The sequence below is a fragment of the Amphiura filiformis genome, chromosome 14 (genome assembly GCF_039555335.1).
Source record: "Amphiura filiformis chromosome 14, Afil_fr2py, whole genome shotgun sequence".
Lineage (NCBI taxonomy): Eukaryota > Metazoa > Echinodermata > Ophiuroidea > Amphilepidida > Amphiuridae > Amphiura > Amphiura filiformis.
Window position 1 is genome coordinate 16,532,956 of NC_092641.1, and position 121,534 is coordinate 16,654,489.

A 121,534-nucleotide genomic window follows, 5' to 3' on the forward strand; every position below is an offset into this window, starting at 1 on the left:
ACCAATCACGTCGCACATTTGCCCTGACGTCAGACGCAAACTAGTCTTTTTAATTTGGTCTTCAATAATAGTTATGCATCCACTTTTCTGAAGTTCCAAGTAAAGTGACTCCTATGATGTGACTCTCAATTCAATTCAATAAATTGACTGATCAATCTTTTCTCTCTCTCGCGTGACAGCCAAGTACACATAACACGCACAACCCTAACAAAATAATGAAAAACATGTACTGTAAATGGATTAAAAAAACATTTATTTCAGATTATATGTTAAATTGCCACCATATAATAATAATAATAATATGCCCAGTTCTACATGCAAATTAACATGGAAAAAGAAATGATACACAAGACTGCAAACAAACCCACTTTGAATGTTTTGATAAATGCATGACAAATAGGTTTTTACAGAAACGCTGCATGACCTGGTAATTTGCATCACATGTTGTGTAGTATATTATAGCGGTTTCCTAAATGGGCCATTCCTGTTGAAATCCATACACTGCCTATGGAAGAAATGAGCTTTCACACAGGGAGCATGTGCTTCAAGCTAAGTAACCTCAATGGTAGCTCCATTTGAAATCTACACCCTCTGTGTGGGAGTTTAAGGTCATGACTTCCATAGGGGGTGCATGGATTTCAACTGGAATAGCCCTATCAATGTTGGGAGTAGTGTCTATGGACTTGGGACTTGCTGTATTAGACCTAATTAGCACACAAGTTGCTTAAATCGGTCATTGTCTGGGGCATTTATTAAAATAAAATATTATGTAAGTTATAAATGTTTAATTTCCACTTATAAACATTCAAAATTCAGTGGTATTTTCACAACATTTTCAGCATTTTGTCTGAAATTTCAAATTGCAAGAACAATGCATAATATGACTATTTTTTATGTTGGTCAAAAAGTATAAAGTGTTCTTCCACTCAATTGGGTGATTTATTTGCTGAACTCAACAAAATTGTGTGTTTTTCAGTTATAAATTGGGCTACTTAACAGGCATTTATCCCAGTCTAGTGTGTTGATTTGCCGCACTTTGATGCTGAGAGTTTGGCAATACTGTTTGTGATATCAATTACCAGGTCATGCACTGCTTCTACACAACCTGCATGTATTAATGACATAGGCCGGTATTCACAAAGGCCGTGGACCTAAACAAGGCATAGCCAAGAGGGTACAGGTTCTTAGGTCATATTCTATTTCAACAGACTTCAATAACACAATCATTGGACTTTTGTTGTTATGAAATCAGGAAATATAAATCATTTCAATCAGTTACACAATTAGCGATTGGCTGAATCAAAAAGACCTGTAAAATTCATTAAATTTTGTTTATTTGGAATTGAAGATGTAAAAGCATTGAAATACAGGCAAAATCTCACTTTAACATACTTTCATCTTCATGCATAAAATGGGCAGGTGTTTCATGTGGAAGTCCCAAGTATGCCGATAAGGCTAATGCTATTTATTCCATTTTATAGAACTCATGAGATTCTTTTCATTTGATTGAACAATTTTCCATTACACTCAAATACAGCTACCATAGCAATGCTGACCAACCTGAGCATCTGGGTGTTGCTTTTAAATATATTTGAGATATTTTAAAATTTATTTTGATTTCCTGATGATCTATAAAATTAATTGAAAGAAAAACAATTATAAAATGAGTTATATCAAACAAATATTGAATGTTTTTATTCGTTCAATGGTAAGAATGTTTTTCATTCAGTGAAATGTGAACTGTTCCATTCCACTCGGTAAAGCCTTGATGAATGGAACAGTCCATATTTTACGAATTGAATAGTCAATCTTTTACGTCATGAAAATGTTCTTACCACTGCACTCATAAACATTCAATATTTGTATAACTGGCTGCTGCTCTATGTGATAAGCAGTGGAGTATGTTTTTTCTTCTCCAATAATCTCATTAGCATAGTTGGGACTTCTAAACGAAACCATGCACTACCCGCTATGAGGCTATCCAATTCGGAAACCATAAGAATGTGAGCAATTGGCACCACATTTTAGGGATATTTGCAATTTTTATGCAATATTCATGACCTATTATAGTTTGATCAGCTCATAATAGGCGGGAAATGTTAAGCTTTTACCACTACGCCGAAAAGTAGACATATGTATAGGACTTGAATTAATAATTTGTGATGCTTCTGGCGAGATGTCACAAGAAAATTCTCAAAATAAAATATTTTGATATTAACCCGCGATGTTATACTAGGCCCGCCGATTACGAGCTGATCAACGTATGTGGTCAAATTGACTCATTTATGTTGTTATGCTTCACTAGGATCTCAAACATACTCATAGTCAAGACACAGTTCTTTAACCCCAATAGGTTTGTACATTCACACAATGACCTTTGGGTACAATACCTCATACTCCACAACTGGAGGTCAAATTTTGTGCAATGATTGTCAAAAGGGGGTTATTGGATTATGTTAATGGGTGTGAAGCCATTTGGGCTCATAGTGGTTATAGTGAAGCAGTTAATACACAAATGTCTGATTGTCGCTATTGTGAATACCGACCATAAGGCGACAAAAAGAAACAACAACCCTGTTCTACAAGCCTGACCGACCCAGATTTTGCGTATTGGGGATTTTTTTTAGCTGTATGAAAATAAAACCAGCTGAAGTAGATTTTGACAGAAATTTTTCAAAAAAATTCAAACATTTTTCATATATGTTAGCAAAAATTTGTGATGTTTTTCAGATTTTTAAAGCTTTCTGTGATATCACAAGGTCATTTAGCTTCTTCCAGAGAAAAAATCCCAACAGACTCATCGGCTCGTAGAACAGGCTTTTTTTGTTGCCTAACAGGAAATTATATGGAGTGTGATCGAGTCAAAGCAAGAATGATAAGACAAATCAATGTACAATAAATGCAAGTCGCATACATACACGATGGAAAAAATAATAAAATAAACAATATTTTTGCATTTGATTATTAGATTTTTAAAGTCAGTACTTAGTTTACACATTTTTCTCTTTTTCACTGTTTTGTTAAAGCAGCAATAATTTTATTGTATTTTTGTTTATATTACAAAAATCAACATAACCCAGCCCTGTTACATTGAATGGTAGTATTCTCATCCATAAATCCCACATCTTTTGTATGTGTACAATTGAAAACATGTTATAGACTTTGCACTCTGGTACCTTTGCAGTATACTTCTACATAACTTTTCACATTTTCTTCATATTTGGTATTTTTGACTAGAAATCAATGCAAATTCTTCTCTTTGCATTTGTGTAGGGTTGATATGGTAATGTTCTTCAGACTGAAATTAATGTATGTGAAAGAAATTCTAACTACCAAATTTCCCTCACTTCCTCTACACATTTAGTATGTATAAAAATTGCAATAAAGAACTCGTAACAATTCCTACGTTATATGCATGTATACATGTGTATGACCCTCTATATGTACTGCATGCATGGCTGTGTAGCCATCATGAGGAACTATACTGTATACCTGTGACATGACCAAGGTCACTCAGCAGATGCAAATACATTTTGTACTTACGATAGCTACCGAGATATCACAGATTTAAATGGATTTAAGCATCTGCTACCTCCATGGTCAGTGTAACTATATCTCTGGGTGGTCATGGTCATATAGCCTTATGGTTTATACAATGGCAGAGCAGCCCCTCAGTACAGGGAGAGGGTGATACAACCCGCTTAAGACGTAACTTAGGATACTGTTACGAGAATTTGGCCCCTGGCCGGTTATTTACATGCTGAATCCGGATTTGAACCCCTGACCTTGGGATAGCAAGCAAAGCATGTGATTTATACAGCCCTCTGATCCACCTATATAGTGTACACATGCTTAATGCTCTGCATACTAGCCATATATAAGCTTCAACATATGAAGTCCAAATTTTGAGATATTTTCTCAAAATATTAAGAGCCTCTGAGCAAACACTAGGCTTGTTTGTACTTATTTTAATGCATTTTACATGATTCCAAATTTGGTCATGAAAATGTACAATTCTGAAATTTTTCAATTTTTAAAGAAAATTTAGAACTTGTCATCTGTAGATGATATACGTGGAGAGGATTAATAGACTACATAATTTCATGAAGTCCTCTATCAGGAAATACCATCTTCTTTCATTTGTGTTATGAGAAGAAATTAAGTGCAGAAATTAAACACTAGAAATACTGTAAATCTATGAAAGACATAAGAAATTAATCTTTGATCATCTATACTAAACAGGTGCTTAAGGCTTATAAAAACTAGTTTCAAAAATGATGAGTCCTGATTTTGCCAAATATGCCATGCAACTAAACCTAAACCTATAGTCAAAATTCATACAAAATATATTGCTCCTCAATATCTTGCTTTATGATGTTTAATCATCCACATATAAAAATAAAACAAATTTGATTCATAATTTCAAGAAAAACTAACAAACTGTGCTAAAACCAAACATATTTTGCAGTAAAGTGAAGCTGAAGATAAAGAAAGGCGAAAAAAGAGAGAATTTTTAAAGCTTGGTCCGTTTAACGTATAATACTGTAAAAATATATAACAAAACTAGACTCCCCTGAAAGAGAGTTAGACAAAGTATACAAAAGACCCACAATCATCACTATGTAAAAGCACATTAACATTTTGTAACCAGAAATAAGCGAAGCGCCACTAAAGTTGCAGCATGAGCCTTGTTGCTTCATTAACTTTGAGCCCAGAGATAGTTTCACTGATTTTGAAGAGACCAATATACAGACCACTACTAGCAGAAATAGAGCAGCTGCACCTCATCAAATTTGTTGGGGAGCATTGTAACATGATAATTTACGGAAAGATATCAAAGAGTGCCACCTTATTAACAAAGAAGCATTGTTATATGATAACACGTGAGGCCCAAAATCAAACAACGCTGTCAAATTTGCAAGGAAGCATTGTTACATGATTTAAATTTAGAGCATAAACTAAAAAGCGCCATCGAATGCAATGGAGAACATTGCGACATGATTAATTTGTGAGACCAAAAATTTAACTATGTAACTTTGAAAGCATTCATTGATACAGTTTGTTGTGTGTGGAGGTGTGTCCATGTACATTTATTTTGCTATACACTCCTAATATCTAAAAATCTTGTATCATATACCAAGTACTTATTCATATTTTTCTTGACCCTGGTGAATGTTTCCAACCATACACATATGGTTGTCTTGAAATATTCAGCCTAGTAAATGACTTCTTCAGTCATTCATTGTCATATAACAAATTGCACAATAAAAACATAATAGAAATAATATTTCGCTGCTAAGATAAATTTCTGAATTCTTCAAAAGTTAGGTGTCATGTCGAGCGTAAGAAATGATAAACAACCATGTTGATTGGATAACTAACTATCATAACAACACGACGGCTGACCCATTGGTCTTTGAGTGCATAGAAGGGACAAAGACTTCACTTCTTCTATGCACTTCAGAATTGCAGTCATGTACCCGGAATTCTGAACAATTCAGAAATTTACTTTACCTGCAAATAGAGGTAAGAAAACTAGGAGAGATTGGACACCACCATGTTTGCAATTCTTAAACACTTGAGAATGTTACTGCAATCTTATTGGTTCTTACCCGTGTGATATGACATGATATAACATGGTTCAGCTCGTGTGCATCGACACGATACAAACACTCACTATTTGAACTAATCAGAGGCACATAGCAACAACGGGACTGGTAGATTTAAGCCCCAGTTAATTCCTTGTAAAACACAAGATTTAGTTTGATTAAAATTTTGTTTTCTTGTGATAGTTTTTATTTGAAATGAAGTGTTTAAGAATGAGAATAAAGGTATTATTTTTAGTCGTTGCCATGCATTTATCGTCTCATATAACACGGGCGACATCATTATTTTAGGCGTAAAACAACTCGGCTTCACCTCATTGTTTTACTTAAAATAATGATGTTGCCCATGTTATATGAGACAATAGATGCACTGGCGAGGCTAAAAACAATACCTATATTCTCTAAATCATTGATAGATGGGAAGATAGCGTGCCTCCAGAATATTCCGGCAGGTGTCTAGCAAACTTTATGTTAACGCTTGTATGCAATCTGTGCATAATATAATGAGCAAATTATGTGCGCTAATTGTAATATCAAACATAAAGATGATAATCATCATTCACTTTTGGGTGTATCCTTGAGTGTAAGCTTTTCATGACAGACTCCACCAAGGAATTAAGCAACTGATGGAATAAAGCTGTACAATACTTTAATAGAATATTTCTATGCTCGGCTAATTCTATGCAGTTTTACACCAAGGATAAATCCACTTTTGGGCCTTTCCCGTAAAATGCTGGAGGTACACTGCTTTGGTCCCTTTGCCTGCCAATCCAATATGGCATGTTTCCTATAGTCCACACTCTCCTAGACTAACCTCTCCGGCTATATAACATTTTTCTACATCATGATTAATGACACTATGTTATGAGTCTACTTTCCTATAACATGATTAACTCATTAGCCACAACTTTTATCATCTACATTTTCCCCATTGTTGTTAGCTTTTTTTATAAAACAAAAAATTGTCTGCACAGCAAATTTTCCCAATGACTCCCTATATATGTACACACATTATTCACAAGTGTAATAAACTTATGACCCCTGGAAACTTAACTTGCCTACTAACACTGCAGTCACCAGAGTGCAAAGTACTATAATGCTAGGCTGGTAATTCAGCAAATTAAACCATGCCGCAAGAGATGAGCGAACAAAATAAACACAATAGCCTCATCTCAAGCATGGGCGAGTTGATACAATTCATATTTTTTCAGTGGAAAGAGAACATAATAGTTAATCCTACTACCTTAACCTTTGACCCTGGTTGACCCACCAGGTCAAAGTTCACATTATCACTTTAGTATGCTATTTGAGTACTATATCAGAGTTGTTAACTCATGTTAGGACATAATTTTGTACAAGAAAAAAAAAAGATAATTATACAACAATGTTATGGATTCATCCATATGTTTCCATTACTTTAAACCCAGCCCACTACTATATTTTCAGCAATAAATGGGCTGTGTAAATATACAAGTAGTCTATATACAAGCCATGTGGTATTTCCATAACAATAAACACCTATTATACAATCTAGAAACACCATTACTTAGCCCATACGTTTATAGCCAAGTTCTACACCAGCCATATATCGTATTAAAAAAAGACCTTGCATTTTACTGTCACAACAGAATAATTTTTTTGACGTTACAATTTTTCAACAGTTTTAAAACTAGGCTCAAAACTATCTCTACTTCTCGGTCTCAGCTACTCCAATAATGTAAAGGGCATAAAATTTGCATAATTATTGTCAGGATCAAGCCAACTTAGTCACTTTTATCAGTATGTCATTGTATGATAGTACGGTTTCATGATTTGATTGGCTTGTTTGATACTGGCATTTTGGTGACCTGTTCAAAAGAATAATTCTTGCAAGCTTTTCGGAGATGCACACTAAGAGAGGCACACATAGATCAATCACTACCAAACTTCATTTTCTTACAACGATTATCAATTATAGTAACTTGCCCATTCAATAAATGGATTGGCAACTTACATTGGCTTTCAAAAAGAACAGCACTCTCTTGGTCTGATCGATATGAATGCCCTCTTCATGAACGACATACGTGGGGCATTGTGTTCCCTTCGTGACAGCCGAGCAACGTCTTCATGTGTTATCGGCCAATCAGATTACAGGTCTGTTGCTACAATTGTGAGGCAACTGATTAAGCCATTCGGAACCCCACTTCTGTGTTTACCTATGCACGCTCTCACAATTTAAACAAGTGCTGTTCTTCTCCGTCTACAAGTATATGTTTGTGTACCAAGATAAACCTTTTAATTAAAAGAACATATTAGGATATTTATTTGTGTAAGAGTATGGCAGTCAAATTTGGAAACCATTCTCAGCCTACACACATTTGGCTATTCAGATGAAATCTATCCACCCCCTATTAATGACATGACCTTAGCCTCCCACACAATGGGTGTAAATTTCAAATGGAGTTACCAATTCAGGTAACCCCATTTGGAATTCACACTCCCTGTGTGGAAGATTTAAGTCATGTCTTCCATAGGGGGAGTATGGATTTCAACTGGAATAACCCTTTTCCTGACAGAGCATAGGTCAAAAGACTTTTACAGAAGGAATGACTTGAGATGGGTTTTTTTTATTTATGGTTGTTGATCAATTCTTGGAGCATATTTGAACAAAAATATGTCCTTGCCACTAAATTGTATCACTAAATCCTATTATGGTGTGCTCAATTCTAAATTCTGACCATACAGTGAGGATCCAATAAATACAGGGTGAGTCAAAAAAAGTGCAATAGAGCAAAGAATTAATATTTATGTAAGAACCAAGTTGAACTTTCCCATTATTGAAAGTATCTATAAATGCCACACTCAATAGTCACCTTCTGTGAAAAAATGAAGTGACTCGCTTCTACCGTTTAATTTTTATGAGTCCTTTTGCTGCGATACCCAATTGCATTATTTGTCCACGAAGTACCGTGTATTTTGAATGGGAGCACACAATGCGCGATAAATGCACCAGCTCTGAAACTGACTTTAACTTAAATAAGGTTGAGTTTTGTGTTATTATTTTTTTTTTCTGTTCAAACAAACTTTCTAACATTACTTTAAGTCCTTCATACCTCACTCGACTCCAATTCCAGTTTTTTTAATCCCGATATGTCCAACTTACTGGATATTTTGAAATTCACTCCACTTCAATTTGCGCGCATTTCATTTCGACATTTGAAAAACCCGCCTACAAATTAATATGGTTTTGATAGAGAATAAACATCTTTAAAATAAAGGGAAAATGAAAATAACAACAAATAATGTTTCTTCTCCTTAAACAAGACCAAGGGCAATAACACTTTGGGTGCTCCATGTTATTTCAATGCCAATGAGGTTAAGAAAATGGCAGTAGTTCCAAATCTACCTTACACAGAGTGGGCTGACATTCAAATTTTAGATGCCTCTTGGACATACATTAAAATTGGGTATCGCTATAAAATGTGTCATAAAAACAAAACGGTAAATGCTAATTCCTTGATTTTTTCACACAAGATCACTAATGGATATGTTAATTATAAAATGTTTTAAAACCTAAAAGGTTCAACTCGGTTCTTAAATAAAAATGGGATTATTTTCTCTATTGCACTTTTTTTGACTCACCCTGTAGCTGCTAGCTTGTAAGTGAAAATTACAGATAAGTTGGCATCTTTTAAGTTCTATGACTTGCTCCTGATAAAAGTCAAGAAAGTGTTTGGTCATCTTTCACCGACTGACCCAAATTGACAAAATTGACACGGTCATTATCTTAATACTCTCTATACTTTTTAACAAATTTTGAGTAGTACATCTACATGGTAATCCCATCATATATTCTTTTGGCTAAATTCTTTCATATTCTCCATAACTGTATGGACAAAAACCAACAATTATATTTTTTCTTAGATTACCCATTTTTCCACTCCCCAATAATACTTACTGTAAACTCAACCTACCAGCAAATAGAGGCCAGCTCTATCTGCTTTGAAGCCATATTTCTTGATGAGTTTCATTAATACTTCTTCCATCATGTTACAAACCAACTTGGTTACATAATACCAGTATCAAATATATTCCCAACATCTCTCTAATTTGATTTTCTAAATCCATAACACACCGAATAGTTTGGTTGGAAAAACAATTGACCTTTTCGGTAAATCCCATAACCCTTTGCGAGTACACCTAAGAACTCGTCATTTTGCGTAAAATGATGAGTTCTCAGGTGTACTCGCAAAGGGTTATGGGATTTACCGAAAAGGTCAATTGGAGAAATAAACTAATTCTGTTGTTATGATTACAATTGTAACACATTCTACCTTTTTTGGGCGATAAATGTTGTCGCATGGACACAAAATTTCAATTTGCTTTTTGTTCAATTGATATTGTTCCAGATGAAAAATAAACAGTGAAGTGACTGTCCCATAGTAGCAGGCCTGGCCAAGTGATCACAATATACAAGATCAAATTGTGAAAACCCACAACATTTATTATTCCTCCCTTGCAATTTGGCTATATAAGAGCCAAGATCTGATGCTAAAACCATCAGGTTCATCACATAGTGACGGATATGTACAATTAGGTAAAAATCGTAAAATCCATGATGGATTTTGAAATTTCACACAAAAAATTGTTTTCATATTGAGACGGATAACTTTGTCAATTAATGTCATATGTGAGACATACAATTTTACATTTTGGAAATAACTTTCAATGCTCTATTTTTATAAGACACATGAATTGCTATTATAATGGCAAGATTATATAATCTATGCCCAAACAATTCACCTCCACAACATTTTTCACAATGTTCCTTTCTTAATAAATTTATGATCGTCATCTGTCACTTGTGTGATACACCCGATGATCAAATCCGTCACTGTGACACACGTAAACCAAACTATTTGTTATTGCAATTGTTCTTGTTCACCAAACAAACCATACGGTGTGTCTAGATCTTAAACTTAACTTGTTTTACTTCACTCCAGTGCAGCTCATTCTAAAATCCATCAAATATGCAAACATTATGGTTCACCCACAGACTACTTCAGACGAATTACAAACAGTCAAAGTTTCAGCATCATCCAATAATGAGGACTGGTTCAATGAAGTGCGACAGATGAAACTGCCATACACATAGCGTATATTTTTACGGTAGTTTCCGTAAATGCGAAGACAAGCAGCACTCTATTGTGAAGGCACACATCGCTGACATGATTGTTAGACATGTACGATCCAACGACCGGCCAAATAAATATGCGAGAATTCGCAGCATACAAAGCACAGGTACATTTGACTGTTTATAGTTCATCTGTAGTAGTCTGTGAGTTCACCCCTTTCAATGGTACAATACCCAACTGCAATGAGTCTTTTATGTCAATCCATCAGTACACTACATGTTACATACTACCGTCTACAATCTACACCCAAAACCTCTTGTTGAGCCAGCATAAGATGGTTCTGAGTTTTGTGTTATTACAGCTTTGGTAAGATAAATTGTTATAAGTTACTCTTCTCTTGGATGTAAAATCTATGAAAATATCAAGTTTTGATTACTGGAATTTAAACCCTGGACTTCATGTGATTCATTCAGGTGATCTACTCATGCGCAACCAACTCATGGTCTTGATTGCATACATTGTGAATTCAGACGTATATTTTCAGTTGAAATTCCACTAACCTTAAATTCAAGGTTGCCAAGGAATATGTATTATGTTATGATAGCCCTGTTCGTAAGTGACCCTACATAGGTCATCTTTATATTACTGCCAAAGATATTAAACAGTTAACCCCCTGGACACTACTGGTAATCTAACAGCATTTCTGATTGGTCGATAACTTGAAATGCTCATTTCAATTGCCAATAATGACTAGCTATTTATGGTCAATCTTGCATTTGCAGAAGATCTTATTAATACTCTCATTGATTGGTTCAAAATTGGACACAATATTCATTTTGACCAATCGGTAGGTAGTTCTCATGGGGTTAATATCATCTTACTCCAACCCAAGAGTAAATCATAACAATCTATCTCCCAACTATGAGTATGGACATTACATTATTAAGGTCAGTCTTAATAGTAGTTTAATATCTTGCACATTTCTTTAAATTACATGGAAACAATTATGCCCTCTTAGCTCTACTCTGCCACGTTTATCTTTCAGAGTTCTCATTATTTTTTTCTTTGTACAGCTACTAATTTGGTTATTTGAAATGGTTGCTTAGCAACCAACAGGCCAATTATTATATATCCACAACATAATCATAGTACCTCAATCTAATATTATGCCTACAGCATAGGAACTAAGAAACAAAATGGAGTTAAACCTGGCAGAGTAGAGCTATAGAGGGCGCTGTATACAATAGTACAAATAGGGATTAATCTATCCCCCTCATTGCAGCGGATTAGCAAATCCGTGGAGAATCTTGCGTGCCATGTCCACATTATTCTGCGATATATCTAATGCCCTGATGGCTTCTTCCGGTCGGAAACCTTCGTTTACCAAGATGCCGACGAGTGACGATTTGCCACTGCTGCCGCTACTGCTGTTGTTAGACACTGTGCCATTGGTTGGTCGATTCGGGAGTGGTCTTGCATTGGCTGACCTGTTACCCCCTGACTGGTCAACGCCTGGCCGGGGTTGTGTGGGTAGAGGTGGTGGCGTTTTATTTCTTGATGTCTACAAAAAGACAAGATAATAAGAGAAGCATTTGTACATCAACAATGGTGCATCATACATGGAATAAAGCGCAGCTTCTTGGTGCTCTATCATTGTACAACCATTATCTAGTAAGTATCTATTATACAATATCGACTGTGTGTAATAGCTGCCACGTGTAGCTACCATGTGTAAATGTAGATGTGTACAATATACTATGTGTAAATTGCCAAATGTTTACAGGGCAGCTACTGCACCACTTCTGGCACTGAGCAATCAATATTCACTATATAGCTCCAGTTTTTCTGTGTGCGTTTTTTTCTCTGATGGTAACAAATGTCGCATTTTCCTATTTACTGAGATGACTTCTGTTCATTAATTATCTTTGTTCATGTTACTGATATCTTTGTAGCACATTTTTACCACAGCAGTAAAATACTTCAGAAAAATTATCGCTACATGTTTTGCCACATCAAATGATCAACAGACCCTTATTGGTAATTGAACATTTAGCTTTAATGCTAACATTGACTTAAATTGTTACCTGCAAAAAAGATGGGAACTTTGGAGGAAGTTGGTCTAAAACTACATGAGCTAATGCTCTATATGTATCTTGAATTATACAATCAACAGCTACTGATGAATAGCATGTATTGTATATCAGCTACAGCAGCAGATGATGGATGACCTTGTGCTCATGTTGTACTGGTCTGTATTAGTTACAGCAGCTGATGATGAATAGAAATGTGAACTCGCATGTTCTTCTGGTCTATATTATCTACAGCAGCTGCTGCTGACTATCATTGTGTACTCACCTGTTGTACTGGTCTATTAGCAGCTACAGCAGCTGATGATGAATGGCTTTGTTGATAGCCTTGTGCTTTGGCTTTATGCTGTGGTTGATGTCTTGGGTTATGGGACATTGGAGGCATATCGTAGTCTTCTGGTACGCTGTGCTGCCTCGATGCTGAAATAAACAAAAACATGATATTGACACCAGTTCTTCTTCTTCCTTATAAGTGCCTCCCTCATATGTATGAGTATTATCGCACTGCGTACAGACAAGCTGTACTTATTTTTTACTCTGGAACCTAGAGTAGATGAGTGTATTTTGAAGTACAGTCAACATGACCGGGATGATCCCCTGCTCTTTTCGAATAGCCTGTGTCGTTCTTTAGCGTGCACACTACATTAATGTGAGAAAATATGCATGTACACGGGACCGACAGCTTAAAGTGCCCTCGAAGCACTAAGCAAGTAGAGTGAAGTGTCTTGCTCAAGGACACAAAGAGCCGGACCTGGGATTCGAACCCTTGGGTTCACAGTCCTATGCCTTAACCGCTAGGCCACGCTCTCCTTGCTATTCATATAAAGTATGCAAGTTTTGTGATTTTTCAAGGCAACCATCAAACTTAAAAAGAGTGGGTCACCATCCCTCTTGAAGGATTCCCATTGCACACATGGTTCCACAATACAGTAAAACCTCATTATAACGAAATCTGATACAAGAAAAACCCTGTTATAAAGAAGTATTTTTCCAGAACCAAGATACAAAATTCTTTTGTTATTTATTGTTTTTACAACCCTGATATAACGAAATTTGGATATAAAGAACTCATTTTTCTGTCCCTGACAACTTCGTTATAATGAGTTTCCACTGTACTTTTCAAAGTAGTACAGTAATTAAACATACCTTAGATATTTGACCGACCTCTGTGGCAACAAAACAAATTTTAAACTCTTAACAGATTTTTGCAAGTTGACATGTAATTTTCCTTTTTAAATTGATGAAGCATTATGTCATAGGCTGTTTCTAATATTTGGCCCACAAGTTGCATGTTGAGAATGCCCGAGGCCATAGATAATGTTTTACTAACCTGGTTGTTTTGTTTGTGGCGCTTGCCTTGGAGGGGGTGGTATGTCATAATCTTCTGCTACGCTACCTGCCGTTGACCCTGGGGAATGCAACAAAAACATACTACCATTCAGCAAATGAATTTTACAAGATAGTTTTGTCAAAATTCCTGTAATAAGTAATTAGCAATTCACTTCCAGGTTTACACAGCTAGACAACTCCTTTGCAGGAAATCTCAGTTGCAGCTTGTGCCTTTTCTTGACCTGTGTCACTCCTCATGGGCTATTGTTCACTCTAGCATTTTATAAAAAAATGTCTGGATTCCAGAATAATACAGCACAGCAATGGGCTAATCCATTTGAAATCCACACCCACACTGAGGAAGATTGTGGAATTACGTCCAAATTTAACGGTTTGAATGATTCCAGATCCAACCATCTTCATCCACAAAAAAAAAATGGGAAAAGGTATGTAAGATTCTAAACAAAACTTTCTTATTAGAGGCCAAAATGTGTAAAATCTGATTTGAAAAATTTCAACAGTGTTCAACTGGAATTTAACAGAAACTGGCAAACATTTCCAGCTGGATTGAACATAAAATGGAACCGCAAATAAGATGGCAGGGTAATCTTCCACAGGGTGTGTGAATTTTATATGGAAAAGCCAAATACAAACATAAATAGAGGTGACAGAAGGACAACACACAGAACAGACCAAAAAACTGTAACAATTTGCAAATACATCAAGGAATATTCAAAGTCATTTTTAACACAAAGAAAACAATCAAAATGTCTGAAACCTTCCAATCCACATCTTGCAGGTGAATATTCTGAAAAAAGCAAATTCTGTTTGTGAATTTTACTACTTATTCCATCCAATAATGCTTTCCATGGTAAGAAAATGACAATAATATCAGCTGTGTGCATTTCCACTCATGGCTGATTGCAATTGCAAATTTGTACCCAAATCCAGTCGTGCCATCCCTATATATATGTTTGTCACCCACTTGATAAGCAATGTACTACATTTACACAAACAAGCTCTCCATGGCAACCTGGAAATAATGTTCCACTAGCTGTATAATAATCAGTATCCTTACTTACAAGCTGCAGGGAAAAGGGTGCTTTGTTAATACAATGGTAGTTAAAGGAATCTCTTTGCCCCAGCACCAATCCCCACTAGAATTAAAGCAGTCATCAGGTGCACCTGGGCGATGTGTTTATCATCAAGATCAAAGAATCTACACCAAACCAATGTTATCATTATTCTTTACATTCATGCAAGCAACCATGTTGCAAAATACTACTATACTATTTCTGCACTTCATCAATGTCTTTAAATCTTCTAAAACTGAAATCAACTGGTCTTAAATGTACATTGTACAAGCAATTTGTTAATAACACTTTTCCACACCAATTAACATTCTTCACTTTTGGTCCTTTTAAGTTTTAGCCTCAGTGTTTGTGATGACTCTTGTGCCCTTGCAAATAAAGCAGTGGTATCATTAGTCTGAAATCAACTTCCTTCAAGCAACCAACCTGTGAACTACATATGCCTATATATGTGTGCTTAATAGTGCTTATAAAATATTTGTTGTCAAATTTTCCTAAGCTGTAATAAAATAATCAATGGTGCAAGCAATTTGATAACACAAGTTTCAACATACAAGCTGTAACAAAATGATTGGTATCCGTCAGTTTTGATGGTTATTGAAAAGCCTGCTTCTTCCAAATGCATCATTGGACCCTCTTGAAATGACCATCACTTATTGTTATATGTCCATTTATGACATTAATCAACAATTATGCAGATCTTGTATTAGTTTTTGACGTGGCAGTCATGACCATAATCACTAGAAATGGGTACCAATCATTTTGATACAGCTTGTTACAATCGAACTTCCCTTATCTAGACCACTTTAAATAAGGATCTCTCTGTTCCAGTCATGTGATTTTAATGAAAACATGTTTTGAATGCTTTGACAGCTTCACTTTATACTCTGAAGCATTAAGAAAGGCATATCTTATTATCTTTCAGTATTATTTTAAAAACTCATCAGTACTTGTTTGGTGTCTAGATGTGCAAAGCAGAATTACAAATAATTCACTTATTCTGCCAAATATTAGTCCCATCATGGCTGGATAAACGAGGTTGGACTGTATGACTATATTTTATTTTATTTTAGGTATAGTGGTTCTGCTAAACCTTGTGCTAGTGATGATGGTAAAAGATTATCATCATTCTTCACTTTCATTCCTGCTTAGTGCTTTCCTACATGGCTACCAAGACCAATTTTTTACTTTTGTGGCAAGTTGGCTTGTTTACATGTGGCTGATCGACATATAAAGCTTCCTATCCTTAACATATGAAGAGCTTTGTTTAAAACCCTTACATCCACTTGCCCATTTTGAGAACACATCAAAAATCATCCAAAAAATCACTGATATATGGGGGTTTGCAACAAAAGCAGTTTTTGGTGGGATGCTTGGGAATTAAGGATGAGCATCCCACCAAAAACTGCTTTTGTTGAAAAACACCTTATATCAGTGATTATTTTGATGATTTTCTGATGTGTTCTCAAAATTGGGCAAGTGGATGTAAGGGGTTTTGAAACTAAGCTCTTCATATATATGGCCCCAATATTTTACATTTGTGGCAAGTTAGCTAATCACATGTGGCTCATCGAAATATAAAGCTTCCCTATTCTTACATTTAACATTTGTGGGATGTTGGCTCATTTACATATAAAGCTCCTCTGGCCCCAATATTTTACATTTGTGGCAAGTTGGCGTCTTCACATGTGGCTATTAAATCAGAATATCAAGTTCCCTAACCCTTAATATATGGCCCCAATATATTACATTATGGCAAGTTAGTGCTATCAAATGTGGTTCATCAACATTATCAAGATTCCCTACCCTCACAGCACAGATATTTCACTTGTGTGCAAGCTGCTCTGTTTCATAACTGGTGTGCCAGCATTTCAACTTGCCAAGAGATGTTGAAGTATGCCAAGTATAACCAATAACCAATGAATGTCTTACATTTTTTAATCGTGCACACATTCACAGCTAGGCATCCATGTATACAGCAGCCGTTACAAATTGCCTGACACAATTACATCTGTCAAATGCCAATAGGCATGTGTTAAATTTATTACTTGATACCATATATGTTATGCAGTAACAACTTCATAATATAAGTTAATTGCCCCAGCTAAATACCACCAAGCAACAAATTAAAAATATACTAGTCACCTATCGATAGAGGGTGCTTTACACGACTACTGTGTAAATAGTCACTATCATCCAGACTAATACGCCGACCTGTAGACAATGATAATTGAGCAATAATGTAACTATAGGCTGAAAGCTGAGACATTTTCTGGTATAACTCCTTTTAAAATCAATGATAAAATCACAAAATCTTACTTTTATCTCCTTTATTCAACATCATAGTGATATGTCATACCTTAGTTATATTACTGGTTAATGCTTGGTTTGCACACCTATTAGCAACCCACTGACTTTGCATTGTGATCACTTTGATTGTGGTTCAGATCACAACTAGATAACTTGACAACTATTGATTTTGATGTCACACTACGACACACTGCGTAGGACATTCTTATTTTATGTCATTCTTCTAATTTCATTTACAAAGCCATATAACATGTTTCTCTTCCTTACAATTTGAAAACTGATCATCCTCTCCTTATAAAATTTTTTTTTAAAGTACTTCAACCTTTGTTGCCACATAGAGCATGACAAACAGTGGTGGCAGCAGAAGCCCCCCCCCCCTCCGTATCGCCGCCACTGATGACAAATAACATTGCATTCATTGTTGTCAACTGTTTATCATTTTTAACCATACTAGGCTGTTAACTAAAAACAGACAATCTGTTCCAACTGACAAGCAGGGAAGGAACCAACGGATAGATCTAAAATGATATAAGCAAGTCACACTAGGAAAGGATAAAAGTAAAAATAAGGTAATTTGTGGCACTGCATCTAAAGTTGAAATAACACCAACTAGAAATAGAATGAGCACACACTGTCATCTTTCTTTATGGAGTTACATTATATTAATTGGAAACTACAAGGGTTACTTATTTGGATACATTAAAGTCACCTTCTGCTGGTTTAGGCATAACTTGAGGTCTCCGAATATGAATGTCATCTTTGCTACCGCGACGACCTGGAACTGTGAAATTAATTGTTATCAAAATTGTTAATCATAATGTCATCCTTATCAATACATTGATCAATAACATTGTTTGCTGGTGGGAAAAAATACACCAACAATAACACAAAGTTGTTATCAAGATAATTTATGATATATGCATCCCTTTAGTGCCATATTAAAATAATCACATCAGGATTAACATGAAAACAAACACAAACATGAAATGTTGAATGAAAAAAATAGAGAGTTCAGATGCCATATTTGACATGATCAAGGGGAATGAGTCGGATGTCGCTAATATTGTTTTTGAGATATTGGCAAAAACAGTGTTCAAATTCTTTTGTTTTATACTGTTTTCAGCCATTGATAAATTGCTCATAACTCAGTCACCAGATGTCCGAATTTGATGGGGTTTGTATCAAAATGTAGCATTTATAAATTGCCAGAAATTATGTAAAAAACCTCTAATTGAAATTTGCGGACTCATTCCCCTTGATCCTGTCACATTTGGGTGTTGTTCAAGAGTGCAAAATAGTGTACCTTCAAATTATAACCCTGCTTAGCAAACAAGTGTGCACACATTCTGGGTGTAATTCATTATGGTGATAGTGAATGATAAATGCTACATGCACATGTCCGGGTCTTATTTCACAGGGGTATTACCAGGGTTATAGCTAGCCCAAGTTGAGTGCCGGCTAATTTTACTATCCAATTAGAGGGCTGGCTCGGGGCAAAATCTTTTTAGCGAACACAAGGGATCGGGGAATAGGCTAGGGGGTATACACCCCCCCCCCCCAAAAAAAAATGTTTTTGGTTTTTTACTCTTTTTATGATGAATAAAACATTTGTGGGGAAAAAAATTTACCGGCGTGGCTATAACCCTGGGTATTACGTGATATGATATGATCCACTCAAGCAAATCTTGGCAATTTTGAAAATTTAGTCATAATTGCAATATCACTGCCACTTACATAGGCAGACCTGCCAACCTATCTACTCAAGTCAGAAAGAGGGACATTGAGACCAAAACCTTGTGCATGTACACAAACCAGGTACCGACAAATTCAATGACTTTGAGGTGTGCAATACTTTCAGAAATCAGAAGGTTTTGCAGGTCTAATTTTATCACAATAGACTTAAGAGAATGCTATAGCAAAATTTGTAAGTGAAATTTGCATCATTTTCTGCTGTTCTTACATTTAAATTTGCCATCACTACATTTTCAGAAAGCAGGACTGTCCCTCTTTTTCACTTTGGTAAACCCCAAATGAGGGACAGTCCCTCAAAATGAGGAACAGTTGGCAGGTCTGCATAGGCTCTATTATCTATAACTATCTGGCATAATTGTTGCTTAAGTTGTATTTCAAAATGCAAGTTTCCTTACATTTTGTTGTTTTGCTCTTTGTTTTCATATACTGAAAAGATGTGCCTATGGCATATATGGGATTCCTTGACATAACTTAATTTTAGGCATAAACTAAGAGTGCCCTCCTGTAAAACTCCCACCAGCAAATAAGGGCACAGACCTTAATTCTTGTTGGGATTATCAGAGGGAGCTCTCTATTTGTTCATGAAATTTGCCCTAAGGTAAAGGACGTATCGACCCCACATGCATGTACACCATCGTTGCAGTATATTTCAAATTCCAAGCTTTGCCATGTCACTCATGAAACCTCTTCAATTGTAATGGGCTTACGTTAAACTGACTGAATAGGCTGCAGATTTTGTAGCAAATGGCTGCAATTGAATACCATATTAATTTCCTGATAATGCCCCTGCTATGATAAGTTAAAGGGGCATTTTATGATTCCAGCATCCTCTTTTTGGGTAACATACAATTACATGCATAACAGTGTCCCACAGCCATGTTATAATATGTCTACCAACAGACGAAAAATACAAATGGGACAATGTCTTTGTCAAACAATTGAATCTGCAAGAAAGTTTATGCACACGAACATTATATAGTCCTAGGTTTCCGCTGTATAATAATCTTGACTTTTTTGGAGTAAAGGGAGGATGAGGCTGTAGATCATGAAGTACCCCTTTAATGAGCTAGATATGAGATATGAATGAAATTATAAAACATAAAATAAAATAATAAATGTAAATTGTCTACATTCCCAGACCAGGCAGCATGTTAGTTTTACTTTAATCATTACAATGAGCTGCAAATTCAGAGCAAAATGCTAAAAATAGAAGCGACATCACATAATGTTTTCTATATGTCCTTATAATGAAGCAAGTGAGAAAAAAAGTTCAGGGTTTGAAGGGTCAGAAATTGACGAATACAATTATACACATTATTTCTGTAATTTGCATTATGACCACCATTATAATATTTCATAAGTTATAAGGTAAATTATTCACTAACACTTTATATACTGTAAAGAACATTTGAAAATCTGGTTTATGTTAATGTTATGTTTTTCAGTTTGGCTTTACAAGAGAATACAACTTATGTTGGCTTTCCTTGGTTTCAATAATCAGGATGAAGGTTTTTCGTAAGTGGCCAAATTGGAAAATACATTGATGTAAACATATATCAGTACACCCCTCATATTAATTCCACTTTTATAAACCCATGGACGAAAAAGACAGCAGACCATGTACAACCAGTCTAAGTCTCAGCATCACCCGATGAGGGCCGATTATTCCATGAAATGCGACAGGCAAAACTGCTAGCACTTATCACATAGGCACGCGAGGCTCTATCATGCATATGTGTAGGCACGCAATGCTGGAATAATTGTTAGACACAGCACGATCGATCGGCCCTCATGAATATGTGAGAATTCAAAGCATACAATGCATGGGGACTTTGAATGTTGACACATGATCTGTAGTAGTAAGTGTATGAGCTCCATTGTTAAAGTAAAATGGCTGAAATTGGAAATTCTGAATGATATGTTAATTTTCCACATGCCCTTGTAAGTTAAATATTGTGACTTTTTAAACAGGACGTGCTGCAATCAAAGTAAAATGGTTGAAACTGAAGAAAAAAAATCAAAATGAAGAAGTAGAACAGGTGTGATTAATCGAGTTATCGTCAACACACAGTGCTGTTGGAGCTCTATATCTATGTTGTTGGCTTGGGTAGGAGGTATTGATAGGGTTAGTGCTCCATGAGGACTATTGCTGATAACTCAATTTTGCGAACAGGTGCATTTGAAGGAATTGTAATTTTGAATGATCATGGCTGGAAATGCAAATACAAATGTAAAATTACCCGCATGCCCTTATGATGTGGGTAGCTTATAAGTGATGAATCCAAGTCATGATTGATGTGTGAATTTAAATAATAAATGTGGAAATCACCTGCTGAGTTTCCCAAGAGAGCCTTGTGTCTTTCTGCACTGCTGTTCACATATGGTGAAAACGTGTCTGGTTCAGCACTAGCTTTACGGGCTAAAGAACCAGAAATGATTGCTTGTCACTAATTAATGCTTACAAAATAAATGGGTTATTCCAATTGAAATACATACACCACCTATGGAATGCATGACCTTAATCTCCCACACAGGGGGTGTGGATTTCAAATGGAGCCAACCATTCAGGTAACCTCATTTGAAATTCACACTCCCTGTGTGGAAGATTAGGGTAATGTCTTCCAAATGGGGTGTATGGATATCAACTGGAGTAGCCTAATATCTAGCAACTCCTACACAGGGGGTGTAGATTTCAAATGGAGTCACCCATTTAGGTAACTCCATCTGATATTCACACTCCCTGTGTGGAAGATTAAAGTCACATCTTCCACAGGGTGTATGGAATTTAACTGGAATAACAACTTTTATCATTATTCCTGGTTTGAAATAATACAATCATGCTAATCTATATACCAAAATCTGTTTTAATCCAGACAGTTATCATATACCCAAATCTTAACCCTTTTGCTCATTCCAGTGGCGCAGCAAAGGAGAAAGCTGCCCCTCCCCATGGGACATCTTGCTCAATCTGTGGTGGCCAGAAGTCCTAGCTAAGTCCTGGCTATATGCTATTGGTTCAATGCAATTGCAGAAATAACCATTTCAAGAACTGAAACTAATGAATACACGTATATCCAGTTACCGTTTCCTCAAAATTAATAAAAGCCTAACTTTCAGTGCCATTGATATTTTAAAAATCTTTTAAGCTGAAAACTATCTTTATATTATAAAACAAGGAAATTAAATAAGAAAAGACAGACTCTGCAAATGGAAGTGGTATTTTTTATACTCAGACCTAATACTCTAATTACATTCTTCTGTTGAATTCCTCATGTAATGTAACTTACTGAAACTTAAAGAGGTATTGCACGAGCAAACATTTAGAATAAATTTAACATTCCAAAGTATCATGTTCAAATTTAGAGTATATTTCCTAATTATTCAGAGTTTCTGGTACGCACTGGTGATCATTGTGTGGAAATGCGACGCACTCTCCTTCACTTCTATGTGTTAGATGACCAATGGGTTAAACATCGTGTTGTCATTATTGCTGTTCAGCCAATCAGTATGATTGTTTATCACTTCAGCTTTCACGCTTTTATATGTGATGTGATCAGGCAAAATCAATCGGAACTCCGAAATATTGATTTTGAGATGTAGCCAAACAAAGGCAATATTTTCTTTTGTTTCCTATAGTTTTGGAAACTCTTTAATTGTTCATATTTTTGGAACTGGTTGCTCAATTTTAATGGGGTTTTCTGCAAAATGCAGCTATGCTAATGCTTTTTACTATCCTACAAGAAACTGAGAATGTAATATTTCTGAGTTCCGACTGATTTTGCTTGATCGCATCACATATGCTCGACACACAGTTCATATAACTCTGATCAATTAGGAAATTTACTATCATAATGCTACCTCTTTCTCTACAAAGTCATTTATTGTTAATTTTTGGCTTTGTAGAATGTATCCTGTCAATTATATCCCAAAATGTTCAGTTCTAGGTATTAGAATCAAGATATTCTATTTGCAAAACAAGATATTTTTGAATCCAAACAAATTAGTGCTGTCCTTTTCTGGAATCGGGAGCACTCAGTGTCTGCCTTCTCTTACTTGTCTTCTTTGTACATTAAGTGTTGGAATTTTAATCAGAAAAAATGATTTATTTGTTCACACCTGCTTCGGTCACTGCACTGCTATTCTCATAGGGCGGATCACCAGATTTACGAGCTATATAACAACAACAAAAATGTGAGCAAAAATGTCATATCTCTTATCTGGTAAATCTTCAATAACAAGGTCACATTATGTTGATAAACAATACAATTTAAAGCCTAATATCAGCAATGATAACAACTTCAAAGAATAGTGTATAGAATGAAGGTTTTGGAGTTGACAGATAGACACAGCAGCTTTTTTCCGCAGCGTCTAATACAGCGGCTAAAATTTGCCCTACAAGAAACGAACAAATCCTGCAATAAAGCTTATCATTTGAGAAAAAAATCGCAGCTGACAACAGAAGCTGCCAGCCGAGAAATGAAAAACACTGTGGAGAACTAAAATGCAACCCCTGTTGAAGCCAGGTGCCGGATTTACCATTGGGCCAGATGGGCCCCGGGCCCACAAAATTGCCATGTGGCTCTTCCTTTTTAGCCCCCAAACACCATGACTTGGGCCAAAAATAGGGTAAAATTGCCAAATTTGTGCACGCTTTGCGCGCACTGGCCAGTTATATAGCTAAATTCACCTTCATTTTGGGCTAAAATAGTCTGAATTTGGAATTTGTTCACGCACTTTGCGCGCAAATGTCCTAGCTGATTCTTTCTCTTTAAATTATAATGCTCCCGCCGACACTGTCGATCTATACCTAAACCAAAACTTGGCCACTTTTAGTGCACATGCCTTTCTCACAGTTAGTTGGGCCTCCAAATTTTAGCCTGGCCCAGGGCCACCAGAAAGGTAAATCGGCCCTGGTTGAAGCAGAGAAACGCCAGGAAAAATGTTAGATACTTATGTTGATAAAATGGTACATAGTTTTCACTTGAGGGATAGAAATTAAGATCTGATTGACAGGGCTAATTACAGATCACACACTGTTTTGCCCAATTCTTACTACCAATTATGCGTAATGCTGTTGTCATGTTACTACACACTATAACGCGTAAGCCTCATACTTCATTGACTCGATCGCAACAGTAGATTGTGCAAGCAGCAAGACAAGAGCATTTAATACAGTGGCTACGTAACATAGGAAGTAAAGAACGCTCTCGTAAAAGTACTTTGATAATTTACTTTGTATTTTCTGGTATCAATGCCCACATAATGAGGACCATCTTTAGATCAGGTAATGGTAATTTGATATCACATTCATGTTTCCTTACATTTTAGTTACAATTAATGTTAGTTCTTTTGTTTTCCCATTACCAGCTATTTTTCCTTTCATCATCTAAAGCTATATTATGCAGAGATGCAAATACTTTCAGGGTTGCCAAAAATTTCAGCCCTAATCGCCAGTCAAATAATCAAAAAGTCGCCCAATTTTCCTCTAAACCATTTGGTTTATATGGGACAAAAAACTACAAGTCGCGGGAGCCAATGTTGAAAAGTCACCCACTTTTTTCCTTAACCATTGGTTTCTATGGGACAGGAAATTGTCAAAAGTCGCTGGACACTTTTCAAGTCATCCAATTGGGATACCAAATCATGGGGTTTGGCAACCCTGAATACTTTCAATTAATTAAGTGCTGATTGAAAAATTAAACAATAATCTCATTTTCAGAGCTCAATGTTCATCACCTGCATTGGCTTTGTTGCGTTGTGGATTACTCTTGGCATACGGTGGAAACTCTGCAGGGGGTACACTTGCTGTATCATCTATGGACACAAGAAATGTCATTGTTAATTTATAATATGTTATGTTTGTACAAAATTGTTACTTTTTTCCTTATACCTGCTCAAAACAATATCATTCTATGGAGCACTTCACATGGCAAATATATATTCCTTTCCCTACATGTACAACAAGTTTGTTTATAACAAGACAATCATATAAGTGAACAAATTTTTAATGCTTTTGTAATTACTGCTTTGTGGCTTCCTTAAGGGGGTACTACACCCCTCGATAAATTTGTGTCTATTTTTGCATTTTTCTCAAAAACTAAATAACACAGTGGTAACAAAAGTTATGTATATTATAGGGAAAATGAATCCAATTACTACACTTGAATTTCTGTGACCCAAGACAAGCGGTATATGATCAGAAATAAGGTACCGCTAGGATGTACCTCGTTTCCTATCATATATACTGAACCGCTTGTCTTGAGTCACTGAAATTTTAGTGTAGTAAGTGGATTCCTTGCCCCAATAATATACATAACTTTAGTTACTAGTGTGTAATTATTTTTTGAGAAAAATGCAAAAATAGTCACAAATTTACCACATGGGTGTAGTACCCCCTTAATCACAGCATACAGCCAAACTTCATAGGCACCACTTGTCAATTATCTGCCTGAAAGAACTAATTTGATTGGTTACAAAGAGGGCTATATCATTATAATGAGCCAATCAGAGATATGGTAAGAATAGTCAACAGGCTGAAGGGATTCAGCTTAAAATTTCTAAGAGATCTTAGAGCTTTATTTTGATTGGTTACTCAGATGATTATATCATGTAATGAACCAATCAGGGGCACTGTAAGAAAGGCAGTATAGTGCCCATGTGGTTAATGACACATTTTTCGCTAATACTATGATAAGAGTAGCTTGCTAAATGAAGAGCTATGATTACTGGATAAAGAGAAATCACAAAGGTCAAAGGTTAATAGTAAAATGTCAAAGTTCAATCACCTGCTGCATGTAGATTGGCTTTGTTGCGTTGTGGTTGGCTCTTTGCGTAAGGTGGAAACTCGGTAGATGTATTATCTACAAATGCAATGTTATAATTTGCAATTAAGGCTTTGTTACGACAATTTTGACAGTCAGATTAATTAAAAGCATGCTATATAAACACACAAGAACTTACTACTAAAACTATGACAATACTACTACTTACTACAAAACAAAAATAAACATTACAAATACCGCTCAAATCAAAATAGTTTACAACATTTGTATAATTACAAGGTGGCTCTCTCGGCTCACATTTGCAATTACAATAGAATAAAGATTCCACTATCAATTATCATATGAGCTCAGATTCCTGTATGAAAGAGAAGTCACAAGGGGTCAATTTTGAGGTCAAAGGTTTGAGGTTAAAGTTCAATCACCTGCTGCTTGTAGACTGCGTTTGTTTCGCTGTGGATTGCTCTTTGCATAGGGTGGAAACTCACCAAAGACTGGATTTGATGGCTCATCTATGAAAACAAATTGTTACAATTTAGAGATTAAAATCATTTTTTTGTTAACAGAAATGTTGCCACAAAGTCAAAATACATGTACTTACAAACAATATACAATGTACATGTAATCAAATGCTATAAATATACGCTAGAAAAAATACAACTATTACTGTACAACTAATTACTATACAACATACAAATACCATCACTAAAAATACCACTTACATTAAATTTAAACATTTTTACAACATTTGTAAATAAATCTCAGCTCAGTTTGTTACAATTTATAGTATGTCTGGACCATAGATTTTCCATGGACCCAAACATGCATCCCTTACTTTTTTACAGACCAACATCGGTAAACAAACAAACAGACAGACAGACAGACAAATAAGAGGGCTTCAAATATCAATGAGTTCAGATTCCTAGATAAAATAAATCCCGATTTATAAATAAATATCACAAGGGTCACTTTTGAGGTCAAAGGTTAGAAGTTCAATCACCCGCTACTTTTAGACTGGCTTTGTTTAGTTGCAGAAAGCCAACAGGAGTCAGACTTGGTGAATCCTCTACATGTAGACACATACTATATTAGTATTATAGTATTACCGCCATGCAACAGTTAACAAGATACTACAATACTAAAAATATAGGCTTGAAATAATTTCCCTGCAAATTATTTCAAGGTATGAACTATGATGATCAAAATGGTGTGTCATGAAATATGAACACCGCTACTTAAAAACTTCACACATGTATTACCTGTCTTGGCTATTGTAAAGAGTACAACTATATATCATATATACCATATATATAACTATATACCATATATCAATTTATTGTTCAATAATCTATGTTTCTATGTTCTACAGTTCACTATGTCTAAAATGTGAACCAGTTAGTCCACTCAGGCTCTAGTGTCGGCAAATATGGAACTGAGATATAGCCAGAAATAGGTCGGGGTTATAGTTAGTCATAGTTAGACTATGAACATGTAAAAATGTTGTAACTTTGTAAACGTGGGGTTTGGACTGATAGAAAGGGAATTTGTTACTTCATATTAACCTGAAAATAAATCAGTTTTGAAACAATATGACTTGAGTGGACTGGATCAGGTCACAAATAATTGTACTTTTTCTGGCTTGACCTGTGAAGTAACAACAGACCATTCATGAATAAAAACCAGCCGAACAGATACATAAATATGGCTGCAATTTACATTTACAATGTATTGGTATCATCTGGGCATAATTGTACTTCACAGTTACAGCCTCCCAAGTACAACACTACACTGCTACCTAACATTTACACAATATAACTCACACTTATGAAAAGCTTTCTTTTCAATACTAAATAAACACACAATTATACTACGGCACTATTCAATAAGACACCACCACCACTACATCTAAACTAATGATATCCATATTCTTGGATAAAGTCAGACAAACCTCAACCAAATATTAATGAAACCATTCCTACAGATATTTATATATAGATATATTCCCAGTTTAGGTATATTTTTTTCCTTGACTTGGTGCAATGTTAATTCACCAGGTTCCAGAAAACTTGAGTCGTATTTCGACAAGCCTTTCTAATGGGTGTCATTTACATTGGGAATTCTGTGCACTTCTTATACTATATGGGTGCAAAATGTGTGCAACTTCTATAAACCCAATTACCTAAACTTCCAAAATATTGTTTTTAATGGTTAATATTGTTCTTTTTCTTAGAAATGTTAGTACTAAATGTGGCTCATACATATCAAGGGACAGGTATGCGTGTTATTAGAATTCAGATGCATTTTTTCAGGTGGAAGCCGAGACCTGAAAAACAAGCAAGTTCAAGCAGACAGCCCTAATTGCTAGAAACAAGTTGAAAATAAATGTAGGGGGTACCAAGTACTCAAATGTCTATGTCAAGGAAATTTGAAACTTCAGTGACCAAAAGAACCTATATGGCACTTTGGGCCCAATGCCTTTGTCTGATTGCCTCTGATGTGCAATTTTTGACACATTCTTTAGCATGTAATTGCCTTGGTACTCTAGCAAAATGGCCTTGGAAATAGGTGCCTTGCATGCTTGTCAAAATGAACTTGGCACACTGAAACTTGGTAAAGTAAAACTGGATATTTAAAGAGATATTTGAACAGTGGAATGGGAAAGATAGAAAGGGAGAGACATATCACTCAAATAGTTTGCCTAAGTAACTTTTAAGGTGAGGACATATATAGAATAATTGAATATCAAGTTTTGTCTTCTGTTCACTGGAATGCCATCAACAAGTTGATTTAGATTTGTCTTTTGTATATTGAATATCAGTACCTATGCCTTTTGACTTGCTGGATGCCCTCCTGGCAGGGGGAGGGACATCGTAGTCCTCATCGGGGATACTGTCTCCTGCAAATAATAACAATATCATATACACAACATGATGATCAACATGGTATCACGGGAGGGAGACTGAAAGATGGAAGAGCAGTTCAGTATAAGTTGGGTTTATGGTTTGTTTGCCAAAAAGAAAAAAAAAAGAAAGGCAAAAAAAAAAAAAAAAAAGCATACCGTTGTAAATGGTTAGTTTCCACACCTTCTATATACCCTTCAGAAGATTCCTATACCATTTTTTGCCCTCATGTGGCATTGACGTCAGAGCGTTGAGGCAGCTGTTTCGCTTACGCATCGATGCAGCGCCTTTCAGCGCATGCGATTTGAAGATGCCCCAATGAAATATGCACCAACGTCACTGCCACATCAGTGTGAGAAATGGTAGAGTTTGTTATTCAGTGATATCTTGTAATGTTTTGGATGGGGATGATCATACGACTTAGCTCATTCTTATTCAGTTTTAATGTAATTTTTGCAAGAAAAACTGCCTTTTTTCAGAAAAAAATAAAGTTACTTTTGTGAGGACATCCCCATTGTTTTAAATGAATGAAACCATCACGAACATCTAAGCCGCCGAATTGCGTTCTTAGTTCTCGCACGTGTATTACGCGAACGCATTATCGCGCGATCATGAGGAGCAACAAGCGTGCCACCGTTTGCGTGGCGGTGCGGCGCCTGACTAATATCACTATCAACTATTGTGAGATATTATACACCGAAAACCAATCAAATTATGTGAATTCTTTACAAGACGCACCCATTGAATAAGAATGCCTCTTATAGACTTGCCGTTTAGTTGTGGGTAAATTAGTGGAAATCTGATGTCGGGGTAAACTAATACATGTGTAGCCTATAAAATGTGACACGTTCAAGGGGAATGAGTCGGATGTCGCTAATATTGATTTTGAGATATTGGCAAAGAAAGTGTTAAAAATTTGTTTGTTTTACATTGTTTTCAGCGATTGATAAATTGCAAAGAAAAGTCGTATCAACATGGGGTATTCAGTTTCAGAAATCTCTAAATGTCCTCTTTAGAAACATGTAAAACTCATTTTCGACGAGGGTCGACATGTGACTCATTCCCTTGATCATGTCACAAATATTCTTGAAAAGTCATAGAATTCATGTATGAGTGATGTAAAAGAATTATAACTCTTCTAAATTTGTATAATGGTAGAAATACAAGTTGTTCAATTTCGCTAAACGTTAATGTACCGTCATGTGAAATGTAACAACCCATCTTTCACCTAGTGATTATATTTCAACCAATACACTCATAAGGCAATTATTGAATTACTATTTGTATACTGTACTCTTCTCCATCAGTACTACAAATTCTAATTTAGCAAGACACAATAATTTGATCACAGTCTTTAACATAATATAAGGATGAATAGCGATTTGTCTTTTTGAAAAATACGATACAACATGATAGTTTGATCATTGCATAATAGGCAGACATTCTTTTCATTAGTTCAAAGAAATCTCACATAGGGCATATATTCATCAACATACTTTGTATGCACAGCTTTTGTTGCATTTACATTGTGTATAACTGCACAAAAGATTCCTTATCATTAATGCTACAAGGCCTGCCTATAAATACCGATCAAACTTTATCAAGTAGGATAAAAAACAAGAAAACACCGAGCTGCATACGTTCACAGTGCAAAGGCAACTGACAGCAGCAGACACAGCACCTGTTTGCATGAATTTGCTGAAACAGACAAAAAGCAACTTTTGAAACATGGGTTCCCACACCTTGAAGCCTTTAAAATTCAAGGACTTTCAAGGTCCAAAAGAATGATTTTCAAGGAATTACCACAACACAAAACGCTGCATATTTAACAAAAGTGACAGCTCCTCTCCACTCCCCAAATTTTGTCAAAATTATACTTTAGGTAAAATACCAATTTTCAAGGATTTCCAAGGACCTTGTGCAAATTTCCAGGACTTTCAAAGCTTTGAAAAGGTGTTTTCAAATTCAAGGACTTTCAAGGTCTGTGGGAACCCTGGAAACAGCTTAGCAGATACCAGGTTTTACATAACATATAGCTTAAATACAGAACCACTTTGACAAAGATCTGCCTCTTACCATCATTCAGAAATACAAGAATGCTACAGTAATTTTTTAAGTGGCAATTTATGCCCTTTGCTTTCATATATGGGAAGTCTATAACATTTTTACTCTTGGCAAGTCGATGATGTCATTTCATTGAGGTAACTGTTTTACACATATCTATGTGATGTCTTTAAACGTGTGCGTATGTAAGCCAGCTAACAATGGGCTCAATAAAATGCACACAGTATGACTAACTTGTTGAGAGTAAAAATATTATAATATGATCTAATTTGAAGACACATTTCTGCTACAAAAAAGTTGAACATACAATACAGCTAAGCAGTGGAATCACATATCTGGAAAAGGAGCTATTTACAAGCAAATAAGTCATGATTGACTGGTACTTATAAATCATGTATGTATGAGATAACTAATCTTTATCTATGCCCAAGTTGTGAGAAGACTCTCCAGAAGTCAAATGTCGCCCACTTGGGCAAGTAACTTGCGGGATCAGCAACCCTGGTGTAACCTACCAAGGGGATGCCTCTATTTAATATACCATAGTTGTGGCACTGACCTAAAACATATGCATGATTTATAAATACCAATCTATATAAACTGACAGCACATCACCCTGCTACCAAGCTGCAAGAAAAGCTTTCCTAAACAAAAGTGACGACAAAGGATCAATAATAAAACTTAAAAGTAACTTTGAGAGTCAAGGTTAACCATTACTGTAACCACCTTTATATATAATGAGCGAATTTAAATGTGTGGCATATATATTGTCCTTTTTGTAATGTCGAACATGCATGCCTAATGTTTTCACAGTTTTATACAACATGTCCTACTATGCAGACAAGCCTTTTCAGGAAAGAATCTGTCTTTTCACTGTTAACCTGAATTTACACGCTATAGCTTACAATGTGTCCATTTTGAAGACTAAAGGTCCGTTCATACTACCACCGCATTTGCGATGCGTTGCTTTGCGATGCCGATATATCGATTACTTTTGCCGCAACTCAACGCAACTCGTCGCATTTCCAAGTTAAAATGTATTTAACTTTATTGCGATATCGCAATGCAGTAGTTTGCAGTACGGTACAGTGCGACAACGCACCGCATCGCAAAGCAATGCATCGCAAATGCGGTGGTAGTATGAACGGACCTTTAGGCTATAGCTTGTCACTTTTACATCACTAACAATCTGTATATCAAACTCAATCCTGTTACACTTGCAGATATGACAGTTACAAAATTTTGTAAAAATTGTTTCAAATCATTAAAATTTTTGTCTGACTCTGGAAAACAACACCGCTTTTGTAAAGTAAAATGGTTATAGATTGAAGCACTTTCTGAATAAGATATTCACATCCGATCTACATGCCTACCGTAATGTGAAATGACATATCGTCACACTTTCCAACAGCAATAATGTACAAGACACAAATATTGCACCAGAAAGTTGCATACATAGTGCAAATATTTGGCAACATATAGACAAAGCAACAATCACAAGACCATGGACTTACGCCATTTAGCAAAAGGAGTGACATTACTACACATATGGACAGCTAGGAGCATTAACTTTGCATAAGATATGAACAAAACTGATTGCTAATATTTTTCTATACCTGCAGATGAGAATGATTGAGGGCAGGATCATTTCCATAGTTGCCAATAACCATGAACTAAAAATAGTAAAACCCTAGCCAATAGGAGCCAGAACTCAAGGAAAGCCTTTCATAGTGTTAACCACTTCTATGAACTTGAATACTCGCATAGGTCTACTGATGAGTATTCCTTTCCCATCGAAACCACCGTTAGGTTTCAATATCATTGAGGTACAGGACTTTTTTAATTTTCAGAGAAGAGCAAACAAGACATCTATTTGATTATATTTCTACATGTGCATAATGTACACTGTGAAAATTTCAGAAAATGTCCATTGGTCATTTTAAAGAAATTGGCCTTTATAGTACATGCCTATACTATAAATTGGAGGTTATAGCACCCTTGATGGACACACTCTGCACAGAACTACATGCAGATGTTAACAAAAGTTATACAAAAATAGGTTTAAAATAATAATGACCAATTCTTTTTGTGCAAATTTTGCATATGATGTATTTCAACATCTGGAATGGAATGTAAGTGATGTAATCGCTGATCTTCTGAATTTATTTATAAAATGTCCACCCCAGCCCAAGGTGGACGGGGTTCCCTTTATAATGCTAACAAATCTCCTTTTAGAGATGGAAAATATGATGCATTGCAACTTCTGATGGATTTTAAAAATTACACATGCCCTAATCTTGAAATTGGGTAGAATTATCAGTAGATATCATATCACAACAGCAATTTTTCCATACAATCAAGCAAAACAGAATATAAATAGATATAGAAAGTGAGAAACAAGAATTGACAGCAGCACACTTTATAACAAGCAACTCTGCTAATATATGCTGGCACTGAATTGTTTTGCATAATGAGCAAAACCAAAAATTTACTTTCATTTAGTCTCTCAACTTAGTCAGAATTTCTGTTGAACAATGCAATTCACAAACAACAGTAGCATGCTATGCTACACAGATAAGCCACAACATACTGACTAACACAGTGAACGCAAGTCAGTATTCTACACAGATAAGCCACAACATACTGACTAACAGTGAACACAAGTCAGGGATATGTTCAGACGTAATTGCGGATCGAATATTTGAAAAGTTGCTAAATTTTTCTCTTTTAACCATGATTGGTTTCTGTTGGATGGGAAACTACCAAAAGTAGCAGGATTCGAGAATCAATATTGAAAAGTCACCCAAGGTTTGTACAAACCAATAGGTTTGTTTACATGTAGGACAGGAAATGGTAACTGGAAAACTCTTCAATAGATGCCCAAATGGATTTGGTTGATGGCTACCCTGACACAAGTACACTAAAAGATGAATGATCTTTTTGTGAAGCTTATTTCTCATCTTGCCCCTATAATTCATCCACTACTATTACAACTTGATACCCAAGCAACAAGTAAAGCGCATATAGAATAGACGGATTGACAACACTATACCTGATATGGAACACAGCGAGCAAGGAAGCTTTACAATAACTTTCTAATGACATTGGGATTACTTTGCTGAATCCCTTTAAATGATCTTCGCATTGAATCTTTCTACAAATAAGGAACTAATATGACACCATGAACCTACCCAGCTAACAGTAGTAAACAACAGGCAAAAGTTTGTTCTTGTATATATTTGTGAAGAAAATACATGAAGTGTTCTGTCAAAATCACTATAATTAGGATATTTCATGGTTTCAAAATGAAAACCATTGATATAGCTTATGACTGTCTATTGCACCTTATTCAACATAATTTAGCACCCAAACAAAATCGATATCCAATTCACACTGTGTTTAGACAGAACACCTCATTTAATAAAGGCACAATTTCAGGGATTCAATCTCATCAAGCTTGGCAATAATCAAATTTGATTCTCTATTACCAAGAACAGTTATTCACAAGAATCATGATTGACTCCCACAAATATGTTTTGCCAGAATCACTTTTAGAATTTATTCCCATATTCTCACTGTACACTGAATGAGAATTTCTTAAAAACACCATTTAGGCAATTCCTGAAAATGTTTGCAATTTTATTTTCTCAAGTATATATTGCTGTTGATGCACACTGCATTACTGCGATGTGTACTTCAACAAAGACTTGCTTCGCAAAGGGCTCTGGGAATTACCGGAAAGTCAATTCTCATAGATTGCATAGAATGTTCATGGCTTTAAAAGAATCAAATTTATGACAATTACTACAACGGGCTGTTCAAGTTGAAATTTGTACACCACCTATGGAAGACATGATTTTAATCTTCCACACAGGGAGTATGAATTTCAAATGGAGTTACCTAAATGGGTGACTCCATTTGAAATCTACACTCACTGTGTGGAAGATTAAGATCATATCTTCCACAGGGGTATATGGATTTCAGCAGGAATAGTCCAGTGAATCACTCATTCTTGTTGAATTTGAAACCCTGCACTTGCATATATGAAGAGCTATAATCCATGTTAAGTCCACAACCACAAGTTTCTCGTTTACTTGTGTGATACAATCACAATTTATACCTTGACAAGGTTGACATTAGCAACAATAAGTTGTACCATCAACAAGCCATTATTACACACAACAATGCTGGTAAACAATATGCAGACTATTGTTCTCATTTGGGAATCAAAGGCCTCACACAGTATTGTTACTGTCCGTCCATCTACAGTTTGCTTTGTAATGGTGCATCCAACTGAAATTATAATACCTATATACTGGCACAACCCATTGCAATATCGCACAGGGAAATCAGATACATGGGTTTGTGGACTTAACACGGTTTGGAAATAAGCTCTTCATATACAGAAATGTTGAAAAGAAAACATGGATGCAAGAAGATAGCGATAGTGATAGCGACACAAATCCTTACGCTGAGACTTCCATGATGAGGGAGGCACATCATAATCTTGACTTGGTCCATCCCCTATCATCACCATGACGACGATGGCAATAATAAATAAAATGCTCATTAATATGTGCTCAATTTATTTAGACACACGGTTTTAATTGTTTTATTGAAAACTGTATTATACTATTATTATTTAAAAATATCATGAAGGAAACTTTACTAGGACCGGACTTGTTTTCTACATCCACAACAAATTTCTAAATGTTATTTCTATTAAATTTCAACTAATATTGGACAACGATTGAATGTAGCACCGCATGACATTGTCAAGCTTACATTGTCAATATATAATTTTATAAAAATTTGAAATAGAAAGCCTGTTTGGTCAAGCATTTCAATGACCATTATTTTCAAATAAAAAATTGAAACTTTGCATCTAAGTTAACTGAACACATACTAACAATTTCATATATATCATGTTAGTGTCTTCAGAAAGAAGATTTTGATAAGCTGTATCACCAAAGAACAAAATCGACATGAGTGGAGAAACTTCATCAGAAAGGTCACAGATACTCAGCTATGAGTAGATCGACGACGACGAGTGAACGTATTGTATGTCAAACCTGAATGCTTGAAAAGCATCATTTGAAAACTTTGCAAACATTATATTGGCCCATAATGTGATGTGATCTGGGAAAACCTTCTTTGCTCATAATTTTTGATGATGAAGTCACAGGTGCAAAATGAAAACAGTTCTAAGAGTTCTAAAATTCCATGTTTTTTGAAGGGTTTCACATATGACATCACATATTGATCAGTACCAAATGAATGTTTTAACTTTCAATTTTTCACCCAACTTAATTCAGGTTCAAAATTCTATAGTTCACTAGTCAAGTTAATCCTTTCGAAATTACTGTCCATTATAACAATACAACTTACAAGTGAAAGAACAATATTGAACTACATATATAAACTTTTGGGAGATTTGTGCCCATACTTGTGGTTTACGTTACTGGAGGGGTAAAGAAATGGAGAGGAAAGATTTAGGAGTCTCCATCCTCCAGTATTGCTGTTAAAGTACATGGTGATTTTGTTACATTTGCTAAATGATGAATCCTTTCACTTGTTAAACGTAGTCCGACGAGTAGGACCTGTTTTTTTCTTAGTTTACCAACTATACTCTAACTCTGATCGCTCAAGAAAGATTAACCACAAAAGTCCACTAATTGCTCCTCCCGACCGACGAGTAGGACCTGTTTTTTTCTTAGTTTACCAACTATACTCTAACTCTGATCGCTCAAGAAAGATTAACCACAAAAGTCCACTAATTGCTCCTCCCGAAAAAAAAGGTCCTACAATAAACGTTGCTTGCCCCCCACGTTGGTTGAAAACTGGTCACTGCTTGCAATATGAAACCATGATGTAATCACCCCAAATATGGAATAACCCTTCCCAAAGTCACGCCCACTGGATATGGCAGCGACCACCTGTTGTGTATATCACTCATCTCAGTCAGTGATGGTCTTCCAGGGTCTATGCTGATACCAACCTTGGAGCGCAGCACGTGTGATCTAGGTTTTATATAGATCAAGTTTACAATTTTGGATTCAGCCTGCATGCGTGTTTTAAACATTTGATTTAATTATGTTGTATTTAACCATTTATAATATTGCGATTTAAAAAAATCCATTTAAACAATATCATGGCCTTTGAATATGTCATGAACTCCGGATGAAAGATATAGGCCTATAGAAAAAAAATATAGGCCTATTCACTTTTTGTCAGAATATAAAAACAAGTTGAAATGAATATTTAAAATTTTGTTTCTACTCCCGGTTTCTACTGCGAGTTGTTTGCTTCATTATTTTCTTACTTTGTTTGAGAAATGAACATCAACATGTACGAGATAAGATCTTTAGGCCCATGAAAGTCAATTCCGAGTTTATCGTCACTTTTTTTCCAGGTTGGTGAGGTGACTTTTCATTTTTTATTTTCATTAATTCATCAGATTTCATATAAATTAATATTGACCTAAAATGCGTGTTGAGCCAAACTCATCATACATGTGATTTATAAACATGTTTTTATATGGGCAAAGGACTAGAAAAGTTTAGAAAAGAGCCTGGTTTTGCTTCCAAGTTATGAATATATGTTTTACAATCAAAAATATAGGCCTATGTTTCACTAGTGAAAACACCGATAGGGCCTACTTTGAAAATAATGAATTATTTTGGCATTTTTGAAAATTTGACGCGGGTATTTTTGGTTTCCAAAAAGCTGAGACCATAATACCTAAATTTGTCAGATATAAAAACAAGTTGAAATGAATATTTAAAATGTTGTTTCTACTGCGAGTTGTTTGCTTCATTATTTTCTTACCTTGTTTGAGAAATGAACATCACCATGTACGAGATAAGATCTTTATATAGGCCTATTCACTTTTTTGTCAGAATATAAAAATAAGTTGAAATGAGTATTTAAATTTTGTTTCTACTGCGAGTTGTTCGCTTCATTTTCTTATCTTGTTTGAGAAATGAACATCATATTAAAAGATCTTTCTTCCATGGTTTGACTACGTCGCTTTTTTTTTCTAAATTCTGTTTTGCCTTGACCATGACTTCATGAAAGATGGGAAAAAGTGATGAATTTGCGAAGCTCCTTCCAGAGAAATATTTATGCCTCGTGGGAAATCCGGGTGCGGCAGTGAAGAAAAAAATGGATCGATCACTATGATCATGGAAGAAAAGAAAACACAAATCATCCCGGAAATCATCACTGCATTGCACAGAATAGCAAATATTTTATTGGAAGTCTTTTTCCAATAAAATCATTTTGAAGAATATTTCCAACCCCTGAGAATTTCTTAGAAAACACAAAATAAATCTTGAAGTTATTTATTGTGTGAAAAGGAATTACAAAATAATGTACCTCATCTGAAAGTCATCTTCCGCACGCACCTGAGCAATACCGTAATTAAAAATTGGGAAACCCCATTGATTCTACCACTGTAGCTGCTTTCCCAGGGGTGTTTTGCAGATTTAAGTATGTTTACATTCATTTTCCATCACAATTCTAATTTGATGAGAACTAGTAATTAGTCATAATAATTTTAAAACCATTATGGAATTACTTTAATTAAATGCATATTTTCCCCATTTTTATAGAATTATCGGTAATAATAAAATATATCACCCCCGTCAGGTAAATGTAACATTCCAAAACAATTTCCCATTCATATGGTAATTAGAAGTAAAAACTAAACAAGAGGTCCCTGGACAGAAATAAACAAGCAAAACTAGTGAAAAAAAATTAAAACTAAAATATTTAAAATCCCTACAGGCATAGTTTGGAGGTAGAAATTGTTACAACTGTATTTTGGATATTTTCATAGATTTATTGCCAGTAGTTTGAGGGGAAAATGGCGACCCAGAATGGCGACCTGGGCTTCACCGCGCCGGCGGCCGAACTTTGAAAGTATTAAATTTGCCAAATCAGGGATCATGCAGCTACTTTTGCCTTATTTTAATACCATGAATACATTTACAGGATCCCTGTCGACATGCAAAGTCAACATTTTCAGAGGATTTAAGACCCAAATATCAGTGAATGTCAGGTGAATGTGTGTTAAGCTTATTGAATTAAAAAAATTCTGTAGTTTCAGAAAGTGGTATTGATTGCAAGGAAAGGTGTTTGTTTTAAAATTGTGTGTACAACTTCAGGGTCAGTCCATTGCCATGGACATGCTAGTTTTTGGTTGGGGTGTGCATCGTGACTGACCTCGGAGGGAGACCGGGGACAGCTATAGGTGTCTGGCTGATAATTCCAGTTACGCAATTGGAAGCCCCTTGGCATAATTTGTCTCAGATTTTAACCGTCGCCTGTCAAACAAAAAGTTGGGGATTTTCTATTGGTCGTCAAATTGTGATGTCACCACTGGTGTCAAGTTAACTTGTACCGAAATTCCGGTACACCAACAACGAATATTGTAGGACCTTTTATTTTGGGGGGCGCGGTCACTGGACTTTCGCGATTCGTCTTTCTTGCGCCATGTGAGATAGTGATCATAGTGTGAAATGTGTATAGTCTGGTACACTCTGGTAACTTAGAAATAAAAGGTCCTACTCGTCGGACTAGTTAAACGTGGTTAATTTCGTAATATTAAGCTGCCTTCTAGACCTATATACAGAAGGACTTTATTGGCATATTACTTCCCCCCGAAGCTGTTGGTGCATTAAAAGTGCAAACAAAATTGTAATTTGTACAATTTTCCATTACAGACTGACAATGCACTTGTACAGCAAGACCAATGTGCTTTGAATCTCCAAAGCTCTCCAAGTATCTACATCTGTAATAAGAATTTGACCACATCCTATACTTTGTGCCGTTTCAAGTTGAGAGTGCCGTCAGTGCATTTATGCAGTTGCATTGCCAGCGTGTAGACAAACCGTCCTTCTATTCATGTGTATACATCCCACGGAATAAGGTTAGCATGCGCAATTCAGACCTGCCACTGCGAAAAACACACATGGCATTACTCTCAACTTGACACAACACATAGATGTATGGGGCAAACAACATGCAAGAGGTTTATGAGTGCAGTGGCGTAGCGTGGGTCATCACATTGGGGGGGGGGGCACCGACCATGATTGGGGGGCACTGGGTCTGATTGGAGGGGCACAAGTCATTTTTCGGCAATTTTCCTATGGGATTTTTAAAAATTTCAGATCAATTGGGGGCACGTACCCCCCGTGCCCCTATGACGCTACACCACTGTGAGAGTGAAAAGTTGAAAGGTCAAATCACCTGAGAATTGGTGCTGTAGTATGGATGATGAAGCTGGTAAAGCGCCCTCTAGAGAATTGCCTGCACAGATTGAAAAGAAATAGGCACAGTACCTGTTAGAGTTTGGTTAGCAAATAACCGCATGCAAATACAACCCATTAAGTATAAAGAAACTTAGCAAGACTTTAGAATAATTGCTGCCACCCCTACAAGTTAGGTTTAAGTGTAGGACGACCGATATTATTTGGTTTCAAGGTATAGATTAGGGTAAGGGTTGGGATTGGAGTTTAGGTTAAGGAGGTAATGGCTGGTAGGATTAATGTTAAGGTGGTGTTCAGTTGGAGTGGCAGCCGCTATTCTTAACTTGCTTCAGAAATTGTTAACAGGTTTTAAGCTGAAAATTAGCTCAACAGTCACCATTAATGCCTTGCTACATACAGTCCAACTTCTTTTATCCAGCCGTGATGGGACCAAGCATTAGCCAGATAAGTGATGAATCCAGACGGGTGAATTATGTGCAATTCTGCATTGAATGTCAAAAGTGTTGAAATCGGGACAACAAGAAATTAACTTCAAACAATGAAAGTGATAACACTAAAAAGATGGCATTTCAGTAAAACGCAGCCCTTACACACAACACAGAAATGTTCTCACAATGCTTCAGTGTATGGCATTGAAACATGTTTTACATTGATTTGGCAGGATATCACAGAAATCAGTATAAAAGAGGTTGGACACCATGTACAAAATGTACATGTTACAAAGTACAATTTTAGACTACAATATTATTACAGTAAATGACCATTTTAACATTACTTTATAATAATAAAAATATATAGATATAAATTCTTTTAGCAAAAACAAATTTACATTTAAACTATACATTAACAATTAACTTAACCCTTAATTGTGATGCTTAAAGAAACTTTCCATTGTTTTGTATCGCAAGACAACTAATTATAATTACTTCAAAATCAAAACTACACTAACTATAGATGTAAAGATGAAAACATACCTTAATTGAAAACTTTATCATGTTTTGTACAATTTACAAATCATACTTTAATACTGGCGTGTGTTGAAAGTGCTAGTGTGTGGTCATAAATGTACAGCACTCTGTGATGCACACATACGCACAAAGAAGCCGTTGATGGACAACAAATAATCAAGCCATGGACGACTCAATCACGTATCAAATTGCCCAGCACCAAAGCACAAGACCTTGTGTTCAGGTATCCCACAATTCAATCTGCCTTTGACAAGTTTCTGCTTTACAAAATGGCATTGTGGGTGATCAGGAATGTGGGTAAATTGCACTGTGGGTAATGGATAGCAGTGTGCGTTATCACAAATGGCATTGTGGGAAACTATAAAAAAATGAGCTTTTTTCAGTCCATATCAAAGCAGGATTAGGTGTGAAGTACTATGGGATGTAAAACAGCCAACAATAATCAAAAAGGTTAAAAATCACTTCAAACAACACGCACACAATAAAATGCAGTGCATTGTGGGAAAAACTATAATACAGGAATGCAATATAATACCACGTAAAGATTGGCAAAGGTCCCATCAAACGACTCACACACACAATGAGTTATGCTAAATTTTTTACACACATCATTCTGGTAAATGTAATGCAAAGCATTGTGGGTATTGTTTTGTATTGAGTGAATTTAGCACAATGCATTATGGAATAAGAGTCCAACACCAAATTTCCACAAAATGAACCCAAACAATCAAAATGATCAAACCACTATAGTCCATTTGGGTTTCTCGAAACAGTAGGTGGTGTATCTGTAGAGCACCGTAACTTCTCACGCTACAGATACACCAACTTTGATCGCGCATGTATCATATTTGGACACTACTGTCGCAAGGAAGCTAAATGGACTATACATGTATAGTAATTTTTGAAAAGGGCAGTCACTGATGTCAGGGAGAATTTCATTTTGCACAGCTCCAATTCCCATCTCAAAAGTGAGAGGCAAGCGCTGTCATATACACATGCACATTAAAGGACGCTGCAAAAATGTGTGCAAGGAACAGCAGTCCATATCCTTGGTTACTCTACAAATAAGTCCATCAGCATTGTCAATCATACATATATATTCAAAAAATCTCTTGTAAAAATCCAAATTTGATGTTATGTTTCTTTGGCATATTTATGACCAAGTCCACAGCAACAAATTATCACCATCAATGCCACCCAACCTGATAACATGCTAGCTAGGTATCACCATGAAGCTGCCTTTGAAGTATGTAACATCAAATTTGGATTGTTCTAAAGATTTTGGAGTATACATGTATATCCTTCACATCACTGACGGCACAAGAAAAACACTAAGAATTCACTACAAAAAATATGAAGCTATTATTAGGTAACACAAACACTCAATGTAATGGAATTAGTTTAACAAAGACATTAATATAAAGAACGGGGGAAATTAATGTAAAAATCTCACCATTATTATTTGAAATCCCCACATCCCTGGTATACTTGGTTACAAATTTATATTCTTTTTATTTATCCATCTGATTTTGTTTTTTGTTATTTATTTTTTGCTCCTTGATTGTATTTGTCAATATCTCAATTTCATTATTGCCGACTTTGGTTTGATTTGATCAGATAACGTCACATATCAATTTGATAATAATTTACCTTTATGATAATATAGATAAGCTTCAGGAAGTCCAATTAATATAGTTTGTGGTGATACCTTTACTTGCTTTTAGTTCATTTCCAAGAAATTGCACCTACACGTCTCACTCACTCTGTCTCTAGCAGACATGTCTAATTTGATTATTTCCATTTATGACCAGCATGCTGTTTATTTTTTATTTTTTATTTTATTTATAACATTCGGCCGAAGCCAGGACAATCCCAATAGTGCTCAGAGGCTACTAAATTCAAGGGATGCCATCCGGATATGACGGGAAAGAAGGCCGATTTTAGATGCAGGAGGAAAACCGGAGCACCCGGAGAAAAACCTGCGAGGACGAGCATGGATCGGCAACCAAACTCACATGTGGCGCCGCAGGGAATTGAACCCCGGCCACAGCGGTGAGAAGCGAGTGAGAAGACCACTACACTAACCCGCCCTCCCAAGTTTCTGCATACTTTCATCATCTTCCTCTCAGCCTAATTAACAAACTTTCATCCTACATTTACTGTATTTGTTTTCTTCTTTGTTGTTTTCTCTGTTGTGTTCTACCTAATAAAACTTCTGTATTCTATAAATACAAAAAAAAACCACCCCATTTACTCAAAATAATTTATCATCATGCTTTTTATTTTATCATACCCAGCAAACAGGGTTTGATTTACTTTGAAAAATTTGTGTAGCAATTTTAAACGAAAACCTTATTTAGGTGATGTTCTTATAATATTAGCATATGTTTACATTGTAAAAATTGCTATACAAGCTGAAATTTGTGTAGCAGGTTGTCCAAAATGGGGAGCATTTTACTCCATGACACCAGTTAAATCGAACCCTGCCAGCAAACACAAAAATGTTCTTAAAACGTTATATACACGTTTTGGTTTTATTCAAAATTTGGATATTATTTTAAAATTATTATGAATTCTAAACTCTTTTTTCAAGAAGCATCAAGTCAAAGCCTTCCAATGATTTGCTATGCACTGGTTTCTACCCATCTGATACGTAGTTAATATGCCTACACACCAATGAAATATACCACTTTTTCAGGATCATAAAATACTGTTACTTTAATTAATTATATATGCGACTAATAAAGATTACAAATAAATTGTAATACTAGTATACGACATCATTAAATTAGCCAGGTATTACTCATTGAAATAATACAAGTAGTAGCAATTAATCAATGTAAGGATCAATTAATTAATTAATTGGTCTGGTTAGTATTACTTTGCATGAAAACACCTGATAAACGTGGGTGTTGGAAAATAATCTGCTGGGCTAACTGGCTAATACATTACATAATTTTATACTTTATTACTTTTTATTTACTGCTCCTTATTTTTTCTTTCATAATTTCCTTATTTTCTTTATTTCATAATTTGCTATAAAATTATTACCTAATTTAATTTCTTTCTTACTTTTATTTACTTTAATTTTACTTTTGTTAATCCTTCTGTTCTCTTTCATTTCTTCTTTTCACTTTCTTTCTTTTCTTTCCTTCTTTCCTCTCCTTCTTTCTTTCCTTACTTCTTCTGTTGCTTCTTTCATTTCTTCCATAATTTATTCTAATCCTATTCCATATTTCTGACATTTCCCTCAACCTCCTAATATCATCTGTAATCTAATGAACTTTGACTCTCAAAAATCCCCATAACACTGATGTGCCTACAGGTTTCATGAAGCCTGTTACCACAAGCACTGAAACACAAAAGGCGTGTTACGTATACCACAAAACCCTGAACATTTCAGCATACCTACTTGTGAAATGAATGCCTTTAAAAATATGTAAACATATATGTGAAAATTTAGTTTTTTAAGTGTTTTGGGGTGTGATGTCAATATTAGTTATCATAACATACAAGTATTTTAGAGAAGTAAAAAAACAAAACTATTTAATACATTATTGCCTGCCGACTTTTAACAGAACTTTCTCAGAATTGGTGTCGATTTAAAGCTCATTTTCTAATCTTAACAGCCATATCAGAATCTCAAAAAGTATAATTTATATAATATGTTCTGGGTATGTGAGAACGGCCACATAAAAAGTTGGTAACATACATGTATGCACAATATACATTATATTATACATATCTATATACAACAAAGTTCAACACACAACTACAAACAATGCGTGGAAAACATGATATAAATAGCACAGCAATCAACAATGCACTGGTGGTAAAAAAAACAAGGTCAAACGTAACAGGTCAAATATCAAAGGTGATAGGTCACAGGTCATATAGTGATGTGATGATGGTGTGATCAAAGGCTGTGATACAAATGCATGCATATATTTTTTTTTTTTTGGAACTGATAGTGCTAATCATTGTGAAATGTGAAACATTTATAGCAAGCCAAATGTGCTAGTAATTATACCAACCTGTTTTCTTAATCAATAAACCAGGTTTATAAATGCAATTCTTAAACACTTAAGAAAGTTTCTGCAACCTTATTGGTTCTTAGTCAGATGATATAACATGTTATCACACACTTTAGCACATATGTGTCGATGTGATACTTGTACATGCTATTTGAACCAATCGGTAATCCAGGGTTTTCAATTAATTACACATTTGGCTTGCCATAATTGTGTGCGTACTACAGCCATACAGATGGAGAAATTCAAATTGAAATGAATGTGCTACAAAGATGCTAGATCAAATATCTCATCATTGAAAAAGTTTGCTATCCTGTGTTTGTGAAGTTACAACAAACATGCAAATGCACACAGCCTGTCGCACTTGAGATTGGATTAAGAATTTCCTTCTCTCTTCAGTAAGTAAATAGTTCACATGATTTATTGGGTGTGGCCTTCTTTTCCTTGTTCTTCATCATCAATTCTGTTTCTTTATTTTCTTTCCATAGGCCAGCATGCTTATATCTAGGCCTTGTAGCCTAGTTTGAACATTTTGCTTGGGCCTGGTCCCATTAGGACCCAAGTGTGTCTCCCCATGGAATGTTGATTAAGCAAAGCAAGAACACATCCCCACAAATATGCACTACTATTTCTCTTTTAGTCAACATCCTCCTATCTTTTTAATTTAACCTAATTTAAGTTATTTTTGTGTTACTCCCGTTTCCAGAAAAATACAGCAGTTTTTTGGATTAAAAATGTTATCTTGTTTTGCCAAATGGAACAGCGATATCCTAATCCTTTAGTTAGAACTAACTGGCAAATAAAAGCCACATTTAAATATTTTTGTAATTTGAGGGAGAATGAGCCAAAACATGCAATGTTGCATAAATGCAGACGCAGAATTCAAAGACTTTAAGCAAGTCTTAGCACTCAAAATCTTGAGCATGGGCTAAGAGTTTGCTCATAATTTTAATATGTCATGTTAATTTTGTTTATAAAAGAGATTCGAAAATGTGTTTTCCAAAAATCAGATTGCATAACCTGAAATTAGTCTTGATTGTTACACCATATGAAAAACATCCTAAAGTGCATGTTTTTGACTTTATTTTCCAGAATTGACCAAATATTAAAATTTATTAACTAATTAGAGAATAAGGATTTAGCTATGTTTCATTTGGCAAAATAGGATAATATTTTTTAATCCAAAATAAATATTGCTGTATTTTCTAGAATTGGGAGTAATTACTAGACATACAATTAGCAATAAAAACGAAGTGCCATATATGCATGTTTTTACAGAAAACAGAGAGGAGAAACAGATGAAATATTCTAGCAAAACTTTCAGATAGGAGCCTTATTACTTGTATCTTAAAGAGAAAACTTAACACTACCAACACAATTAATAAAGTGATTCCCACACAGGAAAGTATGCAAGAGTGTGGTTTTAGTTGTGTGTATAAAATAAAATCTGATTCGAGTAAATACCTGTACAGTATACGTACAAGCTACTCTTCTAAATTTAGGTGCAAATTATACAATTCAACTGATTTCAGAAGTTGTGTTTTGAACCGAACACCAAGTAAGAGTGTGGTTTTAGTTGTGTGTATAGAAACTGATTAGAGTGAATATCATACAGTACAAGTTACTCTTCTAAATTTAGGTGCAAATTATACAATTCAACTAATTTCAGAAGTTGTGTTTTGAACCAAACACCAATAGGAAATATACACGACCTCAGTCATATGTGACACAGTTAGCTACTATGGTCAGTTAGAAAACCTGTTGTTTTTTACACACCAAATGCATTGTTCATTAGCTGTGCATGATAATAAATTGTTAGTCAACCATGGGACCGCATATGACAGATTTTGTCCACAACTTGTGGGGAACGATCACAAGTGGCTTGCCTCATCACTGCACTATTCATTATCGCTTGATTATTTACCAGCTTTTAGATTAGATTAACCCCATCAGAACTACCTGCCGATTGGCCAAAAAGAAGTTTTCATTATCAATTGGACCAATCGGCAACATTGTTGGAATAATTTTCCCACGCCAAAAAAAATGGGGTGAATTATTTGCAAAGCTCCATTCTGATTGGTGATTAAAGTGAAGATATCACGTAATTGACCAATCAGAGGCAATGTTAGATCAGTAGATAGTGCTCAGGGAGTTAATGAATAGCTGCTTTATCAGGTTTGTAACTAGTTGTGGTACTGTTTCATAAGTTGCGGACAAAATCTGTCATATGCACCATGGACCATCTCAACAAAAAGTGATCAATTGTGAAATTATGAATGTGATTTGTAGAGATGGTCCATATCAAAGGTATATTGGGTTAGAGTTAGTACAATGATAAAGCATGTTCACTAGTCTCAAGTTGATAGTCTTAAAAGGGCATTTTGTGATCCACAGCCTCATCCCCACACTTTTCTAAAAAAAAGGTTGAGATTTTTATATGTGTACCACTGGAAACATCTGGCTACATAATGCTTATGTACAAAAATGTACAGATTTAATTCATTTTTTAGCAAGAATATCACAAAATTTGAATTTCGTTCTGGTGTGCCAGTACATAATTCAACACAGTGGTCTATGGAGCAGTGTAATACACATAATCATGCCTAACATGCAAACGCAAAATGGGAATTGGGAATAAGCTTTTTCTTGGATATCTATTGAAAAATGACATAAAAAGAGGATGCTAGGATCATAAAATACTCCTTTAATGAATCGTTTTGCCATTGGAACATATTTTTAACAAGAAAACAAGATATTCAGCTTGATAGTTACTAGTGAACACTACCTAACACTGTACAAAGGTACTAACATCACCCAAATGTCATTCACCAAAGTTCTAAATCAGAGCACTACATAGAATATCTATTGACCTGAACCTCTGGGGAATGAGAATGTGAGAGTAGCTAGTAGATGTCTGTCCAGTCTGAAGTGGGAAAAAGTTCTACTCCATCAATACTGCTGCTTTGCCTATGGTAGGAGTGTGATTAACATTGAATGTGTTTACTTAGGTCACAAAGCAGTGAGCTTGAAGGAGTGCAATGAGTTGCCACTTCAGACAGGACAGAGTATATGAGGTGAGGAAAGGTTAAGCATACCCAAAGCTCTTGCAGACATGGCAGAAGACAGGTCAAGCACATTTTGATACGTAGGTTTGTCCTCTGGTGCTACGGCAGAATGAAGCGACAGACTGGGAACAACAGACGAGGGCGCTGTAGAAATGGCCGTAGTAAAGTCGGGTTTGTTCTGATAGACCGGACTAGCCGACCGATCCCCGCCACCGCTTGCTGCTGAATCCCCTAGCAATAACGCCGAGTCAAAAAATTGGGGTAGAAAAAAGTTATGGTCGTCAAAGCTATGTCCCGCTCCCGCCACCTGATTTTGCACATTTGCTAAGCTCTGTTCTAAAGAGAGTTCGTTTGTGTCGCTTAAGGAGCGCCGGAAAGGATTTGTTTTGGCGAGAGTTTGTTCTCGGGGAAGGCACTCCATGTCGTAAAGTGGATTAAAGTGCCCTATGTGTTTGTCTGAACCCGATGTTGATGATGACGTGGTTGTAGTACTAGTGTGTATCTGACCTTGGGATGCGGTGCTGTTACTGCTGCTGCTGTTGCTGCTGCTACCCTGCTGCTGCTGTGATGTTGCTGCGTTTGTCGGTGGTCTAACCCTGGGCGCAGTGTGTGGTGGGGGCGGTCGGTCATATGTCGCTCCAGGTGATGAGTCACCATCTGAAATAGAGGTGGGGGTAAATAGGGATGGAGACAATAGACACATTCTTGGGTTTCAACTGAGCATGCTCAAATCATCGTCTGCACTTCTCAATATGGTCCTCAAAGTGTGATATATTCAAATGGTATTATGGTCAGCTTATGGAGAAAAGATGGCCGACACCTCAAGCAGAAAAGCTAACTAATTAGTTATGTAAAAAGAAGGTGCACTTAAGCTGGTAATCTGCAAGGTCAGTGCAGAATGTACAGCAAATTAACTGTAAGGAACCTAAGAGAACAAACCAAAAGATTCACAAAGTGCATGTTTACACTGACCACTCTGTATTTTTACTCGGTATTACCTGGTGACCTACAATCCGATTCAGGCAACAACCACCATGTTTCTTAAAATAAGGGTTGTGGGGTGTACCGGAAGTACTGAAAATATTTTCCTGACCCCCAAGCTGCTTTTAAGGTCACGATGTGATACATAAAATGTACATAAAAGAAGTTCAATACCCAGCAACCGTTAACCGTTGTGTTTCCACTGGCAGAAATACCGGGTGTCACACCGCATGGTCTACCTCATGAGGTGGATCACGGTTACCGGGTGTCCACACCACATCCCTCTGAACCGATCTGTTTCCACTGGGCACATTCAACGGTAACACTCTAAACTAAACCGCATTACCCGCAAAACGTTCCTCAGTAGAAACACACAGAAAGTCTCATAAACGTAACTAGTTTCATTTCACAGCTACCCCCCTCACTGCCTGTACTGAAACTGGAAGAGAGTCGTCAATGTTTTAAACTTAATCAACATATATAATGAATCAACCTCTTGGTTTCTTCTCCAAGACATTCCCAATTTCATCAACATTTCCCCCCATTCAGTCGTGGCACTGTAAGCCCAGAAATTACCAGCAAAAGAACAGCCAACATATTGAAGTTCATTAATTAATTCTAGCTCTATTTTACCGATTGCAGTGCTCAGCTGAAATTCCCAGAAAGCATATAAAATAAGCTATTCCAGTTGAAATCCATACACCCCCTATGGAAGACATTACCTTAATCTTCCACACAGGGAGTATAAACTTCCAATAGAGTTTACCTGAATGGGTGACTCCATTTGAAATCTATACCCCCTGAGACTAAAGTCATATCTTCCATAGGGGGTGTGAGGATCGCAACTGGTATAGCCCGATGATTAAATTAGCTGCTTTACTATCACCAACTTCAGCATATAGTTGCACATGATTAACACATTGCACACAGTAATGGCTACCATAAATCACATGACAAATATTAATTATGATATGAAAACAGTTATAAATGACATTTTTGTTAAACCTCATTTGAAAGAACTTTTTAAAATCAACATTAATTTTGATGCACAGGCTCTAATGATATAATAAATTTTGTCATTTGTTTTCACGATGTTGATTTACAAATATTCTATTTTAATACGACCGTGTCAATTTTGCTATCTTTCAATTTCCTCTTAGCCTATTTGTTTATATATTTGTGTTGAAACAGGATAGCATTGATATGTTACTAACTTAGTTTTGCTTTGGGAAGAGAATTAACAGTAACTAGAAATAGATATGCAGGGCTAGATTTATAAAAAAAAGTTATCCACCATTCAAATAAATTCTTATAGGTTTGAGGATGACTTCCTTCAGGTTGAGCCACTCTCGATGCACTGCAATACATGTGTTGTGAACATGAAACAAACAAAACAAACCCATTACTACTCAATCCTACCTTCCTTATTCCCATAATAACCCTACCGTATTCTCCGTCCGCTCCGCCTGCCACTTCCTCATCGTCGCTATTCAAGTACCTTCTCGGGGGCAGAATCGGTAACGGTGACGCCGTCACCACAGCGCCATTGATCCCTTCTGTCGAGTGCTGCTGTCTGTTGTCCCCTCCTCCTCCTCGTCTTGGAGGTGGCGGAGAACTGGATGGGGAGTTGTGTGGGGAGTTGGTGACCCTTGGGGGGACATTGGGTTGTGTACTGTGTTTATCCTTGGGTTTGTCTTTGTTGGGTGCCGCGTAGACAGGCTCCGATGGAGAATGACTAGCAGGAGGAAGCTAAACGGGGAAAAAGAATGATTTGAAGAAATATTTATAAATGATTTCAGAATATGCCATCAAATGCTGTATTCTCTCTACGGCCAATAAAAAAAATTGTTTGCTTGCCCTCAAATGAATTTTAAAAATTGGGTCGGTCGGTCGGGATTTTTTTCCCCTTTTGTTTTTTTTTATTTACTAGCAAACTCTACTGTTCAAAATATGAAAAATCAGACAATTTTGGTGTCAAAATGAATCAACTAACATTACAAAACAACTAAAATGTTGAACACAAGCTCTAAAATACATTTTTTATACATCTTCAGAATGCAAAAATTTGAAAAGAAAAACAAAACTTTTTCAGAAATTTCCAAAAATAGGGTCGGTATTCTTTTGTACAGTAAATAGGAAAAAACCCTTTTTTCTGATTTCCAAAATTAGGGTCGGTAGGTTAAGAGCAAGCAAACATCTTTTTTTTTTTTGCCTAATTATGTACTTTCATGTGGCCCTTATTGTGTACAAGTCCCTGGGTGTTGACCTTTGACACTTACCTCAAATTCTTCTTCTTCATCCAGCCCATCATCATCTTTGTCTTCATCCATCAGCAACACTTCTCCTCTATGCCTCGGATTGAATGGGTCCACTACAATGGTTTCTGTGCCTTTGATTTCACACCTACAGAATGGACAACCTTGACCGTCACTGTCCTGTGAAATTGAAAAGAAAACATTGAGAATTCGGGTAAATCAGAGTGGAGCAAGACTTAGCGGTGTTTGCTATAATACCGAGACAAATAAAGCTGACATACAAGAGGAATGGTATTGGTTCTGTAAAGGAGATCCCAAGACTTTTTTTTTGTTTTTCCATTTTTATTCACCTGTACTTGGGGCTGGTGGAAGGGAAAAAAGAACATACAGACATGGTCCACTAGACTCCATCTTAATTACGGTAACCAATATAGATACGAGATCCCAAGACTTGATATCATGGGGTATCATTTCCACTTCATGTGCAGGATTTTTCTTGGGAGGGGGCAAACGCCCAAAACTTTTGTTTTGATATAATAATTGGCCGTAACTCAAGAACTGCAATACCTATGAAAATATAAATGTGATTACTGGCTTCCTTGACTCAAGTGTTCACTTTCATAGTGCAACTGGACAAATTTGGCACCTGCCATCCTACTCATTCACCTTATTCAACAAAATGATTGAAGACTGAGAAAACACACAATGCAGATTACAGAATGGAGTAGGTAAGATGCCATGTCCATAGCTTTGCAGGAGTTTCGGACTAACAATCAACACATTCAAAAAATACAGTTTTATTCTTTTATTTTTTACTTAAAAAAGTGAAGATTGTAGTGAATGATCAGTCCTTTATCATGTGCTTGCCACTATCTACTTTATAGTAAACTATACATTGCTTGAAATAATATAAAATTATTTTAAAATAAAATGTGCATGTAAGTTGAGTTAACATAGCGAATTAACTAACAACTGCAGTGTATTTCTTGATTTTTATAATAAGCATGGGTAAAAAGCAGTAAAGACAAAAATACAGAACAATTTGGAGTAATGAATTAAAGAGTTGACAGGAGTTATAGGAGTTAATGTGTTTTGCTGTTTCAGTGTGCATGTTCTCACCATTGATGGTTTGGTGAACTGTCATGTAACATGGATGTAAGCGTGATCCTAAAAATGCCTTTCACGGTGACCCAAACTATTTACAAGACCTCTTCTGCATTGACGCTGGCCTTCCCTTTTAAAGGGAATTTTTATTTAAACATTTTTTCTTTTCTGTAGGCAGTGTGCATTGGGCTATTCCATTTAAAATCCACACTACCCCTGACTGTGGAAGAGTTTGGAAAATCTTCCACAGGGGGAGTAAGAATTTCAAATGGAATGAACATATTAGGCACCTCCATTTGAAACTCACCCTCCCTCTGTGGAAGAATAAGAGTGATTTGTTCTCACAAGGTGGATGAAATTCAAATGGAGCTGCTTAATATGTTCATTTCATTTGAAATTTGAACTTTCCTGTAGAATATATTTCCCAAATCTTCCACAGGAGTAGTGTAGTGCAATTTAAGGCATATTTTCCTGATCAATCCTCATTTAACATTTCATATTTTGTTTCCAAGGCCATCTACAGGAAACAATTTTTGCCTTTGATTTTGTGGTGTGTAGGGGTGCGTTTGTAAGCACAAACAAATGAGGACACACACATGAGAATTAAGTGTGTAACAGTGGATGAGTAACCCATGAGATTACAGAATTCATGTAAAAGATATAATGCATTGGCACTGGCTGATCTGTACATGCAACAATGTCAGCAATGTAAATTTGGATGCACCAAAAATGTCGCTTTCTGTATTTCCCAATTATCCATCAGTAATATAAAGAGACAAGTAACAACAAACTAATTAGATGAAATTAGGTCAGCAATGTAAAGGTTGGACAGCAGGTGTGTTCAGATGACCAAGAAACACTCAGGGTTGGAACCTCTGAGTGAGCGAGACAAAGGCTGGACAGCAGACACTATCTGTGTTCAGATGACCAAGAAACACTCAGGATTGGGACCTCTTAATTGTACCATTTTTCTCCTGCCAGATTGCTTTGCTAGTAAATGTTGATGTAAATTTTTTTTTAAACCTACCATTCCGGGCTCTTAAGTCACTCATTTTTCACAACTTTTTCATACATTTTAAATTTAAATGAAATGTTAAATGAAAGTTACCAACAGGAAACATTGAAAATTACAGTGTGTATCTGAAGTCAAAATCATCATAATCCTAAAGACAGTTTAGAGGGTAATTCTGTTAAGATATTTAATTCAATTTAGTTGTACAGGTGCCTCCAAAAGGGGGCGCTAATTAGGAAGGGAGGGGGTGAAGTACTAAATTAATAGACGGAATAACGTAATCTTAAGGGTACTACACCCATGTGGTAAATTTGACAATTTTTCCATTTTCTCAAAAAATAATAACACACTGGTAACAAAAGTTATGTATATTATTGGGGCAAGGAATCAATTACTACACTGAAATTTCAGTGACTCAAGACAAGCGGTTCAGTATATATGATAGGAAGCGAGGTACAACCTAGCGGTACCTTATTTCTTATCATAAATAACAAACCGCTTGCCTTGGGTCACTGAAATTCTAGTGTAGTAATTGGATTCCTTGCCCCTATAATATACATAACTTTTGTTACCACTGTGTTATTAGTTTTTGAGAAAAATGCAAAAATATACACAAATTTATCGAGGGGTGTAGTACCCCCTTAAAGACATGTAAGCTGATCTTATATCCCATTAAGCCATTCAATTTGATATCTGCCATACATGTACCCCTGTGGAAGATTTAACTTAAGAAAAAGCCTTCCATAGAAGAAGAATTGACTAGGGTTAATTATTTTGAAACCTATACTCCCCTGTACATCTCCCACAGCTGAAAATATTTCAAGTGGAAGTTACCCAATTGTCTATTCTATTTGAAACCCATACTCCCTCTGTGTAAGACTTAAGATAAATCTTCCACAGGGGGAGTGTGGATTTCAAATGGAATTGCCCATTCTGCTTGTTAAGGAATACAAAATGACACTAGATAAAAAAATCCTAGAAAACAGATAAAAATAACCACAATGTTACAATTTCTCTATAATACAGGATATGGCATGGAATTATTCAAAGAAATTTGACAAAAGGTTTATTTTGTACCAAACTAAATGTTATCTTACATGATCAATCTGCTATAAGCCTGACTGTCATAGCCATGCATAGGTCAATAATGACAATCTATGTTACATGTCAACTAGGATGTACTTCTGTATGATTGTAAGCATATAAATAGACTGATGAGTGAAATAAATAGCTGCCGTTTATAATAACCATGGAACTATGCGGACAAATTTGATGTCTAGTTGTACAAAACTAAGTGCCAAATACATCAATCTGAAACTGTAACAAGCCTAACTGTTACAACCATATATAACATTCTATACTATGATCAGCTCGTAATAGGCGAGAATTATTCAGATTTTGTTAATGTTACTGCCCGAGTCAATAAAGGCCTAACTTACGCCTACATAAATTCACAAAAGGTGCGTCAGTCACGCAATATGCAAAGCGCAAATCTCGTAGACCTGTGCTGTGCCCAGCTGTGTGTATGCCTATTTTGCCCAAAATCAGTTCTTAGTCCCCACAGTTTGGCACTCCCACCGCACACCAAAATTTCATTTGAATGGCCCCACCCCCATCAAAGTATATAATTACATGCAACTCTATGTAATTGCAAGCATAAACAGACTGGACAGGTGAAATCATAATAGCTGCCCTTTATTATAAATGCACCCATATTTTTCTTTAAAATTACAAAAGAAAATTTCTCAGAGACAAATGGACACTGCAAAAGGAATGCCTGTGGAAACTGAGATACTTGCCTAATGGCAGCTATTGAGGGAATGTGTGACTTAAAAAATGGATGTTATGTGGGTGTATACAGGTGGTGGGTTAACTAAAGAGAAGAAATCAACAATGAGTGCACAGACCTAATAACAGAATGCAGTTGTCACACATTCAGGCTTGATCAGATTTTAAATGTATCTGAATTGTTCAGCATTACAAAACACTTGCATTGTCACTCAGGATGTCACTACAGTCAGAATATGCAAGGTGGTTGGGCAAACAGTGTCAGACATTAATCTACATAAAAAATTGCTTTAACAGTTTGCAATGATAATGTTTGTGTAGCTTTCAAGAATTTCACATAAACTGTATTCAACATATTGTTTTAACCTACACTACAAGATTCCTATTGGGGGCATCTCCATAATAGGTACTCCTTTGCTAAGGTACTTGACTGGTACTGTGCAGTACCAGGGGAGTATCAGTGTAGTACCAGTGCCGTACCACTGCTGGTGGATCCTGTGCAGTAATAGAATTGGTACTCTGTAGGTACTCTGTGTGTACCAGTTGGCGATGGTGTACCTGTGCAGGCGGAAACAATAGGAATCTTGTTGTGTAATAAGCAACTCTTGTGGAATTCTTACTTGCTTCTAAAAGGGGTACAAATAATGCCAATACTTCATTTCTATGGTAGGAAATTGTACTTGTCATAATTATTTAGTGGTGCATTTTCAGACCTCGCAAATACTTGTTTAGGGTGCTTTTTGACTAGTGGCCACTGGGGCAAGTTAACATCACAGGGGATTAAAACCCAGGACCGCAGGCAGCAGAGGGTACCTCTGTATCCCATACTCCTTCATTAGTACACATGTATGTAGTAAAGAGGCATAACACCCCTTTCCTGGTCACATTACTAATTATTATTAAGTGTGCAGTACCTACAGTAGACTTCTCCGTAGTCCACTTGCCCATTTTGCATACTCTGGCTAAATTACATTTTTAAAAGCATAAAACAATGATTTGTATTAATTTGTGTGCAATTGATAGATTTTTACATCTGATATTTTCAATCATCGTACTCCCTCTGTTTGTTAGCTTCCCAAGTGGACTACTTACTTTGACTTGCGGTTAAGATTCTTAACACGGGACTCTATGGAGAGTTAGGCCAATTTCTGGCCTAACTAAAATTGGCCATGATGTAATGCATCTTTAAGTGGATCTGGCTTGTGATTGGTCGCCCATATCTCGCTATGGTTTAAATCCTCCGGGCACGTGCTATTACCATTAACTACATCGTACACAGCAATCTATGGAATTTGCGGCATTTTTGATCTGGCGCGAAAGCTAAACTCTCAGTGGTGTGTATGGACGTACATTTAGCGCGTCTCACTACCATGCTTGGTACTTGCGGTTAAATTGGATTGATAAACGAAGTACATGTATGATTGACAGTGTGTTTTTAGAGACCAAAGTCCCGGGGTAAAGTTCTGCTTAAAAGTCAAAGTACATAGTCGGATTTTTTACTCGACCTTTCGCGATCAATAAACTGGTAGACTCCAAAATCAGAATTGTTCAATATTAAAAGAGCAATTAAATTTAAGCAAGATATATTGCATTCAATATAACTTTTATTGTCACTAATCATCTAATTATTTAAACTCTTTATGACCATTTTACTATTGAACACTTTAATTCTAAGAAACATCAGTATAATTTTGAGTTCAACGGAATGCGTTCATCATGATTAATAATAACATATTTTTTAAATCAAAATTCGACTATGGCATAGTCTATACCTACAGCGCTATTTTTTATAAATAAAATATATCAATTTCTACCAAATGAAACATAGCTAAATCCTAATCCTTTGATTAGTTCTAACTGGCAGTAAAGTCAAATTTTAATATTTGTCCAATTTTTGGAAATAAGGACCAAAAACATGCATTTTTAGGGTATTTTTCATATGATGTTACAAATTATCAAGCCCAAAGACTTGTACTAAGACTAATTCCAGATTATGCAATCTAACTTTTGGAAAACACATTTTCTAATACCTTTTATAACCAATTTATATCAAAATTAATATAAAATATTAAAAATATGAGCAAGATTTTAAATGCATCTATAGACTTGTGCCAAGTCTTTGAATTTTAAGAAACCATGCAAAATTGCATGTTTTTGGCCAATTTCCCCTCAAATTGTAAAACTATCAAAATTTGACATTTATTGTCAGTTAGAACTAGCTAAAGGATTAAGATTTAGCTAAGCTTCATTTGGCAAAACAGGATGATATTTTGTTTGATCCAAAAACATTAGTGCTATATTTTTCTGGAATGGGGAGTAGGTGTTTCATATTGCAACAAATCAAAGTTATCATCTTTATAAAAAAAACCGATTTTTTGTATTATTTTGTATTATTTTCCTTTATCCATAATATTACGTGGGCGTATGTGAAACGGAAACCACATATGTATAGAAAATAGGAAGTTTCTAATGATCATGAAATTGACCAGAGTCACTTCAAAGGTGCATTCCGGGATTTTAGTAATGGTTTACTTTAATGTGTCATTTTGTCATGATGATATCATATCTCTTGACATTTATTACAATCAAAGGAAAGTAACAAGAATATATATGTATTTGTCATCAAAAAGTTTGTTGATCATTTTATAACCTCTTCCTCCCGGCTCATTTTATATGTCTGAGAAAGATTTTGACTGATTTTTATTAATTTTGAGTAGCCTGTGGGCAGGGTCTTAGCTAGGATAATACATGTGCCTGTCATTTTCACCAAAACTGCCTGTCCAAAATTTGACCCCTGAAAACATATTAAACCCTAACTCTACCCCTTCTGGGGGATCAGTCAGTTAAAAAAAATAGCTATTGCTATAGCTCTGATTTAAAATCTAATCTTGTTTTGAGCTCACAAAACTTATTCAAGCATTACTTTTTGAATTTAGCATACATGTCACAGCTCACAGGCATTAATTTGGCCTGTCCCAAGAGCAAACTGCCTGTCTAAAATGATGGGTGGCTAGCTATATACCCTGGGGAAGATATTGAATTGCATTTTGGGGAGTGATAACCACAGACAACTACAGATCAATTGAAACCATTCTCCAAGTTTTGTATGCTGTGAATTCTCGCATATTCATGAGGGCCGACTGTTCCACCGTGCCATGTCTAACACTTCACATATATGCGATAGAGCTTTGTGTGTCTTCGCGTTTTCACGAAAGACCATAAAAACATGTGGTACGTGCGTAGGAGTTTCACCATTTCACAGAACAATATGCCCTCATTATCAGGTGATGCGGAGACTTTGACTGGTTGCGATTGGTCTGTTATCTTTTCCGTCCATGGAGATAACTTTCTACCAACTCAGAAAATGTTGAGGTTTGTAATAAAATCAGTAACAGTTTCATCAGTAAGCAACACACAACAGTTGAATGAAACTGATATTGCATGTCTAGATCAAGATATCCAACCCACGCACAAAATCTAAGATTTCATACCATATTTACCTTGCTTGAGTTCATCCGAAGCTGAAACAAAGAAAAAAGACAATAAGGTTAGTTTTAAAACTTGTAAGTGTCCAGAAAATACACATTGCCAAAATTCTCCTTCACAAAATTTGTTTGGCTTATACATGTATAAGGCAAAAATTATTCTTATGCTTTTGTTACTGCGCGCGTCCAATAAAGTCCCAACTCATGCTCGCATAAATTCATACACACATCACATATGTATTATATAATATGCAACACACAAATAGCGTAAGCACTGCGCCCAACTGCGTGCACGCCATTCTATATCAATACATGGTGTTATGAGTCTTATTTTTTCTGCCTCATATAGGCCAAACAAATTTTAAAAAGACCCGTTGTGAGTTTGTAACAGCTTAACGGTCCCTGGTACATGTACATGTAGTACCAACATTCTTTCATGTTATGGAGGACTATGATGTCATTGTGTGAGTACATACACTCACAAAATTTGGAAATCCTATATACACAAAACAGAAAACCCAATAGATTCTTGGCTAGAAATTATATAAGCATGTGATAGGTTAATATGCAAACTTGCAACATTCTATGCTTCTGATAAAATCAAGTGTTATGTAACTGTGTTTCATTGGTAAGGTACCATTTGCTTTGTTTGGAACCGGGGGTACTCAAGTTTGGTTTTGGTAGGGACGTGCCGCTGAAATTTTGGAAGTAGACCCATAAATATACCAATTTTTCAAGAAATTTGGACCCATTGATATACCATAAGTCAAAATTTTCGGCCAAATTTACCCAAAATTGTCTTAGTTTTTACAAATTTTCCCTAAATTTTGGGAAAATTTTGAAAATTTTGGCTAGATTAGGGAAAAATTGGGCTGTTTTCCGAAAAAATTGAGAAAATTTTGAAAAAGGACCCATTCATATACCAAAATAGGCTTTGAAAAAGGGGTCATTGATATACCAGAAGGCTGAAAATGCTACCCATGTTTGCGTGCACGTCCCCGTATGGTCATTTGTACTGAGTACCCCCGGTTTGGAATCATATGCAATTTCCTTACTTGAAATCCAAGTTGTATTTCCCTGTTCTCTTTTTTTATCATAATCACACATGCGAATAAGGAAATAAAATAGTTATAAATAAACACATGGATGACCTTTCCGAACACTAAATGTTATCATTGATAACAATGGTGTCCAGTGTTGCCAAAAGGTGCCTTAGCCACCCAATTGGGCTCCTTTTAAATCACCTGCCGCACCTAAGAAAAAGTATAAAGGTGCTAAAAATGTAGTTTTCAGGGAAGTTTTCTATTATTTCTAAAACATCATGTTTTATGGTAATTTTAGGGGCTGTTCTCCAGGTGGGTAAATTTCAAAATAGCCTGCCAAAAATGCTAGCCCTCTTTCTCGGGTTACCAAACATTGCTTACCCCCCCCCCCCCTTTGCTAAAGAATCCTCCCCCTGCACTTAGCAAATTTTTGCAAACCCAATTTGTAAACCATAATGGTCTAGATATATAATGTGAATGTTTCAGTAGTTTACCCAAGCCATTTTATTGCCAGAAGCACCCAAATATTAAGAATTTGAGTGCCTTTTCCAAATTAGTCTTAATCTGAGGCTACTTGATCACTGTCTGCCGCCACCTTGATGTGGTACTTGCCGCACATTTGGTCTGCCATTGTGGCAACCCTGAAGGTGTCTCATAATGAATAGATGACAGTACTGACAAATTAAAGACAAGGATTTAATTGAGATATCAATCGATGGTGGTAATATTAAAGGGAACAAACCAGAAGATTAATAACACCCTAATAATGAAACAAGCTTTATTCTAGGGAAATCATTTGATTGATTTCTTGGATTTATTGATCACCCTTAGCTGTGACCCAACCTGAGGGCATTGCTCTTCATAGTGCGCTGCCAAACCCACACACCTCATAGAAGTTACAGATCACTGGTCCAAATCATTCCATAAACCTTATTATAAACAGTTGGAGATTAGCTCAAGTCCTAATTGACCTACAGACACTACTGCAGCCAGGATCAGCTACCCAGGTCCAGGGAAATTTCAAAGTAGCAGAATTATTTCATGAGAACAAAACTTCACACCACTGCCCGGGACTACTAGCATGGGCTCAACCTGGTACTATCACGCATCAGTGTCTATATAATTGGAGGCCGAACTAAAAAGACTATTTGCATCTGACGTCAGGGCAAAGGCGCAGCATGATTGGTTGCTGACCTGCGCAGTACAGCATTTTTGGTCTGGTTGACAGGACGTCATACACAAACTAGTCTTTTTAATTCAGTCTTCAATTATAGCACCCAATTTAATTGTTGATTGCGCTAACTGGACTGCTATGAGAGGTATTAATATTTATGAAGTTTCTCAAATTAATTCTAATCTGGCCCCTGTATTTTTCCCCTCTTCCAGTTTGGTTAGAGATGGGGGGAAGAGGGAGCTCAGCTTTGGAAGAAAACTAAAAAACTATACCATTTTCACCCTGATGTGTTGTGGCAGTGACATCAAAGTGCTTAGGCAGCTGTTTTGCGTGATCATCCATGTGATGTCTTTAAGAGTGCAGGCCTGTGTATGCCAGAGCTTTGAGCAAACACTAGTAATTTGAAGCTGAATCCAATGAAATGTGCACTGACATCTCTGCCACATCAGGGTGAAAAAAATGGTATAGTTAGATGGATCTTTTGGTCTGGTTTTCCACCCACCCATGCACTTACCTGCCATGCATTCAGGCATGGAGTACACAGCAAATGCCCGCATGGTTCTAATTTGACATCTTTATCGTTCTCCGCACAAATCTTACACAATTGGAAGGTGGAGCCCATCTCACAGTATAACTCATATTGGTCCTGGGACACGTGAATGTGTTCTTCAGGGGGTTTGGTTTGAATTGATGTAAGGTCTGGGTTCTCATCACACCCATCAGGGTAAAGATAACTGTGTGGAGAAAAAATAAGAACAAGATATATCAATTGCAATGTTAACCCCATGAGAACTACCTGTCGATTGGCCAAAAAGAAGTTTTCATTATCAATTGGCCCAATCAGCAACATTGTTAGAATAATTTCACCACACAAAAAATTGGGGTGAATTATTTGCAAAGCTCCATTCTGATTGGTGATTAAAATTAAGATATCATGTAATTAACCAATCAGGGGCAATGTTAGATTGGCATGTAGTGCTCAGGGGGTTAAGAAATATGAGAGAATAGTTGAGTGGAAAAAAGATCATTTTAATTATATGGTTTAGTACTTTAGGGGTGAGGGTGGTTTGAACCGATGTATGGTCTGGGTTCTCAATGAAACCGTCAGGGTAAAGATCATGCATCTGGGTGAAGGAACAGAATGTAAGAATGAGATATATCAATTGCAATGTAGTAGATTTAAAAGCAAACAGTTGAGTCATAAGTTGGTCTGCTGTGTTCTTCAGGTCAGGGGATTTGGTTAGTATTGTACAGTCTGATAAAAGTGTTTTTTCATCTCATCATCAGGTGACAGGTACCACAGCGATTCTTTTCCCAGTCATTTGGTCATATTTACCATAATTATAGGCCTATAAGTTTGGACATGAAAACATTTAACAAAGATCAAATGAACCCCAAAGGTTTCATTTCTACATGGGGGTGGCGGTGGTTGATCCAGGGAGAGTGTCAAGGGGGAGGGGATACAAGCGACAATTATTGTGGTGAACCCTGACCTCTGTCTCTGGGACCTCCTCTCATCATACGGTATTAAAGGTGGCAAAATCATGTATCAAAATCAATTTGTAATTCTTGTCATGTCAATTTTTAAAATTAGACCACAAAAAGCTTGATAACAAAGAATTACCAAAGCCACAGCCTCATGTTTCATCACTTTCTTACTCTACATGTAGCAACTTTTACAAAATTCAAGTTAAAATTTATAAGAAAGCGTAGGCGTTTCCGGTGTTAATAACATGCGCTTCTTATAAAGTACATTAACCTTTCTAGGAAACATTTTTTATTAATAGATCGTAATGAAACAACATCAGCAATCAAACTGTCAGCTACAATCACAGAATGGTTTGTTGACCGGGGATACAAAAAACTAAATTCATAAGTAAAGTAGACAAAGGTACTACTTGTGTATTGTGTAATAAAGATACAAATGTGCCAAAATATAAACTATTCTTGGTCATGTGTCATAAGTTGGGACCCCTTTCGGTAACACATGGAAAATTTTGAAAATTAAAATGGCTTTCATCTTGCAGCTAAGTAACATCTTACTTGATGAGGCTTGTTTTCCTGAGCATTTTGATACCTTTTTAATGAAAATTGGCCAAGAAATGAGCCTGTACTGGCCAAAATACCATTTTCAGGAAGGGGGGGGGGTCTCAAAAATATATATTTGTAATAAAATGATGTATAATTTCTTGTTTTAATGCTTTTTTGTTTCATTTTGGTGTCTATTTATGTATTTGGGGTCTGTTAATCCAGAAATTGTGTTTTCATGACACATGGACCTTCCTGTTTCTTTAAAATAAACTTTTAAAGTGTGAAAATGGCTCCCTAGCCACCGGCTCCCTAGCAACCGGCTCCCTAGCCAACCCCTCAATCACCTATTTATTAATTAATTAATTAATCATAAAATAATTTTAACCTATTTTATTTGTTGGTATGGAAAGAGTAGGCCTATTAATTACACTTTGAAATGACACCAGATTTATCACTGTATGACAAGTATTATAGAAAATGTGACATCATAAACATCACTGAAAGCGGAAAAGTGTTACTCCCCCTCCAAATTAGGTGTCCCAACTCATGGCGCATGACCTCTTTTAAATGTTCAATGTCCAATTTTTTTAAAGTTTCAACGTTTAGCAGATTAAACGGAAATTGACACATCACCCCAAACACCTCCTTTCAGTTTCACCTAAACTTTTGCCATGAAAGTAGAAACCAACTGACAAAGAGTAAAATGAACATAAAAATGTCTGACAATTCACATTTTGCTTTATTTCAGGGCAAAACCTGGAAACTCACACCCCTGCTGTGATCCAATCAGCGGAAATTGTTTTTTAATTGATACAAAAGAAAGCATTACTCCTTAAACAAGAGCACCAATGGCGCTCTGGCTCTGTGCTTTATATGGTGACAGTCGAATGTCGAATGTGCAACAGGTGAAATCATTTGAGTATATGTGACATATTACATTCAATGGGTACATCTGGTCGGTTGGTAGCTATCTCATTTGCAGAGCATACAATGATACATCAATCAATTTTGGGAATTACTATTTAGCCACATGGATCGAAACGGGTGGAATTGGATGGAAAAGGGTCCAAATGGGTCTAAACTAATCAAAATGTATCAAAATAGGCCTAATGTCAAGAATAGTGTTAGTCTGAATAAGGATCTAATTGGTGACTACCCACCAAGTTTCAGACTAAATGCAACAGTCAGCATGGTCAGAGATGTCACAAGCTGACCCAAAAAATCCTGAACTTGCTAAGCATAGCGAGCGGAACTCTTGCCCAGCACGGCCGGGGTCCCTTAAGGGTCCCGGTGGGGTCCAGATGGTTTTGCACATTTAGCACCACAGGAAAGGCCATTTCAGAGGGTAACAAGGCGGTTCTCGAACCACGAGTCTCGCCTGCTTTTGTGACCGCCTGCTTTTGCGATAACTTTTGGTAGAGAGGTAAATGAATTTGGCGGTTATCGGCTGGGCACGATTATCTGGCTGATGGTAACTGTACCCACCAAGTTTCATGCCCCTGCAATGTTTTTGCATGTTTTTACTAATATGACCTCAGATGACCCCTGGTGGCCCTGAAATGACCTTCTAAAAATTGGCTCTAAATGTTGACTGTACCCCCCCGTGCTAAGTTTCATGCCCATATGACAGTTTTTACTAATTTGACCTCAGATGACCCCTGGTGGCCTCAAAAATGACCTTCCAAAAATTTGGCTTTAAATGTTGACTGTACCCACCAAGTTTCATACCCATACGGCAGTTTTTACTAATTTGACCTCAGATGACCCCTGGTGACTCTGAAATGACCTTCCAAATATTTGGTTTTATATGTTGACTGTACCCACCAAGTTTCATGCATATACAACAGTTTTTACTAATTTGACCTCAGATGACCCCTGGTGACCCCGAAATGACCTTCCAAAAATTTGGCTTTAAATGTTGACTATACCCACCAAGTTTCATGCCCATCCGACAGTTTTTACTAATTTGACCTCAGCCCCCTGACCCCTGGTAACTCTCAAAATGACCTTCCAAATATTTGGTTTTAAATGTTGACTGTACCCACCAAGTTGCATGCCCATCCGACAGTTTTTACTAATTTGACCTCAGATGGCCCCCGAAATGACCTTCCAAAAATTTGGCTTGAAATGTTGACTGTACCCACCAAGTTTCATGCCCATACGACAGTTTTACTAATTTGACCTCAGATGACCCCTGGTGACCCCAAAATGACCTTCCAAAATTTGGCTTTAAATGGCGGGGTTCAGGGCCCACCTTACAAATTTGCAATCAAATTTGGCAATACCAAAGAACTATTTCATCAAAGTAATAAATCAAAACAGAAAGATGCTTCCTTTACGAGTTATCACTCATTGAAAGTGCTACTTTGCTATACTTAACATGGAAAGCGACTATCTTAAAGTCGTCATATTTCCTTAATTACATGACCGATCAAGCTGTTATTTGGATATGTGATACACAGTTGAAAATTAATTATTAAAAGATTTGGTGACCTCAGTTGACCTTTGACCTTTTATGTGACCTTTGACCTCACGAAATTGGATAAAGTATGTTGCGCTGAAAATCTAATCAGGTCGAGAACCTCTGGTCATGCAACCCCCCACCAAGTTACGTCACTGTACCCCATACGGATCTCCAGTATCAATCTGTTCACAAGGTATTTTGCTTATTACGCATATATTATGCAAATTAGGTACTTAATTACCATATTTTACGCTCAAAATCTAATCAGGTCGAGAACCTCTGGCCCCGCTTACTCCTCACCAAGTTACGTCACTGTACCCCATACGGATCTCCAGATAAGGTGTTCACAAGGGTTTTTGCTTGATATGCATCAAATACGCATTTAAAATTATGCAAATTAGGTACTTAATTAGCATATTTTGCGCTGAAAATCTTATCAGGTCGAGAACATCTGGCCACGCTTACTCCCCACCAAGTTACGTCACTGTACCCCATACGGATCTCCAGATAAGCTGTTCACAAGGGTTTTTTGCTTGATACGCATCAAATACGCATAAATTATGCAAATTAGGTACTTAATTAGCATATTTTGCGCTGATAATCTAATTAGGTCGAGAACATCTGGCCACGCTACTCCCCACTAAGTTACGTCACTGTACCCCATACGGATCTCCAGATAATCTGTTCACAAGGTATTTTGCTTATTACGCATAAATTATGCAAATTAGGTACTTAATTACCATATTTTGCGCTGACTGAACCTACCAAGTTTCATGCCCATATGACAGTTTTTACTAATTTGACGTCAGATGACCCCGAAATGACCTTCCAAAAATTTGACTCCAATGTCGACTGTATCCACCAAGTTTCACGCCCATCCAGTAGTTTTTACTAATTTGACCTCAGATGACCTCTGGTGACCCCGAAATGACCTTCCGAAAATGTGGCTATAAATGTTGACTGTACCTACCAAATTTCATGCCCATAGGCCTACTAGTTGTTATTAGTTTCCGAAAGCAGCCATCGGGTCACATAATTGATCTTTGTAACTTTTTTCTGATCAGGGAATACTAAAAAAAGTGATTTCCCCACCCCTGCTGTCATTGATTGCTTGCCATTCCTTTTGATTTCTCTCAAAATTTAGCTCATGATTAATATTGCACAGCCTATAGTAAAAGATGAAACTTTGCAACTTGCAATCAATGATTTCTGAAACCACTAATTTCAGTCACATTTGAATTCAACTATTATTATTATTATGTACATTATTATGTTCATTATCCAACATTATTTGGACCTTTTCTATTACTGCCACCCCCCCATGACCTTGTGAATTATTATTCATAACTGTGACGACCTTGAGACCATCCAATCAGAACAGATCAGAATCGATCAATACGCCATAGGTCATGACCTCCTGATTGTAAATATAAAACAAGCTGCAGACCAAAATCATGCAGGGTTGCCAAACCCGCGATTTGGTAGCCCAATTGGGCGACTTTTGAAGATTTTCCCCGCGACTTTTGACAATTTCCTGTCCCATAGAAACCAATGGTTAAGAAAAAATTTGGGCGACTTTTCAACATTGGCTCCCGCGACTTCCGAGAGTTTCCTGTCCCATAGAAACCAATGGTAAAGAGAAAAATTGGGCGACTTTTTGATTATTTGACCCGCGATTCGGGCTGAAATCTTTTGGCAACCCTGAAATCATGGCGAGATCGGGGACCATCGACGTAACATCGATCAAATAAACCTTGGTCTTGAATTTCTTAAGAAGTCCTGGCCTAAAAACCATGTTGTTTTTCAAGAGAAAACATATCAATCTTCGATATTCTGAAGTATAAAATTGTTGTGCAAAGTGGAACATCATTTATTTAGACTGTTTTTGCTATGGAAAAATACTGAAATTGTTCCAATATTGCGAAGTGGGGTAAAGTAAAATCTCATTGAAAATATAATTTTCCCTCAGAATCATGTCCACAATATGATTAAATTGACTTTTTAAAACTATATTCTAACAAAACTACAATGAGTGTGATGAAATACGAACATTTTTCATGACTTTCGGTCAGTGTTTTTGCACAAAAATTGAGGTCACAAAAATATGTGCACTTGCGCAAGGAAAAATAGTCCACTAGGAAATTCATTTACCCGATTCATTAGTTCAGATTTATTCAAGATTCAGACATGTTCTTGACCATTTTTTGACATTCCTCAACTATTTCTTTATTTAAATTGTAAAGAAATAGTTAAGAAAAGTTATGAAATAGTAAATAACTTCTGAATCTGAACTGAATCTTAAGAAATTACCCTCCGTTGGTTTCCGTCACTTTTGCGCAACTTAAATTATACAGACCAAAATAATCTCTAGCACACACGGGGTACCACAAAACAACTCGTTCATCGTGGCTTTTTTACCAAAAAATCATATTTTATCGACAGTATTTGAAATCTACCTGGAGTGCAATCGATTAAAGAATAAATAAGCAAAATTTAGAAACAAATTTCAAGACCAAATATCAAACAGACAAACATCCTTAGCATAAAAACCAACGCCCGAATTGGCTCTCTAACTGTTGCGATCAGTTAGGCCCTTTTAGCTTCGCTCAGAGCCAAAAACCATTAAATTCTACTGTAGTCCATTGTTTTCATTCAGTTGAAATTATACATCATAACGATGAAATTAATCCAGCGGCCCAAAATTTCCCTTAATATCCAAGGGCAAAAATATCAATATTCACAAGGAAATTTGATGGAATAATTTTATTTTATTTCAAATGGCTGACTATAATCATGAATAATTGAAATAATTCATCTGCCTTAATGTCCATCCATTTGCTTCCCATTGTTGTAATATTAAATAGGCCTAGCCAAGTCCAGATACATACCTGGTATGCAATGTGCTGCCTCATGTTAACATTATTCTTATTGATAGTTTAGATTTCTATATTTAGCGCATATATATATATATTTTTTTAATAGGAGACGGGATATGTGGTGACATTGACCCCCATTTTCCAACCATGTCCCCATTTTTTGTTTTAATGTCAACAAGATTTTTGAACAATTTGCTGTTAATTATCTTTCACTGAATGACCTCATTCTTATTTTTTTACAATTCTGATGACTTTTTAATAATTTTGTATCAAATATTGTCAATTATCATATTTTGACCCCAAATGTTTCCCAATCTTATGGAAAGACCCCCTTTTGATCAAATTTCCTCTATTTCACAGAAAGATACTCCTTTTTTTAACCTTCTCTAAGACCCCTAGTTTCGAATGGTGTCCGCACATCGCTGTCACTTTTGAAGTCAAGTTCACCTGGTAGGTCTATGTCTTTACAATAATATAACAATATCAAACAAAACATAAAAATAAGTCAGCCTTTTCATATTGTGTGTTGTTATGCTTTTCATATAGCTGAGTGACTATGCAGCTAATTAGTATTAATAGTATAGACCTCTTTAAATGTAATTTGATCATAAATAAAACAGGTCAGATATTGCTTTGTTTGTTTCCTAGACATGAACTAGTTCATCGTTTGTATTGTTTGTGTTTATTTGCTTTGTCCATCAGGCCTGTACTATATAGTTTTAATAGCCAACACTAATGAGTAATCATATGTTTATTGTACTTTTATTACCATGTTAACTGTTTCAATAGGGCCTAAAAAAAGAAAGGTTTGTATTGCTCTAAAGTCAGGGTCGGTCAATAATTAAAAAACAATTGCCACATATAATAATAGAAATTGCAAATTCACCACAAAACATGATGGTTATATGTGTTTTGGGCCACAGTGAATTCCTGGAAAGTGCACAGAGGCTTGTTGTGGGTTTATGTCTGTGTGTAGTGCACTATTATAAATCACAGCTTACTTTCTTTCTCAGATATCTTTTCTAATACATTGTGTATCTTTTACACTTGCACAAATTAGTTCCGTGATTTTATGGAATCGGAAGTGGTTTGCGTTGCTCCTTTATTACTTGGCTGAATAACTCCTTAGTCAGTTAATGTATTCACATGATCATCCAATGCGTTACATGTATGTCAAACAAGTAATCCCCAATTAATTAGCTCATAAAGGACCATTCAGCAATTTGCTCATTCGGAGGATCATCAAAACTCAGATTTTTGCACCATTGTTATCATACACATGTCCATGTAATAGAAAAATTGATACTAGATGAGCTAAAATAGCCTGCTAGGGGTTTTAAAAGTCCAAAAACATAAAGACAAAATAAGACATTTTATCTGGGGCCATAAAGTACTATAACGAATCAAGACCTTCACTTTGTTAGTACATACATCAGTGTTTACTCTCTCTGGAAATTGGGTGCGCCAAATGAAGCATTTTCCCCCCAAATTGGCCCAATTTTGGCTCAGTAATTCCTCAAATTGACTATATGGTAATGCAGCATTGCAAAATTTTGTGCGCCAAATATAATTTTCACTGGGCCAAAATTGAGACATTATAGCCTCTGAGTAAACACTGACATACATTGTACTATGAAAAATAGGTGTTTGTTTCAAAATCATATACAACCTGTATTAAACACCTGCTATGCACAAGTTTGCATTTTTCATTCCTAGATCACTGAACAAGCAAATCGAAATTTTCGAGAGGTGAACTAGAAAATCTATTTAAACTTTTTTAATTAAAAAAAACACTATTTTGTCAATTTATTTTATGAAAAGGTAGTTTAATGTAAGTCTATAGACTTATCCTTTAAGCTACTCCATGATAAGTTTTCATTATTTCTGTCAAGTTCTCACAATAAATGCCTTTAATATTTGGATATCAATGTAACACATCCATGGTTATCCATTGTCTCCTCAATAAATTCATCATCGGCTCTTCATTTATTTGGATATCACTGTAAACACATGGAATCCTAATCAAAGTCTAGCTGGCTGATTAAACGTGGTGTCTTTAACGATAATGATGATGATACATCGTAATCATTGTCCACTCTATAAATGTGATATTTTAAGGGGGATTTTAGAGATACATAACCTAACCAGGATTGTAGTCTTACTTAGATCACCATGCTATACAATAACAACAACAAAAAGTGTTAAAAAAATCATACGGTAACGAGTATGATTTCTTTTAAAAAGGAATTGACGAGTTCTAAGATAATACAATGTTTTCTTGGCTATTTTGCTGCTAAGGGCAAAATCAATAAATTGTGTACTAAACTGCTGCAAAAAGTGAACAATTTTGTCATTTTACTGGGCAACAGGGGGGTGTTTCTAACAGCCACTGCTTGAGTGCCTCGGGGGGGGGGGGCAAGCAACTTAAATTTTGCTAGGGGTGTGCGGCATCTAAGAACTGATTTTCGGACAAAATAGGGGCTTGAAGAACTGAAATTAGGGCCAAATTATAGGCTGTTGAGCTAAAAAATTCTAAATTATTTCCAAATTTGAGCTTAAAGAGCTACAATTGTCAGAGTTTGAGGCTCGAAGAACTGGAGCAGATCCAAATGTGGGGCTTAAGGAACTGCCGGAGAGCCTGAAAAAGGGACCCTTGACCGCCGCACATACCTGCACCACCTTAACATGTGAGTGCCCCCGGTGCCTCCCCTCTGTTCTGCCTCCACCACCCCCTAGAGATTCATGTGCCTTAAGGTGGCTGTGTACTCTCAGACATGCATGTAGTAAAAGTGCAATAACTTTGTAATTATTCGCATAAGACATATAAAAGTATACATTTTATGACTGGCAAGACATCAATATATCTTAATATAAATACAGATTTGGGGTAAAAACAACAATTATGAAGAAAATCACAAAAAGTGAGTTTTTGGCAATATTTGTTAGGTACATCATAACAAAAAACACTCTTTCCAAAATATTTTATTTTGTTTTTAGCTCAATCTAGAGGCTCCATTCCAAAAACGTTTTTTTATTTTTTTGATATTGGCCTTATTTTTTGAGATATTGACCATATAAGGCATCAAATTGAACTTTTTAAAATTCACAAACGCCTATTTGCACAAAATGATGCCTAAAATCGGAAATAGACCAAAATATAAAAAAATGAGAAAACCGTTTCTCGAGTCGATCATGCTTTTTACGATGATCATATTTGCTTACCTATAGATGCTGTATTTATTGAGTTATCGTGTACCTAAATCGTCATTTTACCGAGAAAATGAACATTGAAATAATGGCCGTTAAAGTTTAAAGTGGTCACATTTTGCCCTTTCATCGAATCTCGCAGGAGAATGCGGCAGTTTTCGTTTTTCTACCTTATATTATGTGAACATCGGGTAAATCCACAGCCCGTTGAGAAGTTTAAGCGAAATCCATTCATAACTTGATATTCAAATCGAGGAAAAGAACTTAAAAAACCCACATTTTATCAGCTAAAACGGAGCCATTTGACCACTTGAAATTAGTGTTTCCAAAGGATGCGCCACGCATGCAGATAAGCGTCGCGTATGCGTAGCGTATCTGTGCGTTAACAAATTGCGCGACACGTAGCGCGATGCGTTGTTCTTGCAGCGTGTCACCCCGCTGATACAACAAAGATTTTCTCTCTTTTAAAATTGCAAACACGAATGAAATAGTGAAATAAAATCCATAAAATAAGCGCAGTTGGAGTTTATAAATCTGGATTTTCTTTCCTTGTATTTATAAAAAACATAACAAAGTAACAAATATCAAAAAAGCTCAATTTTGCGAAAGAAACAACGTCTTGAGTACACAGCCGCGTTAAGAAATCGAGATTCCAACAACATATCTATTTTGTGCTTATTCCTATTTATACATACATGTATGAAACACAATGGGCCTTGATGATATGTGAGATGAGAAATGATAATTATCAAGACGACTAATAACATGTCTATCATCATTACTGGTCAGTCTCTGGTCATCTCTTTATATGCCTTCACACCTGATACAGCAGTCTTGTCAGCATTACTAGTCAGTTGCAAATGGACATGTGAAACCAAAAACCAAGCAGAGCAAAATATGCTCATTCATTACTTGGAATCATCAAACCCCGGCATCAAACCCACAATTTAGTAGCCCAATCGGACAACCTTTGACAATTTGTCCAGTGAGTTAGACCATTTCGTGTCTTAAAAGGTACCCAAAATTTTGGGTGTTTTCATGTCCCATAGAAATGAAAAATTGGGTGTTTTGGAAGATTTGACCCATGACTTAAGCTGAAATTTGTTGACAACCCTGCTTGACCATGTTGACATGAACCACTTATTTTGTTTTCAATTATTGATGATACAGAATTCACCTCATAAACCCATTAAAACAATAAACCTATAATCTATTTGTTACACTGTCATTAAAATAACTGAGCTATCAATTTTTTGGGCATAGGAATAACCATTGTGGGGCAATAAGTGTTGCGATTAATATCAGTTAACACTAGACCCTAATAAGCAATGCAACCATTATGAAGTGTTGAGAAATCGGTATTTTCAAGGGGGAGAAATTTCATGAACTCTGTTGGCTCTTTAAAGCCACTGAACTATAATTTGTCAAAGTCAATAATTATATGTATATAAATGCCTAAATATGCAATGATTTACAAGGTTGAAAATTGGGCAACATTTTTACTGCAATTGATCTTAATGTCATAGTGAAATTAACTGTCACAGTGAAAATTTAGTGTTTAGCAACACATTATACACTTGACCCTGTTCTGCACTTGACTAGAGTTAGGATTCGGACTCAAGATTTGGCCGCTTTTTGACCATCGTCCACTTCATGGTCTGAATAGGTAATGACTGGTCAGTACAGATAATGACCACCTTATAGGCTCTGTGAGATGTACAACATACAGGGTGTCCAAAAAGTATTGTTTTGGTTTATAGTGACATCAGGTTTACTCTCACATCACTGGTATACACAAAGCAATTTGATACTGTTTCTAGATTCTGTATTCCTCCTCACCAAGAAAAGCAAGTAGGTGTAATAACAACTGTTTTTCAAAATCGGCCGATATTGTGTGTTTCCAGGATAGCACAGTACACAACCACAATATGTAGATCATGGATATTAATGAGGTAACCTCATTAAGGTTCTGTCAGGCATTTTGGGGCAAGTTTATAATAATACTGCACTGTATGACTTTTGCATATTAAATCACTTTTGATTTTGATAAAATTGGAGATATAAAACGAGGGACGATTCCCCGGGACTGATTCTAATGACAATGTTTAAAAACAAATCAATTAAAAAAAGCACCAAAAAAAACCCATCCTCAAAAAAGGCTACTTGCCCTATTTCTTTGTTCTTTGGGCTTCTTTCTTTCTAATACTTCTTAAACATTAATTACTTGAATTTTAACATAATGGGTTATTTGTTTCTTTATTTTCCCTAGACTCCTTCACTCAGTCACTTGCAAATTTACCATTTTTACTCACTTTTTTGTAGTTAAAAACAATGGCCCAAATTTGAGCCCACAAAATTTTACGAGGGCCCTCAAACATTTAAGATAAATTTAAGATTTATTGTATAATTGAAACAACACATATATTTGGAACTCAAAAACAGTGCAATTAACCATATATATAGAGCTTTGTTTCAAAACCCCTTACATTAACTTCAGACATTTTGAGAAAACATCAATAAATCATCAAAAATCATTGATGTAAGGGGTCTGCAACAAAAAAGTTTTTGGCGGGATGCCTGGGTAAGATGAGCATCCCGCCCAAAACTGCTTTTGTTGCAAACCCTCTTATATCAGCGATTTTGTAGATGATTTTTTGATGTTTTCTCATAATTGCTCAAGTGGATGTAAGGGGTTTTGAAACAAAGCTCTTCATATGTAGGAGCAAAATAAGTCATTTCTTTCATTTTTAGCCAATTTGTCCACCCCTTGAGCATGAAGAACTGAACAGGATTGGTTAGTCAGCAAAATGTTTTGTTAAATTACATAAAATATTTTTGCCTTTTGATATCCTTTTTTTATACAATCCACTTCATCCATAGTGCACATTATACATGTATCACACATTGCACTCATTCATAATGTTACTAAGCATGCTAAGTGGTATAATTATTCATGTTCTGTCTCACCATAATATAGATTGAACTTCAAAGATGACGATCATCAATGGCTGCCACTTGCTATGTCAGAATTCAATCTTACAATGGTTGAGGGTATTGTGATGTGCAGTTGATAGCAATATATGTGACATGGTCAAGGGGAATGAGTCACATGTCGGCAATTTGCAAAATTTTAGAAGTTTTTTACATCATATTCTGGCAGTTTACATGCTACATTTTGATGCAAACCCCATCAAAATCGGAAATCTGGTTACCGAGTTATGAGTAATTTATCAATGGCTGAAAACAATATAAAACAAAAGAATTTGAACACTGTTTTGCCAATATCTCAAAAACAATATTAGCGCCATCCCGACTCATATCTTCATAATGATCATGTCACATATATTTTTTTTAGGTAAGTATACTTTCTGCGCCATTTTTTGCAAAACTGTGATTGGTTTCGTTCAGGGGCTTTGTTCTTTTATCTAGCAGACTTTGTGGCACATTTGTCTTGCAAAAGTAAAACACAGATCTGCAAAATATCAGAGTATATAATTTTGGCTCAAAAACCTCAGAAACATTTAAACCAGTGTCAGAAATAAGCCAAACGTTTGTACTAGTTGGGCCTTAAAAATCTTTTACATGATTCTCAAATCGACACAGTATGTTCAATTAAAGAAATACTCACAGCACATCTTATGATACTTATCAGAGACTGCCTTTTGAGGAGAACAAGAGCAATCGCTCTCTACCTGCTGTCCTTAAATCCGATAGGAGAGTGATTTTAAGCTCTTCTTAGTTGCATTCTCTCCTTGCATTCTATTGTAAATGCTCTAAACAGCTCTCTTTGAAGGCTCCAGAAGAGCTATTTAATGCTCTCCTGCAAATTCCAAAAGATTGTCCCTGATTTATCAGCAGCATTTCGAAATTTAACCAACAATTTTCAGGGCTACATGGACCAGGTTGGGCTGGGCCAGGGGTCGAAATAAGGTCTTCTCATCTGCAGCAGGAGTAAACTTCATTTGAAAATGGTTCATGCATGTGTCTGTCTCCAAGCTGGCAATTTAACATCAACCTGGAGCAAATATGAATATTATGCTGTTCTGAAGATGATTGTGCCGTATGTAGTAACCTGTGGCAATTTTCAACTTTCCATGGGAACCATCATGAGTATTTACAGGTTCAGCAGGGGCAAAATTGCCCCTGGCTCCTGCTTATTTCAGCCCTGGGTCGGGTCGTTGGGGACTGATTTCTAACACTTGCTGGCAGCCATGATACAATGTAGGTAACATTTCTAATCAAATCAACATGCCTATGTGTTCATCCCACATTGTGGTCCAGTCATCACACAGCTGTAGAAGTCATTGCAATCTGAATAAACCGTGCAGACAGTGATGCAAGTATTGGCGTGGAACTAGCTCAAGCATTCATCCAAAGTACATGCTTACAACATATTGTAAGTGATTGGCCTAAATTTGGTATGGGGAAATAACATGGATATGGAATAGGCTGATCCCCATCAGGCCAAGGCAGCTTATTGTATTCTATTATTACTGTTTAGTTTCACCTCTTGGAACTTAAGGTCTTGGGTCTTCTAAAGTATTTGTTTTATATTCATAAATTTAGGCCTTAGGTTTGAACTCCAGACTCAGTTCAAGTTCATGAGACAAACTTGTCGCATACTTCGAATCCATGTCTGCAGTAATGGAATTGTGGAGTGAACTGCAATTATTCATTCATGGAAAGCACATGGCATGTGACTGGTCTAAATTTAGGGCAAGTGATTGTAATACATTTTCTAGCCTGGCCAAAAAAAGCATGTTATAAAAAAGATACATTCAGAGTCTTGGGATTTCAGCACAGGCTGTTCAATTTCCGGAGCAAACCAAAAGGTTCCATTCTTAGAAATCATATGTCCTCAAAGCCTGCATACCTGACGATCTTTGAAACTCGCATACATGTAGGAACACCTAAAGTTGATGTTCAATTTGAGTGAAGCGTAATGCGACCAGGGTCCACTCCAGGGGCTGCCTTAGGATTCCATGTGCAGGGGGAAGATCAAAGTTAAGAGTCCCAAACAAGCCAACAATGGTTGGCATTTAGGGGCTGTGCAATAATTATGAGTCCTCCCAACCCCCCTTCCGGTAAATTTCCAAATGGCATGCCGAAAAATGCTTGCACCCCCCTCGGCCTGCTAAAAATCTATTGAAGATCTTCAATCGATCTTTGAATGTACAATCATGACCTTTGAATGCATGGGTACAAAAACTCATACCCCACAAATTGAGGTGAACTTTGCAGCATCAATAGTTGAATGGAGATTATTGAACTATGCCACTGGAAATGATACTGTTTTAGGTCATAGTGTGTATAACTGTGTGGAGAGTGTTCCTTTTTTTTCAATTTACAAAACATGGTAAAGGATAAATTATTGACCAGGTTGTAGATAGAATGTGACTCAGTTTGACATGAATATAACTTGACCTGTTTTTAGTCTTTGCAAGTGGACTGTCCATTATACAATCAGACAGTTCTACATCTGCTCAAGTAGTTGACATTTCAATGGCTAGTCAGATGGACTAGACCTCCTTCTCACTGCTGACCATCTCATTCATAGATGTAGTCGTCTTCCACCTAAACAAGAAGTTTGCGTTTATTGGACAAAAATGTTGACTTCACTAAGAAAATCACTTCAAATTTTTTTTTTTCATAATATAGAGACATAGATCTATCCAGAGAGGGGTGTGTTATTTTTTTATGAGTTTGTGCCCGCTGTACATGCTGCTGAGTGCTGAATTTGGAAAAAATCTCTCTTGCAATAACATGTCAGCTGATGAAGTTAAAATTCATCTATTAGGCCCAGGTGTAATGCCTGTCATTATTTCACTTCTGGAAACATTTTCATGGGGGGGTACTGGTACTCAAGTTTGGTTTGAGTACATGGAGATACCTCAAGACAATGAATTCAAGTGGAGCCATCGCTATGGGTAATTCCAAGCATTGCAGTTCTTCAGAGTTTTAAATGCCAGACAAAAAACGTGATTGCCCCATGCTATCGGACAGGCGATTTGTCGCAGCCTGATCTGTACAAAGTACCCACCCCAGCATTTTCATCACATCTCAGTTTCTTGCATCCCACAAACATAATGTTTTCAGGGAAAGTGAACATATTTTTATTACACCTCTTACAAAATGTAGGTCTCTTGAACCTACACATCACCCATCGAAGGATTTCTTCAAAATACCACACATTTAAAGATTTAAAAATGCATTTTTTTCTGTCCCACATGTTCTTAAGTCTCTTGAGTCTATCATTCTTCGAAAAGACCAATTTCCAACTTGAAATACTATAATTAAGGGCAAAATCACCAAAATTTAACACCTTAATCCAGTGTTCTACTTCCCAGAAAGCAATGCACTGAAAATTAACTTTAATTTCACAACGGTGATCAACTTCCGAACAAGTTTTTATTTTTATTTTACTGTTCAAAATCCAATGCCACATCCTTCAAGTAGGCTAGATGAGGAAGTTACTCGAGAGCGATCTCAGTAAGCGAAATAAACCAGTAGTGTTAAGGGTAGACAAGTTATTGTTGGTCGAAGCAACCTAAAAATCGATTTTCATTATCTAGATCAATATGTTATTGAAAAATAACACCTTGATGTTTTGCAAAAGTTCATTCTACAAATCGTATACTTTGCAAACTTGCTTAATTTATTGTTATTAAATGAGTTATGTACGTTTTACAAAAGTGTTGTTGTTTCAGCCCTCTTTACAACGTAACTAAAGAACCGCAGCACCTACCACTACCATTCGTAAGATGCTGTGAACTACCAAATCACAACAGTTTAAAATAATTAATAACCTTAATGTTTAAATTACTCAACATAAATCAGGGTGCACACAATAACAGTACCGTAATTTAAAACGAGTTGTGCTAGAAGGTCGAGTCACAAAGGGTGAGTAACCAATCAGCACAGCAGACGGTCAAAACTCATGATGAGTTGAGTTGAGTCAAGACTGAGTCAACTGATCATTGGGATATTGGTATTTAAAAATGTTGGTATTTATACAACACCTTTCACATGTGAACATGTACCAAAGCGCTTTACATTTATTCCGCCGTCGTTAGAATATGTCAGCTGCCATACAATGCCCAAGGCATGCTCATACCTTTGGGCGGCGCTCAATGGACAGTATTCATAACAGCTCCCCATTTCACACCTGGGTGGAGAGGAGTAATCGAGATAAAGTGCCTTACTCAAGCGCACAACACGATGGCGTCGCCGGGGATTGAACCCGCAACCTTCCGATTATGAGTCGTAGCCCGTTCCGCTCGGCCACCGTGATTGGAGATGAGATCAGCGTTTACTCAACTCTAGCTGTATACATACCTGGTCACCTGAAATTGAGATTTGGTGCAAAAGAATTTGCAAAAATTTTGTAAGTTTTGGGCCAAATTTGTACCAATTTGGGAAAAATGCTTAATTTAATACTTACAATCCTTCCTGTTGCCATCTATAAGTGCTTGACAGAGAGACTTATTCTGTGGTATGGTCTGGAGTATATTGCCATCCTGGGTCACATAACCTATAGCCCATTGGCCCAAACGAGTACAGCTTAGTCGGAAGATGTAACTGAAAAACAAAACAAAAGTACAACAATACGATTTTGAGTAAAATTACAACCCAAATCATATAATCCTAACCCTAATCAGAATCAAATTTTCTTAATCCTAACCCTAAATGTTGTCTTTTAATCATAACCCTAAAGAAACTTACCTTAACCTACTCTTGGAGTGGTGACTGACAGTATAATGTTTTAAATTGCTAAAGCTTCAATTTATAATGTAATCAAAGCAACCGGTACAATTTTTGAGATGCTCCCAAATTTAAGCATGTAGCTACTCTACTTTTGTACTGAAACATAAATTCAAATTAGAACAACAAAAAAATCATATTTGCCATACATTTCCCTCAATCTCTGTTAAATTAATGCTTTATTTGGAAAGCAACCATAAAACATCTTTGACGACAGGCTAACTTCCCCTTAAAATATCACATTTATGCCAGCAAGTTGGATTTCATGATATCATCAGGGCTAAGTGGTAGTGTTAAAGGTATTACATTACAATTTATAATGAAGAGTCTTAAATGATCAGACTGATCATCCTATTCCAAGAATTTAATTAGCAAATTAGAACCAGGAAGTAATAGGTTTTAATAGTTCCAGTCAAGTGAACAATACCATTCCATTGCCATAATCTATAAATGTATACATCCTACATAACCTAGATACACTGTGACCTTTTAACTTTCATCAATGTTGCCCTCCCACCCAAGCAATAATGCAGTATCTGAAGGTGATACTGTGTTACTTTGAAAGTGATGGATCAAAAGAATCCGACTCTCAAGTAAAAAGGCAATATCTACTGACAGGCGGTATCAAAATGATTGGTACCCCGGGTTGGTACCTATCAGTTTATATTGATTATGGACAAGACTGCCACATTAAAATGCAACATTACATCATCTAATTGTACTAAACATTAACCCTAACGCCCTAGGAGCTTTTTGGCGATGGGAAGGCAAAATAGGAAGGAATAAAGAGAGAAAAACAAAGTTGTTTGCTCTGAGTGGGATTCGAACCCGAGACCCCTTGCATGCCAAGCACTAGGTCGGCAACACTTTGCCATGGGTCTTGGGGCTTCGCTGGCTAGCGAAACCGTGCCTATATATTACTCAGGGCGATTGCGTCATCACACCATGTGGGATGCAGCACGAACAGTGCATATATCAAGTAGTATTTTGTAGTAGCTGGGCGTGTTAGGGTTAAAGAGTAAAACAGTAATTAATGTGCTCAAATCAAGAGGATTCATTGTTTCAAAGAGGCAGGCTTTTCAATCAATATCCAAAACCGATAGGAACCAAACATTTTGATACAACTTGCACTAGTTAGTGTTGTTTACTTGTAGTGGTTGGATTTTTATTTTGAAAGTCACTTATTCTAAGACTAGTCTCCTGTCTCTTAAGTTATATGGCAGTATCTGCTCTGTTGTCAACTCATAAGGCCAATTTTAATGATGATTTTTACAGATTTGTTCAAAAAATCAATGTTTTTCACTTTAAATTAATATTTTATTGAAAGACTAGTCTTTAATTGATGTCTAACAGGTATCCAGAAGTCAAAATTTACAAATATCCCCTAATTGAAGAAGCATTTAATATTTGAGGGGATTTTTTAAAAACTGAAGGTTTAAAAAAAAGAAAAAAGAAAGAAAAGAAAAATCCGACCGTCCGACCCAACTGTCCCATTTTCCCACTTGAGGGCAACACAACAATTTTTTTTTTTTTTTTTTTTTTGGCCGAAGGCTGAGATGTATAATAGATCTCCATTTCATGAAAATCTATCTCCTTGTGTGCTGCATTGAACATTTATGGCAGCTGGGGAATAGGCTACACCTGGTACCATCCCTCTAAAAATACTGTTCATATTTTTTTCTTTCTGAACATCATCAATTTACTTCCGGAAATATTATTTTTTATGGCCCCATTTCCTGATTTCCAGAAAAGATAAATCTCTGAAAAGGCTGATTAATCCACATAAGATTGGTCAATTCAACCTTTATAGCTAGGTTGTCACTAACTGTGATTTTTTTTCTCTCCAATGTATACTTTGTACACATCCCTCTTTGCAATGTAAAAGTCATGCATCTCACCTGCACTATCAAACATAAACTTTACTGAAAAGCTGAAAGCACAATACGGAATGCTAAAAGGAAATTTTCACAGCTGTGTTGCCACCTATATAATTTTTCACAACTTTAAACCATTTTATTAAACTCCAAAGTAAAAAAAAAATTATACTTAGCTTGGCTCAATCTCCAATGAATAGGACCTAATTAACAATGGACAGTATATTTATATTTGATAAATCAAACTCAAAGCTGAAATAATAGTAATAGTGTACATATCATGAAGTTGAGAGCAAAAGTTAGAACTACATTTTGGGTGATAATGAAACTGTAAGTAAATGGCCATTCTTTTAAAGTCTGTTCAAACAAGTCATTTAGCATTTCACAGAACATTAATACAGTCATCAATATGTTTTAAAATATACATCTGGGTAAACAAGTTGAAACAAAAATATGCTTTACGGTAAAATGACAAAAATGCAGATAACGTTCTTGCATTATTGAACACGCGATACAACGATATATCTCTTTCATTTTACACCTACCAAAAAAATCAATGAATTTTGAAGCACTTTTAAATAGATTATTACACCTTGAACTTGAGCCTCTCACATTACAGGTGTCTGACCTAATTCTAAGTAGATGTACATGCATGTATCCAATATCCGCTTTAAGGTCATTAGCAACACACTAATTAGATGATAGCTAATTAGCGTTTGATGATTGTGATGTATGAACTCAACCATTCATACATGTGTATTGTATATTGACAGATGAATGGGAATTACTACATGCACCTACTCATCCGTGACAGCATTTGAAATAGCATCTGCATACATTGTACAGTTTAATATTAAGGGTACACAACACACAAAAAAAAAGGTTTTCATTACCGTATTTAAATCCATATATTATTGAAAAAAACAAAAACACTTTGATATTTTTCAAAAGTTCATTTTACAAATCATACTTTGAAAACGTGCTTGATTTATTGTTATTAAAATGAGTTATGCACGTTTTACAAAAGTGTTGTTTCAGCCCTCTTTGCAACATAACTCAAGAACCACAGGACCTACAAAAGTATATCTGTGATATTTGAATTCTTCGACATGCTCACTGTGAAATGATCAATGCAATTTTTGCCAAAGCTCACTACCATTTGCAAGATGCTGTGACCAAATCGCAAGAGTTTAAAATAGTTGCTAACCTTAATTACATGGCTCGTGCAAAATCACTAAGTTCTCCCAGTGCAATATTGCGAATAACGCCATCTTGGATGTGGGGGAAAACATGTTATATAATCACTTTATTTAAATATTTCAAATGTGTTTTGTTAGTCAAAGCACTATAGATTCCCAAATTAAAACAGTGTCTTTTGCAGCTGCTACAAACCGGGCTACAAACTGCACACCTTTTTCCCCCTGCGGAAAAAGGTGTTGCTGTGTGTCAAAATGTGGAGAAGGGAAACAAATTTAAAAGCACCAAACAAAGCTCAGTGATGTTCAAACATGTACTTGAAAAAATCATGCAAATTGAACAGCGCTTGCATGTGGCATCGAACATGGGACCTCATCCAGGGAATAGACTTTGGGATATCATCCCTCCCTGAAATATCATCAGAATCAAATTCAAGTACTGTATTTTTTCGTTTCAATAAGCGCCCACACCCCAATAAGCGCCCACCCAGGGTATTTTCAATTTGCTAAAGGATAGCATTAATGTTGAAGTGACTGATAGACGTTGATACAGTGAAATAGCTTGAGGATTTGAAGTCATGTGTAAACTTGCAATAGAAAATCTACTAGAACGTCTCAGGACGCTGTTGTAACGTAGCTAAATTTGACTGTAATTAACGGCCCTAATGAAAAAATTAGGTAAACCAGGTAAAAAATTAGCGCCCACCCAAAATGACTTTGTAAAGTGCCCTGGCGCTTATTGGAATGAATACGGTAATATTACAATACTTGTATCCAAAAGCTGTAGAAGCATTAGGAATAAAGTAAAACAGTCAATAAAATTACGAAAAAAATAAAATTGATCAACAATGGTAAAATATTAATTTAAGGTTGATTCAAATCAGTGATTAAAATCTTTTAAAAATCAATTGCCAATCGTGCCAACCCTGCCCCCATCTCCTTTGTTAATACATGTATGCAATACCCACAGCTCGGAGGGAAATCCTTCTCCTTTGTTACAATACGCATAACCGGCAAACGCATACGTGGGGAGGAATTTCGGTCAATCTGACTTCCAGTTGAGAATTAGCCCAGGATCCATGTTAAGTTTATGTATCATTGCAAAGCAACTCACCTTCCTGGTTTATTGATGAACTTCCCCAGCCTATTCTTGACCTCATCATACGTCATGAATGACATGTAGCCTCTGTGGTTCACCGCCAGGCTATTCCAGTTGCGCAGCACCGTCGTCCACGGCTGGAAGAGTCGTGAGAACACGTCAAATTCAAAGTTGGAGATGTAATTATTACAAGTAAGATCGACAGTGGTTTTGAGTGCACACGCTTCAAGACCCTGTTGATGGAATGGATGTACTTCATACAGACTCTGACTGAACGCCTTCCACGTCACTATGGCTCTGTGATGGGGAACAAACAATGGTTTTAAAACATTTAGTATAGGATTCAGTTCCATGGAAAAAAGGATTCAGTTCCATGTGGCTTTGTGTTGTGATCATTTAGAAAAAAAGGATTCAGTTCCATACATAAAAAAGTCTACCACATTTTTACTACCTATCGTAGAATTCGCTGCCATAAAAAAGTGCACATTAGTAACTAGTTCAAACCTGGACTCATACACCTGTTCCAAATTTTGATATGCCATAGGCTTTGTGTTAAGATCATTTCGATCAGTGGTTCATAACAAAGAAAGCGTGAGTAACAGTCATATTCTAATGTGCACTACAACAGCCAAGTCAAATACTTGCGCATAGTCTGTCTCAAGTTGAGAGTAACCTAGGGGGTGATTTTCGGGTAATTTTCTGCCCGGGTACCCGGCGCATTTTTCGGGCAAAAAAAAAAGTTATTTTTTCCTCGGTTTTGTAGTAAATAAATGTAACTATGATTTTAACACCCCCCCCCTTTTTTGGGAAAATGTAACACCCCTGGGGGAATTTAATTGAGGAAAATTCGGAAATGGAAGACGGTTCTTAAAGGGGCATAGCCCGATCACTAATAGCCTCATCCCCAGAACCCCAGATTTTACCGGAAGTTGTATAAATTGGTATCAGAAGAAATCTATACTATTTTTCTCATTCATTCTGTGAAATTTCTGTGCTCAAAGATTTAGCTTGAATGTATGAAAAGGTGCACCTTTTTGGTCTAGTGATTAATTATAAAATACACAGTGTTCCTATGGGGCTAGAAAAATACATTTTTAGCTCTCATATCAAAATGAATTGAACACCGGCGTGAAACTTCACAGATGGGAATTGGTAGTAAAGTTCATTCAATCAAGAATAAAACTTTATACAGTTAAATCGCCCCCGCCTTTTTAACCCATGGATGTCAACTGCTTTTTTAATATCGAGTCAGGCCTAGAAAAAAATGGAGGATTCAGGATTTTTTTTAATTCAAGCTATTATTTCTAAGATTGTGGTCATTAAATGTGTTAGCAATGTGTAGTCCACTCATTATATACTTTTGTGCATTTTGCAAGGAATTAGATCATTTTTAGAACAAAACAAAAAATATAGCAAATTGTGTATCATTGAAAACCCAGTTGATGATAGACAATAAGAAAATGATTGATAGTAGCACTAGATTGTATACATGATCAATGAATTGTCACTAGATGACTCACTATGAACAGGTATGATGTAGATTGCTACAAATACAGCATTTAACATGGCTATCTATTTTTTTCTCTAACAAATTATGCTCAAGTACATGTAGGTACCGATTACCGAATACATTCCATTAACTGCCCAGGGTACTTACATTTTGGGAGGGCGCTATATTCATATTGTTTACATTTTGCATACCGGTATGAACATAAAAATTCTGTATTGCCAGGGATGTAACTACAGTGGGCGGTGGTGGACGGCAGAGCCCACCACTCAGTTTTGGAGCCCACCACTCAGCTTCAATTTCAGCACTGGAACCCACCGCTCAGAGGCCAGAATTGCATTTATTTTTATTGAATTCAAGAATTTGGTCTAAAAAGCAAAAATTTGCCAATATGCAAGAATTTCATCTAATGCCACCTACATTGTAGCACTAAAAATATCCTATCTACAACCCTGATAATTGCATGTAAAAAATTGCCCAGAATATGGTTCTGTGTACAGTTCCATCTTGCATCGATCCTGCACATAAATATGATCACTAGTTAAGTCACTAGGTGGCTTATTTTCATTGCTGGGATTTGCTGAAGATGCAATTGTGAATAGTATAGAGTCCGAAATCCTGTTGTTTTCCTTTTTCTAAAAATAACCATAAAAATATGTAGGCCTATGTAACTCTAGGGAAACACTGAATCCAACATGGCGATGTACATGTTACCCTCGTAAAATTGGCGATGTATGGCCAAAAATATGACCCCTTTAGGCAAACCTCCGGTAATGGTAGGTTTGAAATTTCAGTGGAATATTTAATCGGTTTGTGCTTTCTGCTAAATTCTGTTTTCTACTTGGAATTCTGTGTAATTTCGCTGTTTTCCGTAAAACGGAGAACTTCAGGCTCTATGCTTATAAAGCCTTGGTAACATAGCAAAACTATACGTTTTATTAAAGCTCACGCATGTAGTGTGGCCTCAGGCCTGTAACAGAATTTCTTTTGAGGTGTTTTAAAATAAACATGTACCAGGGTACGGTACACGTTAATATAGTAAATATCAAATATGCAATAAAGTTCAATTTATTACTAAAATCAGGGTTTTTCATGATACCACCCTATTTATATTTTCTTACGCACGGAACACCCCATGTATACTAACTTTTGTGCACAGTTGGATTCCTTGGAACATTATATCTTGATCCAAAAATGTATGTACTTTTGCTGTAATTGGGTCTTTAACTTTAAAAATAAGAACCAAAAAATAGACATATACGCGAGTACCGTATCAAAATTTAGTGATGAAACAAAAAGTATGACCAGTCCACTTCAAGACACATGGCCATATCAGGTACCGTAACCAATGCAATCATTATCGGAGTGATTGCCGAATAGGGTGCAACTCTACTAGTCTTATTACAAGACTGCCCTACCCCAACCCTAACCCTAAACTCTGTAAACAAGGACTGGACTCAAGTCTAGCAAGTTGCACCCTATTCAGTAATTGTACCTCATTATCATTTAACAGAACACGCACAGCAAATTCCAAAAAATCCTGCACTGACAAAATAAAAAATATCACACATTTTTGGGACAACATACTTCAATCAAGGACATGCTACATCATAAATACAATGTACAATGTGCTTTCCCCCTTTCAATTTCATATATGGTCATTTTCACGGTAAAGGGTGTAACTTTGGATTTTTAACATTTTAATCCGTAGTGTTCTAATAAAGCCACAGAATTCCATGATTTTTGGCCACATAAGTCATCTAGTTAGCAGCTACCTTGGGTAGCATAATCAGCTTTGGGAGTTACTGCGTTCAGTTTTAGCAGGCTTAAATGTACTTAATATTGCCATTTTGAAAAACTATAAAAACAGTAACATTTTTGTAAAACCCTGTGTTTTCTTTAGTTAGTTCATGGATAATTTTTCTTATCCTGAAAGTACAGTCATATGTTCAGTAAACACTGCCACATTAGAATTAATTGTGAACAGCCCTGTATTTTTTATTTTTGGTCTACGATATATAACGATTCGGAGTCTTTATATTCCGTTAACAATTGATTTATCTTTCTAGTTGTATCTTTGGTTCATAATTCTTGGTTATTTCTTCACTTCTTCTTGATTCATAACAGTTGTTATCTTAACTTGAAATGGGTAACAAAAAATTAGTCGATTTGCAAGCTTTTAAAATTTTTATAAAATCTTGACTTCAAAGAGCCGTTTTTCCGTTAACTTTTTGAAGCCTCGAAACAAACTGTTCAGCAAGCTTGTGCAAATATAAATAAAAGAGCTCATCCAATCTATTTATCAAAATGTAGCAAAGTAGATCCTCAAGTCACATGTTTTTAAATCGTGGAGATATATATCACCGTTTGAAAATGGGACCCAATACAAACTTTCCGTTAACAATTGAAGCCTCCGAAACAAATGAAGCCTCCGAAACAACAATAAGATTAATTATCATCTATGCATATCTAAATTGGTGTGTTTCATACTGATATCTGCATTGTAATTATTACTTGATATGTGCAGAATGTCATAAATTAAAAAAAATTTTGACATTATGTTTTTTTGATTGAAAAATATACTGATACCTTAAAAAGACTGTTCCGGAGGAATCACATGCAAAAAAAACACCATACTTAACAAATGGGTGAAAAAATTAACATGTGATAAATCTACAATATCTGCCGCATAGAATCATTGATTCAATATACACAAGAAAATAACAGCTTAGATGATCCCAACACTGTTGTTTAAAAAAAAACTACTTCTGCAATGTTTAACAATTGTAAACATGAAGCCTCCGAAACAAAAAAAAAATGACTTGCTGTGATAATTTAATTTTGTCACAACTGAAATTCAATACTTAGAAGCAAAGCATGAAAATTGGTAATTGTGATATTTTTACCTATTTTTTTATGTCAACTTGTAGTGGTTAGCCAAATATTTTACTTTTATGATCACCTGTGTTGTTAACTGAAGCCTCCGAAACACAAATCGCTTGAATTGCCAATTCTAAAAAATAACTCCAATTTCTGTGAAACTTGGCTGGGAGGTTCCTTTCATCAAGTAGTATTTGTACATGAAGTTAGACATTCAAATTATTTTAGGAACCCAATTAAAACTTAAAAAATATGTTTAAGGTTTGGAAATTTCCATTGTAAATGACACTTGATGTTAAAAATTTTCAAAACTGCAATTACAAACATAGCAAAACATGGTATAAAATTTAACTTATATCTGTTGACTTACTTTGGAATGGGATTTCACATGTATTCCAGCTTTCATGTCATAATTTTCTGAGGTTATGTAAAATACATTTTTCTTAGATTTTAACCAAAATGTTATGGAAATGTCAAATTTTTATTAGAAATCAAAAGGTTTAAGCCTTGAAACATTATTTTACTGGAATTTAAGTTGCTTCTATGCATGATTTCAGTAAACAGAAACATATTTAAGTGGTTTGAAATTTTGACCCAAAAAAATCAAAAGTTACACCCTTTACTGTGAAAATGACCATATTTATAAATATGTTTTTTGTTTTTTTGTTTTTCATGTGGGAGGAACTACCCTTCAGAAATAGACAGAATGCAGATATGTGTGGGGTGTGTGACGTGTGTCTGTTGTTTCAATTGCTATTATTGTTGTATTGCTATTGTTTTTGATTTTTGTATAGATTCCAGACTGTGCTAGCCCACTCACCACTGCACTGCTAACTGATTGTATTTAAGGTGGTATTGGATGCATTTTCTAGAAATAAGGAAATGCTTTGAGCATGTTTTAAACAGATTAATTGAGTAGGGTAAAGTACACTGATCAATATGCCTTTTGTTTGAAGCAAATCGGACATACGGTTTCTATACTACATCAAATTATATTTTCTTTGTATCTTATTGTTTTTATCAATAATCAATATAGTTAATGAGCTAAAAGGACTGTAAAGGCTCATTAATATGTAATTTTTGTCTATATTTTGCTAAAAATCAATGCATAAATGTTCATGGTACTTTTATTTTGCATACTTTTGCCCTGAAACTTGGTCAAAGTGTTTCTAATATGTTCTAATGTATTATATAGTGAAGCCGCCCCTCATTTGCATATTTGCATAATTAATGAGCTAATTTGCATAAATGCTAATTAATTATGCAAATTAGGGCGGCTAGCTCATTAATTATGCATAAATTATCTGGAAGTCATTAGGAACACTTTGACCAAGTTTGAAACCAATATTCTGTTAAATAAAAATGTTATGAACATTTATGCATTGATTTTAGCAAAATATTGGCAAAATTACATATTAATGAGCACTTTCAAGTCATATTAGCTCATTAACTGTATTGATTATTGATAAAAACAATACAATACAAAGACATTTAAAATGTATGTATTATGAAAACCGTATGTCCGATTAGCTTCAAACAAAAGGCATATGGATCAGTGTTCTCTGCCCTACTCAATTAATATGTTTAAAACATAAATAGAGCACTTCCAAAATGGGTCCAGAACCACCTTAATTGATTTGGCATGATACAGTACATGAATAATTATATTACAATACCAATCATGTAATAGCAGGAGTTAAACAAAATTAATATAAAGGGCCCACTTTTTATGGCACTTCAAGTAGACAAAACAAAACAATAGGCTCTTCACTTTGTTGACTGAAGTACATGTACCATGCATGGTCGTATTGACATGAAAGCCTGCTGTCAACAAGCCAACACCATTTCCGGGTTACACGGCCGACTGCTATACTGGTGCATGTCAATGTGAATTGTAAAAGAAAAACAAATGAAATACTCCCTTGTGTAGCCTTCTTTTTTCGCACAAGAAAAGACTGTAGTGCCCCTTACCTGGTTCCGAAGTTTTTCTTCCAAAAGTTGGCCGCATCGGCCTTAGTTATTCTGAAAGATTCTCCGGCAAATGTAGCATTTGGGAACTCTGCTTTCAGCTCGGCTAGGTTGTGACTGAAAATAAGTGATAGGCGATTGAGTTCTCGTCTACCTTGCGAATTTTCATCAAACATCTTTTCCTTGTGCGCTTTGAAAAGTCTAATCGTTTGATCAGCTTTCTTCATAATATTGTCCACAAAGATGCGAAAGTATTCATTCTCATTGAGTTCATGTAAACGTTCCTCTGACTCATATTTCGACCAGATTAATCTCAGGTGATGATATGTTTCTGGCAAAATGTCCAGAATATACGGAGGACTGTTTTTGAGTTTCATTTTTGGCTGCTGGCAGAGCCTCATCACTTTTTCCATTAACTTCCATGTTTTCTCGAGAGTTCTTCGATCTACTGCAGGACGTGGTGGGACAACTAAATCAGCCACAGCTTCGCCCAGTCGAGAGAAAAAGCCGGGTTTTCGACCCGAAGTCGCCATTTTTTGTGATGAAAAAAATACACTCTCACTGACTCCTTTGGCGATGGCAGCTTCCGTGTGTTGATGACCGTGTACCCTAATTGGTAGAATATTACCCACAATGCACTTTGATAGTAGTTCGGAACAGGGTAATCTACCAAATTAATCTCTCAAAAACACCTTAAAAATTTAGGTTAAAATAAATTATTAAAGGAAATTATTTTTTCTATTGAAAATTTGTTATTTAAAGTACATTTGTTAAAATTAAAATAAAAAATCTTATAATATTATCCAAAATAAATAGCGCCCTCTGGAGTTTCACGAAACACGTCATCTCGAAAATGGCCGAAAGCGACGGAGAAGACACAAGCTGGTAGGAAAAATCACTGCTAACTTTGGTTTTAAAACATTCTTGATTATCTATTGATATCGACAACTTGTAGAATAATATATATAAGAGATACGACTCAATTTTGTTGCATAATACGGTTCATAAAGTGATCAAATTATACTTTGAAGATCGACCTAATTTTGCTAGTATTCAGAGTTGCAATAGGTTTCAATGGGGCTAGACGGCTGGGAATGCCCCACTGCCCAGTAAACATCTGCACCGCCCACATTTACTACATGCAACGTCGACTAGATTCACTAGACGGCTTCCACGTTTACTGCTGTCTGAGTACTTACACTGCACTACTTTTCAAATTATTAATTAGACACATTGGACATGATTAATTGAAATTTTGTAATTTCAATTTTTTTGTGCAATTTTTAATGATTTATATTTATGTTTATTTTTTTATTAATATGAAGTACTAATTCTAAATTGTAGACCAACATAATATTAGGCCATGGGAATTAAAGTAGTAGATTCGCGTCCACCGCCCATGCCACCTGCATGTTGCTCGAGAACTCTAGCCAAGAATTTGCACACCGATAGCTTCACATTCTAGGCTAGAGACCATTGCATTCAAAATCTAGTCGGATTCGCTGAAGCATGACACCGTGTAAAGCACTGGAAGGTCAGAAGTAAACACAGCCGATCACTATATCCAGGCTGGACACATCACACTACCGTGTGATGTGTCCAGTTCATCGCCGAACTTACATATAAGATGTAGTCTTGCCAGCAAGACTTCAGTCTTTATCATAAACATAATGACATCTACGGACCTCAGTATGCTGAGTTATAGTTACTAGAACTAATATAAGATGGAGAGTTTAGCATAACGGCCTGCCTATTTACGCTTCCTGAAAACACTCTTGCACATAACATACAAAACCACAAATTCACTAACTTCAACTTGCACTGCCGACACCATGAAAAATATTTTAATTATTACCGATCCTTCAGAATACTTGCAAATATTGGCAGTTTCATAAAATCCTGCTGCTGAAAATCGTAAATTCCACAATCTTCTGTCAGATCCAGGTCAGTAATCACAGATGGGCGAATCTACCAGCGTGACAAGACCAGAGATAATAAAGGATGAGAGGCCACGCCGTACAAATAGCTAGCCTGATTGGCAAGCGTCGCCGCTGGCCAGATCTTCACGGTCGTGTATGATGAGTAGAGACCATAGAGCCCTATATACAATGTAGGGCTCTGTGGAAGAAACGGTTCCTAATTTTGAAGCCATGGATAATATATTCATTTATACGAGAACCATATTTTTGTACCAATCACAGAACAGAATTTCACCTACTCACAGCTGTCAATCATTCTTGTGAAACCTAAGCTCCGCCTAGTCTCAAGGTCTTTTTCTGCGCATTGGTTGTGCGCATTAACTAGCCTCCAGCACAAATCCTGTGCACACGATCAGGTTGGATGGGCGGTTTACGCCTGGTTTACACAATAGAGGCCGTCAGCGTGACGTCATATGCCGCCATCTTGTGGGTACACGCTGCGATGGTCGTTCGATCTCCATGCGTGAACAGCAAAATCATCGCGTTGATGCGTGGTAACAACTGCGTGGCAAGCTTCGACCTGCGCGTAGTATCAGACGCATGAACACGCGTATCATTTTTACCCACAAGATGGCAAAAGGCTGACGGCCTCTATAGGAACTGAACTGCGATGCATCCTAAACTGGATCGTTTCCGTGTATTCGCATTGCATGGTGGGTAATCGCCTGCCAGTTTGCGTAGCTCCACGTTCACAACAGTTTAAAATCAACACAGGTAAATCCATATAAAAATTAACATCGACACAAAATTGACATAGCTTGTGGTCGCATGTCATGAATTGGTCATCTTTTGTGTAACATAATGTAAAATGAGGAAAATATCACCAATTGTGATTCACTTCAACACAACGTTTAATAAATACATTTTAGACCATTATAAGTATATATTTCTGGAAAGCTTATATTACAAGGATGCCAAATCAACAAAATATAACATCATAATACAGGGTGGGTAAGAAATATACAGGGTGGAACATAAACAAAATCTTTCTTGTCACAGTGAACCCCCATATTTTTCTTTTCTGAAAGCTATGTAGCTCAAAATAAATATGGATTCAGAAAGACATTTCATCATGTGCCCATCAAACAAATTAGGAAGAAAGAGTTTGGTATCCCTTGTGTTAAACATACAGGGTGGTCAAAAATTGTAAAATAATTTTACAATTTTTATGATATTTATCAATCAAAACTTTTTTCCTCCATTTCTGGCACTAAAACTAATAGCATAATTGAATTCCTCATCAAATTTCCTTAAAAATATGTGTACTTTTGAATAAGCAGGATGATTCGGCCAAAGATAGGCCATTTAGAAATGTCAGAGCATTACGTGTACACTTTGTACAGTAACATAGGTAAAACTGTCTTAATTAGCATTTAATTAGGCAATTAATTAGTTACATCTTTTGTTAAAGTTGATCTACTATGAGGTAGATCTACAATCCAGGATGATATATGTGCAATTTGTGGTCCATGCTAGTTGTACTTTTTAAGATACAAAGCTTTGAAGTTTGCCATATTTTCACAATTTTGTGTACAACTCTATGGGGCTCCCCGCCCCAGCTCCCCGCCTGCTCCCCATTGACAAATCTTACATATTGAAGTATAAATCTCAAAGTAGTTGTCCAATTGACTTGGGGTTTTTTGTATTTGATAAAGAACATAATTATCTACAAAATGACACCAAACTTTCCACAATAGGTACTATACTTTTAGAATAAACCAAACTTGAAGTGTGAAGAAAGCATTTCCATGTTACGGCTCCTCCATTTTTGGGTGACCTATTTGTGACATGCGACCTTATGTAATTCAAATAATAAAATAATAAAATGTAATATTATCATGATAGATGCACGTTTTATTAAAACTTGAAAAGATTATTAAGTCCAATAATTTGTTTGTGTTAGCTTGCACGAGTCACAAATTGGCGACCCATCACGCATTTTCTGCATGTGCCGACATTAGTAACTCATAGTGACTGTCCTCAAACTAGCGCCAGTGTGTCTCAGGCCTGATAACGACCCCAGGTAATTTTATGCAGAAAGTTTTCTTGCGAACAGCTGCAGGTGACAATTAAACAATGAACACGGCTTGTTTATGTACATGCGTGGGGAGGCTTGTACGTCAGCTGACGTGTTTTGGACATGTTCGCGTAAAAAGTGTCGTTTTTCTTCATGAAAAATACCAGCGATGACCAGTTTTTTGTGGGCTATTTGATTTACAGGTATGTCGGTTCGTCATAGGGTAGAAATGATAGCTGTACAATTTGTATAACATACAGTTTAACATAGGCCTAAACATTAAATGGGCACAACTCGACCTTCCGTATTATGCACAAGTATGTGGAAGTGGCAGGCATAGCCGATCACGACAGGCGATTGCATCAAAAATGTTGCTAAAATTACACTTCAGCAAAATTTTAGACTGCCCAAAATATGCAAATCTTGCTCAAAAGATACAATTAACTCATCGAAATAACTTTCATCCAAATTTCAACATTAACAGAATAAATAACCTCTGGTATAAAAAATTGCTCCACTGTCCGACCGAAAAACCATATAGCAAAGCACTCTAGCTTCGAATGCGTAACTATCCTGTGCAAATTCGAAGCTAGAGTTCTCGAGTAACTGTGCATGTATGCATGTGGTATTTCGAACACTGCCCAGGGCCCGGGCGTGTAGTTTTGCGCCGCAAGCGCCGATCTTTGGATAGTACGCTTGACCCAAATACTTGTTCTTGACCCAAGTTGGCTCTCATGATCGAGAATTAAATATTTTACCTGTAATGATCCACGACGACACGATATGATGATACATGTAGTTATAGTTTCATACTTTCTGCTGCTTGCCGCTGAGCGGCCTTACACTTTATCATGCTCTCATGTTCTCATACGTCAAAGCGGCACCGCTGGGAGTAGTCAAATTTGGAAGCTTGTCGCTACAGCAATTCATAGTCACTACCGGTACCGGGTTCTCACGATCTGCACCCGCAATTATCCAAATTTCAGAGTCCAAATTGATGCAATCTATCCTCATCTTCTTCATGAATCTGAAACATTTGCAACATTATATTGGCACATTTACTCACCCCAAGAGGTCCCTGAACGAACTGTGCGTCGCTTTTTTCGAAGCCATTTTTATCATCAATTTCATTTTGTTCGGACGACAACAACACATATGAACTTCTGCACATGACTGACATCCTGAATCGATTCAGATGTATACATCAGTCTCTAAACGGCCGCTGTGGTTCCACTCGCTCCACTTCTAGTGTGGAGCGAGTGGGCCAAAGCAGCTGTGTGTAGAGACTGACTATTAAATCATCGCCATTCATAAAATTCATGGCTCGTTGATTCTACTATGGGTGACGTTTACGAGTTGAAAACGTCAGCAAATTAATTTCCGCAATTTTCATTCAAAATTTACAAATAAAATATGAATGTTTAAGAGATCAAATTCATTTATTATAAAAAAAATTTCCAATTGGTAGCTTTACCCACACACTTCATATATTGATCCCATGCTTTTTAGAATCCACCATACATACAGCAAAGTTTTAATCCCTGGGACCCTTTTTGCCGATTTCCAAACCCCCACACTGTAGAAAGAAAAAAAAAAAAAAAATGTGCCCATAGATTAGGCCTAACAAATTTGGTTTCCGGTCACATTGCTGAAAAAACTGGGACGGAAGGTAGGAAAAAAAATTTTTCGGGCGGGCTTGGGGGTACCTGCCCGAGATTACATTTACCGGGCAGGAAATACCCCGCACCCAGCGCACCGAAATTAAAAAAAAAAAATAAATAAATAATTTTTCAGTTTTGTAGTGTCCCTGGACCTAGACCTAAATGCTAGGATCATTCATGGTTGACCTTTTGAATTTTGCAGGGTGTTTTGTGTTTTTAATATGAAAATTGATACTTTGTTTTCATGTCATACTCTACTAATGATATCAAAATGCATTTAAATTCAATGCATTTTGATATCATTAATAGAGTATCAATTTTCATATTAAAAACACAAAACACTGTGCAAAATTCAAATTTTTTTTTTAGGTCAACCATGAATGATCCTAGCACTTAGGTTAATAGGTCCAGGGACACTACAAAATCGAAAAAAAATAAATAACGTAAAAAAAAAAAAAAAAAAATTTTTTCAAAAATTGGATAAAATTACTTGAGTCGGCAGGGTTTTACACGGTCGAGGCGGGATACCGAAACCAAACATTAGTTTTTTTTAGGCCTTATGTTGAACATTACAATTTTAAAGCAATGTGTAACATAAGGCTGGCATTCGGCGGGTAGCGGGTACCGCCGAGATTACATTACCCGGTAGGAAATACCCTACCCGGCACCAAATTCAAAAAAAAAAAAATGTTTTTATTTGTTTGGTTTTGTAGTGTCCCTAGACCTAGACCTAAATGCTAGGATCATTCATGGTTGACCTTTTTGAATTTTGCAGGGTGTTTTGTGTTTTTAATATGAAAATTGATACTTTGTTTTCATGTCATACTCTACTAATGATATCAAAATGCATTTAAATTCAATGCATTTTGATATCATTAATAGAGTATCAATTTTCATATTAAAAACACAAAACACTGTGCAAAATTCAAATTTTTTTTTTAGGTCAACCATGAATGATCCTAGCACTTAGGTTAATAGGTCCAGGGACACTACAAAATCGAAAAAAATAAATAACGTAAAAAAAAAATAATAATTTTTTTTTCAAAAATTGGATAAAATTACTTGAGTCGGCAGGGTTTTACACGGTCGGGCGGGATACCGGAAACCAAACATTAGTTTTTTTAGGCCTTATGTTGAACATTACAATTTTAAAGCAATGTGTAACATAAGGCTGGCATTCGAGGCGGGTAGCGGTACCGCCGAGATTATTGATTACATTACCGGGTAGGAAATACCCTACCCGGTACCAAATAAAAAAAAAAAAAAAAAATGTTTTTTATTTTTTCGGTTTTGTAGTGTCCCTAGACCTAGACCTAAATGCTAGGATCATTCATGGTTGACCTAAAAAAAAAAAAAATTGCAAGATATTTTGTATTTTTAATATGAAAATTGATCATTTGTATTCATGTCATAGTCTATTAATGATTTCAAAATGCATTGAATTTGAATGCATTTTGAAATCATTAATAATCATTAATTACCCGAAAATGCCAGGCCTAGTGTAACAGCAGCTTCATATGTACAGTGTGTGAGCTGGGGTAACTTGTAATAAGTTGGGTTTGTTCACCAAAGTAGTTGTCTTCTTCTTGTGCATTACCTGTAGGCATGCTGAGCTTGAGTCTGCTTTGTTAGAGAGCTGTGATTATGGAACTTTAAGAAATATTTGCAAAAGTCGACAAATACCAGGACAGTATAGACCAACAGCATGGAAGGTGAGGATTTTTTTGTATGTGATTTGTGTGTGAGGGCGTGTGTGCTGGGTTGGGACAATGATTTGCACTCTTTGCAAAACATCTGTCATACCTGGCAAAATATGAGAAATTGCAGAATTTGGTAGATGGCAGAAAATACAGGCCAGCTATTATAGCTGGCCTAAAGCCGCCTAATATTAGGCAGTAAAATTATAATTTTTCATGATTTTCTCAAAAACTGCTCATTTTTGCAGGAATCTTACATGTAACTTGGATTCCTTGCATCATTTCCTTATGATAGTTTAGAAGTTATATTGCTATGCTATAGGCCTACATGTATTCAAGATTCTGAGTGCTTAGACTTGTGCCAAGTCTTTGAATTTTGTGACTGGAATTGTATGAAAATATTCAAAATCTCAGATTTTGTTGTGCAACTACACCTCCTAAAGCCTCGATTTTTGCAGGGTATTTATGGAATACATTTACGATTGAAATATTAATCGAGAAGTTTTATTGATCGTAACTGAGGTTGGTCCTTTTGATGTGTTATGACTAGATGAGTCAAAAGGTCCTACCTTGGTCACAATTGACATAATAATAACACGCATTGGCAACATGTGCACTGGAATTTAATTTTTTATTTGGCCTTGTGTATTTGGGTCAAAATTAAAAGGGGACTTTAATACCTGACTGTGAAAGTAGTATTTTGTTCAAACAAAATACAATTCTATTTCTTATGGAAACATTACAATATGGCTTTATAATGGGTGTTTGACATTTCCTGTCACAGATTTGTTTAAATGTGTCTGGCAAAGGGGACGCCTTATCTTCATTTGATGGCATATTTGATTTGGATGAGCAGGAGCAATTGCGTAATGACTGCAAAGATTTTATTGGTGAGTATTGATTGGTTTGTTGATTGATTGATTGGTTAATCAATCGATTGAATGATTGATTGATCGGTTGTCAAATAGTGGGTAGCAGTTTTGCTATTCAAAAATTATGCTGGAAGGGAAACCATGGTTCATGATACTGTCAACCTGATCACATCTGACGGCTTCCTTTTTAAGAAACAGGAATTGGTCAAAGATTGAACCCCTCTTGGGCCTCATCCTTGTTTAGAATATTGTTTTCTTTTTTGACAGATCCAGGTGGCTTCTTTCAGCCACCTAGTAGTCTTGTCAGTTCTTGATAACTTTTTTGAGTCCTCGCAATTGATGGTATGATTGGCAGAGACAACATGATCGGTGATAGCTGACTTGTGAATGTCTGTGACAGATGATTTGCAAAGGACAAGGAGGTCTAATCACTCAATAATATCTTTACCCTACTCCATCATGCCATCTACGGCAGTTACTAATGAGGGTATTCAATATGACATCACTCATGACTGAGTCCTCCTCATTTAAATAAAATTCTGTCCTCCATAAGGTACCACGGGACACTTGGCATGATTTTTACAATAAAACAGGTGACAGGTATGAATGGTTGTGGAATCGATCTAGAGGCCTGTCCCTCTGTCACCTTAAGCTATCTAGCCTATCTTAGAAATGCACTCCAACATGGCTGTCATTTCAGTTGTTATACCATTCTGGTAGGTTTATTGAATTATACTCTATAAAAGGAAGCAGTCAGATGTGATGGGTTGCCAGACTGATGAAACCATTTGTGAAGTGGTGAAACATCACCACAAATGTGTGTCTAACACCTGAACATCTTTCTTGGAATTGTACAAAAAGAACTAAGTTATAAACAGTTTAAACTAACATTAACTTATTCAAAAATATATAAAATAATTTCCAGATAATTTGGACAACTCAGAGGAGGAGAAGTTATCACTAGTTAGTGAGTTAGAATCAGTGTTGACATTCTACTGCAAATCCAAGAATATCAAGTACGAAAGCAACAATGGTTGGTTGGACATCCTTGGCCCTCTGGTGGCGCTTCGTCTCGAAAGAGCTGATCTCTACAACTGTTTTTATGCCGTAATGACTAAATACATTCCTAGGTAAGTTGGATATTTGTCCTGTTGCTTAAACCAAGAGGGGTGTATGGTAAAGATTTACCTAATTGCATATGTAATGGGCTTTGACATAACTGGAATTTTTGGCACAGACTTAAAGTGCCCTCCTGTTAAAATCCCACCAGGAAATAAGGGCACAGACCTTTAATTCTTGTTGGGATTTTCAGAGCAGGGCACTATATTTGTATGTGAAATTTACCATCAGGCAAAGGATCTAAGTATAATTAATGTACATAATTAGGTGAATCTTTTATATTCTGATTGTGTATTCTTGTACAATACATGTATGTTCCATTGTGGTTGGACTTGCTTGTTCTTACATGTATGTTCATATCTCGTTAGGCCTACAAGTATCACCTAAAATAAAGTTCTGCACATTTTGAAAAATCACCAAATTGGGCATAAAATCAGAAAAGTTGCAACATTGAAAATAACACAGTTGAAATTTGCAATTGGGCACCTTTTTTGCCTTTGTTTGGAATTGGGAGTCAAATAAGTGTGAAAAAAAAACCCAGAGTGACAACGGCAATGTATGGAAAGTATGAGAGAGGACCCCTGGGAAAGGGCCTCAGGGTAGTCATCCCCTAACAAATGCAAACTTGCTCTAGCTTGGACCAAGGTACGCCTACCCACTAAGTTAGCAGGGTATGGAACCTATACCTCCGAGAATAAGGGTAAACATCCAGGTGGTCATTCCGTATTATTATGTAAAGAACTAGAAGATTGATAGTAATTTATATCATCATTATTATTACATTTTTGTACTATAATTATAATTTCTGTCATCAAGGTATTATCTTTATTTATTTATAATTACTGTTTTCATGCTTATTATTTACCCTTTTATATAATTATTTCTTCCTTTACAGGGACTTAGCTAAAGATAGCAAGGTTTACCATTTGTTCAGATTTTTATTGATGTACCATGAGCCGGAAATGTGCAACTTCCTAGATACTAAGAAAATATTCCCTGATAGTTATATTCATATTTGGGTGAGTAACAAATTGCTGCATTTTATTCACTTGTTTTCAGTAGTGTTAGTCAATCCAGCCCAAAGTTGTTACTGCCGATCCCTGATCTCAAACTTTACAGATAGGCTGATCCTGAATGAGATTTAGTGATGTGACCCATTTCAATTTGCTGAGGCCGGTCGAGTGCAGATCCGTCTGAACACACTTTTCAATACGGAATAACCTCATTGTGACATCATCCAAGCAGCAAAGTTCATTTCCCATTGAAAAAGCGTTATACGGATCTGCAGTCGACCATTCTGTACTACAGCTGACTAGTGCCCAACATTATGGATCTGATTTTGAATTAAGTAAGACTTTTATTTCACAACATTTTCAAAACATGATCACATTTTGAAATAATCAACTAAAGCTAAATAAATATAACCTGAAACTAAAGCATTGGGCAAATTATTTTCAAACTTTATTTATAATTATTTAGTTATATTTGCCTGTATCTCAAATTGAAATATAATACAAATATCAATCTGAAATCTTCATGTACTTGAACACATAACAGTAACATGATTTTATTTCTTTGTTCCTTCAGTGCCGTGGGATGTTTTCCAGTAACTGCACACTACCGGTGTTACAAGCCATGTGGAGTCTGTATTTCCTACATGGTGACCCATTCTTGGTCTACTTTCTAGGACTAGTTATATTAGTCAATGCAAAGTAAGTACAACACATAGTGTTTAGCCCTGATATGGTAAAACATAGTTGGCAGTGGGGTCAGACCCCCTATCCTTTTTATTTTACCCCACCACTGTTCTTAGGCACCCTTTTTTATTAGTTCATCCGAAGGAAAAGACCTTATAGCATCATCCATCAACAATTCTGTAAGGGATGAAATCAAAACTCAACCGGCGGTTTACTGGCGGTTCCGTCCGCTTGCCTTTGTTTAGAACAATAGCAACCGGGCGGAACCGCGGGTCAACCGCGGGTTGAGTTTTGATTTCATCCCTAAGGCTTTTTGGTCTCATATGAACAGTTCAAATCCTATTGCAACCATTATTATGTTTTGATGAATCCAAGTGTGTGAAAATATTGGATCCAACACATAATAATGATCAAATGGATACTTTTCAGCCCAATATTTATTGGTCTCGCTATGAGTTTTAAAATATTGGACTCGACTATGTCTCGTCCAATATTTTAAAACTCATAGCTCGACCAATAAATATGGGCTCAATCGATCCAATTTTATATCAAACTTGGGTCATAGCTGCACTATGGGAACCCTCATCTATTGGTTGGTGTTCAAGATCATGTACTGAGATCAAAGGTCATTTGAGGTCAACTTATAAATATGCTTGTATAAAAAATACAAAATTTGATCGTCATGCATGCAATATTATACTACTCATTCGGGGAAATAAATAGCAGAAAATTTGTAAAACTACTATGCATCACTGCGGACTGAGGATTTTTGACACTTCTTTGTTTACTGGACTTCTTTTGTTTGACTTTTACTTTTATTATAATTTATTTATAAATTTATGTTGACACATTGGGATATTAGTTATTTCATTTGTTTGATTCACCATTACTATTTGTTCTATTTTACAGGGAGCATATTTTAACATTAACTGGTGAAAGCAAGGAAATCATCATAGAAAATTTAGCAACTTTTCCAAATCAACTAGAAGACGATGATGTTGAAGATTTCTTCTCGTTGGCCCAGTACTATGCCTCAAAGACACCACAGTCATTTAGAAGGGTAGGTAACAGCATAGCGTGTGCATACAAAAAAAACAGGTTACAATTGAAAACCTTTCCACAGAATGGGCTAATTCATTTCAGGTCCAAACTACCCCAGTGCCCCTTTGGAAGATTATGAACACATTGACCAACCGTATTTGAAACTAAACTCTCCGTATGTGGAATATTCAGGTTGAATCTTCCTCAGGGGTGTAAGAAATTCTAATGAATCTGCCTAATGTGGTCATTTCATTTTAAAGGCCATACTCCCCTTGTGGAAGATATTTTCAGGGGAGAGTGGACTAAAGGGAATAGCCCTATGTAACAACGGTTTACTTGGATATTTGGGGAGAAATTGGATTGGGTATCCTTCCGTTAATGTGTAAAATCAGGAGAAGGCAGCTACAATATGCATGTCATTGTTTAGTTTAAGAAGTATAGGGTGTCAGGTAGTATCAGATGTAGCGGTGTGGAAACCCAGTCATGGCAAAAGAAATATGGGACAGCCAGTGAAGACATCCGTTAGAATGTTGAAACCACTGAAAAAGAACGAAGCGTGATAAGGACTCAAACAGGTCAGATGCATCTGGAGAGCCAGTGTAACTGTCCAACAGAAGTCAACCAGGTGAGCGAATGATGTGCTGTGCAGTTACTACTTTGTGGAAATATCTTTTAAGGTCTCTTAATATTTTATATATAATGTTGTTACAGGATTACCAGTCCTTATATAGTGGAAGTATCACAGCAAGTAAAGATACCGCTTCAGATGCATTGCTGTCAGCGTCGCTATGTCTTCAAGTTAATCCGTCAGAGTTATTACAAGCAATTCAACATGGACAGGTAAATGTGGTTTATTTTAGGAGGGAAAGGGAGGTAAAGAAGTGACCCCAGTGCCCCAAAGAGGGCATATCTTAAAACTGAAAGACACAGCTTCTGATATATGCATTGTCACAAGCCTCACTTTTTATGGTAATCTTTAAAAGAGTCCATAATGTGCCATTCCAGTTCCCCTATGGAAGATATGACCTTAATCTCCCACACAGGGGTGTAGATTTCAAATGGTGTTGCTAATTCTGGTAACCCAATTTGACATTCACACTCTCTGTGCAGAAGATTAAGATCATGTCTTCCAGAGGGAGTGTATGGATTTCAACTGGAATGGCCAAATCCGGCATATTCTACTCATGTCAAAAAATAAATACGGTGTGCTAGACACTTGTCCCCACAACACTGCAAAATTGAATCAACCTCTCTTTTGTCGTATCATTTGTTTTGGATTTTCAAATGATATTGTGTGTTATCTTTTTCATGGTGACAGGGTGAAAATGTGACATACTTTGTAGTTGACTGTCGTCCAGCTGAGCAGTATAATAGAAGTCATCTTGCAACGGCATTTCACCTGGATGCTAACCTGGTAAGTACACACATAAACTGGATTAGATTAGTTAGTTAGTACATGCATTAACTGGGTTGATTGAATACCAGAACTAATTAAAATAATATGTGACCTGCTATCACGAAATCAGCGTAAAGTCAACACAACTTTATGCTCATTTTATTGAGTTCGCAGTTTCGAGATATTTGGTCTGACTAAGTTGATGTTCTTTGTTTGCCGCCACCTGTACAAGCCAGTAGTATATTGTGAATGGCCCATTGTGCCCCCATTCACAAAGGACATACAGACATACTTAGTGGCATTAACAGGAGAGTGAACACCAACGCAGTAGCCAGTGCGTTTTGAGTGACTAACACCTTGCAACTTTACGCTGATTTCGTGGTAGCAGGTCAGCATTTCCCCTTAGTGCTAACCTGGTAAGTACACTTTATACCGTTTATGGTCCTCCTCGTACCTTGTGATTGTTGTCTGACAGTAACCGGCTCGCTATTCCAAGACACAGCCACAGAATCAGTGGCGAAAACAAAGTTCACATTGCAGCTGCTACGGCATGGAATTCACTACCCGTGGACATATTAAAGACTTGTTTGTTTTCTTGAACTGTTCTCTTGTTATTTGACTTTTTGTGTATAGCGCCATGGTATCTTGCATGGCGCCATAAATGCCTGTAAATGTAATAAACTGGATTAGATGTGGATAGTGCATAGGTTAAATGATGAATAACAGAACATAACCAAAATAAAACTGATAGTAACTTGGTTAGCTTACATATAAACTGGATTAAAATCAGAATGAACAACAAATCATGGACTTTTTCAGAGACAACATGTAAGAAGTAATTGAGCAAATACGATTCACATAAATGGTTCTTGCATTTTATTGAAATCAAAATGGTAGGAAACCAACAGGAAGCTTTAAAGTGACAGTATACCTTATTTATCCCTCATTTAATATCACAGATGTTGCAACAGCCAACAGAATTTGCGAGTGCAGTGAAGGCCTTATTAGAGGCTCAAAGGCAGGCCATAGAAGCAGAGTCACAAGCAGCAGGGGAGCATCTATGCTTTATGGGCAGTGGCAGAGAGGAAGAGGACCAATATTTACATATGATAGTGGCTAATTTCTTGCAGGTAAATACTGTGAACATGGTTATTTTTGGGAGGGTTTTTTAAATTTTGTTTATCACGAATCGGCATCTAACCGCAAATTTAACAACGCACAAATAGGTTGATTCAATGTGTACGTCCATGAAAGGAAACTCAAATGGTGAAACATAAACACACACAAAAAGTGTTCAAAATAACCACTTCTACAGTAGATGCACAGATGCAAGTATTGCAGAAATGGGACCAAAAGAAAAAAAATCTGGAACTTGAATCTGGAAGAGGTGTTGCAGTATATATCATATTATCATGTTTTTGCATCAAAAAAAATAATGATCACTACTTGAAAATATTGCAGCTGAAAATTTAATGCAGTCATTTGACTTTGTTTAATTTTCAGAAAAAGATACAATACGTAAGCATAGCAGCTGGAGGATATACAGGTGAGTACAAAAGTCATGAAATATCATCAATCTGAGATTTGCTTTTACTGAAATTCCTGATCCAGAACATAAGTAGGATTAAGCCAAGAATCCTTCCATGTGGTGTGCACTTGATGAGAAAAGGGTGTTGATCCATGCACCTGCATGTGTGTATGCATATAGATATTCCATTCCTCTTGCGTAGTTCTTTTGCCATAGACACTTCTCTGTCATTGATGTACAGAACCCTAATCCTAACCTATGAACCTAACCCAAATCCTAATCTTAACAGTAAAACCTGATCTTAATCTCTTGTGTTAGGGCTGTTTTTTCTGAAATCTTGTCTAATTTTGTAAAATTGTCAAATCTTGAATTATTTTGAAGTACACATGTTTTTAATTTCAGCATTATTAAAGTTATTAGAAAAGGAAGCCGCCTCAGGAGTGTCAGACCCTGCTCTCAAATCCTGCATCGTATCACAAACAGAACCAGCAAATTCTGACGATAGCGGAGTAAGTTAGATTTCAAGTATTTACAAAAACTCATGTAATATATTAAGAGTTTTTTAGACAGCCAAATAGCGAATCATGTCTTTGTTAAATTCATGTTATGTTATGCAAACAGGGAATCTCTGGTAAAGAGCCAGAGGGCAGCATATTAATTATTTAAAAGCGATTCAGCGTGATAAATAAGCAAAAGAGGGCGTCATACAAGGTAAGTTAAGGTGGTACTACACCTCGATAAATTTGTGACTAATTTTGCATTTTTCTCAAAAAATAATAAAACACTGGTAACAAAACTGTTTGATAGGAATTTATACTGAAATTTCAAGTAATTGGATTCCTTGCCCCTATAATATACATAACTTTTGTTACAAGTGTTTAGTTATTTTTTGAGAAAAATGCAAAATTAGTCACAAAATTTATCAAGGGGTGTAGTACCACCTTAACACAGTGCTGTGCCAATTGATGCCCTATTTGCTAATTTTGGAGATTCTATGCATAACATGAACTTAACAGAGACAAATAGATATTCGGCAGTATGCCAAACTTGTAATGATATGGTGCATTAATTAGGTAAATATGGAATTTATGGCAAACACTGCTAGGCCCTTGTTGCAATAAGAATATCATTGTTGAAAGAGAGTTAAGCTGAAGGAAGAACCATGGAGAAAAAACAGGATGGTCAAAATGTCCAAAAGCATCCAATTAAGCAATAAACGGTGGTGCGGAATCTGTGCGTCCAAGGTTGGAGCTCGTGATTTTTTCCCGGCTAAGGGCATGTTATTTATATATTATTGAGTCTGAGAAGCTTTTGGTTTTGATATATTACCCACATATTGATACTTATTGAGAAAATAATGATAATGAGGGATTTTATATAGAGCTAAACACGAGAGCCTCCGAGTGCTTTTCACAAATTTGATCAACTGCAACATACAAAAACAAAATTCATTACATGCAAGAACACCATTCTTATTCATGCCCCCCCCCCCCCTTATAGCAAGGAAATACAAAAAGCTTTCCCACATATTTGAAGTTGCTTACATTTAAGGTAGGGCTATTGACAGTGGCGATACCAGGATAATTTTCTGGGGGGAAATCCAAAAATTTGCCTAAAATTTGGCATTTTGGCCTTAAAAGTGGTACTTTTCTCGAGTTTATTATTTTGACGGTATTTGGGGAGGGTTAAGATTGTATGAAAGTGTCCCAATTCCCCTTTGGTGGTCCCACTGGCTTTTTGGGGCACTGGTTTATATATGGTTGAAGAACCGATATATTCTTCTACTTGCAAATTCTTTGATCATAATTTATCATCCTCTTTTGTTCTTGTTCTTATCCGACTAGCAGATTGGCGATTCACCTCACAAATTATCAGACAAGGGAGCGGCGTTGGTAGGACGACTCACTACTACACTGAAATCAAAATCAGCCACAGTCAAAGATTCCGTCATACAATTTATCAAAAATGAAAATATGCCAGATGAAAGGTGAGATGATGTATAGATTATGTCGCCATAGTCTTGTTTTAATGGGCACTTTTTTCTTGGATCCGTCATCTTGATCCCAAAATGAGGTTCTCCCTCAAAAAGTGCATTTTAATTTTTTGACTTGTCTTGTAATGTGCTAGAAGGCTTTAGAAAGTGTACACTGTAATTATATGACACAACACACACTTTGGTAAGTAGAACCCACAGACTACTACAGACCATGTATCAACAGTCAAAGTCCCTGTGTATTGTACAATGTACAGGGCCGATTGTTCGATCGTGCCGTGTCTAGCAATCAGGCCAGCGCTGCGTGCCTTTGCGTATATGCCATAGAGTGTTGTATGCTTTCGCGATTACGCGATAGACCGCGAAAATACGCGGAAATTGCGTAGCAGTCTCGCCTGTCGCATTTCATGGAACAATCGGCCCTCATTATCGGGTGATGCGGAGACTTTGACTGGTTGTACAGCCTGTTTTCTCTCTCCTCTGGTAGAACCTCATTTTGAGACTGTGATGCAAAGAGCTGATATATAGCGCCAGTAAGCATTACATTTCCAAGAATTTTGTAACAAAGTTAATTAGTTCACATTAATTCACCTCCTAGAGCATTTTAATTAATTTTAATCAAAGTATCAGTGTGAAATGAAAATATTTTTGGTCAGCAACCTAACATTAGTTGATAACAATCTTATACTGCATAAGTGGACACTTTTGCATGATTAATTTTTGCACTTTTTTTTAAATTGACAAAGACCTGCACATGGAAAGAACATACTCATGTGTTGTATTTGCGACAACAGCTTGGACCATGAATGCGTGAAAATAAACAGTATGTAATCCAATGCAATGGTCATTTCTCAAGCACACTTTCATTGTATTAAAACATCTCTTCAGCAGATGTTGATACTAATTTGAAAATCATGTTGTGTCTTTGTTTTCTTGTGCAGTCATGTTAGTAGTACAGATACGGGTAAGCGTTACCGTGGTAATGCCACGGGTAGCGTTTTCTCTATTGGAGACGAAGATGACGAAGGAGGTGAGTCAATTCACCTTTTCTCTAAATCCCATAAGCCTTTACTGGTAGACCCGAGATGTTGCCTTTTGACGTCACGTCCACTTGCAATGCGCAGTAACGATGTTCGCTAAACGATGTGCACATTGGCGTGGCGACATCTCAGGTCTACCGCAAAGGCTTATGGGATTTACCAAAAAGGTCAATCAAATGTAACAGTGTTCAGAAAATGGTTTTAGCAAATTGAAATGGATCTTGAGTTGAGGTCAAGAAGAGTTTCCCAGTGAAGGATCATCCTATTGGGTGTATCGTAGCTGGGACCAGTGGGCTATTTCATCTTAAATTCACACTCCCCCATGGATGATTTAAGAAAAGTCTACCACAGAGGGCGCATAATTATATTAACAAGCCTTGACCTTACAGTTCCTGACCCAGTTTGTGTGAAAAGTTTGCCTAAAAAAGTGAAATGACCCCATGAGTTGATAAAACTTGGTCCTTTTGTGGTTCCTATAGGCACAAAATCCAATTACAAGAGACCAGAGTTAAATGTAAAACAAAGCTGTTGTTTAACTTGTTTACATTAAATATTTTGTATGTATATATTTTCAATAAAGATCATTGCTACATACAACTGTTTGGAGACCATTTAGAAACTTTGACTTGATCCCTAGTGATACTTGTACCCCTGGTTCTGGGCACCCGCTCATAGATTACATAGAGTACCCGGGCACAAAATTACCTAAAAATCACAGGCTTAGAATGACAATCATCATCTAATCCCCCAATGTGGTTTCTATTGTGATAATTCCAGATAGCATAGGTAGCGCAGTATCATCAGATGAAGAGAGGAAGGAGATAGTAAACACACAGACATGGAAGAAAAAGCCTGATGTATTATCAGTTTATGAATGTCAAGAAGTGAAGGAGAGTGGACACACATACCCAAGGTAATACATGAAATTCACCCTCATCCAGGGGCGTCGCTAGACCAATATGATTGGGGGGGGTGTGTACAACATGTGTTGCCAACGGAAATATTTTGTTAATTGTAGATCCAAATTTTTAAAGCCAGGACGGTGCTCAAGAATCTAAAAAGTGAGGGGGGGGTTTGGATTTTTTTTGTCGACTAAATTTTTTTAATGAATAACATTATAACATTCGCAATAGGTCTATTACGTAACAACACCACAATTTTGTAACACATTAATCTTTTATATGAATCGCATAGCTTTGACTATAAATTTGCCGACATTTATATGGTTTTGACGACAACAGTAAATTTTTGCCGACAAAATTCGGTATTGGGGAGGGTGTCAGACCCCATATCCCCTCTAGCGTCGCCCCTGCCCTCATCTTACCATAAAGTACATCATCCCAAGTGAGTTTTCTTTTGGTGCACTAAAACAAATTGTTAGTTCAATCTTTGAGGTCATTTAACAATAAAAATAGACGGTACCACTTAGCATTTTGCAGGCCTTGCCGTCTAGATTTTAAAGGCGAGTGGTCAATCACTCGCTAGCATGATTCTAGGCGAGTGGTCGAGCTACATTTTAATCGAATCACTCGCTAGGTCTGAAAAATTATTCATATACTAATATGAAACAATATTACACACTGTTCACAAAGCTTCACAACCTTTCTTTCATATCCAGGGTTTAAGGCTAACTTATTACGGTAGATCGGATACAGGATACACTGAAGTGCTGAAACTTGCATGTAAATGGATATTGGATTAAATTTTGGGCGATTTGCAGCGAGCGATATTTAGTGTCTTTGGCGAGTTTAAAATCGCTCGCTAGAAATTGAATTTGGGCGAGCGGTGGCGAGCGAGAGCGATCGCTCGCCTCAAACAGCATGGCCTGATTTTGCTGGTTTCCTCCTGAATCTTCCTCTTGGTAACTTGGCTAGGGTAGGGTATGCTTGTAGCAAAACCAATAATTGACTCTGCAGCTTAAACGCAATAAAAGATCAGCTTCAAACTTGGTATGGTGATAGGATATGGTGGCGTGATGTGCTGTATAGTTTTGTGGCATGTTATATGCATATATATATAATTTGTATTTACAAACCTTTGTTATTTACGCACCTTTGTGTGGGGGCCACCTTAATTACGAACCGCAAAATTCTAGTTCCCATTTGGAGTGTTACGTTTTAAGGAACCAAAACTTCACTCCTTGATTTTATGATATTTATATGATTCTGTCTTTCTCTGCTTTTGCAGCAATTTATTCATCACATCTAGTCACATGTACATCCTGCGAGACATCGCTGACAGAAAAGGATTCTCCTATATCATCGCCAGACGAGCTCTCGTCGACGTCGTCCGTATCACCTCCAAGAAGAGGTGCTCAGAACTCATCACGTTTCGCTACGGTCGCTTCAACGACCAAGAAACAACGATATACGCAGTGGACAGACTGTATATTCCAGAGGCTAGCGAAGCCACAAAGCTTATCAAGCAGCATATAGTCAAATGTATTGATTCACAACCATCCTCAAGTTAGTAGTGCTACGATATATTTACACTTGCCAGATAAACTGCACGTGCCCAAGTGAGGGGCTCCACACCTGATGGGATAGTTGTATACATCGGGTGCTTTGCCATGGAAATTGCTGCTGAATGCATCCAATTCTGCGTATACAGGTGCAGACAAGGGAATGCTTGTATAATTTCTTGCTTCAGGTTACTGACCTGATGCAAACTTGCCTTTTTATGGATCACCAATATCTTGCATTCAAAGAGGTCACACCAGCCCCAGGTAGATGGCCATAAGGGAATGAATTAGGCTATTCTAGTTGAAATCCATACACCCTCTATGGAAGACATGTCCTTAATCTTCCACACGGGGGGTGCAAATTTCACATGTAGTCACCAATATTATTCAGAAATTCACACTCCTGTGTGGAAGATTAAAGTTATGTCTTTTCTAGGGGGTGTATGTATTTCAACTGGAATAGTCCATTTCTACCATTACAATAGTCTTATAAGACCAGTACACCTGAGACAGTGTGATCCAAGGTGAGGAAACATGAGGTCAGCTAACCTGAGTTTCAGTAATCTGAAGGACCAAAGTGCATGAGTGATTCAATGTCTGCATACAGATGTAAGTGAAAGGGGACAATAAAAAACCCAGGTACTCAGTTCAATCCTGATATTTCATTGTTACAATTTGCATAATTTCTAACAAAGAATTGAAACTTTGATTTAATAACCATATATTTGGGGGTTATTGCAAGAAATTATGCTGTTGCGCTTTTAGTGTCATCTTTTGCACCTCAAATTTGGATGACAATCAACCTCATGGTGATAAAATAAATGTTGGCAAAAAACTCCTAATAGCGCGTAAATTGTTGTATAAAAGTCAGAAAAGGTGCTGAAAATAAATAAAAGGCAGAAGTTTCAACTTTAAAAGAGTATGAAAATTTAGCAGATACCTCAATGATGACATCTGTAAATTATTCAGGCAAAAGGATGAAATTTGAACTTAGCAGAAACCTCAACGATGGCGTCTCTGATAGTCAGAGACATCAACATGTGAAAAAGGTCTCTGTGATGCCACTAATTCGATGTTGGAGAAAATGTAGCATGAAAAATGTATGGGTATATAGCATCGCAGTATCTTATTTTATTTAATGGCTCCCAAACTCAAAAAAGGTTTTCTGTAAAGTTAGCATTATCTGTGTATATTTCTTTTTTTTTTAAATTTCAATCAGTTATTTTTATTAAGGTACTTCTTTTTTAATTTTATAGTGGAATGTGCAACTTAAAGTAAAAGCTTTGACTTCTTCAGTATAGGTCCTATATGTGACCCGGCAGCACAAATGAGCCGTAAATTCCCTAAATTGTATTCTGAGTTACGGTGTAAAATGTGTACGAAGGTCATATTCATCGGTAACTTAAGCTGGCCCGACATCCGTCTCATTTCGATAGTCAAAAACTAATCAATAATCCTATTGTTGAAGTGGATAATGAGCTTCTACCTTAGATGGCTATAGAACTTTTAATAGCTCTGGTCTTTGTTTGCTTAAATTGCTAAATCCTGTTCAAGTGGTGGGTTACCAGGCATTGTATTTTGTACAGGTATGCATAACCAACAATTAACAATGAGAGAACTTTCTTAAACCTCGTTGACTTGGGGATGATTTGAAATGACCGCCAATTATGACTGTTTGATATTTATTGCCAACAATGTGGAAAAAGAACACATGTAAAAACGTAAAAAGCTATCATTTTGTTGAAGGAGCAAAGTTTAACAAACCATAACCCCGCTTCTGGATATCGTTTGAAGTCAAATTTTTTAAACACGAAATAAAACAAAATTGACCGGGGGAGGAATTTACGGCTCATTCGGAGTGGACGGTAACATATGTGATGTACAGAGATTTCACACAGTTTTCTCAACAAATAGTTGACTTTGATATTTCATTGACTGTCAACCACAAATGGGCTGTAATGCAGGCATTTTCACATTTGGCGATATTGGACAGGCAACTTTCCTCAAAATAAGACCATCTTAATTAAATCCTGTGTCTCAAAGCTACCGCGCGCGTTAGTAAAATCGTGCGCGTAGTGCTCTTTGAAAATCAAGAAATTGATTTTTTGTCTCTTTTTATGTTTTTTAACAAAAAGGCGAAAATAAAACTCAAAATTCGTATTTGATTTCAAGTTTTCATTTTTTTTGCAAACTTTGGACACAAAAATAATAAAAGAGAAGAATAATAGTTTGTAGCAGTGACTTTTTTGTCTGCTATTCTGAATATTTTTGGCACAAAATGCTAGTCCAAAATCCTGCACTGACACATAAAAAAAAAATTAATACACACGCATTCCGCATTAGGTTTTCGATTTCACACCAGCTTTGAGACACATGATTTAATTAAGATGGCTTAAGCTTTACATTGATATAAAAATTATTACATGTTCCTGTTGCTTGTTTGCATGGTAGTAAAAATCAGTAAAAAGAGTTTGTAAAACTTTATTTTCTGTAGTTTCAATATCTCTCTAGGTTCAATATCTCAAAACATGCTCTGCCAACACTATAGCCCATTCGTGGTGGTTGGTCCTATATAGACTGCACCCACCATATGCTAAATCAGCTATTACAGTTGAAATCCAGACACCCCCTATTGAAGGCATGACCTTAATCTCCCACACAGGGGGTATTGATATCAAATATCGATTCACCCATTCAGGTAACCTCATATGAAATTCACCCTGTGTGGAAGATTAAGGCCATATCTTACAAAGGGGTGTATGGATTTCAACTGGAATAGCCCATTAGAAATAAGCCTAGGGTAAAGAAAAGTTGTTTGGTTGTCCTTCACCACCCACACCTATAGGTTAATAACTGCGCATTGGTTATTTTGAAGCCATTGTGAAAAATCTAAACATTTTGCCTTTGGAACCAAGGAATATCGCGAGGGGCGCAACTCCAGAGTGATATTCTGAGGTCCAAAGCATAATATCTAGATTATTCACAATGTCTGACATATAACTGATGCAAAGTTATTAACCGAATTCATAACCATCATTTTTAACTCGTCACACATCCAAATCTAAGATTTTATTCTCTGAAATATGTTGAAATAAACAATTTTAATCGCAATCTAAATATCACCCTTCAAAAAATCAAACCGGCTAAACGGGATTTACCAATTAAGCAGTGCGAAATTACGCCATGTGTAAATATGGTAGTTGCGAGCATGTGAAGTGTTGCAGCGTATTAAAGATGAGCACACACAGAAGTCCTTGTACTGCATAATTCCTTGCTGTGTCACACACATTGGTCATTGATGGATATCAATGACCTCCACACTGGTGTGTGTATATTATCTAACGAGCAATTTGATTGGAATGCACATATGATGTAATATGCGGAGGTTATGAATAAATTTTGACAACTGATAAAAAGTATTTCACTGTATAAGAAAGAATACCTACCCTAATTTTGAAATTGCTGATAAAACTTAATATTATTTTAGAATTCAGAATTGTTGCATTTTTAAAATATGATTTAAATGTTTTTTAAAACAGTTTGCACTTTAAAACATAAATTAAGGTAAATAATTGAGTGAAATTTTCCCATTCAAATCACATCTTAATAGACTTCATGGGTAAGTTTATTATGCAGTTTTGATTATGATTTCTTAAAAAAAATAAATGTAAAATAAGTTTTCCTATCCACTTGCGCCTACCCAGAGAAGTTCAAAAGAGGACAACAAATCAGGGTTTTTTTGGCCCTTTGAAAATTCATTCTTATTTAGTGAGATGTGGCTTGCAAAGAATACACATAATTTGATTGGCTTTGGGGGTTTATTATATGAGACAATGATACAAATTGATATTAGACAGCGCGGGAGGCATCGCAGAAATTATGGTCTTCTACTATATAATCTGCAAAGTTGTTGAATGTAGAGGAAATGGAGTATTTTGTAATTTGTAAATTGATTTGGTGATAAATCCAAAAAGTGAAGGGACCAAAAATGCTGTTTCATTTTGCTGAGTACGGTTTCAGTGTAACCCAGTGTTGTGATCAATGAAATTTGACAAACATGTACTTAATCACATTCTCATGTGTTATTTGCCATATAGGCTTCAACATAAAAATTCTCGAGATATTTCCTCAAAATATCAAGAGCTATCATAAGAAACACTGAGCCAATACTAGCCTTGTTTGTACTCATTTTAATGCATTTTACATGCTGATTCCAAATATGGTCATGTGAATTTGCAATTCTGAAACTTTTTAAACAAAATTGGAAACTTGTTGTCTGCAGTCGACACCTACATGGAGAGAGTTAAGACGAACATTAATACCCGATAAATTATGTGACTGGCCAAAGCAAAAGAATGTTTTTAATATTTATGGACACTAACATACATACACTTTTTATTAGTGAATTCATTTATAAATTCTGTGAATGAAAGGGGGTTATAATGGGGTCATATTTACTGTGTAGGGTTGTCATGATTATAATACATGAACTTGGTGCTGTGTTGTGTCCGTAAAAAAGGTTATATGGTCTGGGTGAAGGGTCATGGCATTGGCACATGTATGTGGGTGGATTGTGTTGGTCAATATGGGTATGGGTCTATCATGTAAGATGGACTTCAACAATTGGTTCTTGGTTGTATCACCCTTGTCCCCACACCCTAGACACCCTTAAGTTTGACATCTGTTGTTGGAGTAATGTGAAGGTGAAGGTATCGTAACCTTGGCAGTATACATGTATTGGTGTACATAGGTGGAATTTGTATGCAATTATGATCAATTTGACCAGAAAAATTAAATATTAATTCCAAGGACTGTCTTTTTGAAATGAGTTGGTATAGATGGCAGTAGAAAGCCTGGTTTGTACTTTTAAAGAGAGCTGTGATTTCAAAAACAATGTGAAGGTATGCCAAGTTACTCGGAAATATAACGGCATAAATAATCCAATGAGATGTGCACATCACTCTCACACATGGTGCTTCCTGCATGGGAGAAATTGTTCTTGCTCTTCTCAAAAGAGTAGAGACAAGAGTTAGATTTCTAATGGACAATGTCTGGGACCTGTAGACCAAATTCAGAGGCTGCGATTTGTTATGCCATGATGTATACGCCAGTCTGAACTATTCAAAATCACGTCACATAAGAGTGATTTAAAAAAAATAGTTAGACAGGAGTCAAGGCGTTATAAGGAATCCCAGCCTCTCAATATTGATGAAGTGGAGTCACACCGCCTGTGCTTGTTGATAATTTTTAAAGCACTTGAGTCTTTTTAAATGTTTTCATCTACCTGCCTTGTAGTGCCAAACATTTCTAAATGTTTAATAAACAAAAACAATTGGGTGCTTTAAAAATTACAGATATGGGAGGTTGGATTGTACAAACAAAGTGGACAAATTAAAGGAAAAGTATTATACAGTCCAACCTCTTTTATCCGGCCATGATGGGACCAAGCACTGTCCGGATAAGTGAAAAATCCGGATAAGTGAATTACACATAATTCTGCATTGACTGTCCCAAGTACTGAAATTGTGGCTGTGAAGATTTCACAGCCAGATAACAGAGAGATCCATATAAAAGAGGTCTGGATAAGAGAGGTTGGACTGTAGTTGTATCCTTGTCAGATATCTGGCTATGCCCTTCATCACATTATCTAAAAGGTGACCAATAAGAAAATTTTAAGATAATTGATGTTTAATAATACTACCTGATTTGCAATTATAATAATAGCTCCCTAACTTAAATAATCTGTGGTGGAACTAATCAGTTTCGCATGTCTAGAAAAATTATTTGAGCTAAAAGCACTCCAGAATATGTTATTATGTAGTAATTTATAAAAATTTATATTATATGTATACACAATGATAATATTTTTGTTATTTAATGATAGAGATTGTGACACACAGAATGTACACTACTTCTCTCTCTCTCTATTAGTTAGACATATCAAATGATAAAAGAAATTATACTCCAAAAATTGAAATAATTGAATTGAAGTTTTATTCAATCCTCTCTGACCATAGTGTCTACACTATTTTTCTTCTTGGTGAGTCAGCAACATCAATGCAAACACTTGATTTGAAGCTGCACAAATGGAATGTGCACAAGTGTCTCTGACTCTCAAGAGGAATTTTGAATGTTTAACCCACAGAGCACTACCTGCCGATCTAACATTACCTCTGATTGGTAAATTACATGACATTTTCACTTTAATCACCAATCAGAATGGAGCTTTGCAAATAATTCACCCCAATTTTTTTTTCGTGGTGAAATTATTCTAATAATGTTGTTGATTGGGCCAATTGATAATGAAAACTTCTTTTTGGCCAATCAGCAGATAGTTCTCATGGGGTTAAGTCAAGAAAGCTTACATTGCATCATGATGCATTCTTGCAGCACAATTAAGCCAAAAAATGAATCCTTTGTCTCAAAACACTCCTGTTTTCGTAAATCTGATGTGGTATACCGCAAAAACTGGATAGTTGGCATATGTGCTTACTATCAACCGCTTTTAAAACATGCAAACATGAAGGATCTTGTCCACAAAAGTGTAAAGGGTTTTGAGGAAATCATTGATACACATACATAGTTATACACAAACAAATAAACCTGCAAATGTGTGTCTCAACCCCATTAGCAACTGGAAGGGAAAGAAGGAAGGAATAATTTCATGTTTTCAAAAGTGCTCGATAGTAAGCACATATGCTAACTATCAAGTTTTTACGGTATGCGTCTTTTTTATTTTTACTAATGTATTAAACTTCTATTGCAGGTATTTCAAGACTTAAATGCTATGAATCAATGATAATTTGATGCAGAGACTATTGTATCAGCTAGTTCATATATTCATTAGAAATATACTTGCAGCACAGCTGTTTTACAAATGTTTGTATTTAAAAAAAAAATAAAAGTCAAGTTTATATAGAAATGAGACAAAGAATTCAATTTTTTTGGCATTATTCGCTGTAAAAGTGACATCATAATCAGATTGACTACCATAGCAATAGATGAATACAATTTTTGACTATATTGCCCGGCACTACAAGCAGGTTGCACTCATCACCTATGTATGTCTGCAATCACATAGATTGAATACAATACCGCTCTTTTCAAAGATACCAATCTTACAGGTGCGAGTGATCAGCATGATATGGTTCAATGCATAGGTCCTGTGTTGTAGTGCAGGGTGATATAGTCAAAAATTGTATTCATGTATTGCTATGGCAGCCTTACTTCACTTCTACAGCGAATACAAAGGGTGAGTTTATTCATGATATATGATGCACTTTATATCAATTTGTCAGTGCTTAAAAAGGGGTATTTCAACTTTTATTGTAATGTTCATTCAAAACAGTATTTTTTTGTAAGGGCTATTCCATTTGAATCCCCCCATCCCCCTGTGGAAGATGGTAGTGCTACCTTAATTCCAGTTGACTCTATGGTCAATTCAGGTGGAATGGGGGATATTCCAGTTGAAATCCATACACCCCTATGGAAGACATGACATTATAGTCTCCCACACAGGCAGTGTTGATTTCAAATGGAGTCACTCTTTCAGGTAACCCCATTTGGATTTCACACTCTCTGAGTGGGTGAGTATTAAGTCATGTCTTTGAATATCCCATTGCATGTGTTTTACATTCAAATCAGCTGAAAGCAGTAGACAATGTTGAATCCAGTTGGCTTTTACACAATTTTACCCTTGTTTTGTAAATTTTGTTTTTGGATGAAAATTGTGAGGTCTGGAGTCGGCAAAGCTGTTGGATTTCCAAGTTGTTCCTGAAGGGGGGGGTGGAAGAGGCTCAAATGGAATAGTTAAATGAGTGCAGAATGATGTAAAATCAGGAACAAACTTATTAGAATTAGTCAAGTATGTATATTAGAATGACAATTTTAAAGAAATTCTTCCTAATCATTCAGCATTTCACTAATCAGAATCACTTGTATTAATAAATATCTGTATCGTAATGATCAAGACTTTGATAACATTCACAAACTCATGATTCATACAAGATCCAATAGATTATTCAAATTATAATTTTTTCAGTATCAGTCATTTCAAGTTCACAAGTCTTCATGGAAGCAGGTTTCAATTCGAGGACAATGTCTTAGCTAGACCTTGGAAGTTTACTCATCTTTTGAATAAAATTATTTTGCTCATCCAAGGCTGACCATTCAGTGCATTAACCAGGCTGCCAAAGCCTACGAGGGGGTTCTTATGTGTCATTCTGGCCTTCAATTAGGCACAAAAAAAAATTGTGTTGCCCTCAACCGCCCGACCCTAAATCCTGAAAAATCAGGGTCGGCATTTTTTTTTTTTTTTTTTTGAATGATGATTTTTACAGATTTGTTCAAAAAATCAATGTTTTTCACTTGAAATTAATATTTTATTGAAAGGCTAGTCTTTAATTGATGTCTAACAGGTATCCAGAAGTCAAAATTGACAAATGTTTCCTAATTGAAGAAGCATTATTTAATATTTGAGGGGATTTTTAAACAACTGAAGGTTTGAAAAAAGAAAAAAAAAGAAAAAAAGAAATCCGACCGTCCAACCCAACTTTCCCATTTTCCCACTTGAGGGCAACACAACATTTTTTTTTATGGCCTTATTAAGCTTTTTTTGATCTATTTCTATGTTGAGTAAAACTGTTACAACAGCTATAAATATAATGTAGCATAATGGACATCCATTTTGCTCATCCCAGAAGCAAACTCTTTGTCCAAAATGACAGATGGCTAGCTTAGACACAGAATGAGGACTTCCTTTTTTTTTGTCATATTAAACCAGCAAAATGCATGAGTTTCTCTAATTACTCTAACACATGCATCTGCCAATTATAATATTATAGCACACTTAGCTTGTTGATAATAATGGTCTCTATTTATACAAAACACAAAGTGAACAAACTGAAATTGAATGCACCATGAGAAAATATTCACCACATGCACTACATGTTGATGTCCCGCTAGAAGAAAAGTTTATTATTGGATAAACACCATAATGTGGCATAATGTAAACCCCCCCCCTCCATATCGAAGTGAACATTTTCAAATATCCCATTGCAAATGACTGAAAAATGGCTATCAGGCTTGGTGACCCACAATTGGATGACTCACGATACGTTTCTGACCACAACTAGCATGTTTCACCTCATGTTTGTTAATGTTGGTGACGTAACTGCATATTTTGCTGGTCACAGTAACAAATCCCATGTATTATCCTAATATCGCAGAGCTTTATACAATCCATGCATACAAGGCACTGATGTCACTGCCAAACTCAAAGTGAAACAAGCTAATATAGGCACTTAATCAGGATGTATTTTGATTATCCTACATGTCCAATTTGATACAAACTTGAATAAACAAATATGGATAAAAAGTTTTTATTTAAAACTCAAAACTGGTAAAATATTGATATTATGACCATCGGGTTACATAGGAAAGTTTACAGTCACAATTTCTTATTATTGTGTGTCGATGTATGAGTGAGTTCTTATCACAAAATTTAAGGAGCTGAGTAATAATGCAAAATTATATCACATATTTTACTGTATAGTAGATGGAAAGTGCAAAAGAATTTGAAACCATCGACTGCATCGGCCCGTAATGTTCTAAAAATTATGTATTTTATCACCCATGCCTAATGGAATGAGACATACAGCACATACCAAAAGTGTGGTGTTGGGCTATTCTATTTGAAGCCCACACTCCCCCTGTTGATGATGCAAATAAAGTCTTCCACATTATGGATTTCAAATAGTGTATACAAATAGGAAAATTTCATTTGAAATACTTGCTCCAGTTGTGTAAAATATAGGTAAAGAGAGAGAGAGAGTATGGTTTTCAAAATAATGCACCCTAGTCAGTTCCATTTGAAATACATACTCCCTCTGTGGAAAAGTTTTCTTAAGTCTTCAACAGGGATATTGCGGATTTTAAAAAGAATAGCCGATGCACAGAAAGCAATCATAACATTATGCAGGCTGAGGTTAGTTTATTTAGAAACTAAATCAAAACTCGACCGGCGGTTGACTGCCAGTTCCGTCCGGTTGCTAAATTGTTCTAAACAATGGTAACCGGACGGAACCGGCAGAGCTTTGATTTCATCCCTTAAACCATTGACATTTTATGTAAATGACCTTTAAACTCAAAAGGCAATATGTAAATTAATATATTGTATACATTAATGATTATTAACTAGGAAGTTAATATGATGATAGACTACATGCATGTGCACATTTTTTGTTGCATTTATATATAATATATTATATGTATTAATTGTGCATGGCTTGTACTGTGTTGAAAATAAACTATTAATTTGTGCTTGTAAAGCTTAGCGACATGTGAAATTATTTGACAAATACAAAGTTTTTAAGACAGCTACACATAATTAAACCATAAACACTTGATAGTTAGCATATGTGCTTTCTATCAAGCACTTTTGAAAACATGAAATTGTACCAAAGTCCAGTACTTTAGCAACTGAGCTAATGGGGTTGAGACACAAATTTGCAGGTTCACTTGTTCGTATATAACTATGTGTATCGACGATTTGCTTGAAATTCTTTAGACTTTTGTTGATGGGGCTCTTCATGTTTGCATGTTTCAAAAGCTTTCGATAGTAAGCACATATGCTAACTATTGAATTTTTACGGTAGCTGTCATAGTTTTACATGGATGGTAAATGTATCAGTGATCTCCACAGCCAGTGTAGCTAGGGTGTAGCTAACCGCATCCCCGGGTGAATGAGGAAACGGTGCTGATCAGAACAGGGAGGTTGATTGAACCCTAACACTCCCAGGTAATACAAAATACTACATCATATGCACTGTGGCGTGCATGCATATATATAGCCATGCTTTCGTATTGGCCTGCCAGTCCCCGAACTAGTGCTTGGCTTGTGAGGGGTCTCATGTTTGAATCCCAACCAGAGAAAACAACTTCTTTGATTCTCTTTATTCCTTCC

At 36.2% G+C, this 121,534-nt stretch overlaps 2 protein-coding genes across 3 annotated transcripts; one reads left to right on the forward strand and one right to left on the reverse strand.

Moving 5' to 3' along the window:
- Positions 1-9,810: 9,810 nt before the first annotated feature.
- Positions 9,811-90,665, reverse strand: LOC140169774 (uncharacterized). The gene is made up of 19 exons (XM_072193078.1): positions 90,074-90,665; positions 83,731-84,012; positions 79,230-79,363; positions 61,722-61,945; positions 59,006-59,026; positions 51,626-51,781; positions 50,792-51,095; positions 48,396-49,022; positions 40,282-40,341; positions 35,500-35,553; positions 28,890-28,964; positions 26,494-26,580; positions 26,075-26,149; positions 25,026-25,103; positions 23,406-23,459; positions 21,619-21,708; positions 14,138-14,215; positions 13,076-13,227; positions 9,811-12,281 (listed from the first exon to the last, which is right to left on the reverse strand). The coding sequence occupies exons 1-19, from the start codon at positions 90,601-90,603 to the stop codon at positions 11,994-11,996; spliced, it is 3,369 nt and encodes a 1,122-aa protein (XP_072049179.1). The 5' UTR covers positions 90,604-90,665; the 3' UTR covers positions 9,811-11,993.
- Positions 90,666-90,900: 235 nt separating this feature from the next.
- On the forward strand, positions 90,901-120,899 carry LOC140169775 (TBC1 domain family member 23-like). 2 transcript variants are annotated; one of them, XM_072193079.1, is made up of 16 exons: positions 90,901-90,955; positions 97,331-97,439; positions 98,209-98,314; positions 99,222-99,426; positions 100,311-100,434; positions 101,003-101,127; positions 102,022-102,172; positions 102,865-102,993; positions 103,472-103,567; positions 104,509-104,679; positions 105,053-105,095; positions 105,480-105,586; positions 106,922-107,064; positions 108,012-108,100; positions 108,888-109,023; positions 110,298-120,899. In XM_072193079.1, exons 1-16 carry the CDS (start codon positions 90,924-90,926, stop codon positions 110,578-110,580), a joined length of 2,049 nt encoding a protein of 682 aa, XP_072049180.1. In that variant the 5' UTR covers positions 90,901-90,923; the 3' UTR covers positions 110,581-120,899. The 2 variants fall into 2 exon arrangements, with proteins under 2 accessions (XP_072049180.1, XP_072049181.1); XM_072193080.1 differs by having other exon boundaries at positions 106,925-107,064.
- Positions 120,900-121,534: the final 635 nt, after the last annotated feature.

Excerpts from the sequence above, each read along its gene's own strand:
- LOC140169774 (XM_072193078.1), bottom strand. The coding sequence starts at position 90,603 with ATGGCGACTTCGGGTCGAAAACCCGGCTTTTTCTCTCGACTGGGCGAA. Across the intron at positions 59,027-61,721 it reads CATGCCTGAATGCATGGCAG|CTTCGGATGAACTCAAGCAA; the intron begins GTAAGTGCATGG and ends TCTTTGTTTCAG. Across the intron at positions 25,104-26,074 it reads AGCCAATCTACATGCAGCAG|ATGATACAGCAAGTGTACCC; the intron begins GTGATTGAACTT and ends TTGTGTCCATAG.
- LOC140169775 (XM_072193079.1), top strand. The coding sequence starts at position 90,924 with ATGGCCGAAAGCGACGGAGAAGACACAAGCTG. Across the intron at positions 103,568-104,508 it reads TTCACCTGGATGCTAACCTG|ATGTTGCAACAGCCAACAGA; the intron begins GTAAGTACACAC and ends TTAATATCACAG. Across the intron at positions 104,680-105,052 it reads TAGTGGCTAATTTCTTGCAG|AAAAAGATACAATACGTAAG; the intron begins GTAAATACTGTG and ends TTTAATTTTCAG.